The sequence below is a fragment of the Mobula birostris genome, chromosome 5, assembly GCF_030028105.1.
Source record: "Mobula birostris isolate sMobBir1 chromosome 5, sMobBir1.hap1, whole genome shotgun sequence".
NCBI classification, from domain to species: Eukaryota; Metazoa; Chordata; class Chondrichthyes; order Myliobatiformes; family Myliobatidae; genus Mobula; species Mobula birostris.
The window spans coordinates 95,931,101-96,075,279 of record NC_092374.1 but is presented as its reverse complement, the minus strand read 5'-3'; the positions used below and the strand labels follow the sequence as shown (position 1 = coordinate 96,075,279).

The following is a 144,179-nucleotide window of genomic DNA, read 5'->3' as shown; positions in this document are numbered from 1 at the left end:
CTGCCAGCGGAAGTGGCAGTTGTGGGTTTGATTGCAACGTTTAAGAGAAGTCTGGATAAGTACATGGCCAGGAGGGTTAGGGAGAGCTATGGTCTAGATGTGAATCAATAGGACCAGCCAGAATAACAATTTGGTGCCTAGGGCAGTTTCTGTGCTGTTGTGTTCTGCAACTCAAGAAACCTCCTCACTCCCACCTATGTGTGGGCCTTTCAACACTGAGTAGGTTTCAGTGAAATCTGACAGGTGACTCTCCTCCTCTCTCCCTTCATTCATCCGCTCTCTAAACTGGACCCAACCCCGCAATTATCTGCACACCACCGCCACTCAGTTTCATGGGATTGCACCTGGTTCCTACAAACAATCCAAACTTGTCCCCAAACTAAGTTAACTTGAAACTCACCGGTCAGAGTGAAGTTAGGGTGTCGGTGACCCCTCCCCTCCTCACCCGGGAGGTGAAGGGATGGGTTTGAGGAAGCCAGCTTCTTCGGGGTCGGGGGGGGGGGAGTGGAGTGTTTCCGGGACTCGACCCCGTTCCCTTCCAGAAAGCTGGGAGGCGCCGAGTCCCTGAGGTCCCTGGCTTCATTGAGCTCCTGTGGGTCTCGATAAAATTCGGTCGGAGGCGAGGGACGCCTTCCTGCGCTGAAGGAGAACCCTCTCCGCCAGACCCCTCCTCCAACCCCTGAATCATCGGCGAAACCAGGTGATTGGGATCATCGTCACGTGGCTGACGGGGTGGGATCTTGCCGTTCCTCCGGGCTCTAAAATTCAACAAATCCTTAATATTATGAAGGAAATGTCGGCAGCCTGTCTGTGTGTGTGTTTTTTTACGGTTGTTTTGTCTGTTACGTTGGCTGAAACCACGGGAACGCGCAGTGGATGCCTTCCGTGCCGAAACTCGGGCCGTTTCCCAACCGAAACCCGACGCGCGTCCCCGAGGAGGCGGGGCGCGCCGCGCCCCCTCCAGTTAAAAACAGGTGAAGGTGGGGCTGTTGCAGGTAGAAGAAAGCGGCGTTGGTACGGAACAGGTCAGAAAAGGGTCGGCTCCAGCACTCCACAACTTTTCGTCAGCCCGTTGATTTTAGGTTAATTTCGGCGCTGGTAGCGAGAGAGAGAGAACCGATGGCGAACGCGGGGCTTCAGATGTTGGGGTTTGTCCTCGCCTTGCTCGGCTGGATCGCCGTGGTGGCCAGCACCATCATGCCTCAGTGGAAAATGTCGAGTTACGCTGGTGATAACATAATCACGGCGCAGGCGGTGTACCAGGGACTGTGGATGAACTGCGTGTTTCAGAGCACCGGACAAATGCAGTGCAAGGTGTACGACTCCATCCTAGCGTTGGGAGGTGAGCGAGCGGCGCAGGCGCTCCGTGCCGGTGTTAGACCTCTTTGGGCTGAGTTACTAGGGTCAGCTATACGGTTAGAACCGGTTTGGACCCGTTTACGTGGGTCTGTGCTGGGGTTTGCAGTGGTCACGGGTGGGAGGGGTAAACAATGAAGCGAGTTTCTGTTTGTTTGAACAAGATCCCCCTGGCGGTTAAGCAGCCCTCTTCACCTCCCTCCCCCGGTGTTATTTTACCCAAACACTCCATAAATTGTTAATCCTCTCCATTGAAGGTAGTAAGTTATCAAACGTGTTTTAAGGCCCATTCCCTACCCCCGGTGTGATCTTGTACTTTACTGGAGTTCTCTTTCTTTCTCCCCCCCCCCCCCGAGTCTGGGAATAAAACAAAGGAATCTGGGGTCGGGGGCAGGCACCTATACTCTCCCGGACCCGTCCCGTCTGCGTCGCGCCGAGACTCCCCGGCGGAATCCGATTGTTTAGAAATTGGGAAAGCGCTCTGATTTTTGCAGACTCGTTCCGTTGAGGCATTTTTTTTCCTATTTATTTTGTCTTATCGCGTTGGTTGAATTTACACAACTGTTGATAAAAGCGCTTGGGGCCAGATTAGGAATGGAAATGATACCACAGGTCCTTAACGGGCGTTCGCGGGAGACCAGAGCTGGACGTGGAGAGGATCTTCTCGTGGCCGATGGGTGGTGGTGTTACCTGTCCCTTTAAGGATTTGGTTTTGGGGGGGGGGGAACTATGTACTGAGAGGGTCCTGGCTGTTGTGCGTTCGTTCCGGAGCCACTTAACCTCCACCCTCCGCTTTCCTGGGGCTCTGGGTGCGTCTCCGACAGGTAGATCGGAGCGAGATTCCGGTCTCCCGTCCGTTCCTCGGTTCCCTTCGCGTCCCCACCCGCGGAAAATGATCCCCACTTCTCTCCGACTGAGTTTCTTTCTCCTCTTCTCTTCTCTCTCTCTCCCCCCCCCCCCCGGAGGGTAGGTGTTTAGGGAGAGAGGAATATCTCCTCGTTTCCTGTTTGATTTGGGGGTCCTGTGAACTCCCCCCAAGCTAGTTTGCCCCGTAACTGCGAGCCTTCATGTAAGCTGCCCCTACCCCAGCCCTGGACCCTCTTGCTGTGTTTCCTGAACTGTTGGAGAGAGTTCCTGTTTTGAGAGAGAGCGGGAGCGGGTGGGGTGGGTGCAGAGTCCGATTTGAGAGGAAATACCCGAGCGGACATGGCCAACTATGCGGTGGGGAGGAGGGAGGGTTTAGACCCAGGACGTGGCGCCCCAGTTGCGGAGCGGAGCCGTTCCTACCCCGCCACCTTGAGGGCGGTTTCAGTGAAGATCCTTTACGGAGGTGGAGAAGGGTTAAGGCGGTGACCCGCGGGGAAACTGCAGCCAGCTGAGCGGTTCTCCGGCCCCCGCAAGGCGGGGAGCGCTCTCCCAGTGCGGAACAAGGAGAGAAGTCACTTCCCAGTATTGCAGGTTTCTGGAAAGAAATTTGAAGTATTTCTAGATTGAGATGTCTAAGGCGATAAGAGGTGTAGATCGATTGGATAGCCAGAGACACCCCCCCCCCCCAGGGCAGAAATGGCTAATCCGAGGGAGGCATTGTTTTAAAATGATTGGAGGAAAGTGGGGGGGGGGTGAAATTTAGAGGGTTTTTTTTACACCAAGTTTGGTGGGTTCCTGGAACGCACTGACAACGGGTTGTGGAGGATGTGGGGTACATCGGGGGCATTTCGATCGGAAGGTGGAGGAAAGGGTTAGATTGGTCTTGCAGTAGGTTAAAAGGTCAGCACATTGTGGGCCGAAGGGCCTGTACTGTGCTGTAATGTTCTGAGCACCCCCCACCTCTATTTTCTTCCCCCTCTGATAACACTTTGCAGCTGTACATGAACAAGACGCGAGGTTAATCTCTGAAATGATCACATTCAGATTATCTGCGGTGCATACATGGAAACAGGAAAGTGTGTCACAGAGCTCGGACCTTTGTCCTCCTGTCCCTGGCTCAGGCTCAGGTGCTGGAAGTCTTGAGCTGCCCATAAAAACACGGGAGGAACTCCACAGGTTGGGCAGCATTAATGGGGGGGGGGTGGGTCAACGGTCAACATTTTACGTTGAGATGTCATTCTCCATAGATGCTGCCTGACTTGCCGAGTTCCTCTGGCATTTTGTTTGATTGCAAAGTGCCCATTCCAGTTGTGTGAAGAGCTGGATGTTTGTACCAGCCAATTACTTCCCCCACTGTCACGCTTGCTTCGTGCTGACTGTGGAAGGTTAACTGGTTAACCAGGAGTGTTGAAATCCAGTAAAGTATAAACTGGTAGTTAGACTGTGACCACACTGTTCCCCTTGCCTTGGTTCCACTTCCGTTTGTGACCTTTCATAGCAAACCTCCTACTGCAGGTAATCAGCTCCAACATTCACCCACTTGCAGGATGTCTAACAGAGGCATCTGGAGTTGCTGCAGAGCTTGGAGTGAGATTGGGAAGAGAATGCAGTTACTTCCTGCCCTGAATTTTTGAGGGATAATCCAATGGCCTTATGGTTTGGTTTTTAGTTTCCTGTTTTTTTTGTTGTTGACTGGGTTTAATTTGCATGGAGTGTGATTTGAATTGTTCTCTAGATCAGTCTTGCCTTTGGTTACTTTTCCAAAGGCACTGTGTCACCTTCTATTTATAGAGTTGCCTGGTTAGACAAAGGCTGCTCTAACTCTTGTACTAGACAGATGTGGGGTACACTTTTCCTCATTGATGTGGTATGTAGTTCCCCTGTGGACCATCTCTTGGAAAACTAATTCTGTTCTTTCCCAGAAATGGGGCAGCAGATTGTATTTAATATAGTAGAATACCAGCACGGGTAGTGAGGTGCTTTACAGCATCAGCGATTGGAGTTCAATTCCTGCTGGTATGTACATTCTCCCCACGATCTCCTTGTGATGACGTAGGTTTCCTCTGGGTGCTCTGGTTTCCTCCCACATTTTGAAGATGTATTGCTCTATTGCCAGAAGAATGGCGTCACGGACAGGCTGCCCCCAGCACAATCTCAACTGTCATTGCTGGTCATTGACACAAGTCTCCTTTTACTGTAGGTTTTGATATGCCACCACTGATCTGCCTTCCTTCTGCAAAGGGGCTGGGGCCAGGGCTATGGGCTGATTCATGGAGTTGAACCATTAGTTGGAGGGCAATGACAGGCCCTTTGGCCCATCTAGTCCATGCTTGCACCACCCTCCCATCCACAGTTCTCTTAAATGTTGCAATCAAACCCACGTCCACCACTACTGCTGGCAGTTAATTCCATGTTTGCACCAGCTTCTGAGTGGAGAAGTTCCCTCACAGGCTCCCCTTAAATATTTCACCTATCATCCTTGACCTATAGCTCCGAGTCGTAATCCTGCCCAACCTCAATGGGGGGAGTTGGGTATAGGGACCATCTCCTGCAATCCTCTTTGGGGGGAGGGCTGTAAGTGGGCACCAAGATACCACAGGCATGTCCTTTCTGGATTTGGGGATGGAGGTCCAAACAGACATGGGGTAATGGGTGTGAGCAGATTTTGTGGGCTGTTTTGGTCCTCTTGTGCTGGCAGGAGGTTCCCGAGGATGATCCCAGGACTGGAAAGGTTAATGTATGAGGAGTGTTTGATATCGCTGGGCCCGTACTCACTGGAGTTTAGAAAAATGAAAGGTGGTTGGGGGGGGGGTGGGGGTGATGAAATCTCATTGAAAACTACTGCATGTTGAAAGGCCGAGAGGGAGAGGATGCTCCCTGTAGTAGAACCAGAGAGTACAGCCCCAGAATAGAGGGACGTCCTTTTAGAACAAAGCTGAGGAGGGATTTCTTTAGCCTGAATCTGGAATTCATTGCCACAGGTGGCTGTGGAGGACGTTATTGGGTATATTTAAAGTAGAGGTTCAGAGGTTCTTGAGTGAGGGTGGAGAATGGGGTTGAGAGGGAAAATAAATTAGCCATGATAAATCAGAATGACAGAAAGGACTTGAGAGGCCGAACAGCCTGTTTGTTGTTGTTTTTTTTTTCCTTTCCTTTATGGCCCACAAGGCTCCATTCCACCCCCCCCCCCCACCCTCTCGTGCACCCGGTGATCTCTGGTCTGGGTTCTAACAAGTTCTCCTTCTCTTCCAGCATCGCTGCAGGCAACCCGAGCATTAATGGTGGTGGGTATCGTGGTGGGTGTCCTGGCCCTTGGCATCAGCACCGTGGGCATGAAGTGCACCAAGTGTGGGAGTGACGACAAGACCCGGAAAGCCCGCATCGCCATGGGCGGGGGCATCGCCTTCATCCTGGCAGGTGAGCACTGCTCCTGTCCCCCACCCAGCGGGGGGAGCCTCCTGGACAGAGTTGGGGGGTGTGGGACAAACACCCCTTTCCCTGAGGGGAGAGGGTGCAGTTTACACCCCCCAAATAGTTCAGATTCATAGTTGTTTGTTTATTGAACGAGATGGGCTGAATGATTTTTTTGCTGTAGTGCCCTATAGTGATATGTACAGTCTGTGTTGGCTACCAAACGCCCCAGGGATGTCTTTCGACCTCAGGACCCAATGACTTTGCTTTGGTCTCCAGGCCTTGTGCCTCCTGCCCGCACGGACCTCCACCTCGGCTCCAAACCAAGTGGGGGGGTGAAGAAGGGTAATTGGGCCTCCACTTTGCAGTCTGCGTGCTTTGACCTATCATATCCGTAGACCTTAAGTCATAGCAGAATCAGGCCATTCGGCCCATTGAGTCTGCTCCACCATTCCATCATGGCCAATTTATTATCCCCCTCAACCCCCATTCTCCTACCTTCTCTCCATAACCCTTGGTGCTCTGACTAATCAAGAAGCCAACAACCTCCATTTTAAATGTACCCAACGACTTGGCCTCCACAGCCATCCGTGGTAATGAATTCCACAGATTCACCACCCTCTGGGTTGAGAAATTCCTCCTCATCTGTTCTAAAGGACATCCATCTATTGTGAGTCTGTGCCCTCTGGTCCTAGACTGTCCACTATAGGAGATATCCCCTCTATCCAAGACTTTCACTATTCAGTTGGTTTCAATGAGATCCCTCGTCAATCTTCTGAACTCCAGTTCAGCTGCATAACCTGGGAGAATAAATTTCCCTTTCACTGAAAGACTTCCCCTGCCCTTGGGTTCATTTTGTGGACATGGAAATATGGAGTGTGTTGAAACGAATGCAGCCTATGGATGTGCAGAGTTGGCCCACAAGAGTCACCACAGTCCTGTACTGAGAGAGCACATGCACAATAGAACACACAGGACAGGCCCTTCGGCCCACAGTGCTGTGTTGAACCAATTCAACTGGCCAACTAAACTAATCTCTTCTGCCACATCCTTCCATTTCCTGCACATTCACGTGCCTATCTAAATGTCTGTTAAAACCCTCTACCACCACTCTTTCAAAAAAAAAAAAAAACTTGCCCCTTACATCTCCTTTAAAATTGCCCCCTCTTGCCTTAAATACCCTCTGGTATTAGACATTTCCATGCTTGGGAGGGAAAAGATGCAAAGATGCTCCCTATCTACTCTATCAATGCCTCTCAATCTTATAAACCTCAACCAGATCTCCCTTCAGCCTCTTCTGCACCCTCTCTAAAGTCTCAACGTCCTCCCTATAAAGGGGGCAACAGGACTGTACACAATACTCCAGATATGGCCTAACTAGAGTTTTATAAAATTGCAACACAACCTCCTGACCCTTGAACTCGGTGCTTTGACTAATAAAAACAAGCATTCCACAAGTCTTAACCACCTTATCTACCTGTGTAGAATCAAGAATCTTGCCCCTAACAGTGTACTGTCTCCTTGCATCTGACCTTGCAAAGTGCAACACCTCACACTTATCTGGGCTAAACTCCATCTGCCATTTCTCAGCCTATGTATACAACTGATCTATAGTGTGCTGTATTCTTTGCCAGTCTTCTACACTATTTACAGCTCCAATCTTACTAAAATCTACAAACTAACCTGCCCATCTGCATTTTCACCTGGGTCATTTATGTGCATCGCAAACAGCAGAGGTCCCAGCACAGATCCCTGCGGAACTCCACTAATCAGAGACCCGCAGCTCAGATTAGTCCCTCACCCAAGACCCTCTGTCCTGTATGGGCTGAATGGCTGCCCATGATGGGATTGTGGTCTGTGTTCTGAATCTAAACCATCCATTTGCTGTGGAATCCATTCTTAATCTTCTGGATGAGCAAAGCCATACTGGCTTGCCATAATTAGACTATGGGTTTCCAAATGCTTGTATCCTTAAGATTCCTCTCCACCACTGTTGTAAAGATCCCCCTGTCAAGGTCCCTGGTTTCCAGGATTAACCCTGGTTCACTTGAATAAAGGAACAACACTGGCTACTCCAGTTCTCCCGGACCTTGCCTGTGTCCAGAGAGGTCACACAGATATTGCCTGTGTTTAGAGAGGTCACAAAGTCCTGAGGTTGACTCTGATCTGAGCTGTTTCCCTCTCTCTCCCTCCCTCCCTCCCTCTCTCCTCCAGTCTGCCCCCACCCCATGTTCCTGTTTATACTTTGAGTGTCTTGTGTGCCATTTGGCCCTTCTACTCCCTGTGGGAAGGAAATTGAGGGCTTTAACTCCATAATTAAGAGAAATTGTCACTTCTTAGGGTAAGGATGTTTCTGTCTTAAAGCCCCTGTAACCTCTTGCCTCTCCTCCACAGGTCTCTGTGTACTGATTGGTGCCTCCTGGTTTGGCAATCAGATTGTGAAAGACTTCTACAACCCATTCACTCCTGTCAACACAAAGTAAGTCCTTCCCGATGACTGCATGGTGGGGAGGGGAAGGGAGGCTTGAGGTGGCAGGGGTTGGGCACCTCCCTGTGGGACTGGCAGCCTCTTGCAAAACTCCTCAGTGCCAGGCTGGTTTGTGCTTGGTACCTGGTGCCTGTCCCACCGAGGGCTTGGGCTGTAGGTGCAGAAGATGGGGAAGAATGTTTCCCAGGGTGGGAGGGGGCTAGTCTGATAACAGTGGGAGCCTGAGCTGTGTGTTTCCAGGCTAGCACAAGCAGAGGGTGAATATTGGGGAAATGGGAAGGCTCTGGGGTCTGAGCGATCTGGGGCTCCCCACAATGGGATTGTGGTCTGTGTAACCTCGTCCTGTGCCTCTTGCTCTGACTGGTGCTGTAACATTTCCTTTCAGGTACGAGTTTGGGTCTGCGATCTTTGTCAACTGGGCTGGGGCGGCTCTGGTGCTGATCGGCGGCGGGATGTTGAGCTGCTCCTGTCCCGGTAAGGGTGGTGGCTACCCCGCGTCCTACCCGAAATCCAAGGCTCGCTCCAAGGCCTCCAGCAACAAGGAGTTTGTGTGAGGACCAGTCGGTGTCGCAGGTCGGGGGTCATTTGTGAAAAGGAGCATCTCCGGGAACTGTTGATCAAAGATTCTCTGTGACGTGCTGAATGAAGAAGGAATGTTTGTGAATTTAAACAGAACGTTGTACATTTTGTGCTTTGGTTTATTTTAAGCATTTACCTTGTGGATTTTTTTTGTTTAGAGTTTTTTTTAAACTTAGGAGAGGGACTGGGTTTTTGACAGTTTGTGAAGGATTTAATTTTTGTGCTTCGGATGGCTCCGGATGAGATTTGATTCTGCAATTTAAAAAATAATGATGTGTTTGGGAAGGGTACTTGAGGGACAAGTTGCAAACTGAGAGACTTGGCAAGCTAGCTTGGCCTGAGAAGGCTCAGGCCTTGGCACCATGCCGTGTCTGAATGCATCTTTGGAAGGAGGTGGGGCTGCTCTTCATGCTAGGAAAAAAGATGGACTAATCCTGATTCCATTATCTTGGAACTGGCAACCAGCTACTCTCTCCAAACTGTTTCGATCATCTCTGATACCCCTATCCTGCCCTCGGCACCTCCAAGATGGAATAATCCAGTCCATTATCCACTCTGCTGAGGGAGAGAATCGCTCCCGGGGATAATGGTGGGTCCACTTTGAGAGTGGAGACCGCATTCTTTCTCCCTGCCCACTCCCATTCCTCTGAAAGGTTACAGTTTGTGACCTGTGACATCCCGGGTGGGGTCAGATTCCTTCAGTGGAAGGCGGGGTGTATCTTGTCAATACTCCCACCTATGATTGAGGGGTTTTAAAGAGTTACCCGGTTTTATTTAATATATGTGCATGTACATTTCTTAAATAAAGTTCATAATCTGCTGGTGGTGTGATGTTTTGAGTTCTCTGCGTGCCCTGGGCAGGGGTGGGTCTGCTGTTGGCACTGACAGGCAGATGTTGGGGCTTGAGTTGCTGCTCATCTCTCAATAGATGGGGAGGGGGGTGGACAGAAAGACTTGTGTTCTCTGGAGATCCTCTCCATGTTGAGAGGGGGAGAGAGACTTTTGTGTCAGAGGGAGAGATGGTCAAGACAGTCTCAAGAGTTGTGCTGTCTCATGACCAGTGGAGGGGGAGGAGAGAAATAGACTGAAAACATGGGGGACCCTCCAGTCAGATTAGGGGGTGGGGGGGGAAGAGGGATACTCTTGGCAGAGACAGAGGGGAGGGGACTCTAGACAGTAGGAGAGACAAGGAGGGGGTCAGAGAGAGACTCTTGAAATGGATGGAGAGAGAGAGACCATTGAGGTGGGGGGGGGAAAAGAGAGTTAGAGACTCAAGACAGACACAGGGTACACACCTGAGACAGTGGGGGGGGGGTGGGGGAGGTTGTGTTAGACTTCAGAGAGAAAGAGGCTCTTGGCAGAGAGGAGGAGAGGCAGACTTTCAATGGGGGGGGAGAGACTCAAGACAGATGGAGAGATGGGGGAGAAAGACTCAAGACAGATGGAGGGAGAGAGGTGGAAGAGACAGGGAGACTCTAGAGACTGAGCCAGGCTCAAGAGAGATTGTCACTGGGGGATTATCGCACACAGACACACCATGGATGGGGGGTGGGGGGGTACTCTGGGCAGGGAGAGTGACTAGAGAGATGGATAGATGGCAAGAGAATGGGTGGGGGCAGTCTCTAGACACAGAGATATTTTCTGGACAGAGAGAGTGAGGGGAGACCAGAGGGATATAGAGAGGAGGAGATTCTTGAGATGGAGAGAGTGAGGGAGACTTTCCAGACAGGGATAGAGAGTGCTGAGATGGGGGATACTTGTGACACAGATGGGTAGACTCTAGATAGAGACGAGACAGAGGAATGGAATGTCTTGAGATAGAGGTTCTGTAGACAGTGAGACTCTGGACAGAGGGAGAGAAAGTGACTAGACAGATGGAGGGAGAGAGACTTGAGACAAAGGGATGGAGTCTCTTGAGACAGATGGCAAGACTCTAGACAGAAAGTGGAATACTCTTTAGAGGGGGGGAGAGAGAGACTCTAGATAGAGAGAGGAGGAGACTGGAAGGGAGAAGAGTGAGGGAGATTTTCCTGACAGAGGGTAGACTGTAGACAGAAAAAGGGAGACTAGAGAGAGACTTCTGAGACAAAGAGGGGGAGACTTTTGAAACAGTTGGGTAGGCTCAGGAGATAGAGATGGGCAGTCTCGGGACAGAGAGATGGTGAGACAAAGAAAGTGGGATACTCTTACAGAGAGACTAAATGCATAGAGAGGGGGAGACTCAAATCAGAGAGAGGACAAAAGGGAATAGAGGGGGCAGACTCAAGAGGGAGAGATATTAGGAGACTCTCTTGACTTGAGTGGTAGGCTCTTCAGGCAGAGAGTGAGGGGGTATCTGGATGGACAGAGAGATCCAGACAAAGAGAGGGAAAGGCTAGAGAGAGAGATTCTAAACAGTGAGAGATGGGAAATTCTAGATGGGGAGAGAAAGATGGTGGGATACTCTTTAGACAGAGACACACTCACATACTCTGACACCCTGGCCACAGAGGGGGAGGGGAGAGACCCTGATAAGGAGACACATTGGTCAGAGAGGGGGAGGGGGTTAGAGAAAGGGGGGACACTCTTGTAACAGAGCAAGAGTGAAGGGGAGCTCTTGGGGGGGGGGACACAGACCTGAGAAGGGAGTGAGGCTCTCTAGATAAAGAGACTGAAGACCGAGAGGGAGATGGATAGAGAAAAGGGGAGACTTGAGTTGGAAAGAGAGAGGTGTTACTCTCTAAGAGAGGGGGCAGACTCAAGGGAGAGGGGGAGTCTCTCGAGACAGACAGGAGGAAACCAGTGAAACTGAGATGGGTAGACCAGATAGAGAGCGGGAGACTGATGAGACAGAGTTGGCAAGAGCCTCGAGATAAAGTGGGAGACACTAGGCAGGGAGAGGGAGAAATGGGGAGACTCTTGAGATGGGGAGAAAGGGGGAAGTCTCTCTGGACAGAGGGGGTAGATTCTAGACAGGAGGACCCTCTGGACAGAGAGAGAGTGAAATTTTTGAGGCAGTCAGGGAGAGGGGGAGAGTCTGGTGATGGAGGGAGAGAGTGGGGGAGACTAGACAGAGAGCAAAACATCAAGATTCTCAATTGAGAGGGTGGAAAACACTAGGGGGAGAGATGGGTAGTCTTTAGATAGATGGGAGGGGAGACTAGACAGAGGGAAACACATTAAACAGACAGAGAGAAGCAGAAAATCTCAAGATGGAGAGAGAGTGGGGGAGGGTCTCTAGACAGAGAAAGGAGTAGACTCTAGATGAGAAACGTGGAGACTCAACAGAGAGAGAGGGTGGAGACTCTCAGACAGACAGAGGGAGAATGAGAGAGAGAGGGAGGCTCTTGAAACAGAGAGATGGGTAGATTCTCTGGATAGAGAGCGAGAGAGAAAGGGAGACCCTGCACAGAGAGGCAGACACATCAGACAGACAGGGTGACTCTCTAGACAGATAGAGAAAGAGGGACACTCTGGAGATGGAGAGGAGGCAAAGGGGAGACTCGAGGGGGAGAGGAAAGAGAGAGAGAGAGAGAGAGAGACTGGACGGGGGGGGAGACTGGTCAGAGAGGGAGAGACATTAGACAGAGAAGATTCTAGAGACAGACAGAGAGAGGTGGAGGGAGACAGAGAAGGAGTATCCAGAGAGAGAGAGAGGGTGGGTGACTAGACAGAGAAGAGAGACGAGAGAGAGGCTCACTTGACAGGGAGACAGAGAAAGGGAGACTGGAGAGAGAGGGGGAGACTTGAGACAGAGAGACCGAACATGGGAGACTCAGAGAGAGAGAGGATTCTAGACGGAAGAGTTGGAGACTCTAACGAGAAAGAGAGAGGGTGGGAGACTCTCTAGATGTGTACTTGTCTAAAGGGCTTTTAATATTGTTAACATGCCTGTCTGGACCCCTACCTCCATCAGCTCATTACAAACTCACACCAGACTCTGCATGAAGCATCTGCCCCAATGTCCCTTATAAATCCCTCACTGGTGATCTTCAACCTGTGCCCCCTTGCTTCTAGCAATCCCTTGCTGGGGGGATAAAAGACTTTGTGCTCTCTCCCTGTATACCTGTATCAGAGCACCCCACCGGTTTCAATCTCCTACATTCCAAGGAGCAAAGCCCTAGCCCTCATAACTCCTTGTAAGTCAGGCAGCATCCTGGTAAGTAATCTTCTGCACACTCTTTCTAGTTGAATAAATTCCTGAGTCCCGTTCGTTCTGTCACTGCTTTGCCGTAACTTATATGGTGTCGGACAAAGGAACAGCAGATGCTGGAATCGGGAGCAACAATCTATTGTAGGAACTCAGCGGGTCGAGTAACAATTCGAAGTACAGTACCTGTATTATCAGAGCATGTTTGCCGTATAAATAAATAATAAAGGCATCCGTTAGTCTTGCGAGACCGTGGATCTGCTCCTGGAAAGTCTCCCCTCTCCACGACACCCGTGTTGTCCAAGGGGAGGGCATTAGGACTCATACAGCTTGGCACCAGTGTCGTCGCAGAGCAATGTGTGATTAAGTGCCTTGCTCAAGGACACAACACGTTCCCTCAGCTGGGGCTCGAACTCACGACCTTTGGGTTGCTAGTCCAATGCCTTAACCACTTAGCCACATGCAGTATGTAACCCTGAAAATCATCTTCCCACAGACAGCCAGCAGACAAAGAAATATCATGGAACTAATTCAAAGAAAACATCAAACACCCAACACACAAAAAAATCCCACAATGGGCAAAAGAACAAACCTCTGCAGAGATATGTGTGCAAATGGCAAAAGGCGAGTGAATAACATACAGACTATAAAACATCAAACCGCAGAGTCCTTGAAACAGTCTAGTTCAGTTCAGTTCAGTTCAATTTAAACTGAACATTCCTAGACTGCTTCAAGGGCTCTACAGTTTGGTGTTTAATATTCTCTGTGATATTCACTTGTTTTTTTTTTCCGTTTGCGTGTTAATCCCTAGGGGGATAGGAATTGTCGATGTTTCAGGCTGCATCAGGAAATACTCCCACCCTGCCCCAAAAATTCTTGGGATTGTGGCAGCACAGTAGCGTAGTGGTTAGCACAATGCTTCACATTTCCAGTTCAATTCCTGCCGCTGTCTGTAACGAGCCCGTACGTTCTCCTCGTGACTGCGTGGGTTTCCTCCGGGTGCTCTAGTTTCCTCCCACAGCCCAAAGGCGTACTGGTTAATTAGTCATTGTAAATTGTCCTGTGATTAGGCTGGGATTAAACTGGGGTTGCCAGGCGATGCGGCTCAGGGTCAGAAGGGCCTGTTCCACACTGTATCTCAATTCAGAGATCAGTGGCCAGATAGACTTGGGAGTCCTAGTAGAGGATTCCCTTAAAGAGTATTGTGTTCAGTTCCAGTCACTTCATTACAGGAGGGATGTGGAAGCTTTAGAGAGCGTGCAGAGGAGATTTACCAGGATGCTGCCTGGATTAGAGAGCATGTCTGATGAGGAAAGGTTGAGTGAGTTAGGCCCTTTCTCTCTGGAGCGAAGGAGGATGAGAGGTGACTTGATAGAGGTGTACAAGATTAGAGGCTTGAGTGGACAGTCAGAGACTTTTATTCCCCAGGATGGAAATTGCCAATACAAGAGGGCATGCTTTTAAGATGTTTGGAGGAGTGTCAGAGGTAGGTTTTTTACGCAGAGGGTGATGGGTGTGTGGCAGTCACTGCCAGGGGTGGTGGCAGAGGCTGATGCATTTAAGAGACTCTTAGCTAGGCACATGGATGAGAGAAAAATGGAGGCAATGTGGGAGGGGTGGGTTAGGCTGATCTTGGAGTAGGTTAAAGGGTCAGTACAACATCTTGGGCTGAAGGGCCTCTCCTGTTCCATGATCTTTCAACCTGCAGCTTGAGTGGGTGGTGAGGAAGACAAATTGAATGTTAGCATTCATTTCCACAGGACTAGACTATAAAGGCAAGGATGTAATGTCAGAACACACTTGGGAATACTGCATTGTGAGCAGACTGGGACTCCTCATCCAAGAAGGGTTGTGCTGGCAATGGAGAGGATCCAGAGGAGAATGACTCTGGGAATGACAGGGTTAGCGTATGATGTTTCTAGGCCTGTACTTGCTGAAGTTCAGAAGAATGGAGGGTGGGGGGATCACGTTGAAATCTATGGAATACTGAAAGGCTTAGATAGAGTGGATGTTTCCTGTAGTGGGGGTGTCTCGGATCTGAGGACACAGATAGACTGGATGCGGAGAGGATGTTCCTTATAGTGGGAGCATGTAGGATCTGAGGTCATAACCTCAGAATACATTTAGAACAAAGATGAGGAATTTCTTTAGTCAGAGGGTGGTGAATCTGTGGAATTCATTGCCACAGACAGTACAAAACATTGGGTATATTTAAACCAGAGGTAAATAGGTTCCTGATTGGGAAGGTGAGACTAAATGGGCTAAATGGCCTAATTCTGCTCGGATATGGTCGTTATGTTTCTCCTGCACATATTGTTGACATCAAAAGCAAGTTTGGTGCTGAGACCCATCACGGGAGACCTCTCAAGTCCCAGTGACGGAGGGTGCATAAAGAGGGGCCGAGTGGTCTCTGTGCACTGGAACCGGGGAAGACAGAGCAAAGAGATTGGGGCTGGAAGCCTGGGCCGCCGACTGATGTGAAAGAGCCACCTTGCTCACTCGCCATTGACCTACCAGGTCAATTGTCCCTACTTGACCTGGTTTTCCCATCCTGAGTCTCACTGCGAGTGTTCCAAGCCACACAGTAACTCATGGCGGCTGCCGGAACAGGCCTGGCTTGTTCCCCTGCTCGGAAAAAACAACCCTTTCGCATCAGTGCTTTCACATTCAGAAACTTTGGGAGCGGCAGTTTAAACCCCCATTAGTCAGAGCTTGGCAAATAGACAGTAGAGAGAACAATCAGGTATGGCTGGCAGTGTGCGGGTGTGTGAGAGGGAGAAGGCTGTGGGGAATTGAGAGTGTGTATATCTGTGTGTGTGTGTGTGTGTGTGTGTGTGTGTGTGTGTGTGTGTGTGTGTGTAGCTATGTGTTTGTGTGTGTGTGTATCTGTGAGTGTGTGTGTGTGTATCTGTGTGTGTGTGTGGGCGTGTGGGCGTGTGCGTGAGACAGGGGTGAGGGACTGTGGGGAACTGAACGGTGTGGGTATGTGTGTGCATGCGAGGGAGGGAGGGAGAGAGTGAGTAGGTGTGAGAGCGGGAAAGAGCCAGATATAGAGTGAGAAAAATAGTGACAGAGTGAGACAGAGAGAGAAATAGAGAGAAAGTGAGAGAGAGGAGAGAGAAAACACAGGGCTAGATGGACAGAGACAGTACGAGAGAAAGAAAAGAGACACATAGAGGGAGAGAGTCAGAGAGAAAAAGACTGAGGAGGAAGGAAACACTGAGGAAGAGCGCGGGGTAGGTACAGGGAAGTGTGGAGGTCATTGGGTCAAAATCCTGCTCACCCGCCACCCATATTGCGGGATGTCCCACAGGACTACACAGTAGACTACTCAACCTGCCCGTGTCGGGGGGCGATTAATACCGGGCTCCAGCGAGACAGAAGTTGGGACATGGAAGGAGGGAGGGGGAGGGTGTGAGGGTGTGGAAATGGGACAGGGTGGGGGTAATGAGAGCTAGAGGAGAAGGAACAGGTCTGGAGTGAGTTTTGGGAAATCTGTCAGTTACCCCAGGGTGCTGGAACCTGGCTTTCCACATTCCACTGTCACCAGGCCAGTTCACACCCTGATCAGCAAGGGGTACAGTCACCCCACCAACAAAACCCATCCCCTGCTCCATCGTCCCCCACCAACAACCCCATCCTCCCCCCAACCTCTGCTCCATCTCCCCCCACCCCCTGCTCCAGTCCATGCTACCCACTCCCCCTCTCCCCCCACCGTCCCCCCACCATCTCTCCCACCCTAAGCCCATCACCCTCTCCCCAGGAGTCGTTTTGTCTTTCAAAAAGCTGCCCCCCGCTCCCCGAGTCACAGTCACTCTCCCAGGGACAGAGGTGGGTAGAAAAAGCTGCCCAGGACACAGAGCCATATTATCTCTCACTCTTCACCCACAGACAACGGGAATTGCTGAGTGACCCAAACCCTGTCCGGCAGTGTGTGATGGGGTGGTGAGGGAGCGCCTCTCTGTATCTGACCCCGAGGATGTGAGATGGGACTGTGTGGAGGGAGCTTCACTCTGTGTCTGACCCCGGGAGTGTGTGATGGGACAGTGTGGAGGGAGCTTCACTCTGTGTCTGACCCCGGGAGTGTGTGATGGGGTGGTGTGGAGGGAGTTTCACTCTGTATCTGACCCCGGGAGTGTGTGATGGGACGGTGTGGAGGGAGCTTCACTCTGTGTCTGACCCGGGAGTGTGTGATGGGATGGTGTGGAGGGAGTTTCACTCTGTATCTGACCCCGGGAGTGTGTGATGGGACGGTGTGGAGGGAGCTTCACTCTGTGTCTGACCCGGGAGTGTGTGATGGGACGGTGTGGAGGGAGTTTCACTCTGTATCTGACCCCGGGAGTGTGTGATGGGACGGTGTGGAGGGAGCTTCACTCTGTATCTGACCCCGGGAGTGTGTGATGGGACGGTGTGGAGGGAGCTTCAATAGACAATAGGTGCAGGAGTAGGCCATTCAGTCCTTTGAGCCAGCACCGCCATTCACTGTGATCATGGCTGATCATCCACAATCAGTATCCAGTTCCTGCCTTCTCCCCATATCCCTTCACTCTGCTATCTTCAGGAGCTCTATCTAACTCTTTTTTGAAAGAATCCAGAGAATTGGCCTCCACTGCCTTCTGAGGCAGAGCATTCCACAGAACCACAACCCTCCGTGTCAAAAAGTTTTTCCTCAACTCCGTTCTAAATAGGAATAGGGCTTAGGCGTAAACGGGCGAGGCGAGGAAGGTTTGGTATTCATTTTTTGTTGTTATTTGAAGAGAGGGAGTAGTATGAGAGTGAGGGCAGCTTGTTGTTCTCGGTGCCGGATGTAGGAGGTCCTGGAGTCTCCAGGCCTCCCGGACGTCTACATCTGCGCCAGGTGCGCCGAGATACAGCTCCGAAGGGACCGCGTTAGGGAACTGGAGCTGCAGCTCGATGACCTTCGTCTGGTCAGGGAGAGCGAGGAGTTGATAGAGAGGAGTTACAGGCAGGTGGTCACACCGGGGCCACGGGAGGCAGACAAGTGGGTCACGGTTAGGAGGGGGAAGGGGAAGAGTCAGGTAATAGGGAGTACCCCGGTGGCTCTGCCCCTTAACAACAGGTACTCCTGTTTGAGTACTGTTGGGGGGGACAGCTTACCCGGGGGAAGCGACAGTGGCCGTGCCTCCGGCACAGAGTCTGGCCCAGTGGCTCAGAAGGGTAGGGCAAGGAAGAGGAGGGCAGTAGTAATAGGGGACTCGATAGTAAGGGGGTCAGATAGGCGACTCTGTGGACGCAGTCCAGAGACCCGGATGGTAGTCTGCCTCCCTGGTGCCAGGGTCTGGGATATTTCTGATCGTGTCCAAGATATCCTGAAGTGGGAGGGTGAGGAGCCAGAGGTCGTGGAACATATAGGTACCAATGACATAGGTAGGAAAAGGGAAGAGGTCCTGAAAGGAGAATATAGGGAGCTAGGAAGGGAGTTGAGAAAAAGGACCGCAAAGGTAGTAATTTCCGGATTACTGCCTGTGCCATGCGACAGTGAGAGTAGGAATGCGATGAGGTGGAGGATAAATGCGTGGCTGAGGGATTGGAGCAGGGGGCAGGGATTCAAGTTTTTGGATCATTGGGACCTCTTTTGGCGCAGGCGTGACCTGTACAAAAAGGACGGGATACACTTGAATCCTAGGGGAACCAATATCCTGGCGGGGAGATTTGCGAGGGCTACTGAGGAGACTTTAAACTAGAATGGTTGCGGGGGGTGGGAATCAAATTAAAGAGACTAGGAGAGAGGAGATTAGTTCACAACAGGGGGATGGGAACAAGTGCAGAGAGACAGAGGGGTGTAAAGTGAGGGTAGAAGCAAAAAGTAGTAAGGTGAAAAGTAAAAGTGGCAGGCCGGCAAATCCAGGGAAAAAACAAAAAGGGCCACTTTTCAACATAATTGCATAAGGGCTAAGAGTGTTGTAAAAGCGCGCCTGAAGGCTTTGTGTGTCAATGCAAGGAGCATTCGTAACAAAGTGGATGAATTAAAAGTGCAGATTGTTATTAATGAATATGATATAGTTGGGATCACAGAGACATGGCTCCAGGGTGACCAAGGATGGGAGCTCAACGTTCAGGGATATTCAATATTCAGGAGGGATAGACATGAAGGAAGGGGAGGTGGGGTGGCGTTGCTGGTTAGAGAGGAGATTAACGCAATAGAAAGGAAGGACATTAGCCGGGAAGATGTGGAATCGATATGGGTAGAGCTACATAACACTAAGGGGCAGAAAACGCTGGTGGGAGTTGCGTACAGGCCACCTAACAGTAGTAGTGAGGTTCGGAATGGTATTAAGCAGGAAATTAGAAATGTGTGCAATAAAGGAACAGCAGTTATAATGGGTGACTTCAATCTACATGTAGATTGGGTGAACCAAATTGGTAAAGGTGCTGAGGAAGAGGATTTCTTGGAATGTATGCGGGATGGTTTTTTGAACCAACATGTCGAGGAACCAACTAGAGAGCAGGCTATTCTAGACTGGGTATTGAGCAATGAGGAAGGGTTCATTAGCAATCTTGTTGTGAGAGGCCCCTTGGGTAAGAGTGACCATAATATGGTGGAATTCTTCATTAAGATGGAGAGTGACATAGTTAATTCAGAAACAAAGGTTCTGAACTTAAAGAAGGGTAACTTTGAAGGTATGAAACGTGAATTAGCTAAGATAGACTGTCAAATGATACTTAAAGGGTTGACAGTGGATATGCAATGGCAAGCATTTAAAGATCGCATGGATGAACTACAACAATTGTTCATCCCAGTTTGGCAAAAGAATAAATCAAGGAAGGTAGTGCACCCGTGGCTGACAAGGGAAATTAGAGATAGTATCAATTCCAAAGAAGAAGCATACAAATTAGCCAGAAAAAGTGGCTCACCTGAGGACTGGGAGAAATTCAGAGTCCAGCAGAGGAGGACAAAGGGCTTAATTAGGAAGGGGAAAAAAGATTATGAGAGAAAACTGGAAGGGAACATAAAAACTGACTGTAAAAGCTTTTACAGATATGTGAAAAGAAAAAGATTGGTTAAGACAAATGTAGGTCCCCTACAGACAGAAACAGGTGAATTGATTATGGGGAGCAAGGACATGGCAGACCAATTGAATAATTACTTTGGTTCTGTCTTCACTAAGGAGGACATAAATAATCTTCCAGAAATAGTAGGGGACAGAGGGTCCAGTGAGATGGAGAAACTGAGGGAAATACATGTTAGTAGGGAAGTGGTGTTAGGTAAATTGAAGGGATTAAAGGCAGATAAATTCCCAGGGCCAGATGGTCTGCATCCCAGGGTGCTTAAGGAAGTAGCCCAAGAAATAGTGGATGCATTAGTGATAATTTTTCAAAACTCTTTAGATTCTGGACTAGTTCCTGAGGATTGGAGGGTGGCTAATGTAACCCCACTTTTTAAAAAAGGAGGGAGAGAGAAACCAGGGAATTATAGACTGCTTAGCCTGACATCGGTGGTGGGGAAAATGCTAGAGTCAGTTATCAAAGATGTGATAACAGCACATTTGGAAAGCAGTGAAATCATCGGACAAAGTCAGCATGGATTTGTGAAAGGAAAATCATGTCTGACAAATCTCATAGAATTTTTTGAGGATGTAACTAGTAGAATGGATAGGGGAGAACCAGTGGATGTGGTATATTTGGATTTTCAAAAGGCTTTTGACAAGGTCCCACACAGGAGATTAGTGTGCAAACTTACTGCACACTGTACTGGGGGTATGGTATTGATGTGGATAGAGAATTGGTTGGCAGACAGGAAGCAAAGAGTGGGAATAAACGGGACCTTTTCAGAATGGCAGGCGGTGACTAGTGGGGTACCGCAAGGCTCAGTGCTGGGACCCCAGTTGTTTACAATATATATTAATGACTTGGATGAGGGAATTAAATGCAGCATCTCCAAGTTTGCGGATGACACGAAGCTGGGTGGCAGTGTTAGCTGTGAGGAGGATGCTAAGAGGATGCAGGGTGACTTAGATAGGTTGGGTGAGTGGGCAAATTCATGGCAGATGCAATTTAATGTGGATAAATGTGGAGTTATCCACTTTGGTGGCAAGAACAGGAAAACAGATTATTATCTGACTGGTGGCCGATTAGGAAAAGGGGAGGTGCAACGAGACCTGGGTGTCATTATACACCAGTCATTGAAAGTGGGCATGCAGGTACAGCAGGCAGTGAAAAAGGCGAATGGTATGCTGGCATTCATAGCAAGAGGATTCCAGTACAGGAGCAGGGAGATACTACTGCAGTTGTACAAGGCCTTGGTGAGACCACACCTGGAGTATTGTGTGCAGTTTTGGTCCCCTAATCTGAGGAAAGACAGCTTTGCCATAGAGGGAGTACAAAGAAGGTTCACCAGATTGATTCCTGGGATGGCAGGACTTTCATATGATGAAAGACTGCATCAACTAGGCTTGTACTCGTTGGAATTTAGAAGATTGAGGGGGGATCTTATTGAAACATGTAAAATTCTAAAGGGATTGGACAGGCTAGATGCAGGAAGATTGTTCCCGATGTTGGGGAAGTCCAGAACGAGGGGTCACAGTTTGAGGATAGAGGGCAAGCCTTTTAGGACCGAGGTGAAAAACTTCTTCACACAGAGAGTGGTGAATCTGTGGAATTCTCTGCCACAGGAAACAGTTGAGGCCAGTTCGTTGGCTATATTTAAGAGGGAGTTAGATATGGCCCTTGTGGCTACGGGGATCAGGGGGTCTGGGGGGAAGGCTGGTACAGGGTTCTGAGTTGGATGATCAGCCATGATGATACTGAATGGCGGTGCAGGCTCAAAGGGCCGAATGGCCTACTCCTGCACCTATTTTCTATGTTTCTATATTGTCTACCCCTTATTCTTAAACTGTGGCCTCTGGTTCTGGACTTCCCCAACATCGGGAGCATGTTCCCTGCATCTAGCGTGTCCAATCCCTTAATAATCTTATATGTTTCAATCAGATCCCCCCTCATTCTTCTAAATTCCAGTGTATACAAGCCCAGTCGCTCCAATCTTTCAATATATGACAGTCCCGCCATCCTGGGAATTAACCTCGTGAACCTACGCTGCACTCCCTCAATAGCTAGAATGTCCTTCCTCAAATTTGGAGACCAAAACTGCACACAATATTCCAGGTGTGGTCTCACCAGGGCCCTGTACAGCTGCAGAAGGACCTCTTTGCTCCTATACTCAATTCCCCTTGTTATGAAGGCCAACATGCCATTAGCTTTCTTCACTGCCTGCTGTACCTGCATGCTTACTTTCAGTGACTGATGAACAAGGACACCTAGATCTTGTTGTACTTCCCCTTTTCCTAACTTGACACCATTCAGATAGTAATCTGCCTTCCTGTTCTTGCCACCGAAGTGGATAACCTCACATTTATCCACATTAAACTGCATCTGCCATGCGTCTGCCCACTCACCCAATCTGTCCAAGTCACCCTGCATTCTCATAACATCCTCCTCACATTTCACACTGCCACCCAGCTTTGTGTCATCTGCAAATTTGCTAATGTTACTTTTAATCCTTTCATCTAAATCATTAATGTATATTGTAAATAGCTGCGATCCCAGCACCGAGCCTTGCGGTACCCCACTAGTCACTGCCTGCCATTCTGAAAAGGACCCGTTAATCCCTGCTCTTTGTTTCCTGTCTGCCAACCAATTTTCTATCCATGTCAGTATCCTACCCCCAATACCATGTGCTCTAATTTTGCACACTAACCTCCTATGGGACCTTATCAAAGGCTTTCTGAAAGTCCAGGTACACTACATCCACTGGCTTTCCCATGTCCATTTTCATAGTCACATTCTCAGAAAATTCCAGAAGATTAGTCAAGCATGATTTCCCCTTCGTAAATCCATGCTGACTCGGACCTATCCTGCCACTGCTATCCAAATATGCCGCTATTACATCTTTTATAATTGATTCCAGCATCTTCCCCACCACTGATGTCAGACTAACTGGTCTATAATTGCCTGTTTTCTCTCTCCCTCCTTTCTTAAAAAGTGGGATAGCATTAGCTACCCTCACAGGATCTGATCCTGAAGCTATAGAACATTGGAAAATGATAACCAATGTGTCCACATATTTCTAGAGCCACCTCCTTCAGTACCCTGGGATGCAGACCATCAGGCCCTGGGGATTTATCAACTTTCAGTCCCATCAGTTTACCCAAAACCAATTTGTGCCCGATGCAAATTTCCTTCAGTTCCTCTGTTACCTTAGGTCCTCTGGCCACTATTACATCTGGGAGATTGTTTGTGTGAAGACAGATCCAAAGTACCTGTTCAGCTCGTCTGCCATTTCCTTGTTCCCCATAATAATTTCACCTGTTTCTGTCTTCAAGGGCCCAACTTTGGTCTTAACTAATTTTTTCCTCTTCACATACCTAAAGAAGTTTTTACTCTCCTCCTTTATATCCTTGGCTAGCTTACCTTCGTATCTTATCTTTTGTCCCCGTATTGCCTTTTTAGTTATCTTCTGTTGCTCCTTAAAAGTCTCCCAATCCTCTGGCTTCCCACTCATCCTTGCTATGTTATACTTCCTCTCTTTTATTTTTATACTGTCCTTGACTTCCCTTGTCATCCACGGTCGCCCCTTACTTCCCTTAGAACCTTTTTCCTCTTTGGAATGATCTGATCCTGCACCTTCTGTATTATTCCCAGAAATACCTGCCATTGTTGTTCCACTGTCATCCCTGCTAGGGTATCTTTCCAGTCAACTTTGGCCAGCTCCTCCTTCATGTGTCCATAGTACCCTTTGTTCAACTGTAATACTGACACTTCCGATCTTCACTCTGTGTCTGACCCCAGGAGTGTGTGATGGGACAGTGTGGAGGGAGATTCACTTTGTGTCTGATCATATTAACTCCAAGTTATTCATAAGAAGTTCGAAAATGTATAGACACAGAAATTTCAAACTAACGTTCTAATAAAAAGTAACGTTTACTCTGTATCTTATCATCAACCACGTTATCTTTATGATTAGATTAGTTTATTGTTCTGTACACAAGGTAATAAATTCCTCACTTGTCTGAATGCCACAGAGTAAACAGAAGTGTAGGTTATAAGGAAATAGTTCACAGTGTTTGAACATAAAACTCACCCAACTGGTTTGCAGTGGGAGAAGGGACGTCAGCCTTGACGGTGGCTTTAAGACTCTGGTTAGGCCTGATAGGACCGTAACATAGCAGCACAATTTGGCCACTTGAGTCATTGAGGCCGCCAACATCATGGCTAATCAATTTTCCCTCTCAACCCCATTCTCCTGCCTTCTCCTCGTAACATTTGATGCCCTCGTTAATCAAGAACCTATCGATCTCTCTGTTAAATAGATCCAATGACCTGGCCTGCAAGGCTGTCCATAGCAATGAATTCCACAGATTCACCACCCTCTGGCTAAAGGAATTTCTCCTCATCCCTGTTCTGAATGGACGTCCCTCCAATCGGAGGCTGTGTCCTCTGGTCTTAGACTCTCCCACAGTAGGGAACATCCTCTCTGCCTCTGCCTTTCACCATTCGATAGGTCACAGTTCGGTCACTCCTCATTCTTCTGAATTCCAGTGAGCACTGGCCAAGAGCCATCAAACACTCATCACACGACAAGCCTTTCGATCCCAGAAACATTCCTTCAAACCAGCAGGGCTGTTGCCACTGGGGTGGTACACTGCGACAAAGACACCACAGCTCGGGTGGCAAGGTAGTGTAGTGGTTAGCACAGTGATCCAGGTTCAATTTCTGTCGCTGTCTGCGAGGAGTTTGTACGTTCTCCCCGTGACCGCCTGGGTTTCCTCCCACAGTCCCGGCTGGTAGGTTGGTAGGTCACTGTAAAGGATTGGATTAAATTGGGTGATTTATGGGTGGTGCAGCTCGAAGGGTTTACTCTGCGGTCTATCTCAATAAAATAAATCGATAGGGAGGGGCTCCCTCACCAACCCAGCCCCTCCCGCTGCGGTAGTGGACAAGCCCCGTGCTGTGGTCAGCACCGAGCTGCAGCCTGTCCTCCTGTGCTGCTCAGCGGGGTTCCTCCATCGACATCGCAAATGCTGACTGACTGACAGGCCTTGGCGAGGCCTGAGAGGTGTGGACAGACAACCGGGGTCGAAATACTTAATAACAGGCGGTGTGCATTAAAGATGTGAGGGGTACGTTTATAGGACATTTACGGGGCAATTTCTCCCCCACACAGAGAGTGCAGGCTACCTGATTCGGGAGGTGGAGGAACCAGAAACCGAAGAGGCTCTCCATTCGGCTCTTGAGTACACTGGAGTAAAGGGATCTGGACATTAGTCGGAGTCTCACAGCTTGGAAATGGACATTCTGCCCTACAAATCCCTGCTGGCCCATTGCCCAAGCCCCTCCCCTCCATCTACCTATCCGAATGCCACTGTACCCAGTTCTGCCCTGCGTTTCATTCCAGGTGCTCACCACCCTCTGTGTGAAGAAGCTACCTCTCAGATCGCTGTTAAATCTCTCCCCTCGTACCCTGCAGTCAGATGCGACTGGTTTCCGTGGGTGTTGAATTGGCTTGGCACGATACTGTGGGCCAAAGAGTCCTTTCTGTTTGCACCGTGCTGTCCGGCAGCGTGCAACAGTGGCGTCACAGTTAACCAGGCACTTTGCAGCACCAGCGATGAGCCACCAGGGTTCAATTCCCGATACTGCCTCTGAGGAGTTTGCACACTCTCCCAGAGAGTGCACAGCTTTCCCCCGGGCACTCTGCTTTCCTCCCGGTGCTCTGCTATCCCCTGGGTGCTCTGCTTTCCCCCGGGTGCTCTGGTTTCCCCCAGGTGCTCTGGTTTCCCCCAGGTCCTCTGGTTTCCACCGGGCGCTCTGCTTTCCCCCGGGCTCTCTGGTTTCCCCCGGATGCTCTGGTTTCCCCAGGACTCTCTGGTTTCCCCGGACGCTCTGGTTTCCCCCGGATGCTCTGGTTTCCCCCGGGCTCTCTTGTTTCCCCCGGGCTCTCTGGCTTCCCCCGGGCTCTCTGGCTTCCTCCGGATGCTCTGGTTTTCCCCTGGTTAGTAAGTTGTGGGCAACGGAAGCCTGGTGACACTTGTGGGCTGCCCCCCGATACACCCTCAGACTGTGACACTTGTGGGCTGCCCCCCGACACGCTCTCAGACTGTGACACTTGTGGGTTGCCCCCGACACACCCTCAGACTGTGACACTTGTGGGCTGCCCCCCGACACACCCTCAGACTGTGACACTTGTGGGCTGCCCCCCGACACGCTCTCAGACTGTGACACTTGTGGGCTGCCCCCCGACACGCTCTCAGACTGTGACACTTGTGGGCTGCTCCCGACAAACCCTCAGACTGTGACACTTGTGGGCTGCCCCCGACACACCCTCAGACTGTGACACTTGTGGGCTGCCCCCCGACACACCCTCAGACTGTGACACTTGTGGGCTGCCCCCCGACACGCTCTCAGACTGTGACACTTGTGGGCTGCCCCCCGACACACCCTCAGACTGTGCTGGTCGTTGAAGCAAATGATGCTTTTCACTCTGTGGTTTGGTGTTTCTGTACAAATAGTACTGGGAACAAAGATTCTGATTCTTGATTACTTTTGGATTACTATTTTATGGAGTTTGGGCAGCTGATCATGAAAATTTCCGTGAAATTTCCCTACCACTACTATTGCTTTAAAAATCGCCTGTATTTGTTATTTCAATTCATAATTCAAGTCAGAATAACTGAGGCCAAGATTAAGGAAAGCATTTCTGTTGGTCCACAATTCAAACAGGTCATCAATAACAGGCAATTTGAAGAATTTCTAGTAGGACCAGAGAAAATCACATGGAAGAAATTCAAGGATGTTGTACAAAATTTTCTTGGCAACTACAGATCACCAAACTACGTGCAGCCAGCTGACAACATGCTTCAAGCATATAAAACCATAAAGTGCACATACCACTAAAGGTTCATTTTCTGCATTTCCATTTAGACTTCTTCCCTGCAAATCTTGGTGCTCTCTGTGAAAGGTTTCACCAGGACTTTGTGGTCATGGAGAAACTGTATCAGGGCAACTGGAATCCACTAATGCTGGCTGATTATTGTTGGACATTTAAGTGAGAAGCCTCAGACACTGAGTACAAATGAAAATCACCAACTAAACATTTTTAGCTTAGTTGAACTATTGCAAAGTGTCAACACCATTATGCAATGAAACCCATTATAGTCAAAGTTAATGTCTTGTTTTTTCAAATTCCTATGTGATACAAGTAGCGTGAAATTATATTTGTGTTTAGTTTCAGGTGGTCTATCGTAACAACAAAAAATAATTCTGAGTAAGCAACATTTCTGAAACAATTTGTTGTCCAGTGTTCTAATCTACAAACCCCCTGATGCTCTGGTTTCCCCCGGATGTTCTGCTTTCCTCCCGGACGCACTGCTTTCTCCCGGGTGCTCTGCTTTCCTCCCGGACGCACTGCCTTCCCCCGGGCGCTCTGCTTTCCCCTGGGTGCTCTGGTATCCCCCCACCAGTGCTCTGCTTTCCCCCAGGGGCTCTGGTATACACCCCCCAGCGTTCTGCTTTCCTCTGGGTGCTCTGGTTTCCCCCGGATGCTCTGCTTTCCCCCGGGCACTCTGCTTTCCTCCCGGTGCTCTGCTATCCCCCGGGCACTCTGTTTTCCCCCGGGCGCTCTGCTTTCCTCAGGGTGCTCTGGTTTCCCCCGGGCGCTCCTTTTTCCACGGGCGCTCTGCTTTCCGCCCCGGTGCGCTGCTTTCCCCCCTGTGCTCTGGTTTCCCCCGGATGCTCTGCTTTCCCCCGGGTGCTCTGCTTCCCCCCGGGTGCTCTGGTTTCCCCCGGGGGCTCTGGTTTCCTCTGGGTGCTCTGGTTTTCCACGGGCGTTCTGTTTTCCCCCGGGGGTTCTGTTTTCCCCCACGGGCTCTGCTTTCCTCTGAGTGCTCTGGATTCCCCTGGATGCTCTGCTTTCCTCCCGGATGCACTGCTTTCACCCAGGGGCTCTGCTTTCCTCTGGGTGCTCTGCTTTCCTCTGGGTGCTCTGCTTTCCCCCGGGTGCTCCGTATTCCCCTGTGGTTTCTGGTTTCCCCCGGGCGCTCTGCTTTCCTCCTGGTGCTCTGCTTCCCCCTGGGGGCTCTGGTCCCCCCCCCCGGGGTGCTCTGCTTTCCTCTGGGTTCTCTGCTTTCTCGCAGGCGCTCTGCTATCCCTCGGGCGCTCTGCTTTCCTCCCGAGGGCTCTGGTTTACCCCCCCCCCCGGTGCTCTGCTTTCCTCTGGATGCTCTGGTTTCCCCCGGATGCTCTGCTTTCCCCCGGGGGCTCTGCTTTCCCACGGGCGCTCTGCTTTCCCACGGGCACTCTGCTTTCCCCCGGACGCAGTGGTTTCCTCTGGGTGCTCTGGTTTCTCCCAGGGGCTCTGGTATCTCCCCGGGCGCTCTGGTTTGCCCCAGGCTCTCTGCCCCCCCCGCGGACGCTCTGCTTTCCCCCGGGTGCTCTGGTTTCCCCAGGCACTCTGCTTTCCTCCTGGTGCTCTGGTTTCCCCAGGCACTCTGCTTTCCTCCTGGTGCTCTGCTTTCGCCCGAGGGCTCTGGTATCCCACCCCCAGCGCACTGCTTTCCTCTGGGTGCTCTGCTTTCCCCCGGGGACTCTGGTATCGCCCCCCCGCGGCGCTCTGATTTCCCCCGGGGGACTCTGGTATCTCCCCCCCCCCCCACATCGATCTGCTTTCCCCCAGGGCTCTGGTTTCCCCCGGGCGCTCAGCTTTCCCCCGGGGACTCTGCTTTCCTCTGGGTGCTCTGCTTTCCCCCAGGCGCTCTGCTTACCCCCGGGTGCTCTGGTTTCCCCCGGGAGCTCTGCTTTCCTCCCGGGCGCTCTGCTTTCCCCCAGGTGCTCTGGTTTCCCCCGGGCGCTCTGCTTTCCTCCTGGTGCTCTGCTTTTCCCCGGGGGCTCTGGCATCACTCCCCGCAGCGCTCTGCTTTTCTCTGGGTGCTCTGGTTTCCCCCGGGGGCTCTTCTTTCCTCTGGGTGCTCTGCTTTCCTCTGGGTGCTCTGCTTTCCCCCAGACGCTCTGCTTTCCCCTGGACGCTCTGGTTTCCCCCAAGCACTCTGGTACCCCCCCCCCCCAGTGCTCTGCTTTCCCCCCTGGTGCTCTGGTTTCCCCCGGGCGCTCTGCTTTCCTCCTGGTGCTCTGCTTTCCCCCGGGCACTCTGCTTTCCTCCCGGTGCTCTGCTATCCCCTGGGTGCTCTGCTTTCCCCCGGGTGCTCTGGTTTCCCCCAGGTGCTCTGGTTTCCCCCAGGTCCTCTGGTTTCCACCGGGCGCTCTGCTTTCCCCCGGGCTCTCTGGTTTCCCCCGGATGCTCTGGTTTCCCCAGGACTTTCTGGTTTCCCCGGACGCTCTGGTTTCCCCCGGATGCTCTGGTTTCCCCCGGGCTCTCTTGTTTCCCCCGGGCTCTCTGGTTTCCCCCGGGCTCTCTGGCTTCCTCCGGATGCTCTGGTTTTCCCCTGGTTAGTAAGTTGTGGGCAACGGAAGCCTGGTGACACTTGTGGACTGCCCGCCGATACACCCTCAGACTGTGACACTTGTGGGTTGCCCCCTGACACGCTCTCAGACTGTGACACTTGTGGGCTGCCCCCCGACATGCCCTCAGACTGTGACACTTGTGGGCTGCCCCCCGACACGCTCTCAGACTGTGACACTTGTGGGCTGCCCCCCGACACACCCTCAGACTGTGACACTTGTGGGCTGCCCCCTGACACGCTCTCAGACTGTGACACTTGTGGGCTGCCCCCCGACACGCCCTCAGACTGTGACACTTGTGGGCTGCCCCCAGACACGCTCTCAGACTGTGACACTTGTGGGCTGCCCCCCGACACACCCTCAGACTGTGACACTTGTGCGTTGCCCCCGACACACCCTCAGACTGTGACACTTGTGGGCTGCCCCCCGACACACCCTCAGACTGTGACACTTGTGGGCTGCCCCCCGACACGCTCTCAGACTGTGACACTTGTGGGCTGCCCCCCGACATGCCCTCAGACTGTGACACTTGTGGGCTGCCCCCCGACACACCCTCAGACTGTGACACTTGTGGGCTGCCCCCCGACACGCTCTCAGACTGTGACACTTGTGGGCTGCTCCCGACAAACCCTCAGACTGTGACACTTGTGGGCTGCCCCCGACACACCCTCAGACTGTGACACTTGTGGGCTGCCCCCCGACACGCCCTCAGACTGTGACACTTGTGGGCTGCCCCCCGACACACCCTCAGACTGTGACACTTGTGGGCTGCCCCCCGACACACCCTCAGACTGTGACACTTGTGGGCTGTCCCCCGACACGCTCTCAGACTGTGACACTTGTGGGCTGCCCCCCGACACACCCTCAGACTGTGCTGGTCGTTGAAGCAAATGATGCTTTTCACTCTGTGGTTTGGTGTTTCTGTACAAATAATACTGGGAACAAAGATTCTGATTCTTGATTACTTTTGGATTACTATTTTATGGAGTTTGGGCAGCTGATCATGAAAATTCCCGTGAAATTTCCCTACCACTACTATTGCTTTAAAAATCGCCTGTATTTGTTATTTCAATTCATAATTCAAGTCAGAATAACTGAGGCCAAGATTAAGGAAAGCATTTCTGTTGGTCCACAATTCAAACAGGTCATCAATAACAGGCAATTTGAAGAATTTCTAGTAGGACCAGAGAAAATCACATGGAAGAAATTCAAGGATGTTGTACAAAATTTTCTTGGCAACTACAGATCACCAAACTACGTGCAGCCAGCTGACAACATGCTTCAAGCATATAAAACCATAAAGTGCACATACCACTAAAGGTTCATTTTCTGCATTTCCATTTGGACTTCTTCCCTGCAAATCTTGGTGCTCTCTGTGAAAGGTTTCACCAGGACTTTGTGGTCATGGAGAAACTGTATCAGGGCAACTGGAATCCACTAATGCTGGCTGATTATTGTTGGACATTTAAGTGAGAAGCCTCAGACACTGAGTACAAATGAAAATCACCAACTAAACATTTTTAGCTTAGTTGAACTATTGCAAAGTGTCAACACCATTATGCAATGAAACCCATTATAGTCAAAGTTAATGTCTTGATTTTTCAAATTCCTATGTGATACAAGTAGCGTGAAATTATATTTGTGTTTAGTTTCAGGTGGTCTATCGTAACAACAAAAAATAATTCTGAGTAAGCAACATTTCTGAAACAATTTGTTGTCCAGTGTTCTAATCTACAAACCCCCCGATGCTCTGGTTTCCCCTGGGCGCTCTGCTTTCCCCCGGGGACTCTGCTTTCCTCTGGGTGCTCTGCTTTCCCCGGGCGCCCTGCTTTCTTCCAGGTGCTCTGGTTTCCCCCGGGAGCTCTGGTATCCCCACCAGTGCTCTGCTTTCCCCCGGGGGCTCTGGTATACACCCCCCCGGTGCTCTGCTTTCCTCTGGGTGCTCCGTATTCCCCCGGGGGTTCTGGTTTCCCCCAGGCGCTCTGCTTTCCTCCTGGTGCTCTGCTTCCCCCTGGGGGCTCTGGTTCCCCCCCCCCACCGGGGTCCTCTGCTTTCCTCTGGGTTCTCTGCTTTCTCGCGGGCGCTCTGCTATCCCCCGGGGGCTCTGCTTTCCTCTGGGTGCTCTGGTTTCCCCCAGATGCTCTGCTTTCCCCCGGATGCTCTGCTTTCCCCCAGGGGCTCTGCTTTCCCCCGGACGCAGTGGTTTCCTCTGGGTGCTCTGGTTTCTCCCAGGGGCTCTGGTATCCCCCTGGGCGCTCTGGATTGCCCCGGGCTCTCTGCCGCCCCCGCAGACGCTCTGCTTTCCCCCGGTGCTCTGGTTTCCCCTCGGCACTCTGCTTTCCTCCTGGTGCTCTGCTTTCCCCTGGGGGCTCTGGTATCGCCCCCCCACGGCGCTCTGATTTTCCCCGGGGGGCTCTGGTATCTCCCCCCGCACATCGATCTGCTTTCCCCCAGGGCTCTGGTTTCCCCCAGGTGCTCAGCTTTCCCCCGGGGACTCTGCTTTCCTCTGGGTGCTCTGCTTTCCCCCAGGCGCTCTGCTTACCCCCGGGTGCTCTGGTTTTCCCCAGGAGCTCTGCTTTCCTCCCGGGCGCTCTGCTTTCCCCCAGGTGCTCTGGTTTCCCCCGGGCGTTCTGCTTTCCTCCTGGTGCTCTGCTTTTTCCCGGGGGCTCTGGTATCACTCTCCACAGCGCTCTGCTTTTCTCTGGGTGCTCTGGTTTCCCCCGGGGGCTCTGCTTTCCACCCAGGCGCTCTGCTTTCCCCCGGGCGCTCTGCTTTCCTCTGGGTGCTCTGGTTTCCCCCGGGGGCTCTGCTTTCCTGCGGGGGCTCTGCTTTCCCGCGGGGGCTCTGCTTTTCCCCGGACGCAGTGGTTTCCTCTGGGTGCTCTGGTTTCTCCCAGGGGCTCTGATATCCCCCCGGGCGCTGTGGTTTTCCCCGGGCTCTCTGCCGCCCCTGCGGACGCTCTGCTTTCCCCCGGTGCTCTGGTTTCCCCCAGGCACTCTGCTTTCCTCCTGGTGCTCTGCTTTCCCCCGGGGGCTCTGGTATCTCCCCCCGCACATCGATCTGCTTTCCCCCAGGGCTCTGGTTTCCCCCGGGCGCTCAGCTTTCCCCTGGGGTCTCTGCTTTCCTCTGAGTGCTCTGCTTTCCACCCTGGTGCTCTGCTTTCCCCCGGGGGCTCTGCTATCACCCCCCGCGGCGCTCTGCTTTTCTCTGGGTGCTCTAGTTTTCCCCAGGGGCTCTGCTTTCCCCCGGGCACTCTGCTTTCCTCCCGGTGCTCTGCTATTCCCCGGGTGCTCTGCTTTCCCCCAGGGGCTCTGCTTCCCCCGGGTGCTCTGGTTTCCCCCGGGGGCTCTGCTTTCCCCCGGGGGCTCTGCTTTCCTCCCGGGCGCTCTGGTTTCCCCCAGGTGCTCTGGTTTCCCCCGGGTGCTCTGCTTTCCTCCTGGTGCTCTGCTTTTCCCCGGGGGCTCTGGTATCACTCCCCACAGTGCTCTGCTTTTCTCTGGGTGCTCTGGTTTCCCCCGGGGGCTCTGCTTTCCTCTGGGTGCTCTGTTTTCCCCCGGGTGCTCTGGATTCCCCCGGGGGCTCTGCTTTCCTCCCAGGCGCTCTGCTTTCCCCCGGGTGCTCTGCTTTCCTCCTGGTGCTCTGCTTTCCCCCGGGGGCTCTGGTATCGCCCCCCCACGGCGCTCTGATTTTCCCCGGGGGGCTCTGGTATCTCCCCCCGCACATCAATCTGCTTTCCCCCAGGGCTCTGGTTTCCCCCAGGTACTCAGCTTTCCCCCGGGGACTCTGCTTTCCTCTGGGTGCTCTGGTTTCCCCCGGATGCTCTGGTTTCCCCCGGGGGCTCTGGTTTCCCCCGGACGCTCTGCTTTCCCCCGGACGCTCTGCTTTCCCCTGGACGCTCTGGTATCCCCCCCCCCCCCCAGTGCTCTGCTTTCCCCCCTGGTGCTCTGGTTTCCCCCGGGCGCTCTGCTTTCCTCCTGGTGCTCTGCTTTCCCCCGGGGGCTCTGGTATCACCCCCCCGTGGCGCTCTGCTTTTCTCTGGGTGCTCTAGTTTTCCCCAGGGGCTCTGCTTTCCCCCGGGCACTCTGCTTTCCTCCCGGTGCTCTGCTATTCCCCGGGTGCTCTGCTTTCCCCCAGGGGCTCTGCTTTCCCCCGGGGGCTCTGCTTTCCCCCGGGGGCTCTGCTTTCCTCCCGGGCGCTCTGGTTTCCCCCGGGTGCTCTGGTTTCCCCCGGGTGCTCTGGTTTCCTCCTGGTGCTCTGCTTTCCCCCGGGGGCTCTGGTATCACCCCCCGTGGCGCTCTGCTTTTCTCTGGGTGCTCTAGTTTCCCCCAGGGGCTCTGCTTTCCCCCGGGCACTCTGCTTTACTCCCGGTGCTCTGCTATCCCCCGGGTGCTCTGCTTTCCCCCGGGGGCTCTGCTTTCCCTGGGCGCTCTGCTTTCCCCCGGGTGCTCTGGTTTCCCCCGGGTGCTCTGCTTTCCCCCGAGGGCTCTGGCCCCCCCCCCCAGTGCTCTGCTTTCCTCTGGGTACTCTGCTTTCGAGTGGGCGCTCTGCTATCCCCCGGGGGCACTGCTATCCCCCAGGGGCTCTGCTTTCCCGTGGGTGCTCTGCTTTCTCCCAGATGCAGTGGTTTCTTCTGGGTGCTGTGGTTTCTCCCAGGGGCTCTGGTACCCCCCCCCGGCACTCTGCTTTCCCCCAGGGCTCTGCTTTCCCTTGGCGGCTCTGCTTTCCCCTGGGTACTTTGCTTCCCCCAGGGCTCTGGTTTCCCCCAGGCGCTCTGCTTTCCCCTGGGTGCTCTGCTTTCCCCCGGGTGCTCTGGTTTCCCCCAAGGGGCTCTGCTTTCCTCCCGGGTGCTCTGCTTTCCCCCGGATGCTCTGGTTTCCCCAGGGCACTCTGCTTTCCTCCTGGTGCTCTGCTTTCCCCCAGGGACTCTGGTCCCCCCCCCCCCCAGTGCTCTGCTTTTCTCTGGGTGCTCTGGTTCCCCCGGGGGCTCTGCTTTCCTCCCGGGCTCTCTGCTTTCCCCCGGATGCTCTGCTTTCCCCTGGGGGCTCTGGTATCCGCCCCCCCCCCGGTGTTCTGCTTTCCCCTGGGTGCTCTGGTTCCCACGGGGGCTCTGCTTTCCTCCCGGGCTCTCTGCTTTCCCCCGGGCGCTCTGTTTTCCTCCAGGCCTCTGCTTTCGCCCGGATGCTCTGCTTTCCCCCGGGGGCTCTGGTATCCGCCCCCCCTAGTGCTCTGCTTTCCCCTGCATGCTCTGGATTCCCCCGGGCGCTCTGCTTTCCTCCCGGTGCTCTGCTTTGCCCCGGGCGCTCTGCTTTCCCGCGGGCGCACTGCTTCCCCCTGGGAGCTCTACTTTCCCCCGGGTGACTCTGGTTTCCCCCGGGCACTCTGCTTTCCCCAGGATGCTGTGGTTTCCTCTGGGTGCTCTGGTTTCTCCCAGGGGCTCTGGTATCCCCCCCCCGGCGCTCTGGTTTCCCCTGGGCTCTCTGCCCCCCCCCCGGACACTCTGGTTTCCCCCGGGCGCTCTGCTTTCCTCCTGGTGCTCTGCTTTCCCCCAGGGGCTCTGGTATCTCCCCCCCCGGCGCTCTGCTTTCCCCCGGGTGCTCTGGTATCCCCTCGCCCCGGCACTTTGCTTTCCTCTGGGCGCTCTGGTTTACCCCGGATGCTCTGCTTTCCCCCGGGCGCTCTGGTTTCCTCTGGGTGCTCTGCTTTCCCCCGGGCACTCTGCTTTCCCCCGGGCGCTCTGCTTTCCCCCAGGTGCTCTGGTTTCCCCCGGGCTCTCTCATTTCCCCCGGGCTCTCTTTTTTCCCCGGACGCTCTGGTTTCCCTGGACGCTCTGGTTTCCCCCAGGTCCTCTCGTTTCCACCAGGCGCTCTGCTTTCCCCCGGGTGCTCTGCTTTCCCCTGGGCTCTCTCGTTTCCCCCGTGCACTCTGCTTTCCCCCGGACACTCTGGTTTCCCCTGGGCTCTCTGGTTTCCCCCAGATGCTCTGGTTTCCCACGGGTGCTCTGGTTTCCCCCAGGTCCTCTGCTTTCCCCCGGGCGCTCTGCTTTCCCCCGGGCTCTCTGGCTTCCCCCGGATGCTCTGGTTTTCCCCTGGTTAGTAAGTTGTGGGCAACGGAAGCCTGGTGACACTTGTGGGCTGCCCCTCAACACACCTCAGACTGTGACACCTGTGGGCTGCCCCCCGACACACTCCCAGACTGTGACACTTGTGGGCTGCCCCCCGACACACCCTCAGACTGTGACACTTTTGGGCTGCCCCCCGACACGCTCTCAAGACTGTGACACTTGTGGGTTGCCCCCTCGACACACTCTCAGACTGTGACACTTGTGGGCTGCCCCCCGACACGCCCTCAGACCGTGACACTTGTGGGCTGCCCCCCAACACGCTCTCAAGACTGTGACACTTGTGGGCTGCCCCCCGACACGCTCTCAAGACTGTGACACTTGTGGGTTGCCCCCTCGACACACCCTCAGACTGTGACACTTGTGGGCTGCCCCCCGACACACCCTCAGACTGTGACACTTGTCGGCTGCCCCCCGACACACCCTCAGACTGTGACACTTGTGGGCTGCCCCCCGACACACCCTCAGACTGTGACACTTGTGGGCTGCCCCCCGACATGCCCTCAGACTGTGACACTTGTGGGCTGCCCCCCGACAAACCCTCAGACTGTGACACTTGTGGGCTGCCCCCCGACACACCCTCAGACTGTGACACTTGTGGGCTGCCCCCCGACACACCCTCAGACTGTGACACTTGTGGGCTGCCCCCCGACACGCTCTCAGACTGTGACACTTGTGGGCTGCCCCCCGACACACCCTCAGACTGTGCTGGTCGTTGAAGCAAATGATGCTTTTCACTCTGTGGTTTGGTGTTTCTGTACAAATAGTACTGGGAACAAAGATTCTGATTCTTGATTACTTTTGGATTACTATTTTATGGAGTTTGGGCAGCTGATCATGAAAATTTCCGTGAAATTTCCCTACCACTACTATTGCTTTAAAAATCGCCTGTATTTGTTATTTCAATTCATAATTCAAGTCAGAATAACTGAGGCCAAGATTAAGGAAAGCATTTCTGTTGGTCCACAATTCAAACAGGTCATCAATAACAGGCAATTTGAAGAATTTCTAGTAGGACCAGAGAAAATCACATGGAAGAAATTCAAGGATGTTGTACAAAATTTTCTTGGCAACTACAGATCACCAAACTACGTGCAGCCAGCTGACAACATGCTTCAAGCATATAAAACCATAAAGTGCACATACCACTAAAGGTTCATTTTCTGCATTTCCATTTAGACTTCTTCCCTGCAAATCTTGGTGCTCTCTGTGAAAGGTTTCACCAGGACTTTGTGGTCATGGAGAAACTGTATCAGGGCAACTGGAATCCACTAATGCTGGCTGATTATTGTTGGACATTTAAGTGAGAAGCCTCAGACACTGAGTACAAATGAAAATCACCAACTAAACATTTTTAGCTTAGTTGAACTATTGCAAAGTGTCAACACCATTATGCAATGAAACCCATTATAGTCAAAGTTAATGTCTTGTTTTTTCAAATTCCTATGTGATACAAGTAGCGTGAAATTATATTTGTGTTTAGTTTCAGGTGGTCTATCGTAACAACAAAAAATAATTCTGAGTAAGCAACATTTCTGAAACAATTTGTTGTCCAGTGTTCTAATCTACAAATCTTTAGTGTTCTGCTTAAACCTTGCAGGTTTTGCTTTAGCATTTGTTCGATTCCTGTACTGAGAGCACCAGCGACAATATAGGATAGACCTAAAAAATCCTAGTAGTGTCCTGCCACACTCTTGGGAAAGAATATATTTTATACTGAAACACTGGCATCTGCTGGGGCAGTCAGAAGCCAATTTTGTAATGAGCTCTCTGGGCTTGGTGGGGCACCGCAGAGCATTGGGTCCGAGCTTTTTAGAGAACACAAATTTGTTAACTGTTGTTTAACAACAGCAATAAACCATTTTGAGTTCCCTGTGTTTTCATCGAGCGACTCACCCTTTTTAATCCGCTCTCCTGGTGCTTTCTGTTACAAGTTTATTTTGATAGGCTTGGGGACTCCGTGTTACTTGTATCATTTAAGTGGAGGCCTGATTAGCAGTAATCACGGGGTCCTTGTTTTAAGAGTGTTACATCTCGTGGTTTCACTTGGTCAAGCCACTGATGCTCTTTTGGAATTGTTATGAATAAACCCTCGTCACTATCTCTACATCGAAGCCTGCCTTTCCTCCACACTTGGGTCCTGATATTGCCAGTGTACATCATGACAAATTTAGCCTCTCAAGCTGGGCTGCTGGGTTCTGAAGGGAGACAGAGGATATAATGCTGAGACTTCATAATACATCCAACCCTTCCCTCCCACATAGCCCTCCATTTTTCTATCATCCATGTGTCTCCCACCTGAGACCCTAACGTATCTGCCTCTACCAGTACCCCTGGCAGGGTGTTCCACACACCCTCCACTCTTGGTATAAACAAAAACTACCCCTAAACTTCCCTCCAAACATCTTAAGATGCCGTAGTTTCCACCCAGGGAAAAAGGCTCTCGATCTGTACCTCGTATCATCCTGTAACTCTCCTCTGCAACCTCTCTAAACCTTCCTGTAACAAAGCAACCAGACTGAGCACAACATTCCGGTTGTGGTCTAACCAGAGATGTACTTTTATCTCTTGATGTAGTCCATGTAAATTATGCATAATTTATGTTAATAATGTTAATTAATTCATAGAGTGCTGCCTTTCATGGCATTTACGCCCAGGGTACCTGTGCACATGACAATAAACTGGCCCTTCAGCCCAGCAGGTCAATGCCAGCCACCTACCCCACTCCCCTGTATCCTGGTGATCAAGTGCTGCGGAGTTTCTGCCTGTTCCTTCTGCAGCCGAGGGGTCTGGTGATGGGTGGGGTGGGGGTGGAGAAGTGCTGGTACTGGCTGGAGTTTACAGGATGAAGGGGAGATTCTCACTGAAACCTACTGAGTATTGAAAGACCTAGAGAGAGTGGATGTTTGCAATGGTGGGAGAGTCCGGATGGCTCAGCCTCAGAATAGAAGGACTGTCCTTTAGAGCAGAGATGAGGAGGAATTTCTTTAGCCAGAGGATGGGAATCTGCAAAATTCATTGCCACAGACGGCTGTGGAGGTCAGGTCATTGGGTGTATTTAAAGCAGGGGTTAATCAGTTCTTGATTAGTCAGGGTGTCAAAGGTAACGGGGAGAAGGCAGGAGAATGGGGTTGAGAGGGAGAATAAATCAGCCATGATGGAATGCACAGACTCGATGGGCAGAATGGCCTATCACGCTGGTGCAATTACAAAGAAGGCACATCGGAAGCAATATTTCATTACGAGTTTGAGGAAACTTCAGGAACTCGAGCAAATTTCTACGGGGGCAAGGTGGATCAGCTGGTTGAGTGGGATCACAACACCAACTTTGCCCTCAATGTCAGCAAGAGTGAGGAATTGATGACAGTCTCTCCCCTTCCCGTCCTCACCGAGGGGTCAGTAGCAGAAAGGGTGAGCAGGGTCAAACTGCAGAGCAGCATCAACAGCTCTGAAGACCCGTCCTGGGCCCGACGTGTCGGTGCAAGTCACGTCGTCGGCTCTATGTCCTGAGGAGTTTGGAGTGTCCCCTGGTGCGAGTGGAGGTGTGTGCGTGTAGGGAGGGAGGGAGGGGACATGCGTGTGTGTCTGCGACCCCCAGTGAGGGTCAGCGTGCCCGTGACCCGTCCCCTAGCAAAAACAAACACAAACAGAACACCACCCACCTCAGCGTGCAGCCATTTATTTGAGGATGCGGCCCCGTGGGGAGAGGCAGCCAGGTTCATACAATCCGCCGGTTCAGGCTCCCCGGGACCGTCCGCCGAGCAGCGGGAGCCGCCGGGGTCTCACCGGGAGGGGTGGGGGGACGCAGCTGCAGTGGGAGGGAATGAGGGAACAGTGGGGGGGAACAACAAGCAGACTGCCCCCCTCCCATTTACCCTGAACGCGATCAACAACAACACAATGCAGCACAGAGTCGGGGTGGGTCAGGGGGTCTAAATCCCATCCGGAGCGGCAGAGAGTGTTCCCCAACAGTAAAAATGTCCACAGGTAACGGCGAGCAGAGGGCAGGGCCACGCGATCGCTGAACGGGAGCCAGGTGCACGGGTGCGGAGAGCCACCGGTCCTGTCCCAGTGGGCAGAGAGGGGAGCAGTCCAGCTAACGAGGATCTCGGAGGCCCTGTCAGGCACACGCCGCGTCTTCAGGCAGGACCGTCCCGTCCACGTCCCCGGGCTTCGACCAGGCACCTCCTCCTCCTCCCACCACCGGCCTGTCAGAGGTGAGAGGTCGGCTTGTCAGGCCCCCGGCCCAGGAACTGTTCCAGGACACTGTCGTCGATGTCCACTGCCAGGAGAGACACAGAGGAGGAGGGTGGGGTGTTTGCAATCACTGGTTCCTGTAGGTACAATCCACTCCCGACACCACTGCCCCTCCCACATCCCCATCCACCCCTCACCCAGGCAGGCCCATAGAGCTAGTGTATCTGTACAATTATAAAACATATATTTTATTATCAATATAATTGAGGCAAATCTCCCTTAATATTATTACAATATATATTCTTACTTTTTCATGTCTTGCACTGTACCACTGCAGCAAAGCATCACGTCACTACACAGAGACACACACACACACACAAGCAGGTCAGGCAGCATCTATGGAGGGGAATAGACAGTCGATGTTTTGAGCCAAGACCCTTCATCAGGACTGGGCGGGGGGGGGGGTAGGTGCCAGAATAAGAAGGTGGGGGATGGAATGAATACCAGCTAGACACAAGTCAGCGATTCTGATGCTGACCCTAGCCCAAGCTGGGAACTCCCGTCCTTTACCAGGGCACCTGGGCTGTGTCCTGCCGTCCGGCAGCCTCCTGTGCACAGATCTTTCTCGCCGTGTCCGAAGACAAGCAGTGACATCCGCTGGGAATGTCCCGCCCACTGGCAGAGGCAGACTGTACAAGTGCAAACTTGTCAAACCCCACTTTTCTCCTCTGACACACACAAAATGCTGGAAGAACTCAGCAGGTCGGGCAGCATCCATGGAGGGAAATAAACAGTCGACGTTTCAGGGCCGAGTTCCCCCACCAGAACTGAATACCAACCGTTTCTCCCCTCCATAGATGCTGCCTGACCTGTAGTAACGTTTCTGTGTGTTTTACTGCAGATGCTGGAAATCCAGAGTAACCCTCGTGGTTTTGTTTTTCCCTCCTCGGACCTCAACACCCCACCCCACCCTGCCCCCGAAATCCCTGACCCAACCGGGATCCTCCCGTGCCAATCCTTCACCCTCTGGAAATCCCAGCTGAAAACAAGCAGAGTGGCAACACAGGATTAGGCTCTTTGGTCAAGCACGAGGGGAAATTAAACTATACCCCTTCTGCCCTGCACGACTCACGTTGCCTGCCTAGTGGAATATCCAAAAGGCCCCTTCACGCTGAATGTATCGGCCTCCACCACCAATCCTGGCTGCTCATTCCAGGGTGCCCACCCTCCCTCACCCTGAACGTCACCCTTTCACCTTAAATGCTTGCCCTTGGGTCTACCCAATCTTGGCATCTCATGTTCATATAACCCTCTATCAGGTCTCCCCGTCAGGCTCCTCTACTCCAGAGAAAACAGTGCATGTTCTCCCCCCACCCTCTCGCTGTCCAGTCCAGACAGCACCCTGGTGAATCTCTGTAGCACCCCACATCATTCCTGTAACGCGGCAATCAGAGTGCATTCTACTGCACGGGGCTTCTCAGAGTTACAGAAACGTACAGCACAGAAAAAGGACCTTCAGCCCATCTAGTCTGTGCTGAACCATTTCAACTGCCTACTCCCATCGATCAGCACCTGGATCATAGCCCTCCATATCCCTAGCATCCGTGTACCTATCCAAACTTCTTTTAAACATTGACATTAAACTCACATGCTCCACTTGTGCTGTCAGCTCGTTCCACACTCTCAGGTTCCCCTTAAACTTCTCACCTTTCACCCTTAACCCATGCCCCCTGGTTATAGTCCCACTCAACCTCAGTGGAAAAAGCCTGCTTGCATTTACCCTGTCAATACCCCTCATAATTTTATATACCTCTATCAAATCTCCCCTCAATCATCTACATTCTAAGCAATACAGACCTAACCTATTTAATCTTACCACATAACTCGAGTTCTCCAGTCCTGGAAACATGCTTATAAATTTTCTCTGCACTCTTTCGATCTTATTGACATCTTTCCTGCGGCTGGGTGACCAGAACTGCACACAAAATTCCGAATTAGGCCTCAGCAACGCCTGACAATTTCAACATCTCCTGTACTCAGTACATTGATTGACGAAGGCCAATGTGCCGAAAGCTTTCTAGAAACCCTATCTACCCACCCAACTCATTTCAAATTTTCCCCACACTTCCCCCTCCCTCCTCCCTGTGCAATTGGGACGCGACACCATCCCCAGATAGCGCACACACGAAATGCTACAGGAACACAGCCGGTCAGGCAGCATCTATGGAGGGGACGTTTTGGGCCGAGATCCTTCTTCAGGACAAGCCGCCCCGCCCCGCCCCGCCCTCGCCACCTTTCCCGGTCCCAGTGAGGGAGGACCCGGGACGACAACACTCCTCTCCCACCCACGCCCCGCAGCCCCTGTCTCACCTTTCTTGGATCGGCCGATCTGTCCCAACTTGGGTGCTCGACGGGGCCGGGAACAGAGCCCGAGGGGGTCCCGCGGGTAGTGAACCGCCCCCGGACTGGGTCGCAGCAGTGGCGGCACCGAGTGCCCCTGGCCCGGGCTGGCTTGTATCACACCCGAGCTGGGTCGCCCTGCCTGGCCCGGGAGAGGACCCAGCTGTCCCGGGACAGGGTGCACTTGACCCGGGATATCCTGACGCAAGCACGGCTGCGTCCGGCCTGGCTCAGCTTCTGCTGCTCTGGGCCGATTCGGCCCCGTTCCAATCCGGGACATGTCCAGCTTCCCCGAACCCTCGGCAGCTCTAATCCTGGATCGGATCGGACCGTGCCGGCCCGGAAGGGAGATTTAAACCCGCCTTAAAGCGGGGCCAATCCATCCCTTAAAGCACGACCGGTCACGGGCCGCCGACGCCGCTCCACGGCAAGGAGCCGTCTGCATTTTAACGGATGCACAGCCCGAAGGAGCTCCCGGGGAGCCGGTCCCTGCAACGGGAAGCCCGCGGCAGGGACGGTCCGGACTCCGGGCGCTGACCGACGGTAGTAGCGACGTCCCGGGCGGCTTCCTGGTCAGCTGCGCCCTCAGGCGGCGACAGCTGGAAGTACCGGGTTATTGAGGGTGGAAGAATTAAAGGGACAGGTCACTTTCGGGGATCTTTCCCTAAATTGGATTATTATTGCCTCATGTACCAAGGCAATTGTGCGGGAACGTAAGAAGCTGCAGAGAGCAGTGGACTCTACCCAGTACGTTCGTCACGGGAACATTTCTCCCCGCCATCGGTAGTATCTACAGAAAGAGCTGCGTCAGAAAGGTAACACCGTGGATCCTAACCCCTCTGGGCCATGCCATCTTCCCACAATTGGGCAGGAGGTCCAGAAGCAACACACAAAAACTACTGGAGGAACTCAGCATTTATGGAAAAGAGTCGACATTTTGGGTCGAGGCTCGTTATCAGGACCAATTTCGACTCGGTTTTGATGTACATGCGGCAAATGAAACAAATTTTTAGACAAAACTAATCTTCAATGATATTTCAAAAGGGAGGATGGGAAAGTGGCCAGTTTTGCTGTTGTTGTTCTGCTGAACACTGTGGTTAGGCTGTGCTGACGTTGCGGGCTGCCCCCAGCGTACCCTTGACCGTGTTGGTTGCTCATGCGATCGGCGCACTTTGATTCGATGTACACGTGAGAAATAAATCTGAATTACCATCTTACCTGCCTCAACCACTTTCCCCTGGCAGCTCCTTCCAATACTCGCCGTTCTCTGCAGGAAGACATTGCCCCCTCAGGTCCCTTTTGAATCTTCCCCCTCTGACCTTAAACCTATGCCCCCTAGTTTTGAACTGGGAAGAAGATCGTTAGCACCCCCTGGTAACTTTAATTATCTCTACAAGGTCGTCCCTTATTCTCCCGTGTTCCAAGACATAAAGACTGAACCTCTCTCCATGACTTCAGCTTTAACATTGTTGTTACTAAATTAAGTTTCCAAAGTGGGCTAGGTTTGACCTCCACTTTGGGAACTGAACAATGATGCTCTAAGACTGTATCCATGAAGCAAATTGACAGCAAGGATTAAAACAGCTCTTCTTTGCTTTAATTCTGTGGAATGGATTTCTTCGGACAATCACTGGGGATGCTGAATACGCCCAGTGGCCACCCTATCAGATACACCTGCTGGTGAGTGCAGCCAATCACGTGGCAGGAACTCAATACGTAAAAGCATGCAGACATGGTCAAGAGGCTCAGTTGTTCACCTGCAAGATAATGAATCTCAGGGTTGTATATGTATATCTACTTGGACAATTAATTTTCTTTGAACTTTGAATGGGGAAGAAAAGTGATCTAAGTGAATTTGACCTTGGAATGATTGTTGGTGCCAGACGGGGTGGTTTGAGAATCTCAGAACCTGTTAATCTCCTGGGATTTTCATGCACAACAGTCTCTAGAGTTTACAGAGGATGGTGTGAGAAATCATCCAGTGAGTGGTAGCTGTGTGTGTGAAAACGCCTTCTTAATGAGAGAGAATGGCCAGACTGATTCAAGCTGATGGGAAGGCAACAGTAACTCAAGTTATAGCAGTAGTGTGCAGAAAAGAATCTTGGAATGCACAGAACGTCGAACCCTGAAATGGATGGTCTTTGGACCATCAGCAGAACAGGGAAGAAATGGAAACACCATTGCCCTTGAAGAGAAAATCCTGCAAAATGTCCAGTCCATCACAGGTAAATCCCTCCTGTGACGAGAGTACACATAGATTAAGATGAAGCTGGCCTGTGCTGGCACCAGTGGGATCAGCAGTTGGTCTGCCACCTGTCTTCAGGGGAGAGAGAGATAAGGAAAACAATGGAGCAGCATTTGGAGATGATAATGAAGGGACGGGAGAGAGTAACGGAAGGAGAGCTGTCAAGATTGGCTCCCCTTTGAACCCTGAACTGTTTGAAGTGATGGACAGGCGATACCCCAGCAGGGGGATAAAAAGGGACAGGTTCGCTAAGGCGACACACACGACACCCCGAGGTAACGAGACCCTGGAAGCGGTGCGCCTCCCACAAGTCGGTGGGAGTCTTTGGAGGGCTGGTCGCGGGAACTAGCCAGAGACGCACAGGGTGGAAGGATACAATCGGCGGGAACCTGGTGTGTGTCCGCCCTTGCCTGGGTGCCGGGTTCACCGCTGAGGAAAGATCGTATCTGGAAACGGAGGGGTCAAGGTCGGTGACCTCAGAAGACATCACAAAGGGCTCGCCCGAAAGCTGACTGCGAAGAATATCGAAGGTCTGTGTGGAAGCCGTTTGAATATTCATTCGCTTTTGCTCTCTCTCTCCTTCCACCCACTGTCCATCTGCCACGGCAGTGATTACTGTGAACTGAACTGAACTCAATTGAACTGAACTTTGCGTCACTTTGAAACTGGTCATTTACCCCTAGACGACGATAGAGCTTGATTGATCCTGTTATCCTAATTCTGTGTACATGTATGTTGATCATTGCTGAACTGCTGCATTCATTATCCTTTTGATTAGAGTACTGTGTTGCTTGTTTCTTTAATAAAACTTTCTTAGTTCTAGTAATCCAGACTCCAACTGAGTGATCCATTTCTGCTGGTTTGGCAACCCAGTTACGGGGTACGTAACACTCCCCACCATTGAGCACATCTACATGGAGCGTTGTTGCAGGAAAGCAGCAGCCATCATCAGCAACCTGCTCAATCCAAGGCGCGCTCTCTTCTCACCGCTGCCATCAGGAAGAAAGTACAAGAGCCTCAGGACTCACACTACCAGGCTCAGGAACAGTTGTTACCCCTCAACCATCAGGCTCTTGAACAAAATGTTTTCACTTCACTTGCCCATCACTGAACTGTTCCTACAACCAATAGACTCTCTTTCAACGACTCTTCATCTCAAGTTCTTGATATTTATTATTATTTGTTTCTTTTTGTACTTGCAGAGTTCGTTGTCCCTTGTACACTGTCCGAACAGCCAAGTTGGTGCGGTTTTCCATTGATCTTCTTATGGTTATTCTCCTATTAGTGTGTATGGCCACAAGGAAATGAATCTCAGGGCTGTACATGCTGCACTTTGATAATACATTTTCTTTGTACTTTGAATGGGAAAGAAATATGATCTAAGTGACTTTGACCGTGCATTGATGGTTTGTGCCAGACAGGGTGGTTTGAGTATCTCAGAAACTGCTGATCTCCTGGGATTTTCCCACACAGCAATCTCTAGAGTTTACAGGGAATGGAGTGAAAAACAAAGAAAGCATCATCTAGTGAGTGGCAGATCTGTGGGTGAAAATGCCTCTTGTGACAGGAAGGCAACAGTAACTCAAATATCTATGGGTTACCACAGTGGTGTGCAGAAGAGCATCTCTGAGACCCCCAGCTGGTTGCATTTTGATGTTCCAGATTCCAGCCTCTGTAGGTTTGTGCCCCTTTTGTGATTGAGATAGGCAGCATGAAATCAGGCCCTTCAGCCCATTGAGTCAGTACTGACCCGCAAACACCCTAATCCTACATGTCCCATTTTTATACCCCTCACATTCTCATCAGTCCCCCTCCCCCCACCCCCTGGATTCATTGGAACTAACAGAACTATTAAGACTTTACTGAAACCATTCCAAGTTTTATATGCAGCTGGCACTGTGTGGGTCGAGTGCGTTGTGTTAGTTTGCCAAGTGTATACCTGACCTTTTCCATGGTGTTCCTGGACCCCGGCTGCCGTGGATCACCGGGAGATCCTCAGGATTTGTTGTACACCCCAGGGAGTCTGTCAGTATTTCTGGGATGTCCTGGGGGGGGGGTGGTGTCAGTGTTTACAGGGGGTCCTGGGGAGTGTGTCAGTATTTACAGGGGGTCCTGGGGAGTGTGTCGGTATTTACAGGGGGTCCTGGGGAGTGTGTCAGTGTTTACAGGGGGTCCTGGGGAGTGTGTCAGTATTTACAGGGGGTCCTGGGGAGTGTGTCAGTGTTTACAGAGGGTCCTGGGGAGTGTGTCAGTGTTTACAGAGGGTCCTGGGGAGTGTGTCAGTATTTACAGGGGGTCCTGGGGAGTGTGTCAGTATTTACAGGGGGTCCTGGGGAGTGTGTCGGTATTTACAGGGGGTCCTGGGGAGTGTGTCAGTATTTACAGGGGGTCCTGGGGAGTGTGTCAGTGTTTACAGGGGGTCCTGGGGAGTGTGTCAGTATTTACAGGGGGTCCTGGGGAGTGTGTCAGTGTTTACAGAGGGTCCTGGGGAATGTGTCGGTATTTACTGGGGTTCTCAGGGAGTGTGTCGGTATTTACAGGGGGTCCTGGGGAGTGTGTCAGTATTTACAGGGGGTTCCGGGGAGTGTGTCAGTGTTTACAGGGGGTCCTGGGGAGTGTGTCCGTATTTACAGGGGGTCCTGGGGAGTGTGACAGTATTTACTGGGGGGTCCCGGGGAGTATGTCGGTATTTACAGGGGGTCCTGAGGAGTGTGTCGGTATTTACAGGGGGTCCCGGGGAGTGTGTCAGTATTTACAGGGGGTCCCGGGGAGTGTGTTGGTATTTACAGGGGGTCCCGGGGAGTATGTCAGTATTTACAGGGGGTCCCGGGGAGTGTGTTGGTATTTACAGGGGGTCCCGGGGAGTGTGTCAGTATTTACAGGGGGTCCCGGGGAGTGTGTTGGTATTTACAGGGGGTCCCGGGGAGTGTGTTGGTATTTACAGGGGGTCCCGGGGAGTGTCTGTGTAACACAGGCTCTCTTTAAACTCGCCAAGGCCACATCTCCTACGTTCCCTTTAATCTCACCGGTTTATCCTAATGTCGAACAACTTAAGTAAAAAAGCGAACTCAAACTACGTCAAATAGGAATGACATCGCAGAGACGGGATAATGCCCCGTACCGTACCTGCAAAGACACCTGTTTGGTCGGTTCACTCAGGAAGGACCACAGAAATAAGAAACGGGATCGCAATGCATTTTTATTTGTTGACTATATATAAAAACATTCTTGCAGACAATGACAGGGGGCAACGGGTGGGTTGGTCTGTGCTGGTCACCGGAGTCCTACATTTCATACACCATATGCTGTGTCCCGGCGAGTTCCAAACAAGGCAAAGCAGCTTTGGGAGAAGCTCGGGAAGGTCATTAATAAACCAGAAAGACTAAGGACTGCAGAGAGGAGGAGGAGGGAGGAGGCAGGGAGCTGAGCCTCTCCGTTCAGCCCCACCAAATGGCAGCTCTGAACCAGCAGAGTGTTGTCAGGAGGCAAAACTCTGAATAGGGCCAGTCAGAGGCGGACTGCGGGCAGCGGAAAGACAGAAGTGTTTAGCCCCTGTGGGATGGGGGGTGGGGGGGAGACACATGCACAGCACAGTCTCACGGCCCTGTCTCACCCACCTGCCATTGAAAGCTGATCGCTGAAATGTTCCCAGCGCCCCGATGTCAATGGGACTGACCGGCAGCTGCTGAGTCGGGATTGTTACTGGCCACGCAAAGAAACGGGCTGAGAGGCTCTGATTCACACCCCCACCCACTGTCAGACAGGGTGAAAACTCTCCTGAGTTTCACGGTGGGCTCCCAACCTTTCCTGGGAGGGCAGTGACAGCACGTTAATCGCATTTGAGGAAGACAGCATACCCACCACTCCTGGTAAGTCGGGGTGAGCCAGGGCAAAGAGGAAATACCTTACATCTGGGTTGGGTGCAGTAAGCAGTAAACAAAATGCCCTCTGTCTGAGGTGCAGATTGCCCCGAGACCCACTACAGTCAGTCACCCCCCCAAAGGGTGACAGGCCGCCTGTTTTACGGGGGCTCCCATGGATAATGGGTGCTGAACAGGCACTGGGATACTGAGCTGGGGTGAGTGAGGTGAGATGTCACTGAGGGGCAGGGGGGCAACAGGTGGTTCAGGGAATACGTTGCCTGGCGCAGGATAGAGCGGGAGAGTAGCCGCAGGTTTAGAAGGTCAGGAAAGGGTTTAGCAGAAGCTGGTAGAGGCCCAGAGGTGAGGGAGGAGCCACCGGCCCATTTCTTTGGATCATCGTTAGATTTCAGAAAAGTTGATGGGGAGGGTCAGCCAGAGGGCTCCTTTCCCCGAGCGCAGGGGTCGATCCTGGTGATGGGGGGGGGGAATGCAGTGTCAGAGATGGAGAGGGGAAATCAGAGGGAGGAATCCCCAAAATTTGGTCCAATTCAAACTCCTAACACACCCCCTCTAAAACTTTGCCCTCTGTCCGGTCTGTGGCAGGGGTGAGGGGGTGATCTCTCAGTGGGGTCAGGAAGGCAGTGGGACAGATTGCCCTGCTTGCCCAGAACAAGTGGCTCTTCTCTCTGCAGGGAAAGGGAAGGGCTAACCCACACAAGCACTGTCCCAGTCAGAGGCACCCGGGACCCCAGGAAACAACCGGGGAGGGGAAGGTCTGAGGCTACCTCCACACTAGACCGGATAACTTTGAAAATGCCAGTTTCACGTAAAAACGACAGGCGTCAACACCAGGCGTTTATGAAAATACCTCCGTCCACATTAAAACAGGTATTCGGACGAATCTCCTCCTACTGGGCATGCGCAGGACACACAGAAAACAAGCGAAGAGGAAACGGTATACTTGGTGCGTGTTTGTCCAGTTACAGACTAGAAAAACTAAAGGAAATTGCCAAACGAAAGACTTGGTGCACGTTTGTCCAGACACATTTCCTACAGCCATAGTCTCTTCACCGATGAAAGAAATGACAGCTACAACTATATGCAATAAGGCTTGTCACTGGGCAAAAGTGACAATTGCATCTATTGAATGTTTGTACAAGCAATACATTAATAAAGCACCTTGTTAAATGTATAAAACGTCTGCATCGGTGTTATCTTGTATTTCCATACACTGTTACATTAGGCTGTTACACATCTATTGTGGTGTTGGAGGCTGCGTTCGGGAAAACAATGAAATGTCGTGCTGCCGCCACCATCTGTTCCGGCTTGTCATGACAGCGGTTTTATAAATAGCCGGTTACCCCGTACACACTACGCCGGATAATAGGCGTTTTCAGATTTATTCACTCTGGACAGCGTTTCTGAAAATCTCCTTTTTCGGGGGAGGAAAACGCTGTTTCAGTGTGGACGGAGGGTCAAAACGAAGAGAAAAACCTTCGGTTACAGATTTATCTGGTCTATGTGGACGTAGCCTTAGAGGGAAGTGAAGCCTGGCAGTATCATGTTAACAAGGCAGAGGGCAGGACCCTCAATCTGGATTCAGGGAGTCACTCTCTCTCATCCTTCACCAGCAGCTTCTTCCCTTTCCTCACCTCTGCGCTCCCCTTCTCTTTCTTCTGGAGCCTGACGGAAGGAGAGACAGTTGCAGGCATTAAGTCTTCAACAGCATGGTGATCCGCAGCCCATGGCCATCAGCTGGTGCGGACTGGGTAACTGAGATGTCCTGCCCTGTACAGCCCGTCCCACAGTGCAGAGCTCCCTCAGCACTGCCCCTCCCATAGTGCAGAACTCCCTCAGCACTGCCCCTCCCATAGTGCAGAGCTCCCTCAGCACTGCCCCTCCCACATCGCAGAGCTCCCTCAGCACTGCCCCTCCCATAGTGCAGAACTCCTTCAGCACTGTCCCTCCCACATCGCAGAGCTCCCTCAGCACTGCCCGTCCCACAGTGCAGAGCTCCCTCAGCACTGCCCGTCCCACAGTGCAGAACTCCCTCAGCACTGCCCCTCCCATAGTGCAGAACTCCCTCAGCACTGTCCCTCCCACATCGCAGAGCTCCCTCAGCACTGCCCGTCCCACAGTGCAGAGCTCCCTCAGCACTGCCCCTCCCATAGTGCAGAACTCCCTCAGCACTGCCCCTCCCATAGTGCAGAACTCCCTCAGCACTGCCCGTCCCACAGTGCAGAGCTCCCTCAGCACTGCCCGTCCCACAGTGCAGAGCTCCCTCAGCACTGCCCGTCCCACAGTGCAGAACTCCCTCAGCACTGCCCTTCCCATAGTGCAGAACTCCCTCAGCACTGCCCCTCCCATAGTGCAGAACTCCCTCAGCACTGCCCCTCCCATAGTGCAGAACTCCCTCAGCACTGCCCGTCCCACATCGCAGAGCTCCCTCAGCACTGCCCCTCCCATAGTGCAGAACTCCCTCAGCACTGCCCCTCCCATAGTGCAGAGCTCCCTCAGCACTGCCCGTCCCACATCGCAGAGCTCCTTCAGCACTGTCCCTCCCATAGTGCAGAACTCCCTCAGCACTGCCCCTCCCATAGTGCAGAGCTCCCTCAGCACTGCCCGTCCCACATCGCAGAGCTCCCTCAGCACTGCCCCTCCCATAGTGCAGAGCTCCCTCAGCACTGCCCCTCCCATAGTGCAGAACTCCCTCAGCACTGCCCCTCCCATAGTGCAGAGCTCCTTCAGCACTGCCCCTCCCATAGTGCAGAGCTCCCTCAGCACTGCCCCTCCCACATCGCAGAGCTCCCTCAGCACTGCCCGTCCCACAGTGCAGAGCTCCCTCAGCACTGCCCGTCCCACAGTGCAGAGCTCCCTCAGCACTGCCCGTCCCACAGTGCAGAGCTCCCTCAGCACTGCCCGTCCCACAGTGCAGAGCTCCCTCAGCACTGCCCCTCCCATAGTGCAGAACTCCCTCAGCACTGCCCCTCCCATAGTGCAGAGCTCCCTCAGCACTGCCCCTCCCATAGTGCAGAGCTCCCTCAGCACTGTCCCTCCCACATCGCAGAGCTCCCTCAGCACTGCCCGTCCCACATCGCAGAGCTCCCTCAGCACTGCCCGTCCCACATCGCAGAGCTCCCTCAGCACTGCCCGTCCCACAGTGCAGAGCTCCCTCAGCACTGCCCATCCCACAGTGCAGAGCTCCCTCAGCACTGCCCCTCCCACATCACAGAACTCCCTCAGCACTGCCCCTCCCAGTGCAGAGCTCCCTCAGCACTGCCCCTCCCACAGTGCAGAGCTCCCTCAGCACTGCCCGTCCCACATCGCAGAGCTCCCTCAGCACTGACCCTCCCATAGTGCAGAGCTCCCTCAGCACTGTCCCTCCCACATCGCAGAGCTCCCTCAGCACTGCCCGTCCCACATCGCAGAGCTCCCTCAGCACTGCCCGTCCCACATCGCAGAGCTCCCTCAGCACTGCCCGTCCCACATCGCAGAGCTCCCTCAGCACTGCCCATCCCACAGTGCAGAGCTCCCTCAGCACTGCCCATCCCACAGTGCAGAGCTCCCTCAGCACTGCCCCTCCCACATCACAGAACTCCCTCAGCACTGCCCCTCCCAGTGCAGCTCCCTCAGCACTGCCCCCCCACAGTGCAGAGCTCCCTCAGCACTGCCCCTCCCACATCGCAGAGCTCCCTCAGCACTGCCCCTCCCACAGTACAGAACTCCCTCAATGCAGACCCTCACAGTACAGAACTCCCTCAATACAGCCCCTCCCACAGTGCAGAAATCCTTCAATACAGCCCCTCCCAGAGCAGAAATCCCTCAATACTGCCCCTCCCTCAGTACAGAACTCCCTCAATACTGCCCCTCCCACAGTACAGAGCTCCCTCAATACTGCCCCTCCCTCAGTACAGAACTCCCTCAATACTGCCCCTCCCTCAGTACAGAACTCCCTCAATACTGCCCCTCACAGTACAGAACTCCCTCAATACAGCCCCTCCCACAGTACAGAACTCCCTCAATACTGCCCCTCCCTCAGTACAGAACTCCCTCAATACTGCCCCTCCCACAGTACAGAACTCCCTCAATACAGCCCCTCCCACAGTACAGAGCCCCCTCAGTCTAACCCCCACTCCCACTTACTGTTTCTGCTGTTTCTGCTGTCTGTAGGCGTCCACCACACTGGGGGGGATCAGGTCTGACACTTCCAGCGCCTCCTTTATCTTCTTCAGCAGTTCATAGAGTTCCCGGCCCTGGATCTGGTGTGGTGGAAGGGAGACGGTCAGTGTACTGGCAGGAAGAGACAGACTCTGATACATCACAGGGGTGCGGAGCCAGTGGCCACCGCATTAGGTACAGGTGTACGCCTGCTTGTTGGTGTCAGTATCAGATCAGCCCATTGTGTGACAGTAACTCAATGCATGAAAGCATGCAGACGTGGTCAGGAGACCACACCTCAGAATGGGGAGAAATGTGATCTGACTGACTTTGACTGTGGCATAACTGTTGGTGCCAGACGGGGTGGTTTGATCAGTACTGCTGATCTCCTGGGATCTTTGTGTACAACAGTCTCTGGAATTTACAGAGAACAGTGTGTGAAAGTGAAAAAAAGACACCCAGTGAGCAGCAGTTCTGTGGGCGAAACGCCTTGTCAATGAGAGAGGTCAGAGGAGAATGGCCAGACTGATTCAAGCTGACAGGAAGGTGACAGTAACTCAAATAACCACACGTTATGACAGTGGTGTGCAGAAGAGCATCTCAGAACGCAGATCACGTTGATCCTTGAAGTGGACGGGCTACAGCAGCAGACCACGAACACACACTCAGTGACCACTTTATAACGGAGAGTAGCACATAATAAAGTGGCTACAGAGCAACACACATCCCAGATGCACCAGTCACCAATCCACAGCCTGGATAAATCGACCTAGCCATCCCTCCCACCCCCACCCTCACCGCAGGGATCGTCCTCCACCGGGGGCCCCCTCCCCACTCACGCTGGCCATTCAGCCCCTCGGGACCCTTCCCACCATTCAATAACGTAACCACTGCTTTCCACCACCACACCTCTATATGGAGAAGAACCCTCTCCCTCCAGCTCCACCCTCTCCATGGTCACAATCAACCCCCAAGAGGCTAGAACGAATTATCTCGCTGTTATCAGACTCTAGAGGGCCCTGCCATGAAGATATCTCTTGATTTCCCAATCCACCTTGTCGTGACCATTTTGAAGTCAACATGTCTGTCTGCACTGCACTCTCTCCATAATGCCACATTGGGTTGTAGGGTTAGTACAACACCATCACAGCACCAGCTCCCGGTGTTGCCTGTGAGGGGTTTGTACGTTCTCCCTGTGACTGCGTGGGTTTCCTCCAGGTGCTCCGATTTCCTCCCACATCACAGGCGTACGGCCAGAGCTAGGGTCAGTGAGAAGCAGACACACCACGTTGGTGTTGGGAGTCTGGTGTCACTCGCGGGCTGCCCCTAGAACATCCTTGGAGCGTGTTAGCCATTGAGGTAAAACCATGCAGTTTGCTGTACGTTTCGACTTGGATAGAGCAAAACTTTAAATCTTTCCATGTACTACCTCGATGAGTTTGTGTGTGTAATGACCGGTCCCTCGGCCACTGTACACATAACCTGTGTGTGTGTGTGTAATGACCAGTCACTGTACACATAATCTGTGTGTGTGTGTAATGACCGGTCCCTAGGACACTGTACACATCATCTTTCCACTGTAATTGGAGACACTAACTGGACATGGGTACTGAGATACGGTGAACAGCTTGTCCTGCAGATCAAACACTGCACAGTGTACTGAGCTGCAACAAGGTAAAACAATACCAATGCAGAATAGAGTGTAAAAACTACTTAAAAAGTACAGTGCAAACAAAAAAGTGTAAGTTCACGAGGTAGATTGTGAGGCCTAGAGTCCATCTTATCGTCCAAGAGTCTGATAACACTGGGTTAGCAGCTGTCCGTGCTTTGGAAAGGGAAGAACTTTGCAGTTTCCTGCAGTCACAAGCTGGATCAAGCCGCCACGCATCTGTCAACAACGAAGAGCCAGGAATTTTAAGACGTGGTCCCCACTTCCTCACTCAGCCTCTACCCCTCCCGGAGGGTTGTTGCCCCTCCCAATCTCTCCATCTTCGCAATCCAGGGGGCTACACTGGGCCAGTGCCCGCAAGCTGCAGCCCCTGCGGTTAGTGCTGTTGAGGCCTCTACCCACCTGCAGGGTGAAGGTTTCGGTGTCAGAAACCAGCTTCTTCTTGCTGGGGATGGGCCCGGCATTGGCCTGAGTGACATCCTGGGAGGCTGGAGGAAAGGAAAACGGAGGGGGTGAGCAAGCTCGGTCCCACACTTGGATATGCCCCCCTCCCTACCATCACCACACCCTCCCCTGACAGCTGAGAACAGAACACATTTCAGCACAGTACAGCCCACGATGTTGTGCCAGCTCTATAATTAATCTAACTCTTCCCTCCTACATCATCAAGTGATGTGTGGGTATGATGTGGGCCATCATCGTCTCATGAGCCTCACTGTTCTTGGCAAGTTTTTCTGTAGAACTGGTTTGCCATTGCCTTCATTACTACCCCTCCCTCCTTTGGTAGAGACCTATCTCCGCCTCCTACACTGCCCCCCAATTTTCTATCATCCACATGCCCATCTACGAGTCTCTTAAATGTCCGTAATGTATCTGGCTCTACCATCTGTCTGCACAGCCATGGCAGCACGTTTTACGCACCTACCGCCACTCTGTGTAAAACACCCACCCCTGACATCGCCTATATTCCCCCTCCGATCGCATTAGAAGTATGTCCTCCGGAATTACCCATTTCCACCCTGGAAAGCGGCAGAGGCTTCCCCTCTATCCATCAATGTTTTGGGAATTTCTTTAGCCAGAGGGTAGTGAATCTGTGGAATTCATGGGTGGCTGTGGAGGCCAAGTCATTGATACTTAAAGCACAGGTTGATCGGTTCTTGATTAGTAAGGCAGTCAAAGGTTACAGGGAGAAGGCAGGAGAGCAGGGTTCAGAACGATAATAAATCAGCCATGATGGAATGGCGGAGCAGACTCGATGGGCTGGATGGCCTAATTCTGCTCCTATGTCTTATCTATCAACGACCGGCCCATCGGCACTCTATGAATAACTGACCCATCTGCACTCTGTCGATGACCGACCATTCCGCACCCTGTCGATGACCGACCCATCCGCACTCGATGACCGACCCATCCGCACTCTATCGATGACCGACCCATCCGCACTCTATCGATGACCGACCCATCCGCACTCTATCGATGACCGACCCATCCATCTCTATCGATGACCGACCCATCCATCTCTATCGATGACCGACCCATCCATCTCTATCGATGACCGACCCATCCGCACTCTATCTATGACCGACCCATCCGCACTCTATCTATCAATGACCGACCCATCCGCACTCTATCTATCAATGACCGACCCATCCGCACTCTATCTATCAATGACCGACCCATCCGCACTCTATCTATCAATGACCGACCCATCCGCACTCTATCTATCAATGACCGACCCATCCGCACTCTATCTATCAATGACCGACCCATCCGCACTCTATCTATCAATGACCGACCCATCCGCACTCTATCTATCAATGACCGACCCATCCGCACTCTATCTATCAATGACCGACCCATCTGCACTCTATCTATCAATGACCGACCCATCCGCACTCTATCTATCAATGTTACAGAGAAGGCTTGTGGAAGATCATGGAGAAGTTTGGCTGCCCCAACAAGTTCATCACAATTGTCCGGCAGTTCCACGACGGTATGATGGTGAAAGTTCTGGATGACGGCAACGAGTCGGAGGCCTTCCCAGTGACAAATGGCGTCAAACAAGGCTGCGTTCTTGCCCCGACTCTGTTCAGTATGGTATTCTCTGCCATGCACCAGGAGCCACGCATCACGGTGAAGGGCCAGAACCTCCAGGCAGTTGACAACTTCACCTACCTGGGCAGCATACTCTCTCGCGCAGTGAACATAGACGCTGAAGTCAACAACAGGATTGCCAAAGCCAGCGCCGACTTTGGGAGACTCCGTGAGAACGTCTGGGAGCGGAGAGGACTCAGCCTTACCACCAAGCTGAAGGTCTACTGTGCAGTGGTCCTTACCACCCTCCTTTACGCCAGCGAGACCTGGACTGTCTACAGCAGACACGCCAAACAGCTCAACCACTTTCACCCGAGCTGTCTCCGCAGACTCCTCCACATCAGGTGGCAGGACAAAGTCCCCGACACGGAAATCCTGGAACGAGCTGGGCTCTGCAGCGTCTACACCCTCCTGCTGGAAGCCCAAGCCAGGTGGGCTGGACATGTGGTCAGAATGCCAGACAGCCGATTGCCTAAGCAGCTGCTGTACGGAGAACGGTGTCAGGGCAAGCGCTCAGTCGGGGGGCAGAAGAAACGTTACAAAGACTGCCTCAAAGCGTCCCTCAAAGGCCTGGGTGTCGACATCAACACGTGGGAGACGCTTGCCCTGGACCGTCCAGCTTGGCGCAGCAAGATCACCACAGGAGCCCGTGCAGCTGAAGTCAGGCGCATCATCGGGGCGCAACAAAAGCGTGCTGTGCGCAAGGCCCGAGCAGCATCCACTGCCACGACAGCACCCACCCACTTGTGTCCCACATGTGGGCCAGCCTTCAGGGCCCGGATTGGCCTCATCAGTCACCTCCGGACCCACAGCCACCAATCTCCCATTTGACTTTGAAGCCCTGGTCATCTTCGACTACGAAGGACGAACAACAACAACAATCAATGACCAACCCATCCGATCTCTATCTATCTATGACCGACCCATCCGCACTCTACCGATGACCGACCCATCCGCACTCTACCGATGACCGACCCATCCGCACTCTACCGATCTATGACCGACCCATCCGCACTCTACCGATCTATGACCGACCCATCCGCACTCTACCGATGACCGACCCATCCGCACTCTACCGATGACCGACCCATCCGCACTCTACCGATGACCGACCCATCCGCACTCTATCTATCTATGACCGACCCATCCGCACTCTACCGATGACCGACCCATCCGCACTCTATCTATCTATGACCGACCCATCCGCACTCTATCTATCTATGACCGACCCATCCGCACTCTATCTATCTATGACCGACCCATCCACACTCTACCGATGACCGACCCATCCACACTCTACCGATGACCGACCCATCCACACTCTACCGATGACCGACCCATCCACACTCTATCTATCTATGACTGACCCTTCCGCACTGTCAATGACTGACCCTTTCGCACTCTATCTACCAATGCCGTATGTATATGCGCTTCATATCATCTTGTACACCTGTATCGAGTTGCCTTTCAGCCGTCACTCTGAAATGTTAGGCCCTCGCTCACTCACTGCGCTTGGCCGCAGGATGGCCAGATTTCTCCGCTGACGCTCCCTGCTGCTTCTGCAGATTCTCCTCCTCGCTCTTGCGATCGCGACCGGGACAGGCGCATACTCGCACCTCGAAACACTGACGGCCGAGCAGCTGTCCACTGGGGAGGGAAACACACGGCAGGGTCAGGGCAGGCGAGCAGTTCCTGGGCAGCGCTCTGCACTCGCGACAACCGGGGTAAGACAGGGAGGAGGGTCTGCCTCTGGATGACAGAAGAAAGATCCGAGGCCAGACCACCGGAAGAACTTGAAGCTCCATGACTGGACCATAGGAGGAAAAGGGAACTCCATGATTGGACCACCGGAGGAGAGCTCCGTGTCTGGTCCACTGGAGAAAGAGGGAGCTCCATGTCTCGACCATGAAGGAGCTCCATGACTGGACCATTAGAGAAGAATTGGCGGGAGCTGCCCTGGATCCCTGTAAAACATTCAAGGTGGTGTCTCAGTGTAATCTCAGACCTCACAAGGGACAGCATTCCCTGCACAGGGTTCAGGTGGAAGGGGACAGACAGCCACAGCCTAGGATCCCAGGTGTGGATGGTGGTGAGGTGCAGATAAGGGGCTGTGGAGCAGGGGACAGGATGAGGGGGTTTGGGGAGAGGCTGACTGGACGAGGAGGGGGTTTGGGGAGAGGCTGACTGGACGAGGAGGGGGTTTGGGGAGAGGCTGACTGGACGAGGAGGGGGTTTGGGGGCTGACTGGACGAGGAGGGGGTTTGGGGGCTGACTGGACGAGGAGGGGGTTTGGGGACTGACTGGACGAGGAGGGGGTTTGGGGGCTGACTGGACGAGGAGGGGGTTTTGGGGCTGACTGGACGAGGAGGGGGTTTGGGGACTGACTGGACGAGGAGGGGGTTTGGGGACTGACTGGACGAGGAGGGGGTTTGGGGACTGACTGGACGAGGAGGTGGTATGGAGAGTGGCTGACTGGACGAGGAGGTGGTACGGGGAATGGCGGCCAGGACAAAGACGGGTGAAGGCGGATGGGGACTCACTCGGGACCCTCCAGGGTGATGATGGAAAGGATGGGCCGCCTGTTCATGCCTCCCATACAGCTGCTGTTACACATGAAGTTGTAGAGGATGGTGGTGCAGTCTGATCCCACCTGCAAGGAGAAGGCAGAATGAGTCAGTGAGAGAGGCAGCCCACGTTCTGCACCCCTAATCACTCACCCCAAACTCCAGTACAGGTGTCTATGGGGAGGTGCAGACACATCCCCCTTCTCAATCCCCTACCCCATCCCTCCGTTCTCTCCTTCCCCTCCCATCTTCCTTCCCCTAACCTCTATGCTCTCTGTTCCCCTCACACTACCTTATCTACCTTACATCTCCCTCCTCACCATTTTCCTCCCCTTTCTCTACCTCTGCTCTCCCCTCACTCTCCCGCCTTCCTCTTGCCCTCACCATTCCCCTCTACAACTCCCCTTACCATTACTGTCGTTCCCTCTCCCTCCCCCCTTGCCAACTCTCACCTCTCCACTTGCCTTCCCTTCTCCTCCTCTCCCACCCCTACCCTTGCCTCTCCTTGCCCCCCCTCGCCCTCTTACCTGTGTTTCCCGGCAAAGAGCTCCACTCCTTCAGGAATCAACACTTTCTAGCCTGGGAATTACACCCAGCTCAGCTGCTGCAGATTTTCTCGGGGGGGGGGGGGGAGGAGGGTGAGTTAATCCCAAGGAGGTGACCAGCAAACCCCCCCAAGAGGACAGACAGACACCAACGGGAAAAGGAGGCCAACACCGTCACTCTGATAGGAAGTGCCTGGACCCACTGACCACAGCCTCTCAGCCCCACAGCTCTTCGCAGCGTTCTTGCCACCGTCCCCCGCACTCACCTGCGGCGATTCATAAGGCACCAGCACACTCTGCCTCTTGCTGTGAGAGTCCTCCATGTACCTCGCTTGGCTATTCGCCTCCACTCGGATCAGGTGGCTTGGGGGCGCCGGTCCTGGGGGACGCAGGGAGGGGTCGGTCAGTAAACCTTGCTCCTCTCACCCTTCCCGAGTCAAACCGCCTCCCTTCAATCCCTCCAACCCTTAAACCCTGCCCCCCCCGCCCCCCGTGGGTTGAGTCCGGGCATTTCAAAGACATACGGGTTAGGGTTAGTGAGCTGTGGGCAGGCTACGTTGGCACCAGGTGCGTGGTGACACTTGCGGGCTGCCGCCCAGCTAATCCTTGGACTATGTTGGTCCTTGACGCAAGTGATGTATTTCACTGTATGTTTCCAGGTGCAAGCAAAGCTAATCTTAAACCTTCTCCGACCCCCCCTGCCCAGTGCTGGGGAACGTGTTGAACAAGGTGGAGTGGAAGGGCTGGTGTAGGGGAACCACCCCAGATTCTGGATTAGGATGGGGTCTGTGCAGAGCGTATACTTTCTGTACAGGGAGCAAACCCACTGCGCCACCCCGGCCGCTGTGTCTGAGCAAGTTCGGCTTGCGTCCACCTCCCCGACTCCACTCACCGTCGTTCTCCGAGCTACGCTCGTGGTGCGGGCACCGTTTCACCACCTCGGCTACGTGCTCTGACTTCTTGTAGACGGCCGTGGCGCGGAGGAGGGAGCCCGGAGGCGGTGGGGAGCTCACCCGGATCTGGACGGGGCAGGTCTTGGCCAGCTGGCAGAAAAGTTTATTCAACATGGGGGAAAACTGTGGAAAGGAGAGATGCTGGGTGAGAGGCAGAGTGGCAGCTCCACAGGTTTGTGACCATGATCCAGACAGGGGAAACGTACACATTGCAACTACTCTATCAAGCCCTGTAAGATTTTGGGGGCTCTGCTACCTAGATGATTCCTTCCTGTCACTTTGCCATTTGCTGTCAGAGTCACTGTCCATCACAGAGACTCCTATCACTTTGTGTACATACTTTGTGATTGACGTACGTAAATTAACCTTCTGTATACACGGCCAAATTCAAACAGTTAATTGTACATTTTGTTTTTACTGGATTGCTTCAATACTTACCCTTTATTAGGTACACCGGCTCACTGATACGAATATCAAATCAGCCAATCACCTGACAGCAACTCAATGCATAAAAGCATGCAGACATGGTCAAGAGGTTCAGTTGCGTGGAGGAAAATTCTGAATGGCGGGGGTGTTAGAATATCTGATTTGCTAACACCCTGTACCTTCCTTTAATTAACAAACCATCTATCTAGTGTTTGTTAGCCTCTAAGCTGTAGGGCATAACACACTGCGTAAACAAGATCAATAACTTGTCTCCGTGAATTATGGAAATACCAAAAGCTGTCTCTTGGCTGATGTCTCTCACAGTTTGTAGAATATGAAAAGTTACACAGGGATTAATGTATAAAAAAGGCTGTGACTATTGCTCTTTGGAAGACTGGTGATCATACTGTTAGCGAAACACATCTTCCCTTCTTCATGAATAAAGGTATCCTCTAGCCTCCTCAAAGTTGTGGCCAATTTACTTGTGACCAACTTTAACTGAAACTCTTCAGCAAATTATTTTCAACATGTTGTTTAGACCAAATATCAGAATGGGGAAGAAATGTGATCTAAGTGACTTTACCCATGGACTGACTGTTGGTTTGGGTATCACAGAACCTACTGACCTCCCAGGACTTTCACGCACAACAGTCTCTACCGTTTACAGAGGATGGTGCAAAAAACTAAACAAAATCCAGTGAGCAGCAGTTCTGTGGACAAGAACGCCTTGTTAGTGAGAGATCAGAGGGGAACGGCCAGATCGGTTCAAGCTGACAGTAACTCAGGTAACCACATGTTACAACAGTGGTGTGCAGAAGAGCGTCTCGGAACACAGAACACATCCAACTTTGAAGTGGATGAGCTATGGCCCAGAACACGTACACTCCGTGGCCACCTCATGAGAGGTACCTTATGCTTATTGTGTTTCTTTATGCTGCATCAGATCCATTTCATTCTCCTTCACGTCTGTGTACTGAACAACAATAACAAAACAATCTTGATGCTTCAAACCTCCCCTAATCTATGTTAGACTGAGGTTTATAGGCCTAAATCTACCTTGACAGAGAAATGAACACTCTCCCATCAAGCTTAGCATTTTGATTAACATATATTGAAGATAAAATAGGAGTAAACCTATCCTCAAAAAGTTTAAAGAACCTCACTTGACAAAGTACAGTTCCTGAGTCTTTAGCATCAAGACCCTTGTTCTAGCTAATTGCTTGTAAAATATGCACTAATATAAATCACAGCAGTTTGTCTTTTGAAACACAACTACATTCAACTGATCATTCAACGTTCCGACGACAAGAGAAGGGTTTGAGGGGGATAGTAAATGTTGGAGCAGACTCATAGGACTGAATGGCCTAATTCTGCTCTTAAGTCTTATGGCTCCCATTCCCCATCCTTCTGGGGTTCAATAAACACTCATTAGCAGCTCACCAAGCACTGCCAGCAGCACGGGCTGCTTCTCTCCTCGTCTGATCACAGCAAGCATCTCCTCCTAGTTAGGCAACCTCCCGGAGGCACTTAGTGGGTCATGCAGCATCTGCGGGGGGAAGAGTTCAATTCCATCCCCCTCCCCCCCCCCCCAGGATGCTGCTCAATCCACGGAGATTGCTCGTGTCTCCAGAGTCCAGCATCCACACTGCACTCTCTTAAGACTTTATTCTGTATTCTGTTATTGTTTTGCTTTGTTCTATCTCAACGTACTGTGTAACAACTTGATCTGAATGAACAGTATGCAAGACAAGCTTTTCACTGTATCTCCATACATGTAATTAACCAATTCCAAATTGTCCCTGAATGAAATCACCCTGCTTTTGGCACAACTGCCTGGGTCCCAAGTTTGTTCCCAAAACCGCTTGCTATCTTGATACCCTAAAATATTTCTCAGAACTTTTTGGCTCTTTGCTAGCTTTGAGATACCTGCCTTGGATCCTCTGGTTTGTTAAAGCTCGATGAAGGGTTCTGGGATAATTTACCTCTATTTCAATCCCACCCACAGTCATTTGCACCTGTGTTCTCAGTTGCTCTGTGACACCCAGTCCCCACAGGACTACAACCCGACACAACTCTTCCACAACCACGGATTACCCACACTCACTTTCCCTTTAGTCCGTTCCCTTGGCTTAACCTCTCCTGTTTGGCACAGACACAGAGGGTGAGCCTGCTCCTGGTGGTGTTCTGCTATCTGTTCTACGTTGCCCAGGGGAGTTCTTCATTCTCCCCTTCCCCGCCAGCTGCCTCTGTGATTCTAACACTCCATGCTCCCCCGACTCCACCAGCGTTCTGCAAGGACCCTCCCACGTTCTCTCCTCCTCTCCCCACTTCCTCGCTCCTTAAAACTTGTTTAACTGCGTAAGTGCTCTTGGTGCAGACAGGGGATTGAACTGGAGCGTTTACTGCCTCCCCCGACCCCCCCCCCCCCACCATAGATGCTGGATAGTAATACCTGGCCCCAACCTCCCAGGATAACTCCACTTCCCCTTCAATTCCCGGTTTTGTCAAAGGATCACGGACTGTGCCCAGTTTAAGCCTCCGGCCGTGTCGGACTGCACACACTAACCTGAAGCCTCCCGCACGGGGCTGCTGAGATGCGGATTCGCAAACGCTATTTGAGATCAGAGAGTCCCCGGCCCCCTGGCGAGGTGCTGGGACGCCCAGCCCTGGTCTCTCCCGGGTGGGCAACACCGGGAGGAGAGGGTGAATGTGGGAGGGGAGATGGGGTGCACTCACACAGGCCCCGGCTGGGCTGTGAACCAGCTGCTGCTGCATCACAAACCTGAGTAAAAGGGGAGGAGATTCTGAGAATCAACGTGCCCAGTCATGCCTGTCTGACTTTCAGAGAGGATAACACCTCTCTCTCATTCTCTCTCTGCATGTGTGTGTGTGTCTCTCTCACCCCTTTCTCCATCTCTCCCCCCATCTCACTCTCCACCCTCTTTCTCTACACCTCTGACTATCTCTTCCACCCCCGCCTTTCTCTCTTCTCTCACTCTCCCCGTCCCTCTGCATCCTTCTCATTCTCTCTCCTTTCCCCCACCTCCCTCTGTCCCCGTTGGCAGCTCTCACTAAGGGAAGAGGTGGACCCTGTGAGCACAACAATGGATGTGATGTTCTTGGAAAAGATGGTGGGAGAATCTGCACGCTCAAAGCCTCCTCACTGGGCCCACTCTGACAGAGGTAAGCCATGGTCTGTGTTCCTGCCTGGGGAATCTCGGAGAGTTGTTCCACATGCGCCAATCACCGTTTCAGCGCTGTCCTGAATGCATGGTTGAGACGGGTCTGGTTCACCAAGCCTACTATAAGGGACGTTGCAATAGAATGGGACTATTTCCACAGCCTGCCTCTCTTCTCGAGAGAGTCCCACAGTAATTCAGAGCCAACACAGGAGGGGTGTCTCCAATTGTATCTCTTTGTGGACCTAAGTGGAAAATTGATACTGGCCGTGGATATATATCAGAGACAACTGCCCCCACACTCTTCCCCAGAGCAGACAAGTGGGGTCTTTACTCTAACTGAGATTGTCCGGGAATAGAGTCGCATTCAAAAGCTGACCATTCTTCAGTACCACCCCTCCCACAGTGTGACCCCTCCCTCGGTCCCAGCCCTCCCAGTGTGACCCTCCCTCAGTACCGCCCCTCCCACAGTGTGACCCTCCCTCGGTACCACCCCTCCCACAGTGTGACTCTCCCTCGGTACCACCCCTCCCACAGTGTGACCCTCCCTCGGTACCACCCCTCCCACAGTCTGACCCTCCCTCAGTATCACCCCTCCCACAGTGTGACCCTCCCTCAGTACCACCCCTCCCACAGTCTGACCCTCCCTCAGTACCACCCCTCCCACAGTGTGACCCTCCCTCAGTATCATCCCTCCCACAGTGTGACCCTCCCACAGTGTGACCCTCCCACAGTATCACCCCTCCCAGTCTGACCCTCCCTCAGTACCACCCCTCCCACAGTGTGACCCTCCCTCAGTACCACCCCTCCCACAGTCTGACCCTCCCTCAGTATCACCCCTCCCACAGTCTGACCCTCCCTCAGTACCAGCCTTTCCCTCAGCACTGCCCCCCCTCCCCCTGAGGCAGCTGTGAACAGGAGAGTGGGTGGGTGGGTGGGCAGGGATGGCAACATTACAGGAGACCTGTGTGGTGATGCAGAGAGAGGGGTTCAGCAACACCCCCACCCAGGGCCACTAACCGTGCAGGTGACAGACTTGGCCGTGCTGGACTTCTGAAAGCGCAGCTGGAACTGGTACGGTCCCGGGTAGTTCGTGGTGGCCAGGACCGTGGAGGAGAGGGCAGCAGCAGGAACATCCATTGGCAGCCCCCCCTGGGGGGAGGAGGAAGAGGAGGCCACCAGGGACGGATCCAGCAGACCGTTTTCCACGTTCTCCACACTCAGTAGAGAGTCTTCAAGTTCCATGTTACCCAGGGTCGGCTGGAGAGAGGACACACGTGAAGATCAGCTCCAGTCCAATTCCTTACCCCAAGAAAAGACCTAATCCCCCCCAACATGGACCCCTTTCTGTCCCCTCAAAACAGAACCCATATCTCCTCACACAGTTTAACCGTTCCTTTAACCCAAAACCACCTAATATAGACCATGCCTCCCCCCCATTTGTTCCACCCCAAAATAGATGCCACATGTTGCCCTCCGCCGCCAAACGCAGTTCTACCGCCGTACCCCTCCCCTCCCTACACACACACTCACTCACCCACATTGGCATCCTCTCCTCCAGCTCCCCGGGTACATGAAGCCTGTGGGGCAGAGAGACGTGGACATGCTGACTGTTCGATTCGTGCCACAGTCGGTAAATCGCAGTGGGTGGGGGTCTGCGGCCGGTCCCCTGGGCTCAGTCAGTGATCCCTATCGGCCCCGGGGTGCTGGGCGTTGAATCCCCTACCTCCCCGCCACTCCTGGGTCTGGGGTGAGATCAGTGTCACGGGGAGAGCCACAGGGCCTCACCGTTTGGCTGTGTCCCGGCTTTAAGCTTCTACTCCCCACCCTCTCTCCACCTCCGTACTCTTTGCAGGCTGAGTCGGTGATGAAGAGGGCAAGCTCAATGATAGCATTCATTTCGAAAGGACTGGAATATAAATGTGAGCATGTTATGCTGAGGGTTTATAATGCCTTGGTCAGACCACGTTTGAAGTATTGTGAGCAGTTTTAGGCCTCAGAAATACACGAAAGGATTTGCTGGCATTGGAGAGGGCCCGGGGAGGTTTATAAGAATGGCCCAGGAATGTGGGGGGGGGGGGGGGGAGTTTCGAAGGCTCGGGATCTGTAATCACTGGAGCTTAGTAGAATAAGCGGCGGGTGGTCTCATTGAAATCTATCGAATAGTGAAAGACCTGGATAAAGTGAAGATGTTTCCTACAGTGGTTAAGCCCAGCTCAGAATAGAAAGACATCCCTTTAGGACAGAGATGAGGAGGAATTTCTTTAGCCAGAGGGAGGAGCAGCAGTGGAGGCAAGTCACTTGGTATATTTAAAGTGGAAGTTGCCAGGTTCTTGATTAGTCGGGGAATCAAATATTGTGGGGAAAGCAGGAGAATACGTTGAGGGCAATAATACATCAGCTGTGACTGAATGACGGAGCAGTCTCAGTGAGCTCAATGGCCTAATTCCATCCCTACGTCTTATGGTGTGATGCTTTACGCCTCAGTATGGAGGATTTGCAGTCAGTGCTCTGGGTTGTGCGATGGGTGTCTTTTATCGGGCCAGGACTGTGTGCGTGGTTGGAGGGCTGAACTGTCACCGCTGGGAAAACTATGCCCGTCAGTCAGAGACTCACGATTCCCATAGCTGGCGAAAAGTCTCCTGGCTCAGTGGCTCTTCCAGCTGACTTTCCGACATGGCGACGAGATGTCAGTGGAGTCTTCTCGCAGGATTGGCAGGATTGTCGCAGCTGGGAGGACAGAGAGAGAGAGAGAGAGAGAGATTAAAGTTAGAGGTGTCTTTCAGACCTAGAAAAAGTGTAGGAGGAGCCTGATTCTGCCCCAGACTGGGCCAGCTAGAGGTTAACCTGGGGTGGGTGTGATGGGACAAAGAAACCTGAACCTGTTTTGTACCCTGGGAAGACCAAAGGGAAACTGTGCCCCTAACATGTTGCTGTTCCCTTCTCTCTCGTGGAGTCTGTCACCGGTGGCACATTTCACCGTGTGCGAGGACTGTGCTGGCAAATAGCATCAACGTAATATTCCCACAACTTACCAACCGTAACCCATTTGTCTTTGGAGCACCCGGAGGAAACCCACACGGTTATGGGGGGAAGGTACAACATCCTTGTAAAGAGCGGTGGGAATTTGACCCGGGTCAATGTGCGGTGAACTCTGCTTTGCAGCTAACGCATATTCTCACTGCCCTGGGAGACAGAAACAACAAATGGGCTCCATCCTGTGGCTAACACACTGCTCTTTCCTTAAGCCCGTTTTCGTTACTTCCTTCAGCATCTGTCAGAACATGATTTACACCGTTTCTAGCTTCATTCTTTTGCTAACCCGTCTACTTAAACTCCCAGATAGGGATAATGAGTAAGAAAGTAAGAGAATGTTTGGATTCTGAGGCCCTAGATCAAACTCAAAGCTGGGGAACCCTTTGCCAAATCCTGCGTGGAACTCTCTGTAAACAGCTACAGCTGCAGGTTGGCACTACAGTACTGTGCAAAAGTCTTTGGCACATATACTATATCTGGCTAGGGTGCTTAAGATGTTTGCACAGCACTGCAGGAATTTGACATATTGCACTGTACTGCTGCTGCAAAAAACAAACAAATTTCATGACATATGTGAGTGATTATAGACCTGATTCTGAGATGGGTCTCTATTGTGGACTGAGAGTGGGAAGTGGGCAGCGAGAGGGGAATACAGTGGCATGCAAAAGTCTGGGCACCCCGGTCAAAATTTCTGTTACTGTGAATAGCTAAGCGAGTAAAAGATGACCTGATTTCCAAAAGGCATAAAGTTAAAGATGACACATTTCTTTAATATTTTAAGCAAGAAAACTTTTTTAATTTCTATCTTTTTCAGTTTCAAAATAACAAAAAAGGAAAAGGGCTCTAAGCAAAAGTTTGGACACCCTGCATGGTCAGTACTTAGTAACACTCCCTTTGGCAAGTATCACAGCTTGTAAACGCTTTCTGTAGCCAGCTGAGAGTCCTTCAATTCTTGTTTGGGAGACTTTCACCCATTCTTCCTTGCAAAAGGCTTCTAGTTCTGTGAGGTTCTTGGGCCGTCTTGCATGCACTGCTCTTTTGAGGTCTATCCACAGATTCTCGATGATGTTTAGGTTGGGGGACTGTGAGGGCCATGGGCAAAACCTTCAGCTTGCGTCTCTTGAGATAGTCCATTGTGGATTTTGAGGTGTGTTTAGGTTCATTATCCCGTTGTAGAAGCCATCCTCTTTTCAGCTTCAATTTTTTTTTCCACAGACGGTGTGATGTTTGCTTCCAGAATTTGCTGGTATTTAATTGAATTCATTCTTCCCTCTACCAGTGAAATGTTCCCAGTGCCACTGGCTGCAACACAAGCCCAAAGCATGATCGATCCACCCCGGTGCTTAACAGTTGGAGACGGGTCCTTTTCATGAAATTCTGCACGCTTTTTTCTCCAAACATACCTTTGCTCATTGTGGCCAAGAAGTTCTATTTTAACTTCATCAGTCCACAGGACTTGTTTCCAAAATGCATCAGGCTTGTTTAGATGTTCCTTTGAACCTTTTGAATAGAACTTTTTGGCCGCAATGAGCAAAACTGTGTTCAGAATTTTGTTAAGTCTAACCTATTTTAAAAAAATTATTTACTTTTTCAACAATTTTTACATTATTCTTAGAATACAATACAATCCTTGGGACAATGTAGCCATACTCTCACTCTGTGTCTAACCCCGGGTGTGTGATGGGATGGCGTGGAGGGAGCTTCACCCTGTGTCCGACCCCGGGAGTGTGTGATGGGAAAGTGTGGAGGGAGGGTCACTCTGTGTCTGACACCGGGAGTGTATGATGGGACAGTGTGGAGGTAGTTTCTGACTCTGCTTCTGACCCCGGGAGTGTGTGATGGGACAGTGTGGAGGGAGTTTCACTCTGTTTCTGACCCCGGGAGTGTGTGATGGGACAGTGTGGAGGGAGGGTCACTCTGTGTCTGACCCCGGGAGTGTGTGATGGGACAGTGTGGAGGGAGCTTCACTCTGTGTCTGACCCTGGGTGTGTGTGATGGGACAGTGTGGAGGGAGCTTCACTCTGTGTCTGACCCCGGGAGTGTGTGATGGGACAGTGTGGAGGGAGATTCACTCTGTGTCTGACCCCGGGAGTGTGTGATGGGACAGTGTGGAGGGAGCTTCACTCTGTGTCTGACCCCGGGAGTGTGTGATGGGACAGTGTGGAGGGAGCTTCACTCTGTGTCTGACCCCGGGAGTGTGTGATGGGACAGTGTGGAGGGAGCTTCACTCTGTGTCTGACCCCGGGAGTGTGTGATGGGACTGTGTGGAGGGAGATTCACTGTGTGTCTGACCCCGGGAGTGTGTAATGGGACTGTGTGGAGGTAGTTTCTGACTCTGTGTCTGACCCCGGGAGTGTGTGATGGGATGGTGTGGAGGGAGATTCACTCTGTGTCTGACCCTGGGAGTGTGTGATGGGATGGTGTAGAGGGAGCTTCACTCTGTGTCTGACCCCGGGAGTATGTGATGGGACAGTGTGGAGGGAGATTCACTCTGTGTCTGACCCCGGGAGTGTGTGATGGGACAGTGTGGAGGGAGATTCACTCTGTTTCTGACCCCGGGAGTGTGTGATGGGACGGTGTGGAGGAAGCTTCACTCTGTTTCTGACCCCTTTTTTTTTTTTTCTTTATATTTTTTTTTAACAAAATTCTTTATTACAAATGTCGGTGCTATACAATATTTACAAACCCAGTGAATAACACATTTACTACACTACAAACAGACAATACATGTTAAACCAATATATTGCCATCCTCGTCAATGATGGCATTTACACCCCGCGGAGCCCAACGGTCCCGGAACATCTCGACGGTCGCCGTGGACTGCGCGTATTCCTTTTCAATGTTCACCCGGGCTCGAACATACCCCCTAAACATAGCCAGGCAGTCCGCCCGGGGAGAACCTCCTGCCACCCTTTTCCAGGAGCCACGGATGGCAATTTTCGCCTGCCCCAGGAGCAAGTTGACAAGGACATCCTTATCCCTCTGTGCCCCCCTCCTTACTGGATGACCATATATGAATAGGGTGGGACTGAAATGCAACCAGAAGGCGAGAAGCAGCCCACGCAAATACGCGAAAAGGGGCTGCAGCCTCACACACTCCACGTACATATGGTACACGGTCTCCTCCAGCCCGCAGAAGTGACACGCGGCTGGGAGATCCGTGTACAAACTAAAGAACTTATTGCAGGGCACCGCTTTATGCAGCACCCTCCAGCCGAGATCCCCAAGGTGCATGGGAAGGACTCCCTTGTAGAGGGACTTCCACTGGGGACCCCCCTCACCTCCAGGTGGAAAGACCGACCGCCATGGCGTGTCGGGACGGTGGACAAATGCTAGGAAGTGGAGGGTGTGGAGCAGCAGCCCATAAAGGTACCTCCTGCCTGCATCCCTAAATGGGATTGTGGGTGTTGATGAAAGACGGCTCAAGTTGTGTGGATTCGTCTCTCGGGTAAGGCTGCGGGGCCTGGGCCCGATGAGCAGCTCAGCCCGAGTCGTTCCACACACCTGAGCCGCACTGACATCCGTTGAGACAGGGCAAGGGTCGGCCAGGACCCCGCCCTCTGCCAGAGGAGGGGATTCCCGGCCTGAGGCAACCATGTTCCAGACTCTCAGTAGGTCCTGATAGAAGCCGGGCAGCCTCTGCAAAGCAGCACGGCTGACGCCCGCCGGTGGTAGCTGCATATCTTCGGCAAGACAGCAGCCCCTCCGGAGGAAGAAAGTCGCCAACACGTGCCACCTGGGAGGGTGCTCGGCGTACAGGAATCTCTGCAGCGTCCTGAGGCGGAGAGCCGCCAGTCGTGTGCGTACACACACCAGCGACTGTCCGCCCTCTCCTTCTGGGAGACTCAGAACCGCTGCAGAGACCCAGTGCTTCCTGTTTCCCCAGAAGAAGTCCACTAGCTTCCTCTGCATTCTTGCGACAAAAGGGGCAGGGGGGGCCAAGGTGACCATCCGGTACCACAACATGGAGGCCACCAGCTGGTTTATGACCACCACCCTGCCTCGATAGGAAAGCACCCTGAGAAGGCCTGACCAGCGCCCTAGCCGGGCCATGACCTTTGTCTCCAGGTCCTGCCAGTTCGCCAGCCAGGTCTCCCCAGAAGGACTCAGGTAGACTCCCAGATAGAGAAGACGTCTGGTGCTCCACTCAAAAGCTCTCATCTCCTCCGGCAGGGAGTCCACCTGCCACTGGCCTACTAAGAGTCCGGAACATTTCGCCCAGTTGAGCCTGGCGGAGGATGCCGCCGAGAAAACATCTTGGCACTCGCGCATCCTCCGCAGGTCACAGGGGTCTGTCATCATGAGGAGTACGTCATCGGCGTAGGCCGAGAGGACGACCCCCATGTCCGGTTCGCGCAGAACCAGACCTGTCAGCCTTCGCCGAAGAAGGCCGAGGAATGGCTCGACACAGATCGCATAGAGTTGACCGGACATGGGGCACCCTTGACGCACTCCTCTTCGGAAGTGGATAGGTCCTGTCAATGATCCATTAATTTTAACTAGGCACTCTGCGGCAGAGTACAGGAGCCGAACTCGGGCCACAAAGTGTGGTCCGAGCCCAAAAGCCTGCAGGGTGCCCACCAGGAAACTGTGGTCCACCCGGTCAAAAGCCTTCTCCTGGTCAAGAGAAAGAAACGCTGCCGGGGTCCCAGTCTCCTGGAGTAGGTGGATCAGGTCCCGTACTAGGTGGACATTGTCCTGGATGGAGCGGCCCGGGACTGTATAAGATTGGTCAGGATGGACCACCTGTCCAATTACCGAACCCAGACGGTTGGCCATTGCCCGGGCGAAGATCTTGTAGTCCACGCACAAGAGGGAGACCGGCCGCCAGTTCTTTAGCAGGCGGAGGTCTCCCTTCTTGGGCAGTAGGACCACAACAGCTCTCCGCCATGAGAGGGGCATTTCTCCAGTGGCTAGGCTCTCCCCTAGGACAAGGCTATAATCATCCCCCAGGACATCCCAAAAAGCCTGATAAAACTCAACACTCAGTCCATCCAAACCAGGGGACTTGCCCCTCCGGAGTTGCCGAAGGGCAGTGGACAGCTCCTCCCGAGTCAGGGGGGCATCCAGACGCACAGCGTCCTCTGGGCTGACCTTCGGCAAATCCTCCCAGACCTCATTACACGCCTCCGCATTTGACGGATCAGGCGAGAATAAGGACCGATAGAATGAACGGACCTCGTTGTTAATTCCATCAGGGTCCGTGATGGAGGAGCCATCAGCAGCCAGCAGCTCCACTAGCTGCTTTTGAACTCCCCGCCACCTTTCCAACGAGTAGAAGAAGGGTGAGCCACGGTCCAAATCCTGCAGCATTTGGATCCGTGACCTCACGTACGCACCTCGGGACTGCTGGAGCTGCAGGTTCCTTAGTGCGTCCTTCTTCTCCTGGTATTCCTGCCACAGCTGTTGGTCTCCAGCGGTCGGACCGAGGCGGGACTCCAGGTCAAGCAACGCTCTCTCAAGCCGCTCAACCTCAGAGCTCCGCCTCTTTGTCGACCCCCTAGTGTACTCCCGACATAAAAACCGGATGTGGGCTTTGCCCACATCCCACCATAGCCGTAGGGAGCAGAAATCTCTCCGCCTCTCCTTCCAGGAGACCCAGAAAGCTCGGAACGAATCCCGGAATCGGCTGTCCTCCAGCAGCCGGTTGTTAAAATGCCAATACCCGGATCCCACCCGAGGGTGTAGTGGAATAAATTCCATCCACACAAGGTGATGATCCGAGCACGACACCGGCCGCATGGAGGACGCCGAAACGCGGGAGACGTAGGCCCGAGAGATGTAAATGCGGTCTATCCTGGAACCTCCTTCTCTAGACCTTCTCGCGAAGGCGCAAGAGTTGGGGTGAAGATTCCGCCAGCTGTCCACCAAGTCAAAGGAGCCGACTAGCTCCTTTAACTTTTTTGCCGATGCTGGGTCGCGTTGGAGGCCCGAACGGTCCTCCGCCTCGAGGGTACAATTGAAATCTCCCCCGAGGATGACGCAATCCCCAGGGTCGATGGAGCTCAGCAGGGTGGACAGCTGGCAGAATAGGCGCGTCTGCATCACACCGCGCCTGGGAGCATACACATTGATAAAATGCAATGGTACGCCATCCAGGCGCACAACCAGGTGGAGCAGACGGCCGGGCACAACGTCCTGGACTCTTTCAATTACTGGCTGGAAGGTCGGGGCCAACAGGATCGCCACCCCGCTAGAAATGGAGCTGAGGTGACTCATGTAGACCCCGCCCCGCCACTCCAGGAGCCAAGCAGACTCGTCCCCAGGGATGGTATGGGTTTCCTGCAGGAAACTCACCGTATACCGCCCATCCCTGAGGGCTGAGAGATTGTTATGCCTGCGAAGAGGACCCCTGCTGCCGTTTACGTTGAGACTAGCTATGGTAAGCTTCATGGCGGGAGCACACTAGGGCTCAGCAGCTGTGCCCATTTCGGTGAGAGCGGAGGCGCCCTCCACCACACTGTCCGGAAAGAAAGCAAGGTTACTTTTTGCCTTCCGGGCTCGAGCGGTACCAGCGACACCCTGTGACCCACCATCCCCCGTAGGAGCGAGGCTGCTTCTCCCTCTAATGTCCCTTACTAGGTCATCTAGGAAGGATTTTAGTTGCCGTCTGTCGTTCCCCGCCACCGCATTCCTCTTTCCCTTTCCCTTTCGTCCGAGGATGACTCGCAGGGACCTCACCAGCCTCGGCATGCTGGGCCAGCGTAGCGAGGCTAGTTGAGGCCGGTGCTTGGCACCCTCAGAGGTAAGAATAAAAAACTTAATTTCCTCTACAGGTATCAATGGGGACTTCTCAGGAGGGGTGAGGATGTCCATTATTTCACTATCGAAAGAGTCCCCCTCCAACCCGTCACTGCAGACAGAATCCCCATCGGCCTCCCCGCATGTTCCAAAAGATGGCTGCGCTTGTGACCCATACCGCGCAGCGGGCACCTCGCTCTTACCTGCCCGCTCCACCGTCGCATCAGCCTCATCCACATTTGCGACAGTGGAGGGACAATCCCCAGGGACTCCCTGCAAGTCATTAATTGCTGGGGTCGACGTGCACAGAAAAACGCCCTCCCCAGGGGGCAGGCATAGAGGGGAACCCGGCACCTTTGGTCCAAGGGATTCACAAGCAGCCTGGTGCTGAGAATGAGAGAGCTTTGTCTCGTCTCCTCTTACATTATTCGGTACACTGGCCTCCAGAGAGGCGCTGACTTGTAGGTCCTGGGTGGAGGCCTCCAGGGCTGCCTCATTTGTGCAAACAGGGCTATCACAAGCTATTTGCACAACCACACCATCTTCCCCAGGACTGGTGGCTACATCTGGGGACTCAGGTTTAGAACCAACCCCTACCCGGATTCCCAACCCTTCCTGGGACTCCTCCGCATCTACATCCCCTGCCCTCTTGCGGGAACGTTCCCTTCTCCTCTTCACACCGGAGGAGCACACAGGTGCAGGCTTCACCGATGGGGCGGCGCTCTCTGTTTCCATCGCCCCGTCTGCTTGCGCACCTCCCCGAGCCCCACGCTCCACTTCAGGCGAAATGGGCGTGAGCTCTGCAGCCTCAAAGGCCCGCTTCTTACTGTGTTTGGATTTCCCCTTTGCCTTCTTACTCCGCACAGACTCCACCCCGTCCCCCACCTGAACCACAGGGAGAGGAGCAGGGACCGACCCAACCGTAGGAGTGGAGGTAGGGGTAGGGGCAGGGGCAGGGTGAGGGGCTGGGGCAGGATTACGGGCGGGGGCAGGGTCAGATGCAGGCGCAGATGCACGTGCAGGAGTAGGATCAGGGGGAGAGGTAGCTGGGGCACTGGTGCCCGAAATGGGCTCCCTCGGGTTCCGGCCGGCAGGACAGTCCCTCCGAAAGTGCCCCACCCCCCTGCACGCATGGCACCGCGGGCGCTCGGAGCTCCAGTACACCTGATAATCCACTCCCTCATGCCGGACAGTAAACCGGCCCTCAACATCGTCCTCCCTTTCCAGCTGCATGAATACCTGACGCCGGAAAGAGATTACGGTGCGGAGGGTGCGTCTCTTAAATTTGTGTCGGATGGCAGTGATCTCCGACCTTACTTGCCCTAAACGGGCCAGTGGGGGTAGCAAGTCCTCATTTGGAATGAAAGGCTTAACATGCCCAAGCACGATACGTTGCGTGGGGGCTGTCACCAGCTCCATAGGTAAAAAGATGTTGTCTACCGTGACTCCCCTGCTTAGGGCCCGGTGCACTAGCTCTTCATTCACCAGATAAAACACCGCCTTTCCAAACTCCTTCTCGGTGGCCAGAATACCACCTTTCCCAACAAGGTCCTCCATTGCCTCCGTACACTTTTCTAGTGTCATTCCAGGGCGCAAAATACATTGCACCCCACGTTCCACCTTCACCGACCGAAAAAGGGCGTTGTCCGAGGCCGGGGAGGCAGCCGCCCTTGCGTAACTCCCCGAAGGCCCGCGACTCCCTGGAGACCAGTCCGGCATGCTGGCGCTCTTTCCAGTCCGAGAATCCTACAGCGGTGCCGGTTAGAAGTCCTGGAACGAGTCGGATAACTGGCCGGGAAAGTTTGCAGTCGACAGTTCTTCGCTGGCTCGACGCCAGGAAAGGCTCCGTCGGACTTGCAGAGACCCAGGCCGGGAGAGGCCGAAACGTCCTTCCGGATGCTCCGGCACCGACACCGGACGAAAATCAGGAAAACAATGGAGGAGGAACGTTGCCCCGATGTCAATGGGGGGGAACGACGGCGTTTGCCTCCGGTTTTGGAGCGAACCGGCTTCCTGGCGAGTTGCCAGCGGCCGCAGCTGGGAGCTACGCAGTTAGCAGCCGCCGACAAACCCAGCCCAAAACGGCAGTAAAACTGCACACCGAGTTTCCACACCAGCGCCGTCACTCACTCGGTTGTCCAAGAGACTTTTAGAGCCACCTCCAAAGTATTCCACGAACTTTATCCAGTAGTTTTGCCTCGATTTCTCCCAGCTCAGTCAGCACAGCTCCTCTCTGTGTCTGACCCTGGGAGTGTGTGATGGGACAGTGTGGAGGGAGATTCACTCTGTGTCTGACCCCTTTTTTTTTTTTTTTTTTTTTTTTTTTTCAAAATTCTTTATTACAAATGTCGGTGCCATACAATATTTACAAACCCAGTGAATAACACATTTACTACACTACAAACAGACAATACATGTTAAACCAATATATTGCCATCCTCGTCAATGATGGCATTTACACCCCGCGGAGCCCAACGGTCCCGGAACATCTCGACGGTCGCCGTGGACTGTGCGTATTCCTTTTCAATGTTCACCCGGGCTCGAACATACCCCCTAAACATAGCCAGGCAGTCCGCCCGGGGAGAACCTCCTGCCACCCTTTTCCAGGAGCCACGGATGGCAATTTTCGCCAGCCCCAGGAGCAAGTTGACAAGGACATCCTCATCCCTCTGTGCCCCCCTCCTTACTGGATGACCATATATGAATAGGGTGGGACTGAAATGCAACCAGAAGGCGAGAAGCAGCCCACGCAAATACGCGAAAAGGGGCTGCAGCCTCACACACTCCACGTACATATGGTACACGGTCTCCTCCAGCCCGCAGAAGTGACACGCGGCTGGGAGATCCGTGTACAAACTAAAGAACTTATTGCAGGGCACCGCTTTATGCAGCACCCTCCAGCCGAGATCCCCAAGGTGCATGGGAAGGACTCCCTTGTAGAGGGACTTCCACTGGGGACCCCCCTCACCTCCAGGTGGAAAGACCGACCGCCATGGCGTGTCGGGACGGTGGACAAATGCTAGGAAGTGGAGGGTGTGGAGCAGCAGCCCATAAAGGTACCTCCTGCCTGCATCCCTAAATGGGATTGTGGGTGTTGATGAAAGACGGCTCAAGTTGTGTGGATTCGTCTCTCGGGTAAGGCTGCGGGGCCTGGGCCCGATGAGCAGCTCAGCCCGAGTCGTTCCACACACCTGAGCCGCACTGACATCCGTTGAGACAGGGCAAGGGTCGGCCAGGACCCCGCCCTCTGCCAGAGGAGGGGATTCCCGGCCTGAGGCAACCATGTTCCAGACTCTCAGTAGGTCCTGATAGAAGCCGGGCAGCCTCTGCAAAGCAGCACGGCTGACGCCCGCCGGTGGTAGCTGCATATCTTCGGCAAGACAGCAGCCCCTCCGGAGGAAGAAAGTCGCCAACACGTGCCACCTGGGAGGGTGCTCGGCGTACAGGAATCTCTGCAGCGTCCTGAGGCGGAGAGCCGCCAGTCGTGTGCGTACACACACCAGCGACTGTCCGCCCTCTCCTTCTGGGAGACTCAGGACCGCTGCAGAGACCCAGTGCTTCCTGTTTCCCCAGAAGAAGTCCACTAGCTTCCTCTGCATTCTTGCGACAAAAGGGGCAGGGGGGGCCAAGGTGACCATCCGGTACCACAACATGGAGGCCACCAGCTGGTTTATGACCACCACCCTGCCTCGATAGGAAAGCACCCTGAGAAGGCCTGACCAGCGCCCTAGCCGGGCCATGACCTTTGTCTCCAGGTCCTGCCAGTTCGCCAGCCAGGTCTCCCCAGAAGGACTCAGGTAGACTCCCAGATAGAGAAGACGTCTGGTGCTCCACTCAAAAGCTCTCATCTCCTCCGGCAGGGAGTCCACCTGCCACTGGCCTACTAAGAGTCCGGAACATTTCGCCCAGTTGATCCTGGCGGAGGATGCCACCGAGAAAACATCTTGGCACTCGCGCATCCTCCGCAGGTCACAGGGGTCTGTCATCATGAGGAGTACGTCATCGGCGTAGGCCGAGAGGACGACCCCCATGTCCGGTTCGCGCAGAACCAGACCTGTCAGCCTTCGCCGAAGAAGGCCGAGGAATGGCTCGACACAGATCGCATACAGTTGACCGGACATGGGGCACCCTTGACGCACTCCTCTTCGGAAGTGGATAGGTCCTGTCAATGATCCATTAATTTTAACTAGGCACTCTGCGGCAGAGTACAGGAGCCGAACTCGGGCCACAAAGTGTGGTCCGAGCCCAAAAGCCTGCAGGGTGCCCACCAGGAAACTGTGGTCCACCCGGTCAAAAGCCTTCTCCTGGTCAAGAGAAAGAAACGCTGCCGGGGTCCCAGTCTCCTGGAGTAGGTGGATCAGGTCCCGTACTAGGTGGACATTGTCCTGGATGGAGCGGCCCGGGACTGTATAAGATTGGTCAGGATGGACCACCTGTCCAATTACCGAACCCAGACGGTTGGCCATTGCCCGGGCGAAGATCTTGTAGTCCACGCACAAGAGGGAGACCGGCCACCAGTTCTTTAGCAGGCGGAGGTCTCCCTTCTTGGGCAGTAGGACCACAACAGCTCTCCGCCATGAGAGGGGCATTTCTCCAGTGGCTAGGCTCTCCCCTAGGACAAGGCTGTAATCATCCCCCAGGACATCCCAAAAAGCCTGATAAAACTCAACACTCAGTCCATCCAAACCAGGGGACTTGCCCCTCCGGAGTTGCCGAAGGGCAGTGGACAGCTCCTCCCGAGTCAGGGGGGCATCCAGACGCACTGCGTCCTCTGGGCTGACCTTCGGCAAATCCTCCCAGACCTCATTACACGCCTCCGCATTTGACGGATCAGGCGAGAATAAGGACCGATAGAATGAACGGACCTCGTTGTTAATTCCATCAGGGTCCGTGATGGAGGAGCCATCGGCAGCCAGCAGCTCCACTAGCTGCTTTTGAACTCCCCGCCACCTTTCCAACGAGTAGAAGAAGGGTGAGCCACGGTCCAAATCCTGCAGCATTTGGATCCGTGACCTCACGTACGCACCTCGGGACTGCTGAAGCTGCAGGTTCCTTAGTGCGTCCTTCTTCTCCTGGTATTCCTGCCACAGCTGTTGGTCTCCAGCGGTCGGACCGAGGCGGGACTCCAGGTCAAGCAACGCTCTCTCAAGCCGCTCAACCTCAGAGCTCCGCCTCTTTGTCGACCCCCTAGTGTACTCCCGACATAAAAACCGGATGTGGGCTTTGCCCACATCCCACCATAGCCGTAGGGAGCAGAAATCTCTTCGCCTCTCCTTCCAGGAGACCCAGAAAGCTCGGAACGAATCCCGGAATCGGCTGTCCTCCAGCAGCCGGTTGTTAAAATGCCAGTACCCGGATCCCACCCGAGGGTGTAGCGGAATAAATTCCATCCACACAAGGTGATGATCCGAGCACGACACCGGCTGCATGGAGGACGCCGACACGCGGGAGACGTAGGCCCGAGAGATGTAAATGCGGTCTATCCTGGAACCTCCTTCTCTAGACCTTCTCGAGAAGGCGCTAGAGTTGGGGTGAAGATTCCGCCAGCTGTCCACCAAGTCAAAGGAGCCGACTAGCTCCTTTAACTTTTTTGCCGATGCTGGGTCGCGTTGGAGGCCCGAACGGTCCTCCCCCTCGAGGGTACAATTGAAATCTCCCCCGAGGATGACGCAATCCCCAGGATCGATGGAGCTCAGCAGGGTGGACAGCTGGCAGAATAGGCGCGTCTGCATCACACCGCGCCTGGGAGCATACACATTGATAAAATGCAATGGTACGCCATCCAGGCGCACAACCAGGTGGAGCAGACGGCCGGGCACAACGTCCTGGACTCTTTCAATTACTGGCTGGAAGGTCGGGGCCAACAGGATCGCCACCCCGCTAGAAATGGAGCTGAGGTGACTCATGTAGACCCCGCCCCGCCACTCCAGGAGCCAAGCAGACTCGTCCCCAGGGATGGTATGGGTTTCCTGCAGGAAACTCACCGTATACCGCCCATCCCTGAGGGCTGAGAGATTGTTATGCCTGCGAAGAGGCCCCCTGCTGCCGTTTACGTTGAGACTAGCTATGGTAAGTTTCATGGCGGGAGCACACTAGGGCTCAGCAGCTGTGCCCATTTCGGTGAGAGCGGAGGCGCCCTCCACCACACTGTCCGGAAAGAAAGCAAGGTTACTTTTTGCCTTCCGGGCTCGAGCGGTACCAGCGACACCCTGTGACCCACCATCCCCCGTAGGAGCGAGGCTGCTTCTCCCTCTAATGTCCCTTACTAGGTCATCTAGGAAGGATTTTAGTTGCCGTCTGTCGTTCCCCGCCACCGCATTCCTCTTTCCCTTTCCCTTTCGTCCGAGGATGACTCGCAGGGACCTCACCAGCCTCGGCATGCTGGGCCAGCGTAGCGAGGCTAGTTGAGGCCGGTGCTTGGCACCCTCAGAGGTAAGAATAAAATGCTTAATTTCCTCTACAGGTATCAATGGGGACTTCTCAGGAGGGGTGAGGATGTCCATTATTTCACTATCGAAAGAGTCCCCCTCCAACCCGTCACTGCAGACAGAATCCCCATCGGCCTCCCCGCATGTTCCAAAAGATGGCTGCGCTTGTGACCCATACCGCGCAGCGGGCACCTCGCTCTTACCTGCCCGCTCCACCGTCGCATCAGCCTCATCCACATTTGCGACAGTGGAGGGACAATCCCCAGGGACTCCCTGCAAGTCATTAATTGCTGGGGTCGACGTGCACAGAAAAACGCCCTCCCCAGGGGGCAGGCATAGAGGGGAACCCGGCACCTTTGGTCCAAGGGATTCACAAGCAGCCTGGTGCTGAGAATGAGAGCGCTTTGTCTCGTCTCCTCTTACATTATTCGGTACACTGGCCTCCAGAGAGGCGCTGACTTGTAGGTCCTGGGTGGAGGCCTCCAGGGCTGCCTCATTGGTGCAAACAGGGCTATCACAAGCTATTTGCACAACCACACCATCTTCCCCAGGACTGGTGGCTACATCTGGGGACTCAGGTTTAGAACCAACCCCTACCCGGATTCCCAACCCTTCCTGGGACTCCTCCGCATCTACATCCCCTGCCCTCTTGCGGGAACGTTCCCTTCTCCTCTTCACACCGGAGGAGCACACAGGTGCAGGCTTCACCGATGGGGCGGCGCTCTCTTTTTCCATCGCCCCGTCTGCTAGCGCACCTCCCCGAGCCCCACGCTCCACTTCAGGCGAAATGGGCGTGAGCTCTGCAGCCTCAAAGGCCCGCTTCTTACTGTGTTTGGATTTCCCCTTTGCCTTCTTACTCCGCACAGACTCCACCCCGTCCCCCACCCGAACCACAGGGAGAGGAGCAGGGACCGACCCAACCGTAGGAGTAGAGGTAGGGGTAGGGGCAGGGGCAGGGTGAGGGGCTGGGGCAGGATTACGGGCGGGGGCAGGGTCAGATGCAGGCGCAGATGCACGTGCAGGAGTAGGATCAGGGGCAGAGGTAGCTGGGGCACTGGTGCCCGAAATGGGCTCCCTCGGGTTCCGGCCGGCAGGACAGTCCCTCCGAAAGTGCCCCACCCCCCTGCACGCATGGCACCGCGGGCGCTCGGAGCTCCAGTACACCTGATAATCCACTCCCTCATGCCGGACAGTAAACCGGCCCTCAACATCGTCCTCCCTTTCCAGCTGCATGAATACCTGACGCCGGAAAGAGATTACGGTGCGGAGGGTGCGTCTCTTAAATTTGTGTCGGATGGCAGTGATCTCCGACCTTACTTGCCCTAAACGGGCCAGTGGGGGTAGCAAGTCCTCATTTGGAATGAAAGGCTTAACATGCCCAAGCACGATACGTTGCGTGGGGGCCGTCACCAGCTCCATAGGTAAAAAGATGTTGTCTACCGTGACTCCCCTGCTTAGGGCCCGGTGCACTAGCTCTTCATTCACCAGATAAAACACCGCCTTTCCAAACTCCTTCTCGGTGGCCAGAATACCACCTTTCCCAACAAGGTCCTCCATTGCCTCCGTACACTTTTCTAGTGTCATTCCAGGGCGCAAAATACATTGCACCCCACGTTCCACCTTCACCGACCGAAAAAGGGCGTTGTCCGAGGCCGGGGAGGCAGCCGCCCTTGCGTAACTCCCCGAAGGCCCGCGACTCCCTGGAGACCGGTCCGGCATGCTGGCGCTCTTTCCAGTCCGAGAATCCTACAGCGGTGCCGGTTAGAAGTCCTGGAACGAGTCGAATAACTGGCCGGGAAAGTTTGCAGTCGACAGTTCCTCGCTGGCTCGACGCCAGGAAAGGCTCCGTCGGACTTGCAGAGACCCAGGCCGGGAGAGGCCGAAACGTCCTTCCAGATGCTTCGGCACCAACACCGGACGAAAATCAGGAAAACAATGGAGGAGGAACGTTACCCCGCTGTCAATGGGGGGGAACGACGGCGTTTGCCTCCGGTTTTGGAGCGAACCGGCTTCCTGGCGAGTTGCCAGCAGCCGCAGCTGGGAGCTATGCAGTTAGCAGCCGCCAACAAACCCAGCCCAAACCGGCAGTAAAACTGCACACCGAGTTTCCACACCAGCGCCGTCACTCACTCGATTGTTCAAGAGACTTTTAGAGCCACCTCCAAAGTATTCCACGAACTTTATCCAGTAGTTTTGCCTCGATTTCTCCCAGCTCAGTCAGCACAGCTCCTCTCTGTGTCTGACCACGGGAGTGTGTGATGGGACAGTGTGGAGGGAGCTTCACTCTGTGTCTGACCCCGGGAGTGTGTGATGGGACAGTGTGGAGGGAGTTTCACTCTGTGTCTGACCCCGAGAGTGTGTGATGGGACAGTGTGGAGGGAGGGTCACTCTGTGTCTGACCCCGGGAGTGTGTGATGGGACAGTGTGGAGGGAGATTCACTCTGTGTCTGACCCCGGGAGTGTGTGATGGGACGGTGTGGAGGTAGTTTCTGACTCTGTGTCTGACCCCGGGAGTGTGTGATGGGATAGTGTGGAGGGAGTTTCACTCTGTGTCTGACCCTGGGAGTGTGTGATGGGACTGTGTGGAGGGAGCTTCACTCTGCGTCTGACCCCGGGAGTGTGTGATGGGACAGTGTGGAGGGAGATTCACTCTGTGTCTGACCCCGGGAGTGTGTGATGGGACTGTGTGGAGGGAGTTTCACTCTGTGTCTGACCACGGGAGTGTGTGATGGGACAGTGTGGAGGGAGCTTCACTCTGTGTCTGACCCCGGGAGTGTGTGATGGGACAGTGTGGAGGGAGTTTCACTCTGTGTCTGACCCCGAGAGTGTGTGATGGGACAGTGTGGAGGGAGGGTCACTCTGTGTCTGACCCCGGGAGTGTGTGATGGGACAGTGTGGAGGGAGATTCACTCTGTGTCTGACCCCGGGAGTGTGTGATGGGACGGTGTGGAGGGAGTTTCACTCTGTGTCTGACCCAGAGAGTGTGTGATGGGACAGTGTGGAGGGAGTTTCACTCTGTGTCTGACCCCGGGAGTGTGTGATGGGACGGTGTGGAGGTAGTTTCTGACTCTGTGTCTGACCCCGGGAGTGTGTGATGGGATAGTGTGGAGGGAGTTTCACTCTGTGTCTGACCCTGGGAGTGTGTGATGGGACTGTGTGGAGGGAGCTTCACTCTGTGTCTGACCCCGGGAGTGTGTGATGGGACAGTGTGGAGAGAGATTCACTCTGTGTCTGACCCTGGGTGTGTGTGATGGGACAGTGTGGAGGGAGCTTCACTCTGTGTCTGACCCTGGGTGTGTGTGATGGGACAGTGTGGAGGGAGCTTCACTCTGTGTCTGACCCCGGGAGTGTGTGATGGGACAGTGTGGAGGGAGATTCACTCTGTTTCTGACCCCGGGAGTGTGTGATGGGACGGTGTGGAGGAAGCTTCACTCTGTTTCTGACCCCGGGAGTGTGTGATGGGACAGTGTGGAGAGAGATTCACTCTGTGTCTGACCCCGGGAGTGTGTGCTGGGACGGTGTGGAGGGAGCTTCACTGTGTGTCTGACCCCGGGAGTGTGTGATGGGACAGTGTGGAGGGAGCTTCACTCTGTGTCTGACCCCGGGAGTGTGTGATGGGACAGTGTGGAGGTAGTTTCTGACTCTGTGTCTGACCCCGGGAGTGTATGATGGGACAGTGTGGAGGTAGTTTCTGACTCTGTGTCTGAGCCCGGGAGTGTGTGATGGGACAGTGTGGAGGGAGTTTCACTCTCTGTCTGCCCTGACAGTGTGTGATGGGATGGTGTGGAGGGAGCTTCACTCTGTGTCTGACCCCGGGAGTGTGTGATGGGACAGTGTGGAGGGAGCTTCACTCTGTGTCTGACCCCGCGAGTGTGTGATGGGACGGTGTGGAGGGAGCTTCACTCTGTGTCTGACCCCGGGAGTGTGTGATGGGACAGTGTGGAGGTAGTTTCTGACTCTGTGTCTGACCCCGGGAGTGTATGATGGGACAGTGTGGAGGTAGTTTCTGACTCTGTGTCTGAGCCCGGGAGTGTGTGATGGGACAGTGTGGAGGGAGTTTCACTCTCTGTCTGCCCTGACAGTGTGTGATGGGATGGTGTGGAGGGAGCTTCACTCTGTGTCTGACCCCGGGAGTGTGTGATGGGACAGTGTGGAGGGAGCTTCACTCTGTGTCTGACCCCGCGAGTGTGTGATGGGACGGTGTGGAGGGAGATTCACTCTGTGTCTGACCCCGGGAGTGTGTGATGGGACGGTGTGGAGGGAGTTTCTGACTCTGTGTCTGACCCCGGGAGTGTATGATGGGATGGTGTGGAGGGAGTTTCTGACTCTGTGTCTGACCCCGCGAGTGTGTGATGGGACGGTGTGGAGGGAGATTCACTCTGTGTCTGACCCCGGGAGTGTGTGATGGGACGGTGTGGAGGGAGATTCACTCTGTGTCTGACCCCGGGAGTGTGTGATGGGACAGTGTGGAGGGAGCTTCACTCTGTGTCTGACCCCGGGAGTGTGTGATGGGACTGTGTGGAGGTATTTTCACTCTGAGTCTGATCCTGACAGTGTGTGATGGGACAGTGTGGAGGGAGCTACAATCTGTGTCTGAACCCGGGAGTGTATGATGGGATGGTGTGGAGGGAGTTTCTGACTCTGTGTCTGACCCCGCGAGTGTGTGATGGGACGGTGTGGAGGGAGATTCACTCTGTGTCTGACCCCGGGAGTGTGTGATGGGACGGTGTGGAGGGAGATTCACTCTGTGTCTGACCCCGGGAGTGTGTGATGGGACAGTGTGGAGGGAGCTTCACTCTGTGTCTGACCCCGGGAGTGTGTGATGGGACAGTGTGGAGGGAGCTTCACTCTGTGTCTGACCCCGCGAGTGTGTGATGGGACGGTGTGGAGGGAGATTCACTCTGTGTCTGACCCCGGGAGTGTGTGATGGGACGGTGTGGAGGGAGTTTCTGACTCTGTGTCTGACCCCGGGAGTGTATGATGGGATGGTGTGGAGGGAGTTTCTGACTCTGTGTCTGACCCCGCGAGTGTGTGATGGGACGGTGTGGAGGGAGATTCACTCTGTGTCTGACCCCGGGAGTGTGTGATGGGACGGTGTGGAGGGAGATTCACTCTGTGTCTGACCCCGGGAGTGTGTGATGGGACAGTGTGGAGGGAGATTCACTCTGTGTCTGACCCCGGGAGTGTGTGATGGGACTGTGTGGAGGTATTTTCACTCTGAGTCTGATCCTGACAGTGTGTGATGGGACAGTGTGGAGGGAGCTACAATCTGTGTCTGAACCCGGGAGTGTATGATGGGATGGTGTGGAGGGAGTTTCTGACTCTGTGTCTGACCCCGCGAGTGTGTGATGGGACGGTGTGGAGGGAGATTCACTCTGTGTCTGACCCCGGGAGTGTGTGATGGGACGGTGTGGAGGGAGATTCACTCTGTGTCTGACCCCGGGAGTGTGTGATGGGACAGTGTGGAGGGAGCTTCACTCTGTGTCTTACCCCGGGAGTGTGTGATGGGACAGTGTGGAGGTAGTTTCACTCTGTGTCTGACCCCGGGAGTGTGTGATGGGACTGTGTGGAGGTATTTTCACTCTGAGTCTGACCCTGACAGTGTGTGATGGGACAGTGTGGAGGGAGCTACAATCTGTGTCTGAACCCGGGAGTGTGTGATGGGACTGTGTGGAGGGAGCTTCACTCTGTGTCTGACCCCGGGAGTGTGTGATGGGACGGTGTGGAGGGAGTTTCACTCTGTGTCTGAACCCGGGAGTGTGTGATGGGACTGTGTGGAGGGAGCTTCACTCTGTGTCTGACCCCGGGAGTGTGTGATGGGACGGTGTGGAGGGAGTTTCACTCTGTGTCTGAACCCGGGAGTGTGTGATGGGACTGTGTGGAGGGAGCTTCACTCTGTGTCTGACCCCGGGAGTGTGTGATGGGACAGTGTGGAGGGAGCTTCACTCTGTGTCTGACCCTGGGAGTGTGTGGTGGGACAGTGTGGAGAGAGATTCACTCTGTGTCTGACCCCGGGAGTGTGTGATGGGACGGTGTGGAGGGAGTTTCACTCTGTGTCTGAACCCGGGAGTGTGTGATGGGACGGTGTGGAGGTAGTTTCACTCTGTGTCTGAACCCGGGAGTGTGTGATGGGACGGTGTGGAGGTAGTTTCACTCTGTGTCTGACCCCGGGAGTGTGTGATGGGACGGTGTGGAGGGAGATTCACTCTGTGTCTGACCCCGGGAGTGTGTGATGGGACGGTGTGGAGGGAGTTTCACTCTGTGTCTGACCCCGGGAGTGTGTGATGGAAGTTTCACTCTGTTCTTTGCTTGTACCCAGCTGAAGGGTTTCGGCCCAAAACGTCATCGATGCTGAGTTCCCCAGCATTTTGTGTATGCATTACCAGCTTACACTTGATTGGTTGAGGGCTAAGCCCCGCCCCCCGTTGACATCATGAGCAACGATGTCATCCGATACAAACAAAAACAATGCAGGGAGCAGGTAATTGACTTCTGGAGAAAGTTGCCAAACTCTGGAGAAAGGCGCGGGACAACTTGGGAAATGTAAACAGTAAAAGTCCCGCCGACATAGAATACTGCATAAAGTGAATGGAAAAGTGAGCTGATACATTTGATAATTACGGGCTACAATGACCCCCCCCCCATACCTGCAGAGTGGTGTGGTTCGGGCAATGCCACCACCCCCCCGGGAAGGGGGGGATTTCGTCGAGAGAAAAATAACGAACGTACAAAAACCGAATGGCGCTCGTCACCCGTCAAAACTTATATTTCAAACACGGGAGCTGGGGGAAGGGGAGAGTTGACAAACCGCCTAGTGACGGCGGACCTGCATCGACTCCCGATTCCCTTCGCTCCCCCCCCACTTCCTCCCGGAGTGCCGGTGCCCGGCCGCGTGTTTTTCACTCTATGAATGGGGTGAATTCCCGCCGGAACAACCCCTCCCCCCCACTATTCACGCTCCGGCCTGACACCGGATGGCCGTCCCCATCTCCCCGATTCGGCTGCTCCCCATTCACCGACCCCCGCCCCCGCCCCCAACTTTCCCGGGCACCCGGAGGCTCTGAGTTCGCGCGGGCCGCCGCTCTCGCCGGGTCCCGCGCTTGCTCACTCGCGCGCCCCGGGGTAAGGATCCGGTTACCGGCCGCGCCTCTCGGCCCGGGGCTCGGCAGCTGCCCCGCTCTCACCGTGCCTGCCGCCGCCTCGTTCTCTCCTCTGCCGGGGGAAACCCCCTGATCCCAGGCTCCCCCGCGCGCTCCCGCCGCCCCCGACTGCGGCACCGGTCGGCCGCTCCGGGTACTACAGAAGGAAAAGGCCTACAGAATAAGCTCTCATCAATAAATAAATAGCGCAAAAAACAAATAATGAGGTGCCCCATATCCCTCTAACTTACCCTGTCCAAGTGCCTTTTAAAATCATTATTCTACCCTCTCCTCTGGAGGCTTGCCCCACACACCAACCACCCTCCAGACAAACTTGTCCCTGGCCACACATTTTAATTCCACATCCCATTCCCATTCTGACATGTCTATCCACGGCCTCCTCTACTGTAAAGATGAAGCCACACTCAGGTTGGAGGAACAACACCTTATATTCCGTCTGGGTAGCCTCCAACCTGATGGCATGAACATCGACTTCTCTAACTTCCGCTAATGCCCCACCTCCCCCCGTACCCCATCTGTTACTTATTTTTATACCCACATTCTTTCTCTCACTCTCCTTTTTCTCCCCCTGTCCCTCTGAATATACCCCTTGCCCATCCTCTGGGTCCCCCCCCCATTGCCTTTCTTCCCTGGGCCTCCTGTCCCATGATCCTCTCGTATCCCCTTTTGCCAATCACCTGTCCAGCTCATGTCTCCATCCCTCCCCCTCCTGTCTTCTCCTATCATTTTGGATCTCCCCCTCCCCCTCCAACTTTCAAATCCCTTACTAACTCTTCCTTCAGTTAGTCCTGACGAAGGGTCTCGGCCTGAAACGTCGACTGCACCTCTTCCTACAGATGCTGCCTGGCCTGCTGTGTTCACCAGCAACTTTTATGTGTGTTGCTTGAATTTCCAGCATCTGCAGAATTCCTGTTGTTTGTCCCTAAGTTTAGAGGAATGGAGGGTGGAATCTCATTGAAACATATTGAACTTTGGAAGGCCTAGTTGGAGTGGACGTGGGGGGGATATTTCCTGCAGTGGGGGATTCTAGGACCAGAGGGCACAGCCTCAGAATAAAAGAATATCCATTTAGAACAGAGTTGAGGAGGGATATCTTTAGCCAGAGGGTAGTAAATCTGTGGAACTTATTGTCATGGTCAGCTTTGGAGGCCAAGTCATTTATTTTTAAATTGGAGTTTGATAGGTTTTTGATTAGTAGGGTGCCAAAGATTGCGGGAGTTCAGCAGGAAAATGAGTTTGGGAGGGAAAATAAATCAGCCATGATGGGACGGTGGGGCAGACTCGATGGGCTGAATGGCCTAATTCTTCTCGAAGATCTCATAGAAAGATTACAGTTCTACAGTTTGATGTTGTGTTGAACTTGATGTCCATTTATACAAAATCTCCACCTCCTATGCATCATCCAGATCCCTCCAATCCCTTTACGTGCCTGTGTTGTTCGAAAAGCCTCTTGGTAACCCATTCCAGTCACCTACCAATGCCCTTGAAAGGAAAATCCTACTAAAGTAGTGGATACAGCCCAGTCTGTAACAGATAAAGCCCTCCCCACCATTGAGCACATCTACACGAAGCGTCTCAGGGCAGCAGCATCCATCATCAGGGACCCCCGCCATCCAGGCCAGGCTCTCTTCTTGCTGCTGCCATCAGGAAGAAGGTACAGGAGCCTCAGGACCCATACCACCAGATTCAGGAACAGTTATTACCCCTCAATCATCAGACTCCTGAACCAAAGGGGATAACTTCACTCAGCTTCACCACAACCAATAGACTCACTTTCTAGGACTCTTCATCTCATGTTCTCAATATGTATTTATTATTATTACTTCTTTCTTGTATTTGCAGTTTGTTATCCTTTGCAGAGAAGTTGAACGCCCAAGTTAGTGTGGTCTTTCATAGATTCTATTATGGTTCTTACTCTATTTTGGATTTGTTGGGTCTGGACACTAGAAAATTAATCTCAGGGTTGTATATGGTGACATGTATGTACTTTGTTAATAAATTTACTTTGAACTTTAAACTTCCTCCCACTAACTTTAAAAGTATGTCCTCGTATTGGACGAATCTACCCTGGGGAATGCTTCTGATTTTAAAAACCACCATCATGTTTCCCTTGGTCTCTGTCACTCCAGGGAGAACCTCCCACTCTCACTAGCATTGTGTCATGCTTTTAAGTGACAGCAATCAAAATAAATCGGGGTTCAATTCCTGCTGCTGTCTGTGACCACGTGGGCTTCCTCTGACGTGGCAGCCTTGGACAATCAAACACTGAGTCAAGTGATTCACCTTCCCTGATGCACCAGTGTTGAAATCAAGGGGTGCTGAAGTGTTGACTGCCCACCCTGGGGTGCCTCTGAGGAGGTAGTGGTGTGAACTGCTGCAGTCCACACTGTGTCACAGACAGTGTCCACAGCCCCACCTGCCACAGCAGAGCAGAGATGGGAAGTAGTTACTGCCCCCTCTTTACTGAATGCACATACCCCACCCTAGCAAGGATCAGTGGGTATGGGGAGTACCCTCCCCAGTGAGAATCTGTGAGTAAGGACGGACCCCTCCCCAGTGAGGGTCTGTGGGTATGGGGAGACCTCATCCCAGCAAGGATCATGTGTAAGGGTGGACCCACTCCAGTGAGGGTCCATGATACGGGTAGACCCCTCCCCAGTGAGGGTCTGTGGGTATGGGGAGACCCCTCCCAGCAAGGATCATGTGTAAGGGTGGACCCACTCCAGTGAGGGTCCATGGTATGGGTAGATCCCTCCCCAGCGAGGGTAGGAGGGAATTCAACTCAGTCTACAGGAGACCCCACCCCAGTGTGGGTTTGGGGGAAACTGCACCTCAGTGATGGCGTGGGGAGGAGGGGGGGGTCCCACCCTGGCGAGGGCCCGTGGGCTGCAGTGACGGTTGGTGCTCAGAAGGTCTGTATTTAAAACAAAACTGTACAACACAGTACAGGCCATTCAGCCCACAATGTTGTGCCAACCCGTTAACCGAACTCAGAATCAATCTAACCCTCCCCTCCCTCCCACATGGCACTCGATTTTTCTTTCATCCATCTGCCTAAAACTCTGGCTGTGGAGGGAAGAGGCTGGCCACGGGGAGTAGCTTCCCCACTCGGTAAAAAGCCCAGAGTTACTGAAACGCCAAAGACCTCGTCCCCGGGAGAGGAATGATCTTTGCCTGGATAGCATATGAAATCGTGTGGCGAGAACTGCAAGTCTGTGGAAGCAACAGGACCTATCAGCTGAACATCGTCAGGACCACTACCACTGGAAAATCCGGCCCAGGATAGACGACTGTGTGAGCTGCTGTCGCTGGCATTTGCCCCAGTCCGGGTGACGGGAGTTCGAGAAAGAATGTGTCTCTTAAATGTCTCTAAAGTATCTGCCTCTCGCAGAGTGTTCCATCACCCATCGAAGGTCTTTGTCCGATGATGACAGGAAATCCGTGCAGGAGTGTTTTTATGAATGACAGGTTTGGACAGAGTGTTTGGGAGGGGTGTAAGAAGTTGGGATAATGCTTGTCCGCCGTGTCCGATGATAACAGGAAATCTGCGCGGGAGAGTTTTTAAAGTAGAAAAGCTGTTGCACTGGGTTCCGCTCTCTGGACCTCAGAAGGCTGGGTCCAGTGGTTCGAACAAGTGTCACAAGCTGGGGTCTCCCGTACCTGCTGTAGATGACCATGAAGTTTTCTGTGCCTTGTCATGCCCTATGCTCTCCATGGTATGTTGAAGAACTGCCTTCCTGGCTGCTGGAACTCAATGTGGACCTCATCTGCTCAGTCTGCAGGAGATGAGTTCACATGCTACGACAGGCATGTCCCTACCTCACTGAGGTATGAGGCCTGTGGGCTGCCCTCACCTGGTTTAGCTTTCCTGTTGAAGTGGTGGATCAGGGTGTGACCGCTGTCGTACGCAGACAGTTTCTTGGAGCCGCAGGTTAGAGCTGAGAGTCCAGTGGGGACCAAATTTGAGTGAGCTGTCCCAGAATGGATGAACAAGCCCCTTCACCAGAGGTGCTACCCCTCCCTGGATGCCCCATACACTCAGTATTTTCTGTGTAAAAACCTTTCTCTGACATTCTCCCATACTTTCCTCCAATCAGCTTAAAATGTGTGTGTCTGTGTCTGTGTGTGTGGCCTCCGACGGTCGTGGTCGACCACGCCTCTGGTAGTCACTGGTTTGTCGAGCAGGGTCAACGGTGGCTGTTGAGACCGATCCTGGAACAGCAGGCTCTGCCGCAGTTGCTGCATGTGTGGGGTGTCGTGGAATTGTTGTCCGCTGTGCTCTCCGTTTACTCTTCACTCCTCAAACCGACTCAGGATCACTCTTTCACCTTGCTCTAGGAGTTGCTGAAGAGTACCTCGCCATTTGTTGTGGTCATCTGCTGTATCCTCCCAGCATCCTGTGTTGAATTTTAAGGCTTTCATGTCGCACTTAGAGGTCCTTGAAGCGAAGCTGTGGTCTACCAACGTTCCTCTTGCCTGTTGCTAGTTCTCCGTACAGGATGCCCTTTGGCAGTCTACCATCCTTCATACGACAGACATGGCCCAGCCAGTGCAGTCTGCATTGTCTTAAAAGCATGAATGTTGTGGGAAGTCCAGCGTGGGAGAGGACCTCAGAGTTTGGGACTTTGTCTCTCCAGGTGATGCTGAGGATGCGGCAAATGCTGTGCAGGTGAAAACTATTGAGTTTCCTCTCCTGCTTGGAGTAGATGGTCCAAGTCTCGCTACCACATAGGAGGGTGCTGATAACGCATGCATTGTACACGGCACTCTTGGTCTTTGTAGTGAGTTTCAGATTCTTCCAGACCCGCGAGGAGAGTAGAGCAAGGGTCGATGCTGCTTTGCCGATACGCCTATTGATTTCAGCATCGAGGGAGAGAGTGTCGCTAGTGGTCGACCCCAAGTATGTGAACTCGTGGACCACTTCTAGATCGTAATTGATTCGTGGGTGGTGTCGCGAAGGTATGGCCATTGTTCTGTTGTAGTATCTCCTTGTAAGGAGGCAGTCACAGCACCCTGTACTGACTTGGCAAACTGGTCAACCTTTTCTGACTGTTTCATCTCCATTGTGTTGATACGAGGTTTTCCAGTTTGTTTGGAGTGGTGGATTTTCTTCGGATGTAGTTTGATCTTGCAGCATACTAAAGCATGATCCATATCGCAGTCTGCACTGTGGTATGAGTGTCATAACAGTGGGGCATGCTGGGAACAGACCCAAATGCAAGACACAGACACTGAAGTACTAGGAACAAGACTTGGAATGTCAAGGAAGCAAAGGAAGTGGGGAAGAAAGGACACTGGACATTGACACAGGCCCTGGACGAGACTAGGATGCAGGGCCTGGGCTAGGACAGGGACAAGAAACACAGAACCAGGACAAGGAACTAGGAACAAGGAACCTGGACTAGGGACACTGGACTCCAGAACTAGAGCCTGGACAAGGACCCAGAACCTGGGTCTTGGTTGGGACTCGGAACCAGAACCTAGGTCTAGGCTAGGACTCGGGACTAGGATCTTGGAAAGGACAAGATGTGGCTAAAGAACAGGACGTGGAACTCCTGCACAGGACAAGGCACATAGACAGGACGAGAACACAAAGCCTTGACTTGGACAGGACAAGGTTCTTGGACGTGGCTTGGACAGAACAAGAGACTCCTGGACAGGACAAGGGAACTCCAGCACAGGACAAGGGACCTCCAGCCTTGATTGGGCTGGGCGAGGCACATGGACAGGATGAGAACACAAAGCCTTGACTTGGTCGAGGGGGAGGCAGGAACGCAGAGCCAGGATCCATACACAGAATGCTGAATACGACAAGACAGTTCTCAACACTAGGTAGCAGCAAATAGCCAGACCTACCTAGCAAAGGCATGAACACAGAGACAGTTCCTCATCTAGGCACAGCAAGGCTCCAGTCTTGCTCCAGCAGTAGAACTTAACAGGGACACAGGCAAGGTTGCAACCAAGGCTTCAAGCAGAAGGTGAAGGGAACAGTCCAGCAAATGAAGCTGAACCCAGGAGCTATTTATGTAGCCAGCCCAAAATCAGAATCACGTGCCTCAATTAAGGATAAGGGCAAACTGGAAAACCTGGAATACGGATCAATGGACCGGACCATGAACTGGAATGCGGACTTCTCGGACCGGACCATGACAATGAGCGGGCGATTAGTTGATGAAAGCGTGTCAGGTGATGATCTTGTCTAGTTGGTGCAGTGTTTAGACCGTGGATGTCACCATGAGACCTGTACTGTGACTTCGTCTGAAAGTAGGAGTTAGTTACACACAGGCCATGGTAGGAGCAGAACTCCAGGAGATGTTGTTCATTCTCATTTATTTTGCCAATTCCAAAGTGGCCAAGACAACACGGCCAGGAATCGTTATCGGCTCCCACTCTGGCGTTGAAGTCACCAAGCAGAACGAGGTGCTCATCACTGGGAATATTCCTGACAACAGCTTCCAATTTGTCATAGAGCACGTCTTTTGCCTCAGAGGTGGAGTTCAAGGTAGGGGCATACACACTGACGGGAGATACTGGGCCATGACTGGTGTGTAGGCGGAGAGTCATAACTCATTCTGATCCATTTTCTGGTGGCTCCACCATTTGCAACAAGGAGTTCTGAACGGCAAAACCCACTCCATGCTTGCCGGGCTCATCTTGGTTCTTTCCCTGCCAGAAAAATGTGTAGTCCGTTTCCTTCCATGTACCTGAATCTGCCAAACGTGTTTCTTGTAGGGTAGCTATTATCTAGCTTGAACCTTTGTAGCTCATTGGTAAATGGCTACTGTTTTTCGTGCATCTTTGATATCCTTGAGGCTTTGGTCAAGTCCAGTCATCATTGTGTGGACATTCCAACATCCCAACTTGAGGGGTGTTGTCTTATTTGATTTGTTTTCTTTCTTGTCTCCTGCAGTAGTTACAGTCAGCTCTTTGTGGAATAATGCATTATCCCCATGCGCCCAATGAGGAAGTCTGACTGTGGTGGGACAGCACCTTATTGGCTGGGGGCTGCCCGGCTTGAAACGGGCGGAAGCTGTCCAGTGAAACGCGATGGTCCCTTCCGCCATCGGAAGCAACCCCTGGCGCCGTGCCCTACGCCAATCAAGCATTATGACTTATAACCGGTATCTGCTGCTTCCCGTGTTTGTCCGACACTATAAAGCGAAGCTGGAGTGGCCTCTCCAGGGCCCAAGCCAGGGCAGAGTTGATATGGAGATCCGTCTGTTGCCCATGCAGTGGTACCCCCCTCTCCATGCTGATGACGGGTCCAAAGGAAGGACGAAAGTCGGTACGGTTTGGTGCCAGCAGCATCACAGGAGTTGCCGTGCCAGTGCTGGGTACAGTGGTACAGCCCACGGGACTCTGACTCCGGATTCTTCCTCAGGGTTTACTCCCAAAGCCTTTCCTGTGAGCGGGTACAGCCGCAAGGCAGCGGAGGTTTGAAATCGGAGTTTTCCCTCTCCTAGCTGAGCTACATCCCTGGTTAATGAGCCCCATCTGCCCGGAGCGACTGGTTTTAAGGTGCCAGTGGCCCGCCTTTGCCCCTTCTCCTGTCAGTGAGAGCAGCTCCGCCGGGCATAAGAATGATGCCAAACGTGAAGGCCAGGAGATGGACTTGGTTGTCAGAGGCTGTTTGAGATGCACCTCATGAGGAGCATTCATTTAGCAGTGGGAGCTCGTCCCCACTACCACCCATCGACTATGACCACCTTTGGAGCCATGCTGCTTTGAGCGCGGCAATACTTGCGGGCTGCCCCCCTCCTTGGACTGTGTTGGTTGTTGACGCAAACAATGCATTTCACTGTAAGTTTCGATGTATATTGTGACAGGTAAAGCTGATCTAATCTTTAAATATGTTTAATTTAATGCAGGACATGGATTTGTTGACAATCCGCATACCTGCAAGCACATTGCTTCTGCAAACAATCCTGTATCGATATTATGTGGACACAGCATGGCCAGTGCTTCATTCAAATCAGTGAGAAGTAAAGGGCACTCGTGTCAGTGAGGGGAGGCCCTGTACTCCACAATTAAGGTCATCTATTTATCACAGTACATCAAAGCATAAACACAGGAGATTCTGCACATGCCGGAAATCCAGGGTAACACACCCAAAATGCTGGAGGAACTCAGCAGATCAAAGTTCAAAGTAAATTTATCATCAAAGTACATATAAGCCACCATGTAGAACCCTGAGATTCATTTTCTTGTGGGCACTCAGAAAGAAACACATTAGAATTAATCAAAAACTACACACAAAGACTGACAAATTCTTGGAGATTGAAAACTTGGCTGAGTGGTGTAATAACAACAACCTCTCACTCAATGTCAATATGAGTAGGGAACTGATTGTAGACTTACAATCTATAATCTGTGTTGGTTGTAGCAGAGCCTGGAATGGAAACACCAATGCCCTTAAGTGTAAAGATGGATGGAAAGTAAGTGGCTTCAGCTCCGTCCAACGTGGGAGAACTCCTCCCTGCCGTGGAGCACAGCCCCAACCACTCAGGATAGTCTCCACTGTGCGTCTATAGAAGTCTGTCAGAGTTTTAAATCTGCTCAAACTTCCAAGAGAATAGAGGGACTGTCATGCCTTCTGTGTAATGGCATGTACACACTGGACCCAGGGGAGGTCCTTTGAAATGATAATGCCAAGGACCCTCTCCACCGCCAATCCCTAATGAGGATCTCTCGTTTTCTCCTCCTGTAGTCAACAATCAGCTCCTTCGTTTTGCTGACATTGAGTGTGAGTTTGGAGGAGTCAGATAGCATCTATGGAAAGGAATAAACAGTCGGTGTTTTGAGCCAAGATGGATCCCATTCGGATGAAGGATTTTGGCCCAAGATGTCAGCTGTTTATTCCTCCCCATTATCACTGCCCGACATGCTGAGTTCCTCCATCATTTTGTGTGTGCTAAATGGAACCATACTGTGAAATGTATCATTTCCATTAACAACCAACATGGCCTCAGGATGTGCTGGGGGCAGCCCACGAGAGTCACCTCACGTTCCAGCAGCAACAGAGCAGGCCTACAATACTCAGCAGAACAAACAGTACCCTTTCCTCCCAACCACCCGCCTACGTACACACACGGATGTGACTCCCACCACACAGCAGGTTACCTCCTGGACTTACAGACGTCAGGCCTCCATTCTCCAGAAACGCCAACCGAGGGGCTTTCATCATTAGGTCCCGATGTCCAGACATACCGGCTTTAGCCTTTGATCTTCAGTATTGACCCCGGTCTCGACGGCCACAGGACCTCAAACCCCAGGACTTGATCTTCAGACTTGCAAGGACTCCAGTTCCAGGACATGTCAACCTGGGGGTAGGATGCAGGGCGTGGATTTGCTGGTCCTCGTGCCTCTTGCCCATGTGGACTTCCATCCCTGGGACCAGCCGACCTGGGTGGTTACTACCAATCTCGTGGTCTGGTGAAGCCTTTGATGGTCAAACCCTAGAACCATCTCCTTCTTGACCAGGGCCTTGGTCATTCTGTGCAGGCCACAGATGCAGCAGTCAATGGTGTTTCTCTGCACAAACGTTACTCCTGGTGCAGGCCCTGCTGCCCCGTCCAGCTCAATAGAATGTCCTCGGGTAAAGGTGTGGACCCACCCTTCACCGTACAGGAGACAGGTGGAATCTTGGTGCGTAGTGTTTGTGTACAAGGTCAGACTCGATGCAGATTCACTTCTCACTCATTATCTGTTCTCTCTCTGCTCCATCCTGTCTGCTTTCCCCCTCTGATACAGACTCATTTCTGACACCGATCGCAGGCACAGTCTTCCACAAGGAGCGCTGCCACGAGAAAGCCGCGTCCAAAATCAAGGACCCCCACCGCCCCGCCCCTGCCCTCTTCTCACTTCTACCGTCAGGAAGGAGGTACAGGAGCCTTAGGTCCCACACCAGCAGCTTCAGGAACAGCAATCACCCTGCAGCCATCCGGCTCCTGAACCGATTCCACAACCTATGAACTCATTGTCATAAACTCCCTACAACTCAAGTTCTCAGTATTTTTATATTTGCACAATTTGTCACTCTGCACATTGGTTGTTTGTCAGTCTACGTTTATGTACAGTTTTGTAAATTCTATTGTATTTCTTTATTTCTCCTGTGAGTAAACAAATCTCAGGGTAGAGTATATGATAGTTTGATAATAGATTTACTTTGAACTTTTCAGGTGCATCTGAATGCAGGAATATTAATTCAGATCAGGTTTAGACGCTGAGGTGAGTGCACTTAGAAATCTTCAAGCCCCATTCCTGATAAAAGATGCCAAAAATATAAACCTTTCGCATCCCACGAATACTGTACCAATCAAGGACCCTTGCTGGGGTGGGTTCTCCTTTTCCCACAGCCCCTCTCTGGGGTGGGACCCAATGTATCCCACACAAAGTGCCTTTGTTGGTTTAACTATTGCCCCCTCTCTGGAGATTTCACAGCACCTCTGTGGATAAGACAGGGGACACACACCAGACCTTATAGAGGGATCAGCAGTAGAAGGAATGAGCAACTTCAGGTTCCTGGTTTTCAACATCTCTGAGGATCTAACCTGGACCTGACATATCGATACAGCTATAAATAAGGCATGACAGCAGCTATATTTCATTAGGGGTTTGAAGAGATTTGATTTGTCACCTAAAACACTGGCAAATTTCTACAGATGTATTGTGGAGAGCATTCTGACTGGCTGCATCACTGTCTGGTATCGGGTGGGGACGGGCTACTGCACAGGATCAGAATAAGCTGAAGGGAGTTGTAAACTCAATCAGCTCCATCATGGGCACCAGGACATCTTCAAGGAGCAGTGCCTCAAAAAGGCAGCGTCCATCATTAAGGACCCATCACGCAGGACATGCCCCCTTCTCATTGTTCAGGGAGGAGGTACAGGGGCCTGAAGACAGACACTCAGCGATTTAGCAACGGCTTCTTCCCCATTACCATCAGATTTCTGAATGGACATTGAACCCATGAACACTGCCTCACTAAGTTTTCATTTCTATTTTTGCACTACTTAATTTAACTTAATTATTTTATGTGGGTAGATATGTGTGTGTGTGTAACACCCTGGGAAAGATCTCACTGCTAACGTAATGGTCTTTCTGTAGAAGCAGAGTTTGGGTTATAGTTAGCGATGACGGGTGCTTTGGAATGTGAGTCGTCCAATGAAGGGAGTGTGTTTTCGTCTTGTGTGCTGGATACCGAGGTGATCCGAGTCTTTTGTTCGGCAGAAGATGGAGAGAGAAAACGCCAGAAAGGGGAGGCCGTAGGCACCAGGATGGAGTGGACTTGGAGTGAGGCCACGAGTCGACGAAGCCCGGGGAAATTGATGGAGGACCAATGGAACGGAAACCGTGAGCTCCAACTTGTGCACATTAGACTCTTTCATTAAAATGGGCCCTTTTCTTTTGGTTTTACTTTACTAACCCTTTAGTCAAATTAAGAATTATAAAGCTAAATCGTTTAATTGCATGTGGTATACTGTCTGTTATTTCGGGGCACTGATGCGTAACAGGGTAACAGGTCACACAGCATCCATATAAACTGGAGGTTTTGCACCTCAATCTCATGTTTGGAGGGGCCAGAGATTGTCTTCCCCAGACTTACACAGCCGACAGAACCCAAGGGCTACATTTATACATATATACATACACATACATACACACACATATATATAAAATTTACAATCACTATAATTCAGTTTTTTTCTCAACTATTATGTATTGTGTTTGACTGCTGCCACAAAGGCAGCAAATTTTGTGACATTTGCCAGCAATATTAAACCAATTCTGGTTCTGATTCTGACATAAACACAAGGAATTCTGCAGATGCCGGAAATTCAAGCAACACACATCAAAGTTGCTGGTGAACGCAGGAAGAGGTACAGTCGACGTTTTGGGCCGAGGCCTGAAATGTTGACTGTACCTCTTCCTAGAGATGCTGCCTGGCCTGCTGCGTTCACCAGCAACTTTGATGTGTGTTGTCTGATTCTGACGTGATGTGTTTCAGATTTCTAGGTTCACAAGACATAGAACAGTAGAGCACAGTACCAATCCTACAGCCCAACAATGTTGTGCCAATCTTTTAACCCCCTCTAAGTTTAACCCAACCATTCCTTCATAGCCTTCCATTTTTCTTTTATCCATATGCCTATCGAAGAGTCCCTGATATATCGGCCTTTGTGGCACAGAAGACCTTTCTGCCCGAGAAATCGATGCTAGCCATCAAGTACCTACTTACTCTAATCCCACCCTAGTCCCACTTTCATTTCCCTCCACGTTCCCATCAACTCCCTCCGGATTCTGTCACTCATTCGTATACTCGGGACACTTTACAACGTCCCCAGCCCGCACGTCTTTGGGATGTCGGAGGAAACTCACGTGGTCACAGGGCGACTGTGCAAACTCCACACGGACAGTGCTGAACCAGCATGGGGAACTCTCAGAGGAGATAGCAGGCAGGATAGACAAAGAAGGGTCAGTGCAGGTTGCTTACTTGGATTTTCAGAAGAAATTTGACAAGGTGTTGCACATGAGGCTGCTAAACAAGATGAGAGCCCATGGTATTACGGGGAAGATATTAACACGGACAGAAGTTTGGCTGACTGGCAGGAGGCAGGGAGTGGGAATACAGGGGCCCTTTTCTGGCTGCCGGTGACTAGTGGTGTTTTGCAGGGGTCAGTGTTGGGTCAACTTCTTTACACGTTATATGTTAATAATCCAGATGATGGAATCGATGGATTGGTGGCAAATTTACAGATGATACAAATATACGTGTAGGGGCAGGTAGTGTTGAGGAAGCAGGGAGTTTGCCGAAGGAACTGGATAGGTTGAGAGAATGGCCAAAGAGGTGGCAGATGGAATATAGTGTCAGGAAGCGAACGGTCATGCATTTTGTTAGGAGGAGTAAAGGTGTAGGCTATTTTCTAAATGGAGCAAATTCAGAAAAATCAGAGGTACAAGGGGACTTGGGAGTCTCGTGCAGAATTCCCTAAAGTTTAACTTGCAGATTGAAATGGTTGTTAGGAAGGCAAATGCAATGTTAGCTTTTATTTTGAGAGGATTAGAATATAAAAGGAAGGGTGTAATGCCGAGGCTTTATAAGGCCGTGGTGAGTATTGTGAGCAGTTTTGAGCCCTTACCTAAGGAAGGATGTGCTGGCATAGGAGAGAGTCCAGAGCTGATTCACAAGAATAATCTGGGAATTGATATGAAATTTGATTTCTTTAAATGTGTTAATTTCTTCCCCTCCTTCTACCTCTCTTTTTCCACTCCCCATTTACCCCTTCTCATATCCTTACCTGCCCATCAGCTCCCTCTGGTGCCCCTCTTCCTTCCCTTTCTCCCATGGTCCACTCTTCTCTCCTATCAGATTCCTTCTTCTTCAGCACATTACCTCTTCCACCTATCACCTCCCAGCTTCTCACTTCATTCCCCCTCCACCACCCAACCAGCTTCCACCCCACCTGCTTGTCCTCTTTCCCCACCCCCACCTTCTTATTCTGACTTCTTCCCCCCTAATTTTCAGTCCTGATGAAGGGTCTCGGCCTGAAACTTGTGGTCTGCCTTAATGACTATCGCCCGGTAGCACTCACATCGACAGTGATGAAATGCTTTGAGAGGTTGGTTATGACCAGACTGAACTCCTGCTTCAGCAAGGACCTGGAGCCATTGCAATTTGCCTATCGCCACAATAGGTCAACGGCAGATGCAATCTCAATGGCTCTCCACATGGCTTTAGACCACCTGGACAACACAAACACCTATGTCAGGATGCTGTTCATCGACTATAGCCATCATTCCCACAATCCTGATTGAAAAGTTACAGAACCTGGGCCTCTGTATCTCCATCTGCAATTGGATCCTCGACTTCCTAACCGGAAGACCACAATCTGTGCAGACTGGTTATAACATCTCCTCCTCGCTGACAATCAACACTGACGCACTTCAGGGGTGTGTGCTTAGCCCACTGCTCTACTCTCTCTGGCTAGGTAGAGCTCAGAGATACCATCTATAAATTTGCTGATGATACAACCATTGTTGGTAGAATCTCAGGTAGTGACGAGAGGGCGTACAGGAGTGAGATAAGCCAACTAGTGGAGTGGTGCCGCAGCAACAATCTGGCACAACGTCAGGAAGATGAAAGAGCTGATTGTGGACTTCAGGAAGGGTAAGACAAAGGAACACATACCAATCCTCATAGAGGGATCGGAAGTGGAGAGAGTGAGCAGCTTCAAGTTCCTGGGTGTCAAGACCTCTGAGGATCTAACCTGGTCCCAACATATCAATGTAGTTATAAAGAAGGCAAGACAGCGGCTATACTTTATTAGGAGTTTGAAGAGATTTTGACATGTCAACAAATACACTCAAAAACTTCTTTAGTTATACCGTGGAGAGCATTCTGACAGGCTGCATCACTGTCTGGTATGGAGGGGTTACTGCACAGGACTGAAAGAAGCTGCAGAAGGCTGTAACCTAGTCAGCTCCATCTTGGGCACTAGCCTACAAAATACCCAGGACATCTTCAGGGAGCGGTGTCTCAGAAAGGCAGTGTCCATTATTAAAGACTTCCAGCACCCAGGGCATGACCTTTTCTCATTGTTACTATCAGGAAGGAGATACAGAAGCCTGAAGGCACACACTCAGCGATTCAGGAACAGCTTCTTCCCCTCTGCCATCCGATTCCTAAATGGACATTGAGGCTTTGGACACTACCTCACTTTTTTTAATATACAGTATTTCTGCTTTTGCACATTAAAAAAAATCTATTCAATATACGTAATTGATTTACTTGTTTATTTATTATTTTTAATTTCATTTATTTTTTCCTCTCTGCTAGATTATGTATTGCATTGAACTGCTGCTGCTAAGTTAACAAATTTCACGTCACATGTCGATGATAATAAACCTGATTCTGATTATGAACTTTGTCTGTCTATAGAAGCTGCCTGCCCTGCTGAGCCGCTCCACCATTTTGTGTGTGTTGCTATGGAGGGAAGATGGTGTCAGTGGGCTGGGCCACAGGACGTGAGTCAGAGAGGAACTAGACATGCCGGCCCTGAGATGGGAAGGCAGAGAGTGAGGTCAGTGGAGGAGATCGAGCTGTGTCTGAAACCTAATGTGATTTTCTGTAATATAATAATGCTATTTTAGACATTTTTGAAGGAAAGAATCTGATTTAGCGATGAAATTGCTGCTCTAAAGCAAACATAAATCCCTGCAAGAGGAATTTAATGCCTTCCAGTTGCTTCTAGCAAATGTTGGTGTACCCAGACCTGGAGCAGAGCGATCAGCAAATGCCCTTCAGCTTGCTGCCCTGTCCCTGTCCACATTAATCATCCTACCTGCTCCTCACAGTCTTTGTTTCAGTCACACTATCCCTCTGCCCTCCCTCATTACCCCTCCTGCAACACTTCACCAATATCTCATGATCTCTGGGATTCTGCTAAGTGGGATTAGGCTTTAATGCTCCCAGGTAGCAAAGCGGATATCATAACACTTTACGCCACAGTGACTGGGTTCAGATTCCCCCGCTGTCTGTAAAGGAGTTTGTACACTCCCACTGTGACCACCGAGCTTTCAAAGACGTACGGGTTAGCCATCATCGTCATAATGTGCCATGTTGTATAACGTAGGCAATCATGGTCTTTCCATAACCCTGACCACTCTTGGCAAATTCTTCTTCTGGCCAGTGTCTTTACAAGACGGGTGACCCCAGCCATTACCAATACTCTTCAGAGGTTGTCTGCCTGATGCCAGTGGTTGCATAATTAGGACTTGTGATATGCACCACTGACTCATGGCTTCACGTGACCCCGATCGGGGACGGGGCGGGGAGGTGCTACACCGAGGCCCACCTGCAGGCTAGTGGAGGGAAGGAGAACCTTACACCTCCTTTCACAGAGATGCATCTCCACCCTGCCACCCATCGGGTTAGTAGGGGTTAATACATTGCTGGTATGCTCTGTTGGCACCGGAATCATGTCTGCCCTCCATGTCTCTGGATGCTCACACAAAGTGGGAAAAGAACTCAGCTGGTCAGGCAGCTTCCATGGAGGGGAACAAACAGTTGATGCTTCGAGCCGAGATCTTTCTGCAGAACTGGAAAGGAAGGGGGAAGAGGACAGAATAAGAAGGGGCAGGAGTACAAGCTGGCAGGTGATAGGTGAGACCAGGTGAGGGGGCAGGTAGGTGGGTGGGGGAGGGCTATGCAGAGAGAGGCTGGGAGGTAATATGGTGCTGAGCTAAAGTCTTAGACACATACTTAAAGCAAAGATGCCCAAGACTTTTGCACAGCACTGTAATTGTCAACGTGGATCTGTAAATCAAAAGAAGAGCAAAGAGTGTTGGGAATGGCGAGGGTGGAGTGCCAGGGGAGGGGGTGTGGGACAGGTGGTAGAGAAGGAGTGCCAGGCCAGTGGGGGGTTTGGCATAGAGTACTACACAGATGCAACAGGAGCATTCCCATGCAGATCTGACAAGAAGCTTTTAAAAACCCAGTCTCTATAAAAGAGAGGTACCACCTAGTGGAGTGGTCATTGTGGGAGCGGTCGGCGTCGGGGTAGTCTTGAAGCAGAATAGTAAGGCTTTGGTGAGAACAGGCAGAGGCAAGGTAAATTTATTCCTTTTTCCTTATTTAACTCCAGAGAGAATAGTGGGTATGTCTACAGAGCCAGTGGTCTATTCTGGGTGCTAGATGTGGGATTTCTGGGAGACTCCCAGCTTCTCTGATGGCCTCATCTGCACCAGGTGCATCGAGATGCAGCTCCTTAGAGACCGTGTTAGGGAACTGGAGCTGCAGCTCGATGACCTTTGGCTCGTTAGGGAAAGTGAAGCAGTGATAGACAGGAGCTACAGGGAGACATTCACCCCAAGGCTAGAGGAGACAGATAAATGGGTGACTGTCAGGAGAGGGAAGAGAGAACGTCAGATAGTGGAGAGCACCCCGTGGCTGTCTCCCTCAACAACTCCATTTTGGGTACAGTTGGGGAAGCAACGTCAGCTTTGCCTCTGGCACAGAGTCTGGCCCTGTGGCTCAGAAGGGTAGGGAACAGAAGAGGATGGCAGCAGTAATAGGGGTCTCTATAGTTAGGGGGACAGATAGGCGATTCTGTGGACATGAAAAAGAAAACACGGATGGTAGTTTGTCTCCCTGGTGCCAGGGTCCGCGATGCTTCAGAACACCTCCGAAATATCTGGAAATGGGAGGCTGAGCAGCCAGAGGTCGTGATACATATTGATACCAATGACATAGGAAGAAACTGGGAGTAGCCCCTGAAAAAAGAATACAGGGAGTTGGGAAGGAAGCTGAGAAGCAGGACCTCAAGGATAGTAATCTTGGGATTGCTGCCTGTGCCACACAACAGTGAGGATAGGAATAGAATGAGGTGGCAGATAAATGTGTGGCTGAAGAATTGGAGCAGGAGGCAGGGATTCAGATTTCTGGATAATTGGGACCTCTTCTGGGGCAGGTGGGACCTACACAAAAGGGATGGGTTCGACTTAATTCTGAGGGGGACAATTATTCTTGCAGGCAGATTTACTAGAGCTGTTGGAAGTATTTTAAACTAATATTGCAGGGGGATGGGAACCAGCATGATAGAGCTGAGGATGAGCCAGCAGATTTACAAGTCAATGATGGATGTAACATGAGTGAAAGGAAGGACAAGCCAATGATTGGGTACAAATACAGACAGAGCAAAAAAAGTTAAATTGTACTGCAGAGGCAAAATTCAAGTGGCGAAGATTGCAGGACTGAAGGTGCTGTATTGAAATGCACGTAGCATTTGGAACAAGGTGGATGAATTCATGGCACAATTAGAGATCGGTTGGTATGACGTTGTGGGCATCACTGAGTTGTGGCTGAAAAGCCATAGTTGGGAGCTTACCATCAAAGGATATACTTTGTATTGAAAGGACAGGCAGGAAGGTATAGGCGGTGGTGTGGCTCTGTTGGTACGAGATGGAATTACATCTTTAGAAAGAGGTGACAAAGGTCAGAGCACTTGAATCTTTCTGGGTGGAGCTAAGAAATTGCAAGGGTGAAAAAAATCATTATGGGAATCATATATAGGCCTCCAAATATTAGCCAAGATGTGGGGTTGAGATTGCAAAGGGAGCTGCAATGGGCATGTAATAAGGGTAATGACACAATTGTAATGGGGGAGTTGAATATGCAAAGGGATTGGAAAAATTAGGTTGCTGTTGGATCGCGAGAGAGGGAATTTGTTGAATGCCTATAAGGTGGCTTTTTAGAGCAGCTTGTGCTTGAGCCTAGTTGGGGAAAAGGCCATCTTAGATTGAGTGTTGTGTAATAATCCAGATCTTATTACAGAGCTTAACGTAAAGGAACACTTAGGAGACAGTGGTCATAATTTGATTGAATTCATACTGCAATTTGAGGGGGAGAAGCATAAGTCACAAGTATCAGTATCACAATGGAATAAAGGGAATTACAGGAGCATGAGAGGAGTTTACCCAGGTGGATTGGAGGAGGATACTGGTGGGGATGACAGCAGAGAAGAGGTGGCTGAAGTTTCTGGGAATCGTTCACAAGGCGCAGGATAGATATGTCCCACAGTGGAAGAAGTTCTCAAATGGCAGGGGTCAGCAACCATGGCTGACAAGGGAAGTTAAGGGCTGCATAAAAGCCAAGGAAAGGGCATACAAGGCCGCAAAAATGAGTGGGAAGGTGGATGATTGGGAAACTTTTAAAATCCAACAAAAGGCAACTAAGAAGCTATAAGACGGGAAAAGATGAAATATGAGAGCAAACTAGCCAATAATATAAAGCAGGATACCAAAAGTCTTTTTTTAGTCATAGTCATAGTCATACTTTATTGATCCCGGGGGAAATTGGTTTTTGTTACAGTTGCACCATAAATAATAAATAGCAATAAAACCATAAATAGTTAAATAGTAATACGTAAATTATGCCAGTAAATTATGAAATAAGTCCAGGACCAGCCTATCGGCTCAGGGTGTCTGACCCTCCAAGGGAGGAGTTGTAAAGTTTGATGGCCACAGGCAGGAATGACTTCCTATGATGCTCAGTGCTGCATCTCGGTGGAATGAGTCTCTGGCTGAATGTACTCCTGTGCCCACCCAGTACATTATGTAGTGGATGGGAGACATTGTCAAAGATGGCATGCAACTTAGACAACATTCTCTTTTCAGACACCACCGTGAGAGAGTCCAGTTCCATCCCCACAACATCACTGGCCTTACAAATGAGTTTGTTGATTCTGTTGGTGTCTGCTACCCTCAGCCTGCTGCCCCAGCACACAACAGCAAACATGATAGCACTGGCCACCACAGACTCGTAGAACATCCTCAGCATCGTCCGGCAGATGTTAAAGGACCTTAGTCTCCTCAGGAAATAGAGACGGCTCTGACCCTTCTTGTAGACAGCCTCAGTGTTACTTGACCTGTCCAGTTTATTGTCAATTTGTATCCCCAGGTATTTGTAATCCTCCACCATGTCCACGCTGACCCCCTGTATGGGAACAGGGGTCACCGGTGCCTTAGCTCTCCTCAGGTCTACCACCAGCTCCTTAGTCTTTTTCACATTAAGCTGCAGGTAATTCTGCTCACACCATGTGACAAAGTTTCCTACCGTAGCCCTGTACTCAGCCTCATCTCCCTTGCTGATGCATCCAACTATATAACTTTTCAGTTATATAAAAGGGAGGTGAGAGTTGATATTGGACCACTGGAAAATGATGCGGGTGAGATAGTAATGGGGGACAAAGAAATGGCAGATGAACTTAATGGGTACTTTGCATCAATCTTCACTGTGGAGGACACTAGCAGTGTGCCAGGAGTGATGCCATTGCTATTACAAAGGAAAAAGTGCGAAGCAAACTGAAAGATCTTAAGGTGGACAAGTCACCTGGACCAGATGGACTACATCTCAGAGTCATGAGAGAAGTTGCTGAAGAGATAACAGATGCATTGGTCACAATCTTTCAAGAATCACTTGATCCTGGCATGGTCCCGGAGGACTGGAAAATTGCAAATGTCACTCCACTCTTAGAAGGAAGAAAGGCAAAGAAAGGAAATTATATGCCAGTTAGCCTAACCTCAGTGGTTGGGAAAGTGTTGGAGTCTATTATTGAGGATGAGGTTTTGGGTAGTTGGAGACTAATGATAAAAGAAGTCAAAGTCAGCATGGTTTCTGTGAAGGGAAATCTTGCCTGACAGATCTGTTAGAGTTCTTCAAGGAAGTAACAAGCACAGTTGACAAAGGAGAGGTAGTGGATGTCATTTACTTGGATTTTCAGAAGGCATTTGATAAGGTGCCTCACATGAGGCTGCTTAACGAGATAAAATCCTATGACATTCCAGAAAAGACACTGGCATGGATAGCGGAATGGCTGACAGGTAGGAAGCACTGAGTGGGAATAAAAGGGGCCTTTTCTGGTTGGCTGCCAGTGACTAGTGATTTTCTTCAGGGGTCAGTATTGCGACTGCTACTTTTCACATTGTTTGTCAATGATTTGGACAATGGAATTAATGGTTTTGTGGCAAAGTTTGCAGATGATATGAAGATAGGTGGAGATGTAGGTAGTGCTGAGGAAGCAATGTGATTACAGCAGGACTTAAATTGGAAGAATGGACAAATAAATGGCAGATGGAATACAGTGTTGGGAAATGTACGATAATGCATTTTGGTAATAGTGCAGACTATTATCTAACTGGGGAGAAGGTTCAAACATCAAAGGTGCAGAGGGACTTAGGAGTCCTCATGCAAGACTCCCAGAAGGTTAAATCTGTGGTTAAAAAAAAGGCAAACACAATGTTGGCATTTATTTCAAGGGGAATAGAATATAAAAGCAAGGAGATAATGCTGAGCCTTTATAAGACACTAGTCAGGCCGCACTTGGAGTATTGTCAACAGTTTTGGGCCCCTTATCTCAGAAAGGATGTGTTTTCATTGGAGAGAGTCCAGAGGAGCTTTACGAGGATGATTCCAGGAATGAAAAGGTTAACATATGAGGAACGTTTGGCAGCTTTGGGCCTGTGCTCACTGGAATTTAGAAGAATGCAGCGGAGGGATCTCACTGAAACCTACTGAATGTTGAAGGGACTAGATAAGGTGGATGTGGAGAGGATGTTTCCTATGGTCGGAGTATCCAGAACTAGAGGGCACAGCCTCAAAATTGAGGAGTGACCCTTTAGAACAGAGGTAAGAAGGTATTTTTTTTAGCCAAAGAGTAGTGAATCTGTGGAAGTCTCTGCCACAGACTGCGGTGGAGGCCAAGTCTATGGGTATATTTAAGGCAGATGTTGATCGTTTCCGATCAGTCAGGGCATCAAAGGATATGGCAAGAAGGCAGGTGTATGGGGTTGAGTGGGATGTGGGATCAGCCATGATGGAGCAGACTCAATGGGCTGAATGGCCTAATTCTGCTCCTACGTCATATGGTCTTATGGACACACCCAGCCTTAAGACACCAGGCAAGGTAATTTGATTTAAAACAATTGGTCTAGTGATCGTTACAGAATGTCTCTCTGGTCCTTTCCACTTCTTGTAAATGTTCTCAATGGTGGGGAGGGCTTTTTCTGTGATGGACTGGGCTCTGTCCACAACTTTCTGTGGACTTTTCCATTCCTGGGCTGTGATGCAAACAGTTAGGAAACTCTCCACTGTGCGTCTAAAGTTTTTAGTGACATGCCAAATCTGCGCAAACTTGTAGGAAGGTAGAGGTGCTGGCATGCCCTCTTTGTGATGGCACTTACGTGCTAGACCCAGGACAAGCGCCGTGATAGGATAATTCCAAAGAATGTAAAATTACTGACCCTGGGTCAGCTCTGACTCACTGGGGTAACTTTCATTTCCATCTCCAAACCAGAAAGCTGTGGTTTTGAGTTGTACAGCAGAGAAAGAGCATGAATCACAGTCACAGGCAAAGTTGGTGGAAGGAGAAACTATCAAAGTTTCAGGTCCAGGAACTGACAAAGAGAGGGTAAGCACGTGGCAGGGGTCTGATGAAGACACCCAGACCGGAAACTTACTGTTTCTCCTTCCACGCGTTCCTGGCCGACCTGCTCAGTTTATCCAGTCCAAGTGAAGTTTCTTGGCCTGAACCGTCAGCTGTTCTTTACCCTCCTCAAATTTCACGGCATGTGTCAACAAACCTGATTCTGATTCTGAGCAGAGTCTTGACCCGAAATGTCGACCGGTTGTTCCCCCCCATAGATGCTGCCTGGCCTGACGAGTTTCTCTTGCAGCTTATGTGTTGCTCCCGATTTCCAGCATCTGTAGAATCTCTTGTGTTTATCCAATAGTTTCTGCTGTGGTTTTAGATTTCCAGTGACCTACAGAACCTTTAATATAACACCACACAGCACAGGCCCTTTGTCCCACATTGTCTGTGCTGAGCAGGATGCCAAACCAAACCAGATCTTTTCTGTCCACGCATCAGAATGTATGAGTGCAATTCTACACTGTCACCATTAGGAGCATCGTCACGTCGGCCATTACTGTCTGATCTGCTGCAGCACCCTCTCACAATACACAGACACCACAGTGAACTGTCAGCACAGCAGAAAAGGCTACAGTCTACCATCACTCCAGGACTGGCATGTGGCCAGGACAAAGAAGCAGGTGGAAAAAAATCATTTTAAAACATTAACTCTGATAATAAATCTATCATTTACTTGATTTATTTATTTCTTGTAGCATGCTGTAGGGTTTCACTGCTGTGTAACATGCTGTAAGGTTTCACTGATAATGTAATGGTTTCTCTGTAGCAGCAATATTTGGGTTATGACTAGAGATAACGGGGTTTGGAATGCTGTTGTTCTTTTTTCTGGGGAGAGATGAGGAGAGAAGATGCCAATGGAGAGAGTTGGTAGACTGCCGGATGGGGTGGACTTGGTGCGAGGGTCCAAAGGTCAGTGACGATCGGAGGAGGTCGATGGTGGACGAATGGCTTATCAGTGAGCTCCAACTTTGCACAACAGCCTGTTTAATAAGATTGGGCCTTTCTTTACATTTCTTTACTAACCATATAGTCAAAGTAAGAATTATAAAGCTTAACCGTTTAATCGCATATTGTGTACTGTTTGTTATTTTGGGGTACTGATTTGTAACGGGGGACACATCGCGCAGCATCCACCCAAACGAAATTTCTTAAGTTTGGCTGGGCCAGGGGGCTATCACCCTCTATATTACGCCGCTAGCCGAAGCGAGAGTTACACTGGATCAGGTGGAGATGACTCGATGGGCCAAATGGCCTAATATCTTATGTTCTTATACAGTACAGCATTTCGAGCCACACTACCCAACAATCCCCCGATTTAATCCGAGCCTAATCAGGGGACAGTTTACCTACCAAGTGGTAGGTCTTCGGACTGTGGGAGGACACCCACGCGGTCACAGGGAGAACGTACAAACTCCTTACAGGCAGCATGGGAATTGAACCTGGGTCACCTGTACTGTAAAGCGTGGTGCTAACCACTACACTACCGTGCTGTTCAAACTTACATTCAACTCTGAGCTTTTAAGCATGGAATGAGAGAGGAGCCGCAGAAATGCACAAACCTGACCCCTGCACTTTACCCCTGGACGTAGGCAGGGGGAATATGATGGCATCCTTTGGCATTGCCAATACTGACACTGGGTGCTACCAGAGAGGCCGGCGGTAGGTCGGAAGTTGCCTGTGGGCAAGGAAGTAGAAGGCACAAGGCACACCCGGACACCCACACAAATGCGAAGATCAATGAAATTCGTATGCAAAGGGGCAGCACAGCGGGAAAACGCCGCGTTATGGGCTCTTAGGGGAAAAGGGTCAGATTGATCATGTAGTGGGTTTATAAAGGCTGGCACAACACTATGTTCTTGACACTATTACATCACCAGTCACCCCTGGTCAATTACACCACTGCCGCGTCCTTAACACTATTACATCACCAGTCACCCCTGGTCAATTACACCACTGCCGCGTCCTTAACACTATTACAGCACCAGTGACCCCTGGTCAATTACACCACTGCCGCGTCCTTAACACTATTACAGCACCAGTGACCCCTGGTCAATTACACCACTGCCGTGTTCTTAACACTGTTACAACACCAGTGACCCCAGGACAATTACACCACTGCCGTGTTCTTAACACTGTTAAAGCACCAGTGACCCCCGGTCAATTAAACCACTGCCGTGTCCCTAACACTATTACAGCACCAGTGAACCTCCCCCTGCCCCGGTCAATTACACTACTGCTGAGTTCCTAACACTGTTACAGCACCAGTGACCCCGGGTCAATTACACCACTGCTGTGTTCTTAACACTGTTACAGCACCAGTGACCCCCGGTCAATTACACCACTGCCGTGTTCTTAACACTGTTACAACACCAGTGACCATCCGTCAACTACACCACTGCCATGTTCTTAACACTGTTACAACACCAGTGACCTCTAGTCAATTACATCACTGCAGTGTTCTTAACACTATTACAACAACAGTGAGCAATGGTCAATTACACCACTGCCATGTCCTTAACACTATTACAGCACAAGTGGGCCCCAACCCCCGCCCTGGTCAATTACACCACTGCTGTGTTCTTAACACTGTTACAGCACCAGTGACCCCTGGTCAATTACATCACTGCCATGTTTTTAACACTGTTACAACACCAGTGAGCCATGGTGAATTACACTACTGCAGTGTTCTCAACACTATTACAGCACCAGTGACCCCCGGTCAATTACACCACTGCCGTGCTCTTTGCACTGTTACAACACCAGTGAGCCCTGGTCAATTACACCACTGCCGTGTTCTTAACACTGTTACAACACTAGTGACTTCCCAGTCAATTACACCACTGCCGTGCCCTTAACACTATTACAGCACCAGTGACCCCAGGTCAATTATACCACTGCCATGTCTTTAGCACTATTACAGCACCAGTGCCCCCCGCTCCGCCCCGGTCAATTACACCATTGCCGTGTTCTTAACACTGTCACAGCACCAGTGACCCCCGGTCAATTACACCACTGCCATGTCCTTAACACTATTACAAGACCAGTGACCATCCGTCAATTGCACCACTGCTGTGTTCTTAACACTATTACAACACCAGTGACCCCGGGTCAATTACACCACTGCCGTTTTCTTAACACTGTTACAACACCAGTGACCCCCGGTCAATTACACCACTGCCGTGTTCTTAACACTGTTACAACACCAGTGAGCCATGGTAAATCACACCACAGCCATGTTCATAACACTATTACAGCACCAGTGACTCCCCCGCCCGGTCAATTACACCACTGCCGTGTTCTTAAAACTGTTACAGCACCAGTGACCCCCGGTCAATTACACCACTGCAGTGTCCTTAACACTATTATAGCACCAGTGACCCCTGGTCAACTACACCACTGCCGTGTTCTTAACACTATTACAACACCAGTGACCCCTGGTCAATTACACCACTGCCGTGTTTTTAACACTGGTACAGCACCAGTGACCCCCGGTCAATTACACCACTGCAGTGCTCTTAACACTGTTACAGCACCAGTGACCCCAGGGCAATTATACCACTGCCATGTCCTTAGCACTATTACAGCACCAGCGACCTCCCCCCGCCCCGCCCCGGTCAATTACACCACTGCCATGTCCTTAACACTATTACAACACCAGTGACCATCCGTCAATTACACCACTGCTGTGTTCTTAACACTATTACAACACCAGTGACCCCGGGTCAATTACACCACTGCCGTTTTCTTAACACTGTTACAACACCAGTGACCCCCGGTCAATTACACCACTGCCGTGTTCTTAACACTGTTACAACACCAGTGAGCCATGGTCAATCACACCACTGCCATGTTCTTAACACTATTACAGCACCAGTGACCCCCCGCCCGGTCAATTACACCACTGCCATGTTCTTAAAACTGTTACAGCACCAGTGACCCCAGGTTAATTACACCACTGCAGTGTCCTTAACACTGTTACAACAGCAGTGACCCCCGGTCAATTACACCACTGCCGTGTTATTAACACTATTACAACACCAGTGACCCCCCGGTCAACTACACCACTGCCGTGTTCTTAACACTATTACAACACCAGTGACCCCTGGTCAATTACACCACTGCCGTGTTCTTAACACTGTTACAACAGCAGTGACCCCCGGTCAATTACACCACTGCCGTGTTCTTAACACTGTTACAACAGCAGTGACCCCCGGTCAATTACACCACTGCCGTGTTCTTAACACTATTATAACAACAGTGACCCCCCGTCAACTACACCACTGCCGTGTCCCTAATACTATTACAACAACAGTGACCCCCCCCGTCAACTACACCACTACCGTGTTCTTAACACTGTTAAAACAACAATGAGCCATGGTCAATTACACCACTGCCGTGTTCTTAACACTGTTACAACACCAGTGACCCCCGGTCAATTACTCCACTGCCGTGTTCTTAGCACTGTTACAACACCAGTGAGTCCTGGTCAATTACACCACTGCCGTGTTCTTAACACTGTTACAACACCAGTGACTTTCCAGTCAATTACACCACTGCCGTGCCCTTAACACTGTTACAGCACCAGTGACCCCAGGTCAATTATACCACTGCAGTGTCCTTAACACTATTACAGCACCAGTGACCCCCGGTCAATTACACCACTGCAGTGCTCTTATCACTGTTACAGCACCAGTGAGCCCAGGTCAATTATACCACTGCCATGTCCTTAGCACTATTACAGCACCAGTTAACCCCCCCCTCCGCCCTGGTCAATTACACCACTGCCGTGTTCTCAACACTGTTACAGCACCAGTGAGCCCCGGTCAATTACACCACTGCCATGTCCTTAACACTATTACAAGACCAGTGACCATCCGTCAATTACACCACTGCTGTGTTCTTAACAGTATTACAACAGCAGTGACCCCGGGTCAATTACACCACTGCCGTTTTCTTAACACTGTTACAACACCAGTGACCCCCGGTCAATTACACCACTGCCGTGTTCTTAACACTGTTACAACACCAGTGACACCCGGTCAATTACACCACTGCCGTGTTCTTAGCACTGTTATAACACCAGTGAGCCCTGGTCAATTACACCACTGCTGTGTTCTTAACACTATTACAACAACAGTGACCACCCGTCAACTACACCACTGCCGTGTTCTTAACACTGTTACAACAACAATGAGCCATGGTCAATTACACCACTGCCGTGTTCTTAACACTATTACAGCACCAGTGACGGCAAGCCCAGTCAATTACACCACTGCCGTGTTCTTAGCACTGATACAACACCAGTGACCCCGGAAAATTACACCGCTGCCGTGTTCTTAAAAATGTTACAACACCAGTGACCCCCCAGTCAATTACACCACTGCAGTGCTCTTAACACTGTTACAGCACCAGTGACCCCAGTCAATTACACCACTGCCGTGTTCTTAATACTGTTACAGCACCAGTGACCCCCAGTCAATTACAACACTGCCGTGTTCTTAACACTGTTACAACACCAGTGAACTATGGTCAATTACACCACTGCCATGTTCTTAACAGTATTACATCACCAGTGACTGACCACCCCCCGGTCAATTACACCACTGCCGTGTTTTAAACACTGGTACAGCACCAGTGACTGCAGGTGAATTATACCACTGCCATGTCCTTAGCACTATTACAGCACCAGTGACCCCCCCATTCCGCCCCGGTCAATTACACCACTGCCGTGTTCTTAACACTGTTACAGCCCTGGTGACCCCCGGTCAATTACACCACTGCCATGTCCTTAACACTATTACAACACCAGTGACCATCCGTCAACTACACCACTGCCGTGTTCTTAACACTGTTACAACCCCAGTGACCCCCGGTCAATTACACCACTGCCGTGTTCTTAACACTGTTACAACACCAGTGACCCCCCGGTCAATTACACCACTGCCGTGTTCTTAACACTGTTACAGCACCAGTGACCCCCGGTCAATTACACCACTGCCGTGTTCTTAACACTGTTACAACACCCGTGACCCGCGGTCAATTACACCACTGCCGTGTTCTTAACACTGTTACAGCACCAGTGAACCCCGGTTAATCACACCACTGACGTGTTCTTAGCACTTTTACAACACCAGTGACCCCCGGTCAAATACACCAAAGCCCTGTTCTTAACACTATTACAACACCAGTGACCCCCGGTCAATTACACCACTGCCGTGTCCTTAACACTATTACAGCACCAGTGAACCCCGGTTAATCACACCACTGACGTGTTCTTAGCACTTTTACAACACCACTGACCCCCGGTCAAATACACCAAAGCCCTGTTCTTAACACTATTACAACACCAGTGACCCCCGGTCAATTACACCACTGCCGTGTCCTTAACACTATTACAGCACCAGTGACCGCCCACCAGTCAATTACACCACTGCCGTGTTCTTAACACTGTTACACCACTGCCGTGTTCTTAAAACTGTTACAACACCAGTGACACCCCAGTCAATTACACCACTGCCGTGCTCTTAAAACTGTTACAACACCAGTGAGCCATGGTGAATTACATTACTGCAGTGTTCTCAACACTATTACAGCACCAGTGACCCCCGGTCAATTACACCACTGCCGTGCTCTTTGCACTGTTACAACACCAATGACCCCTTGACAATTACACCACTGCCATGTTCTTAACACTGTTACAACACCAGTGAGCCATGGTGAATTACACTACTGTCGTGTTCTTAACACTGTTACAACACCAGTGACCCCCAGTCAATTACACCACTGCTGTGTTATTAACACTATTACAACACTAGTGACCCCCGGTCAACTACACCACTGCCGTGTTCTTAACACTATTACAACACCAGTGACCCCTGGTTAATTACACCACTGCCGTGTTTTTAACACTGTTACAGCACCAGTGACCCCAGGGCAATTATACCACTGCCATGTCCTTAGCACTATTACAGCACCAGTGACCCCCCCCGCCCCAGTCAATTACACCACTGCTGTGTTCTTAACACTGTTACAGCACCAGTGACCCCCAGTCAATTACACCACTGCCATGTCCTTAACACTATTACAACACCAGTGACCATCCGTCAATTACACCACTGCTGTGTTCTTAACACTATTACAACACCAGTGACCCCGGGTCAATTACACCACTGCCGTTTTCTTAACACTGTTACAACACCAGTGAGCCATGGTCAATCACACCACTGCCATGTTCTTAACACTATTACAGCACCAGTGACCCCCCGCCCGGTCAATTACACCACTGCCATGTTCTTAAAACTGTTACAGCACCAGTGACCCCAGGTTAATTACACCACTGCAGTGTCCTTAACACTGTTACAACAGCAGTGACCCACGGTCAATTACACCACTGCCGTGTTCTTAACACTATTACAGCACCAGTGACCCCCCGCCCGGTCAATTACACCACTGCCGTGTTCTTAAAACTGTTACAGCACCAGTGACCCCCGGTCAATTACACCACTGCAGTGTCCTTAACACTATTATAGCACCAGTGACCCCTGGTCAACTACACCACTGCCGTGTTCTTAACACTATTACAACACCAGTGACCCCTGGTCAATTACACCACTGCCGTGTTTTTAACACTGGTACAGCACCAGTGACCCCCGGTCAATTACACCACTGCAGTGCTCTTAACACTGTTACAGCACCAGTGACCCCAGGGCAATTATACCACTGCCATGTCCTTAGCACTATTACAGCACCAGCGACCTCCCCCCGCCCCGCCCCGGTCAATTACACCACTGCCATGTCCTTAACACTATTACAACACCAGTGACCATCCGTCAATTACACCACTGCTGTGTTCTTAACACTATTACAACACCAGTGACCCCGGGTCAATTACACCACTGCCGTTTTCTTAACACTGTTACAACACCAGTGACCCCCGGTCAATTACACCACTGCCGTGTTCTTAACACTGTTACAACACCAGTGAGCCATGGTCAATCACACCACTGCCATGTTCTTAACACTATTACAGCACCAGTGACCCCCCGCCCGGTCAATTACACCACTGCCATGTTCTTAAAACTGTTACAGCACCAGTGACCCCAGGTTAATTACACCACTGCAGTGTCCTTAACACTGTTACAACAGCAGTGACCCACGGTCAATTACACCACTGCCGTGTTATTAACACTATTACAACACCAGTGACCCCCCGGTCAACTACACCAATGCCATGTTCCTAACACTATTACAACAACAGTGACCCCCCCCCCCGTCAACTACACCACTACCGTGTTCTTAATACTGTTAAAACAACAATGAGCCATGGTCAATTACACCACTGCCGTGTTCTTAACACTGTTACAACACCAGTGACCCCCGGTCAATTACACCACTGCCGTGTTCTTAGCACTGTTACAACACCAGTGAGCCCTGGTCAATTACACCACTGCCGTGTTCTTAACACTGTTACAACACTAGTGACTTCCCAGTCAATTACACCACTGCCGTGCCCTTAACACTGTTACAGCACCAGTGACCCCAGGTCAATTATACCACTGCAGTGTCCTTAACACTATTACAGCACCAGTGACCCCCGGTCAATTACACCACTGCAGTGCTCTTAACACTGTTACAGCACCAGTGAGCCCAGGTCAATTATACCACTGCCATGTCTTTAGCACTATTACAGCACCAGTGCCCCCCCCTCCGCCCCGGTCAATTACACCATTGCCGTGTTCTTAACACTGTCACAGCACCAGTGACCCCCGGTCAATTACACCACTGCCATGTCCTTAACACTATTACAAGACCAGTGACCATCCGTCAATTACACCACTGCTGCGTTCTTAACACTATTACAACACCAGTGACCCCGGGTCAATTACACCACTGCCGTTTTCTTAACACTGTTACAACACCAGTGACCCCCGGTCAATTACACCACTGCCGTGTTCTTAACACTGTTACAACACCAGTGAGCCATGGTAAATCACACCACAGCCATGTTCATAACACTATTACAGCACCAGTGACCCCCCCGCCCGGTCAATTACACCACTGCCGTGTTCTTAAAACTGTTACAGCACCAGTGACCCCCGGTCAATTACACCACTGCAGTGTCCTTAACACTATTATAGCACCAGTGACCCCTGGTCAACTACACCACTGCCGTGTTCTTAACACTATTACAACACCAGTGACCCCTGGTCAATTACACCACTGCCGTGTTTTTAACACTGGTACAGCACCAGTGACCCCCGGTCAATTACACCACTGCAGTGCTCTTAACACTGTTACAGCACCAGTGACCCCAGGGCAATTATACCACTGCCATGTCCTTAGCACTATTACAGCACCAGTGACCCCCGCCTCAGCCCCGGTCAATTACACCACTGCCATGTTCTTAACACTATTACAACACCAGTGACCATCCGTCAATTACACCACTGCTGTGTTCTTAACACTATTACAACACCAGTGACCCCGGGTCAATTACACCACTGCCGTTTTCTTAACACTGTTACAACACCAGTGACCCCCGGTCAATTACACCACTGCCGTGTTCTTAACACTGTTACAACACCAGTGAGCCATGGTCAATCACACTACTGCCATGTTCTTAACACTATTACAGCACCAGTGACCCCCCGCCCGGTCAATTACACCACTGCCATGTTCTTAAAACTGTTACAGCACCAGTGACCCCAGGTTAATTACACCACTGCAGTGTCCCTAATACTATTACAACAACAGTGACCCCCCCCGTCAACTACACCACTACCGTGTTCTTAACACTGTTAAAACAACAATGAGCCATGGTCAATTACACCACTGCCGTGTTCTTAACACTGTTACAACACCAGTGACCCCCGGTCAATTACTCCACTGCCGTGTTCTTAGCACTGTTACAACACCAGTGAGCCCTGGTCAATTACACCACTGCCGTGTTCTTAACACTGTTACAACACCAGTGACTTTCCAGTCAATTACACCACTGCCGTGCCCTTAACACTGTTACAGCACCAGTGACCCCAGGTCAATTATACCACTGCCGTGTCCTTAACACTATTACAGCACCAGTGACCCCCGCCTCAGCCCCGGTCAATTACACCACTGCCATGTTCTTAACACTGTAACAACACCAGTGACCCCTGGTCAACCACACCACTACCATGTTCTTAACACTATTACAGCACCAGTGACCCCCGGTCAATTACACCACTGCCGTCTTCTTAACACTATTACAACAACAATGACCACCCGTCAACTACACCACTGCCGTGTTCTTAACACTGTTACAACAACAATGAGCCATGGTCAATTACACCACTGCCGTGTTCTTAACACTATTACAGCACCAGTGACGGCCCGCCCAGTCAATTACACCACTGCGGTGTTCTTAGCACTGATACAACACCAGTGACCCCGGTTAATTACACCGCTGCTGTGTTCTTAAAAATGTTACAACACCAGTGACCCCCCCAGTCAATTACACCACTGCAGTGCTCTTAACACTGTTACAGCACCAGTGACCCCAGTCAATTACACCACTGCCGTGTTCTTAACACTGTAACAACACCAGTGACCCCTGGTCAACCACACCACTACCATGTTCTTAACACTATTACAGCACCAGTGACCCCCGGTCAATTACACCACTGCCGTCTTCTTACCACTATTACAACAACAGTGACCACCCGTCAACTACACCACTGCCGTGTTCTTAACACTGTTACAACAACAATGAGCCATGGTTAATTACACCGCTGCCGTGTTCTTAAAAATGTTACAACACCAGTGACCCCCCAGTCAATTACACCACTGCAGTTCTCTTAACACTGTTACAGCACCAGTGACCCCCAGTCAATTACAACACTGCCGTGTTCTTAACACTGTTACAACACCAGTGAACTATGGTCAATTACACCACTGCCATGTTCTTAACAGTATTACAGCACCAGTGACTGACCACTCCCCCCGGTCAATGACACCACTGCCGTGTTTTAAACACTGGTACAGCACCAGTGTCCCCCGGTCAATTACACCACTGCAGTGCTCTTAACACTGTTACAGCACCAGTGACTGCAGGCGAATTATACCACTGCCATGTCCTTAGCACTATTACAGCACCAGTGACCCCCCCAGTCCGCCCCGGTCTATTACACCACTGCCGTGTTCTTAACACTGTTACAGCCCTGGTGACCCCCGGTCAATTACACCACTGCCATGTCCTTAACACTATTACAACACCAGTGACCCCCGGTCAATTACACCACTGCCGTGTTCTTAACACTGTTACAGCACCAGTGACCCCCGGTCAATTACACCACTGCCGCGTTCTTAACACTGTTACAACACCCGTGACCCCCGGTCAATTACACCACTGCCGTGTTCTTAACACTGTTACAGCACCAGTGAACCCCGGTTAATCACACCACTTACGTGTTCTTAGCACTTTTACAACACCAGTGACCCCCGGTAAAATACACCAAAGCCCTGTTCTTAACACTATTACAACACCAGTGACGGCCCCCCCGCCCCCGGTCAATTACAACACTGCTGTGTTCTCAACACTATTACAGCACCAGTAACGCCCGGTGAAATACACTACTGCCGTGCTCTTAACACTGTTACAACACCAGTGACACCCGGTCAATTACACCACTGCCATGCTCTTAACACTTTTACAACACCAGTGACCCCCGGTCAATTACACCACTGCCGTGTCCTTAACACTATTACAACACCAGTGACCCCCCGGTCAACTACACCACTGCCGTGTTCTTAACACTGTTACAACAAGAATGAGCCATGGTCAATTACACCATTGCCGTGTTCTTAACACTATTACAACACCAGTGACCCCCGATCAATTACACCACTGTCGTGTTCTTAACACTGTTACAACACCAGTGACCCCCGGTCAACTACAGCACTGCCGTGTTCTTAACACTGTTACAGCACCAGTGACCCCCGGTCAATTACACCACTGCCGTGTTCTTAGCACTGTTACAACACCAGTGATGCCCGGTTAATTACACCACTGCCGTGTTCTTAACACTATTACAGCACCAGTGACCCCCAGTCAATTACACCACTGCCGTGTTCTTAACACTATTACAACACCAGTGACCCCCGGTCAACTGCAGCACTGCCGTGCTCTTAATACTGTTACAATAACAGTGAGCCATGGTCAATTACACCACTGGCATGTTCTTAACACTATTACAGCACCAGTGAGCCCCGCTGAATTACACCCCTGCCGTGCTCTTAACACTGTTACAACACCAGTGACCCCTGGTCAATTACACCACTGCCGTGTCCTTAACACTATTACACCAGTGAGCCCCGGTCAACTACACCACTGCTGTGTTCTTAACACTATTACAGCGCCAGTGACCCCCGGTCAATTACACCACTGTCGTGATCTTAGCACGTTTACAACACCAGTGACACACCCCCTGGTCAATTACACCACTGCCGTGTTCTTAACACTATTACAACACCAGTGACCCCCGGTCAACTACACCACTGCCGTGTTCTTAACACTGTTACAGCACCAGTGACCCCACCCCAGTCAATTACACCACTGTCGTGTTCCTAACACTGTTACAGCAAGAGTGACCACCGGTCAATTACACCACTGCCGTGCTCTTAATACTGTTAGAACACCAGTGACCCCCAGTCAATTACACCACTGCCGTGTTCTTAACACTATTACAGCACCAGTGACCCCCGGTCAATTACACCACTGCCGTGTTCTTAACACTGTTACAACACCAGTGAGCCATGGTCAATTACACCACTGCCGTGTTCTTAACACTGTTACAGCACCAGTGACCCCTGGTCAATTACACCACTGCCGTGCTCTTAACACTGTTACAGCACCAGTGACCCCCGGTCAATTACCTCACTGCTGTGTTCTTAACACTATTACAGCACCAGTGACCTCCCGGTCAATTACACCACTGCCGTGTTCTTAACACTGTTACAACACCAGTGACCCCCGGTCAACTACAGCACTTCCGTGTTCTTAACACTATTACAGCACCAGTGACCCTCGGTCAATTACACCACTGCTGTGTCCTTAACACTATTACAGCACCAGTGACCCCCAGTCAATTACGCCACTGCCGTGTTCTTAACACTGTTACAACACCAGTGACCCCCAGTCAATTACACCACTGCCGTGTTCTTAACACTGTTACAGCACCAGTGACCCCCGGTCAATTACACTACTGCTGTGTTCTTAACACTATTGCAACACCAGTGACCCCCAGTCAATTACACCACTGCCGTGTTCTCAACATTATTACAGCACCAGTGACCCCCGGTCAATTACATCACTGCCGTGTTCTTAACGCTATTACAGCACCAGTGACCCCCAGTCAACTACAACACTTCCGTGTCCTTAACACTATTACAGCACCAGTGACCCCCGGTCAATTACACCACTTCCATGTTCTTAACACTGTTACAACACCAGTGACCCCCCAGTCAATTACACCACTGCCGTGTCCTTAACACTATTACAGCACCAGTGACCCCTGGTCAATTACACCACTGCCATGTTCTTAACACTATTACAGCACCAGTGACCTCCGGTCAATTACACCACTGCCGTGTTCTTAACACTGTTACAGCACCAGTGACCCCCGGTCAATTACACCACTGCCATGCTCTTAACACTGTAACAGCACCAGTGACCCCTGGTCAATTACCTCACTACCGTATTCTTAACACTATTACAGCACCAGTGACCTCCCGGTCAATTACACCACTGCCGTGTTCTTAACACTGTTACAGCACCAGTGACCCTCGGTCAATTACACCACTGCCGTGTTCTTAGCACTGTTACAACACCAGTGACCCCTGGTCAATTACACCACTGCCGTGTTCTTAACACTATTACAGCACCAGTGACCCACGGTCAATTACACCACTGCCCTGTTCTTAACACTATTACAATACCAGTGACCCCCGGTCAACTACAGCACTGCCATGTTCTTAATACTGTTACAATAACAGTGAGCCATGGTCAATTACACCACTGCCATGTTCTTAACACTATTACAGCACCAGTGACCCCCGGTGAATTACACCCCTGCCGTGCTCTTAACACTGTTACAACACCAGTGACCCCCGGTCAATTACACCACTGTCGTGTCCTTAACACTATTACAGCACCAGTGAGCCCCCGTCAACTACACCACTGCCGTGTTCTTAACACTATTACAGCGCCAGTGACCCCCGGTCAATTACACCACCGTCGTGATCTTAGCACGTTTACAACACCAGTGACACGCCCCCTGGTCAATTACACCACTGCCGTGTTCTTAACATTATTACAGCACCTGTGACCCCCCCGGTGAATTACACCACTGCCGTGTTCTTAACACTGTTACAGCACCATTGACCCCCGGTCAACTATACCACTGCCGTGTTCTTAAAATTATTCCAGCACCAGTGTCCCCCGGTCAATTACACCACTGCCGTGTTCTTAACACTGTTACAACACCAGTGACCCCATGGTGAATTACACCACTGCCGTGTTCTTAACACTGTTACAGCACCAGTGACCCCCGGTCAATTACACCACTGCCGTGTTCTTAGCACTGTTTTCAACACCAGTGACCCCCGGTCAATTACACCACTGCCATGTCCTTAACACTATTACATCACCAGTGACCTAGGGTCAACTACACCACTGCCGTGTTCTTAACACTGTTACAGCACCAGTGACCCCCCCACCCCCCAGTCAGTTACAGCACTGTCGTGTTCCTAACACTGTTACAGCAAGAGTGACCACCGGTCAATTACACCACTGCCGTGCTCTTAACACTGTTAGAACACCAGTGACCCCCAGTCAATTACACCACTGCCGTGTTCTTAACACTATTACAACACCAGTGACGCCCGGTCAACTTAACCACTGCCTTGTTTTTAACACTGTTACAACAACAGTGAGCCATGGTCAATTACATCACTGCCGTGTTCTTAACACTATTACAGCACCAGTGACCCCTGGTCAATTACACCACTGCCGTGTTCTTAACACTGTTACAACACCAGTGAGCCATGGTCAATTACACCACTGCCGTGTTCTTAACACTGTTACAGCACCAGTGACCCCCGGTCAATGACCTCACTGCCGTGTTCTTAACACTATTACAGCACCAGTGACCTCCCGGTCAATTACACCACTGCCGTGTTCTTAACACTGTTACAACACCAGTGACCCCCGATCGATTACACCACTGCCGTGTTCTTAACACTGTTACAACACCAGTGACCCCCGGTCAACTACACCACTGCCGTGTTCTTAACACTGTTACAGCACCAGTGACCCCCCCCCCCCAGTCAATTACACCACTGTCGTGTTCCTAACACTGTTACAGCAAGAGTGACCACCGGTCAATTACACCACTGCCGTGCTCTTAACACTGTTAGAACACCAGTGACCCCCAGTCAATTACACCACTGCCGTGTTCTTAACACTATTACAGCACCAGTGACCCCCGGTCAATTACACCACTGCCGTGCTCTTAACACTGTTACAGCACCAGTGAACCCCGGTCAATTACCTCACTGCCGTGTTCTTAACACTATTACAACACCAGTGACCCCCGATCAATTACACCACTGTCGTGTTCTTAACACTGTTACAGCACCAGTGACCCCTGGTCAACTACAGCACTGCCGTGTTCTTAACACTGTTACAGCACCAGTGACCCCCGGTCAATTACACCACTGCCGTGTTCTTAGCACTGTTACAACACCAGTGATGCCCGGTCAATTACACCACTGCCGTGTTCTTAACACTATTACAGCACCAGTGACCCCCAGTCAATTACACCACTGCCGTGTTCTTAACACTATTACAACACCAGTGACCCCCGGTCAACTGCAGCACTGCCGTGCTCTTAATACTGTTACAATAACAGTGAGCCATGGTCAATTACACCACTGGCATGTTCTTAACACTATTACAGCACCAGTGAGCCCCGGTGAATTACACCCCTGCCGTGCTCTTAACACTGTTACAACACCAGTGACCCCTGGTCAATTACACCACTGCCGTGTCCTTAACACTATTACACCAGTGAGCCCCGGTCAACTACACCACATCCGTGTTCTTAACACTATTACAGCGCCAGTGACCCCCGGTCAATTACACCACTGTCGTGATCTTAGCACGTTTACAACACCAGTGACACACCCCCTGGTCAATTACACCACTGCCGTGTTCTTAACACTATTACAACAACAGTGACCCCCGGTCAACTACACCACTGCCGTGTTCTTAACACTGTTACAGCACCAGTGACCCCCCCCCAGTCAATTACACCACTGTCGTGTTCCTAACACTGTTACAGCAAGAGTGACCACCGGTCAATTACACCACTGCCGTGCTCTTAACACTGTTAGAACACCAGTGACCCCCCAGTCAATTACACCACTGCCGTGTCCTTAACACTATTACAGCACCAGTGACCCCTGGTCAATTACACCACTGCCATGTTCTTAATACTATTACAGCACCAGTGACCTCCGGTCAATTACACCACTGCTGTGGTCTTAACACTGTTACAGCACCAGTGACCCCCGGTCAATTACACCACTGCCATGCTCTTAACACTGTAACAGCACCAGTGACCCCTGGTCAATTACCTCACTACCGTATTCTTAACACTATTACAGCACCAGTGACCTCCCGGTCAATTACACCACTGCCGTGTTCTTAACACTGTTACAGCACCAGTGACCCTCGGTCAATTACACCACTTCCGTGTTCTTAGCACTGTTACAACACCAGTGACCCCTGGTCAATTACACCACTGCCGTGTTCTTAACACTATTACAGCACCAGTGACCCCCGGTCAATTACACCACTGCCGTGTTCTTAACACTATTACAATACCAGTGACCCCCGGTCAACTACAGCACTGCCGTGTTCTTAATACTGTTACAATAACAGTGAGCCATGGTCAATTACACCACTGCCGTGTCCTTAACACTATTACAGCACCAGTGAGCCCCGGTCAACTACACCACTGCCGTGTTCTTAACACTATTACAGCGCCAGTGACCCCCGGTCAATTACACCACCGTCGTGATCTTAGCACGTTTACAACACCAGTGACACGCCCCCTGGTCAATTACACCACTGCCGTGTTCTTAACATTATTACAGCACCTGTGACCCCCCCGGTGAATTACACCACTGCCGTGTTCTTAACACTGTTACAGCACCATTGACCCCCGGTCAACTATACCACTGCCATGTTCTTAAAATTATTCCAGCACCAGTGTCCCCCGGTCAATTACACCACTGCCGTGTTCTTAACACTGTTACAACACCAGTGAGCCATGGTCAGTTACACCGCTGCCGTGTTCTTAACACTATTACAGCACCAGTGACCCCATGGTGAATTACACCACTGCCGTGTTCTTAACACTGTTACAGCACCAGTGACCCCCGGTCAATTACACCACTGCCGTGTTCTTAGCACTGTTTTCAACACCAGTGACCCCCGGTCAATTACACCACTGCCATGTCCTTAACACTATTACATCACCATTGACCTAGGGTCAACTACACCACTGCCGTGTTCTTAACACTGTTACAGCATCAGTGACCCCCCACCCCCCAGTCAGTTACAGCACTGTCGTGTTCCTAACACTGTTACAGCAAGAGTGACCACCGGTCAATTACACCACTGCCGTGCTCTTAACACTGTTAGAACACCAGTGACCCCCAGTCAATTACACCACTGCCGTGTTCTTAACACAATTACAACACCAGTGACGCCCGGTCAACTTAACCACTGCCTTGTTTTTAACACTGTTACAACAACAGTGAGCCATGGTCAATTACATCACTGCCGTGTTCTTAACACTATTACAGCACCAGTGACCCCTGGTCAATTACACCACTGCCGTGTTCTTAACACTGTTACAACACCAGTGAGCCATGGTCAATTACACCACTGCCGTGTTCTTAACACTGTTACAGCACCAGTGACCCCCGGTCAATGACCTCACTGCCGTGTTCTTAACACTATTACAGCACCAGTGACCCCCGGTCAATTACACCACTGCTGTGTCCTTAACACTATTACAGCACCAGTGACCCCCAGTCAATTACACCACTGCCGTGTTCTTAACACTGTAACAACACCAGTGACCCCCAGTCAATTACACCACTGCCGTGTTCTTAACACTGTTACAACACCAGTGACCCCCGGTCAATTACACTACTGCTGTGTTCTTAACACTATTGCAACACCAGTGACCCCCAGTCAATTACACCACTGCCGTGTTCTCAACACTATTACAGCACCAGTGACCCCCCGGGTCAATTACCTCACTGCCATGTTCTTAACACTGTTACAGCACCAGTGACCCCCGGTCAATTACACCACTGACGTGCTCTTAACACTATTCCAGCACCAGTCACCTCCCGGTCAATCACACCACTGCCGTGTTCTTAACACTGTTACAGCACCAGTGTTCCCCTGTCAATTACCTCACTGCCATGTTCTTAACACTATTACAGCACCAGTGACCTCCGGTCAATTACACCACTGCCGTGTTCTTAACATTGTTACAGCACCAGTGACCCCTGGTCAATTACACCACTGCCGTGTTCTTAACACTGTTACAGCACCAGTGACCCCTGGTCAATTACCTCACTACCGTGTTCTTAACACTATTACAGCACCAGTGACCCCCGGTCAATTACACCACTGCCGTGTTCTCAACATTATTACAGCACCAGTGACCCCCGGTCAATTACATCACTGCCGTGTTCTCAACACTATTACAGCACCAGTGACCCCCCAGTCAACTACAACACTTCCGTGTCCTTAACACTATTACAGCACCAGTGACCCCCGGTCAATTACACCACTTCCATGTTCTTAACACTGTTACAACACCAGTGACCCCCCAGTCAATTACACCACTGCCGTGTCCTTAACACTATTACAGCACCAGTGACCCCCGGTCAATTACAGCACTGCCGTGCTCTTAACACTGTTACAGCACCAGTGGTCCCCTGTCAATTACCTCACTGCCATGTTCTTAACACTGTTACAGCACCAGTGACCCCCGGTCAATTACACCACTGCCGTGCTCTTAACACTGTTACAGCACCAGTGACCCCTGGTCAATTACCTCACTACCGTGTTCTTAACACTATTACAGCACCAGTCACCTCCCGGTCAATTACACCACTGCCGTGTTCTTAACACTGTTACAGCACCAGTGTTCCCCTGTCAATTACCTCACTGCCATGTTCTTAACACTATTACAGCACCAGTGACCTCCGGTCAATTACACCACTGCCGTGTTCTTAACACCGTTACAGCACCAGTGACCCCTGGTCAATTACACCACTGCCGTGTTCTTAACACTGTTACAGCACCAGTGACCCCTGGTCAATTACCTCACTACCGTGTTCTTAACACTATTACAGCACCAGTGACCCCCGGTCAATTACACCACTGCCGTGTTCTCAACATTATTACAGCACCAGTGACCCCCGGTCAATTACATCACTGCCGTGTTCTCAACACTATTACAGCACCAGTGACCCCCAGTCAACTACAACACTTCCGTGTCCTTAACACTATTACAGCACCAGTGACCCCCGGTCAATTACACCACTTCCATGTTCTTAACACTGTTACAACACCAGTGACCCCCCCAGTCAATTACACCACTGCCGTGTCCTTAACACTATTACAGCACCAGTGACCCCCGGTCAATTACAGCACTGCCGTGCTCTTAACACTGTTACAGCACCAGTGGTCCCCTGTCAATTACCTCACTGCCATGTTCTTAACACTGTTACAGCACCAGTGACCCCCGGTCAATTACACCACTGCCGTGCTCTTAACACTGTTACAGCACCAGTGACCCCTGGTCAATTACCTCACTACCGTGTTCTTAACACTATTACAGCACCAGTCACCTCCCGGTCAATTACACCACTGCCGTGTTCTTAACACTGTTACAGCACCAGTGTTCCCCTGTCAATTACCTCACTGCCATGTTCTTAACACTATTACAGCACCAGTGACCTCCGGTCAATTACACCACTGCCGTGTTCTTAACACCGTTACAGCACCAGTGACCCCTGGTCAATTACACCACTGCCGTGTTCTTAACACTGTTACGGCACCAGTGACCCCTGGTCAATTACCTCACTACCGTGTTCTTAACACTATTACAGCACCAGTGACCTCCCGGTCAATTACACCACTTCCGTGTTCTTAGCACTGTTACAACACCAGTGATCCCCGGTCAATTACACCACTGCTGTGTTCTTAAAACTATTACAGCATCAGTGACCCCCGGTCAATTACACCACTGTCGTGCTCTTAACACAGTTACAACACCAGTGACCCCCGGTCAATTACACCACTGTCGTGCTCTTAACACAGTTACAACACCAGTGACCCCCGGTCAACTACACCACTGCCGTGTTCTTAACACTGTTACTGCACCAGTGACCCCCTGTCAATTACACCACTGCCTGTACGTTGTTCCTGTGACCACCTGGGTTCCCCCCAGATGCTCCTGTTTCTTGCTGCAGTCCAAAGTTGTACTAGTTAGTAGGTTAATTGGCCATATTGTGTATTTGGGCCAGAATAGCCTGTTACAGTGTTGTATCTCTAAATAAACATTTAACACAGAACATTACAACACCGTACCAGCCTTTGACCCATGATGGTGTGCCAACCATTTAATCCACTCTAAAATCAATCTAACCCTTCTGTCACACATAGCCCTCTGTTTTTCAATCATCCATATGCCAATCTAAAGAGTTTTTTAAAAAGTCCCTAAAGTCACCCCTGGCAGCACGTTCCACACAGCCACCGCTCTCTGTGAAAAAACTTACTATAAGACAAAAGACACAAGGGCAGAACTAGGCCATTCGTCTCATCACCTCCAGTTCCACAATTCTTTCATGGCTAACTTATTACCCCTCTCATCCCCCCTCTCCTGCCCTCTCCCCATACCCTCACGAATCGAGAACCTATCAACCTCAGCTTTAAATATACCTGATGACTTGGCCTCCCCATTCATCACCCTCTGGCTAAAGAAATTCCTCCTCATCTCTGTTCTGAAGGGCTGTGCCCCGTGGTTCTAGACTCCCCCACTATAAGAAATATCCACTCTATTGAGGCCTTTCAATGTTCGATAGGTTTCAATGAGATCCCCCCTTCATTCATCTAAACTCCAGCAAGTACAGGCCTAGGGCCATCTGTGGTGTATTTAATATTTCAATAATATCTGAGCAATCTTGTATATACCCGGTGTCACGCCTCAGTCTTGTTTATTTCAGTAATACATTGCTGGTTACATGCACAAATACACGAATTGCACACATCTTTACTCTTTCAAGTGACACGTGCACACCTCGCTTAAAGCAAACTCAAAGTTCAGACTCCCATGTCTTCCCTTGAATTAGTTTAACGTTTTGAAGGTATAAAACATAAGCTTGGAGATGAGCCACTGACCTGTTGAAGCACAGCTAGATGTTCAAGTTTTTAAAGAAACGTAGCAAGTAAGTGTTCTTCAGAAGGGAAAACACCATCAAGTTTAAATCAAAAGCAGTAAATGAAGAAATTGATGGGTTTCTAAACAGCAAGTTCTGGGAGACAATTCTTATTAAATAAGGCAGAATTAGCTGGCTACGTTGGAAAGATTGACGCATTCGATTACACAATGGGTAACTGGAATTATGTATACTGAGCTAATTAAGCAATATTTTGAGGCAATTGAAATAGCAAATGAGAAATGAGTTCCAATTTTGATGAGTTTATTGGATTTAAAGGCATATAGTTTGCTTTGAAGTTTAACTGCTCCAACCAAACCAGCAGAAATGAGACTTGCTGATGTTGTCAAAATCATGCAGGAACATTGAGAACCAAAGTTGATGGCAGAGTACTTTGAATTTCAGGAAATTTATGTGCCACTGCTGCTGGACCCCCACTCTCCCCTTCGTCCACTGTCACTTTGCAACCTCATGTCTCTCAGGCCCCACTGCCAGCCCTTGGGTCTCCATCTTCCTCCCACGCCACCTTCCCAACCCTCCTCTCCCCTCTGATCCAAGCTCTAATCTTCACCATCCGCCTCTCTGAGGCAGGACATTCTATTCTCAGCAAGGGCCTTGCCTTTGCTCCCCTTTGCCTGCACGTCAGGGAGTTCCGCGTCTGCCATGACCCCAGGCTCTTCTCTCGCTTCTGTCTCTGAGCCTACTTTTTTGGCAAGAGTTCCACATTCCACACTGATGAACACTTCTCCTATCTTCAACCCTCCTCCCCATGGACACCCCGTTCTGGTTCTCTGCCTGTTCTGGATCTTCACATCTCCAATTGTTTTCGAGACATCAACCATCTCAACTTCAGTACTCCTCTCCTCCTCAAACCTTACCCCCTCTGAATCCACTGCCCCCCACTCTCTCTGCACTAAGGTCAACCTTACCATCGAACCTGCAGACAAAGTTGTCGTCTGGCACACTGACCTCTACTAGCTGAGGCCAGGCGACAACTCTCAGACACCTCCTCATTCCTACCCCTCAAGAAGGACCCCACTCCACACCATCAGAAAGTTGTCTCTGACACTATCACTGAGCTCATCCACTCTGAAGAACTCCCAACCACTGCCACCAAACGCATCATTTCATTACCCTGTGCTGCTCGCTTCTAACCAAGATCCACAAACTTGACTGTCCAGCTAGGCCTACTGTCTCTGCCTGCTCCTGCCCCACTGAACTCGTGTCCTCATGTCTTGATTTGATTCTATCCCCCAGTTCAGTCCCTTCACACCTACACCCGAACACTTCTCATGCCCTCGATGTCCTCAGTAACTTTCAATTCCCTGGCCCTGATCGCCTCATCTTCACCATGGATGTTCAGTCCCTAAACACTTCTATCCCTCATCAAGAAAGCCTCAAAGCCCTCCGCTTCTTTTTTGACAAAAGGACCAACCAATTTTCCACCTCCACCCTCCTCCATCTGGCAGATCTGGTCCTCACCCTGAACAATTTTTCCTTTGGCCCCTCCCACTTTTTCCAAAATGCAGAACAGTACATGTTCAGAGCCTTCCCTGGTAATACTCCCAACTCTTCCTCATTGACAACTGCATTGGCACTGCCTCTCACACCTGTGCTCAGCTCGTCCACCTTATCAACTTCCACCCTGCCCTGAAATTCACTTGGTCCATCTTTGACACCTCTCCTCCCTTTTTCCATCTCTGGAGACAAACTGACATAGAAGAGTACAGCACAGAAACAGGCCATTCGGCCCACAATGTTGTGCCAAACCAGTGAAAAAGCAAATCAAAGACGTTGAAACACGACTCCTTTCTACCTCCACTAGGCCATGCACATGTCCCTCCATCTTCCTCACATCCATGTGCCTATCCAAATGTCTCTTAAAAGCCTCTAATGTATTTACCTCTACCTCCACACCAGAGAGAACATTCCAGGCATCCACCACACTCTGAGTAAAACACTTACCCCTCACATCCCCCTTGAACTTACCCCCTCTCACCTTCAATGCATGCCCCCTGACATTAGACATTTCAACCCTGGGAAAAGGATATTGTCCGTCTTCCGTATCTTTGCCTCTCATAATTTTGTAAACCTCTGTCAGATCTCCCCTCAGCCTCCAGTGCTTCACGTTTATTCAGCCAAGTTTGTCCAGCCTGTCATCATAGCACATACCCTCTAAACCAAGCAGCGTCCTGCTAGACATCCTCTGCACCCTCTCCAAATACTCAACATCCTTCCTACAGTGGGGTGACCGGAACTGTGTGCAATACTCCAGATGCAACCTAACTACAATTTTATAAATTTGCAACAAAATCTCCCGACTTTTGAACTCAGTGCCTCAACTAATAAAAACAAGCATTCCATAAGCCTCCTTAACCATCTTATCAAACTGTGTAGCCACTTTCATACAGCTATGAACTTGGACCCCAAGATCTCTCTACTCAGCAGCAGTTAAGCATCTTGCCCTTAACAGTCTATCTCATTGCATTTGCCCTACCAGGGTGCAACACTTCACACTTATCTGGGTTGAACTCCATCTGCTGTTTCTCACTCCCTATCTGCATCTGGTCTATATCATGCTGTATTCTTAGCCAGTCTTCTATACTATCCACAACTCCACCAAACTTGATATCATCTGCAAACTTGCCCGTCCACATTTTCATCCAAGTCATTTATATAAATCACAGATAGCAGATATCCTAGCACAGATCCCTGCGGAAATCCACTAATGACAGACCCCCAGCTTGAATGTCCCTTCAACCATTACCCTCTGTCTTTGATGTGCCAGCCAATGCTGAATCCAAACAGCCAATTCACCATGAACCCCATGCATCTTAATCTTCTGGATTAGCCTCCCATGAGGGACTTTGTCAAAAGTCTTATTAATATTCATGTAGACAACTGCACTGCCCTACCCTCATCAGTCTCTCTCATCGCCTTGTCAAAAAACCCAGTCAAGTTGGTAAGGCACGAACTGCCATGCGCGCTCTCCCTAATTAGGTCACAGTTTCCAAATACTCATATATCCTATCCCTAAGAACTTTCTCCAGCAAATTCCCTCCAGCTGACGTGAGTCTCAGTGGTCTATAGCTCCCAGGATTTTCCCTTGTTCCCTTCATAACTAGAGGTACAACATTAGTCACTCGCCAGTCCTCTGGGACCTTGCCTGAGGTTTGAGAGGACACAAAGGTACTGGTCAGGGCCCCAGCAATCTCGTCTCTTGCCTCCTTTAATAACCTGGGGTAAATCCCATCAGGCCCTGGGAACTTATCCAGCTTAATACTCCATAGGAGGCCCAACACTTCCTCCCCCTTAATCTCTAAACTCCCTCACATATTTATACACTCAGCACTCCATATCCTTTTCCTTGGTAAATACTGAAGCAAAGTACTCATTAAGTACCTCTCTCACATTCTCCAAATCCAAGCAAATGTTCCCCTCTTTATCCTTGGCTGGTCCCAGTCTCTCCCTAGTTATCCTCTTGCTCTTGATGTATGTACAGAATGCCTTGTGATTCACCTTAATCCTGCTTGCCAAGGACTTTTCATGGCCCCTCCTGGTTTTCCTAATTTCCTTCTTTAGTTCTTTTCTGGCTTCTTTATAATCCCCGTGTGCTTCGTTTGATCCCGACTACCAAAGCTTCAGATCCTTTTCCTTTTTCTTCTGGACTAAGTTCATCGCCTCTCTGGACATCCGAGGTTCTCTTTTCTTTCCATCCCTGTCCTTCCTTCTAACAGGAACACACCTTTCCTGTATCCTGTACAATTGATCTCTAAACACCCTCCACGTATCTGATGTGGACTTACCAGAAAAAAAAGGTGTTCCCAATTAACTCTCCTTTGTACATGCTTAATGCCCTCGTAATTTGCCCTCCTCCAATTTAAAACTCTCCCACAAGGACCATACCTATCCTTATCTATAGCTATCCTGACAGTTAAGGAGTTGTGGTCGCTGATACCTAACACTTAACTAATTCTGCTCCATCTAAAACCTCACACTAAGAAGGTTCCATTTTATATTAGGGAATTTGTAATTCCCAGTGACAAGAACCCTGTTGTTTTTAGACATTTCCTCAATCTGTTTACATATCTGTTTACAAAGGGCAGGAGAAGATGGCGGTGTGAAGCAGCGCGCGCAGCTCTCCGGTGAAATGATATCGTATTTGTAAGTAGGATGCCGTGCACAATTCTGATTTGATGGAGACAGATGTGAGAGTACTGAGGAACATCTGGAGAAATTTCTGAAACGCCCGGTTCGCTGCCGCTGTTACTGTGCAATCGAGAATCTCCGGAGGGAAGGCCCCAAAATCCCCGGCTTTGCCTGCTGCTGGCGACCGAGGCTGAGGTCGAAGCATTCGGCAGAGATGGTGCTCGGTACTCGGTGTCGGAGGACTGATCAGAGCTCGAAGTTTTCGGATGACTCAGAGTCGAACTGTGGTCGGGCATGGCAGGGCGAGCTTTCTTCCTTCTCCCATCTGCGTGAGATGTGGGACTGTCGAGAGACTTTGAACTTTTGTTACCGTGCCCATGGCCTGTTCTTCATCAAGTTATGGTATTGTTTGCACTGTTGTAACTATATGTTATAATTATGTAGCTTTTGTTAGTTTTTCAGTCTTGGTCTGTCCTGTGTTTCTGTGATATCACACCGGAGGAATATTGTATCATTCCTTAATGCATGCATCACCAAATGACAATAAAAGGGGACTGCGTGTCCTCATAATCTAATCTAATATCTGTTCCTCAATGTCCCGGTGGCTATTGGGGGGTCTGTAGTCCAATCTCAGCAGCATGATTGCACCCTTCCTGTTCCTGAGCTCCACCCAAATGGACTCAGTGTCTGACCCCTCCATTATGTCTCCTCTGAAATGATACTGTCCCTGATTAGGAGTGCAACGTCCCCCCCAACACCCTCTCTTTTATCTCCTCCTCTATCTTTCTTAAACTTTGAAAACCTGGTACTTTATTTACCCATTCCTGTCCCGCTCTCAGTCAAGTGTCAGTAATGGCCACAACATCCTAGTTCCATGTACTGACCCATGCTCCAAGTTCATCACCCTTACCCATAATACTGCAAGCTCTAAATATACAGTACACACTTCAAACTATTCCAGCTATCATACCTTTTATTTTGATCTTGCCTTTCAATACTTTCTCTGACATTTACCTTCTGGTCTGATCCTGCCTTTACTGACCTGAGGCTCCAGTTCCCATCCCCCTGCAAAACTAATTTAAACCCTCCCAAGTAGCATCAATAAAACTCCTGGCTAGGATATTGGTTCCCCCCCAGTTCAGGTGTAACTTGTCCCACTTGTACAGGTCACCCCTTCCTCAGAAGAGGTTCCAGTGATCCAAGTACTTGAACCCTGTCCCCTGCACCGTCTCCACAGCCACTCATTTATCCGTGCTGTCACCCCATTGCTACCTGCTCAAGCCTGTGGCACAGGGAATAATCTGGAAATTACAACCTTGGAGGTCCTTCTCTTCAGCTTCTTTCCAAACTGCGTAAGACCTCTTCCCCTTTTCTGTCTATGTCATTGGGGCCAATATGCACCATGATCTCTGGCTGCTCCCTCTCCCCCTTGAGAATATCCTGCAGCCCCTCCGATACATCCTGGACCCTAGCACACAGGAGGCAACACACCACCCTGGTGTCTTTTTTGCGGACACAGAATCTCCTTTCTGTCCCCCTAACTATCGAGTCCCCTATAAGTACCGCACTGCCTGACCGTACCCTTCCCTGCTGAGGCTTAGAGCCGGCCAGTTTCACCAGCCTGGCTGCTGCTGTTGTGACATGAAGGGTAATTCCCCCACCCCCCAGCCGTAGGGATATACTTGTTGCTGTGGGGGTGGCCACAGGAAAACCCCACACTGACTTCTTAATCCCCTTCCCACTCCCGGTGGTCACCCGTCTACTGTCCGAAACCTGTACTCTGGGTGTGACCACCTCTTCAAAAATTTTGTTTATAATCTCTTCAGCCTCACAAATGATCCTGAGTACATCCAACTCCAGAGCTGAAGTTGGGTGCACTTCCTGCAGAGGAAGTCAACAGGGAGACTGTCAGGGATCCTGGATTCCTACATCCAACAGGAGGAGCATTCCATCCTGACTACTCTTCGCCAAAAAAAGAAAAAGGCTTGCCTTTTTCTGAACCGTGCCTTCCCCTGTTCATGCCAAAGCCTTCCCACTCTATCACTGGCACACTCTGACAATGGCCGCTCCACTTGAGCCAACCCTCCTTTTATTTGCAGCTGAGTTTAGGCCTCTCATGCCGACACTTTCTACGACTGCACAACCCAAAAAGACTGGCCTTCCCTAAATCTGCTTCTCTTATCCCCTCCCTCCCAGCTCCCACGGGGCTCTGACGCCAGCACTCATGCTCTCTGCACCTGAGCTGCCAAGAAAAGACTGGCTTGACCCGTGTCTGCTCCTTTTTAATAACTGCACTCCAAACTTCAGCAGACCTCTGACGCCGACACTTTCCGCACCTGTGCAGCCCAAAAAGATTGTCAACCGACAACTTTTATAAGCCTACTGATTCTCACAGTTATCTCAGCTGTAACTCTTCCCTCTCTATCCCCTGTATCCCCTTTCTCAGTTTATTTCCCTCCACCACGTCTCTTTCCAGGTCGTGGTTTTCCATTTCAGGATACCCGAGGTGCTCTCCTTCTTCAAGGAATACGGTTACCCTCCCTCCACTATTGAAGCTGCCCTCACCCGCATCTCCTCCATTTCACAAACATCTGCGCTCACCCCTCTTCCCGTTGCCTTTACAGTGATGGAGTCCCTCTTGTCCTTACCTACCACCCCATCAGCCTCCACGTAATCCTCCACAACTTCCACCATCTCCAAAGGGACCCGACCATTAAACATATGTTTAATGTTTACCTGTTCCCACTCCCCCCGGCATTCCACAGGGATCGCTCCCTCCATCATTCCCCCTGTCCGCTTGTCCCTCCCCACTAATCTCCCTCCTGGCACTTAACCCTGCAAGCGGCCAAGGCTCTACACCTGTCCATCCACCTCCTCCCTCAGGGCCACTAACAATCCTTCCAGGTAGACAATACTTCACCTGCGGATCTCTCTATTGTGTCCGGTGCTTCGGGTGTGGCCTCCTCTACATTGGTGAGAAACTTCGTAAAATTCGGGGGGCTTCTTCGTTGAGCACTTCTGTTCCATTTGCCACAAGCGGCACTTCCTGGTGGCCGAACATTTTAATTCCAATTCCCATTGCTGTTCCGCGATGAAGTCACCCTCAAAGTGAAGGAGCAACATCTTATATTCCATCTGGGTTGCTTCCAACCTGATGACATGAATATCGATTTCTCCTTCCGGAAAAGAAATTCTCTCCCCCCCCCCCCACTTCCTCTATTCCCATGGTCTACTCTCCTTTCCTATCAGATTCCTTCTTCTTCAGCCCTTGACCTTTCCCACCCACCTAGCTTCACCGACCACCTTCTAGCTAGCCTCCTCCCTCTCCCCTAACCTTTTGATTCTGGCGTCTTAACCCACCATTCTTAGTCCTGAGGAAGGGTCTCCGGCCAAAATGTTGACTGTTTATTCATTTCCATTGATGCTGCCTGATCTTCTGAGTTCCTCCAGCATTTTGTGCATTGAAAAAGAAAGGGAGTCCATTTCAGTGTATGTGGCTGGAATGAAGAGATTGTCTGAGCATTGGCAGTTCAATGATGGGCTGAGAGATTGTTTAACTTGTGGAATTTTGTGAATGCTTTCAAAAGCAGGTCTTAACTCATTGTTTCTCAATTTTTTTTTAGCCCATACTTGCCTTCATACTTGCCTCGCACAGTTGACTCATCCAGTTGTATTCCAAATTCTGTTTTTTGTAACTCTGTGCATAGTTGATCCTCAATGTCTTGACTTATTTCATCAATAGGATGAGCTACAGAGTTATTACTCCGAGGAGTTGATTTTAAAATACTGGTATCCATTTTGAGACCAATAGTGAGCACTTTTGATGCAACAGGCATGATTAACCTTTCTACAATTGTATGAGATTTTCCAAACTTTGCTGTCATTTTGGAAATGTTATAAGAAGCAATGAGATCAACTATCAAGGTCATTTTTAGCTTTCTTGGCAAATTACTCGAGTGTGCAATGCTTTTCAAATGCTTCTTTCATCCTATAGAACTGAGTAATACCATAAGTAGCCTTTTCAAGGTGTCTTTTACGGAAGTGTTCCTGCAATCCTGATGGTCTTGTGGCTTCATTAGACAGCACAGTATTACAGATAAAACACAATGGATATTGCTGATCTGATGGAAACAGACGAAAACCACACTCCAGGTGTGTAACGTTGTATTGATGCACTTTCTGTAGTTTCTGTTCCTTAGCAGGATTAGAATTCATGGCTTCACCACCTTCAGACTCCTGGAGATCACGCCTTACGTATTTATGCATGTTAGTGGGGATAGAGCTGGTGTTCAGCAAGCTGCCTTTATACTATTCCAGATGGTGCAATTGACCAATGGCGTAATGTTTCAAAGATGGTTCTTGACTGCACATATGAAGCCTCAGAGTGAGCAGGTTCACTGATTGGCTCTATTTCCCTGTTTGGTTTCGGCCAGCACTGTATCATTGCGTGACCTGTTTTCCATAGATCTGTAGAGATAGTTGAGAGGGTGCACTTGACTTACCAGCTGTTAAGGTGCATGAACTCGTTCAAGCCATGAGTCAAGGGGAACTGTTGGGCACCCTGGTTGCTAATTTATGCATCCCTATTAATGTCTGTTTGGTTGGTAAGGTTGGATGAGATTGCCGAGTTTCAAACACATTGTGACGATGAGTGCTCACCACCTGCAGAGCTATGGTTCTTCCTGTGTTCCAGTGCCTCAGCCCTTTTTTTTTTGGAACTGCCTGCTCTACTAACAGTCAGTCAGATCTCATGCCTCAAGTTAGGGTGCCACTTACCGCTCCCCCACTCAAGAATCTTGAACATCCCCTGACAACTTCTATTTCCCATAACAGCTGCTTAGGATACATAACCATCCCGTTGGGAATCACCGTCTTAACTAAAGCACAGCTTACATTTAAAAGAGCAGTTGAAATCACTCTTTCAGTGGAAACTGCAGATGAGGAAGTAACAGAGTTGCAGACAGAAATGAAAGTAGTGTGAATCAAATTACAACATCTAAACAGAAACCAGCCTGGCCAAACAAATTGTGTTACTGCTGTGTCAGGAGTTCACATACACCATACAAAACTTGCAGAAAATGCAACAAAGTAGGACACATACAAAGAGCTTGTCAGGCAGACAAAAATAAATGGACTTCACAGGGGAGGAGAAAAAGCTGAAAAGTCAAGTTGCAGTTTCAAAAAGAGCACAAATCTGCATGCTGTTGGTGAAAAATCTGGTAATGATGAAAATGACATAGGACTGTGCAGCTTTGAGATTTACAACATAAAAATTAACAATAGACAAGCAATAATGTTTAAGTTGGAAGTGAAGGCAAATTAATTAAAATGGAATTGAACATTGTGTCATAGGGTGGTGGCTGGGAACGGACCCAAACGCAAGACACAGACACTGAAGTACTAGGGACAGGACTAGGATACCGGGTGAGGGCTAGGACATGGACACAAAAACCGGGAACCTGGAACAGGACTGGACAAGAGAGCTAGGACTCCGGCTTGGACTCCGAGCCAGAGACTGGACAAAGACCCAGAACCTGGGTCCTGCCTCTTGCTTGGACCCCAGAACTAGGCAAGTACGTGACTTGGTTGGCAGGCAGGACGAGGCTGGAGTCTTCAGCCTTAAGGCAAGGCTGGAGACCAGAGACTCGAGGCGAGGCTGGAGACCAGAGACTTGAGGTGAGGCTGGAGACCAGAGACTCGAGGCAAGGCTGGAGACCAGAGACTTGAGGCGAGGCTGGAGACCAGAGACTCGAGGCAAGGCTGGAGACCAGAGACTTGAGGTGAGGCTGGAGACCAGAGACTTGAGGCGAGGCTGGAGACCAGAGACTCAAGGCAAGGCTGGAGACCAGAGACTCGAGACAAGGCTGGAGACCAGAGACTTGAGGCGAGGCTGGAGACCAGAGACTTGAGGCGAGGTTGGAGACTAGAGGCTTGAGGCTTGGGGTCTTGAAGCTTGGCTTGGGGCGAGACTTGAGGCTTGGGGTCTTGAAGCTTGGCTTGGGGTGAGGCTTGAGGCTTGGGGTCTTGAAGCTTGGCTTGGGGCAAGCCTCGAGGCTTGGGGTCTTGAAGCTCCTCCTGGGCAGGGCATGGTACACCACCCGACGGAGGCGAGGGACAGGAAGGGACAAGACCCACCGCAGGGTAATGGCAATCTGGCCTGACTTACCCGACGGCGGCAAGGGACAGGAAGGGACAAGACCCACCGCAGGGTAACGGCAATCTGGCCTGGCTTACCCGACCGAGGCAAGGGACAGGAAGGGAGCTAGGTTCAGGGTGGCTCCAAGACAAGGCTTTAGGCGAGACGAGGCGAGAGTTACCAGCAAGACAAGGCAAGGATTCAGGCAATGCAAGGCGAGACAAGAACTTCAGGTGAAGCGAGAGTTACCAGCAAGACAACACAAGGCTTCAGGCGAAGAAACAGAAGGCAGGGGAAGGGATACAAGGAATAAGGACAAGAACAATCCAGCACACGCCCTGGTCTCTGGAGGTATTTATGCAGCCAGCCCCAAGGAGAAATAGCTGCCTCAATTGGTGCTCAACAAGAACAAAAACAGGGTAGACAGGAAAACCTGGAGCAAGGGCCGATGGACCAGACCGTGAACCGGAATGCAGACTTCACGGACTGGACCATGACACATTGACTCAGCTGTTTCAGTCATTCCACCAGAATGAGTTGGAACGGCACTTCAAAGATGCCAAATAAAGCCTGCAGATATCCAACTGAAAACCTACACTGGAGGAAAGATAACTCCTGTGGGACTGACATTCATACCAACAACCAACAAGCCACACTGAGCCTGTATGTGGTGAATACAGGGGACGTGATTAGCTGAGACAACTATAATTTGATTGGAGATCTATACACCATTTGCATGCCACTTTCCCTGCAATGAATTCATATGGACACAACTTTAGAAAGGCACAGAATGGTGCCACAACTGTCTCCATTCTGTACACCATGAACCTTTGCCCAACAGGGGACAAACAGGCGTTGGTGCCAACCTCTTTGCCTCAGGTTGGAAAGCATATTGGACCAAGGAAGGGCCATGCTGCTCAGAAAAATCATGAAAATGACAAAAGCAGTGATCCGACGCCAACAGTTTTTGTAGGCAATATATCTGAGAAAGATTCTTATATGTTATGCAGGCAGTTACTTGCAAAGTATGGCTTGGTGTTAAGCCGGAAGAGGGTTCGCAGAGTTTCAGGAAAGTTGCAAGCATTCTCTATAAAGAACCAGAATCTACTCTGTTGCATTAAGGTTGTTGCATGAACTTCAAGTGGGAGGCAGAAAGCTGCTGGTAACAGCAGATGCAAAGACCAAAGCCCAGCTGGGTGAATGGAAGGCCAAAAAGAAAGGAGTCAATGGAGACACAAAAACAGAGGATTCATCGGATAATGTAGATGAGGAAACCACGAGGAGGGATCAGATTGTAAATGGAGCAATAGAGGGATTAATAAGGGAATACTCCAGTGAACTAAATACACCTTCCCAAGATCAAGATGCACAAACACAAATTTATTACAAGTTGGCACATTGCACATTCAGACGGCGACGTAATGTAAGATTTTTATTCCTCATGCATGTGAAGGATATAAGAAATGAAGTCAATTCAATTTTGAATCCTCTCCAATGTCTGCACATCCTTTCTTACATTAGCATGAGAGGGCACAGGTTTAAGGTGCTTGCAAGTAGGTACAGAGGAGATGTCAGGGGTAAGTTTTTTACACAGAGAGTGGTGAGTGCGTGGAATGGGCTGCCAGCGGTGGTGGTGGAGGTGGATATGATAGGGTCTTTTCAGAGACTCCTGGACAGGTACATGGAGCTCAGAAAAATAGAGGGCTATGAGTAACCCTAGGTAATTTCTAAGGTAAGGACATGTTTGGCACAGCATTGTGGGCTGAAGGGCCTGTATTGTACTATAGGTTTTCTATATTTCTATAAGGTGCCCAAAACTGCTCATGCACTCATGCACAAGTATGGTCTGACTAATGCCTCAGTATTACATCCTTGCTTTTATATTCTAGTCCTCTCGAAAGGAATGCCTTCCTCACCACCGACTCCACCTGCAAGTTAACCTTCAGGGAATCCTGCATGAGAACTTCCAAGTCCCCTTGCACCTTTATCAGGAGCGCTGAGTACACAGAGCCCTTAGTATTATCACAGATGCAATCCTGCATCCTCCTGACTTTCTACTATCAGGCAGGAGACTTGGATACATAAAGACAAGAACGGCCAGGATGGAAACCACTCCCTACTTCAGGCCATTAGGCTTCTGAACTCCCTGCCGCATCACAGTCAAAGATAAATGGTACCGTACTCGATAATATAAAATTTATGCACATTACTTTGTCTATCATTGTGTAATTCATTTGTAGATTTAATTCTTACTTTCCTAAGTTATTGTGTTGTATGTGTACTGCTGTGATTTATCCCCTGGTCCGGAGAAACTTTGTCTCGTTTAGCAGCATACACTAAATGTCAATAACCTTGACTTGTCCTGACCTAACCTCTGAATTTTTTGAATTTTCTCTCCATTTAAAAGAATCATCTCTGCTGCATTCCTTCTACCAAAGGGCATGACCGTACACTTCCTGAAGCTGTGTTCGACCTGCTTGTTCTCTCAATCTGTCTAAGTCCTTCTGCAGACTGCCTGCCTCCTCAGCACCTCCTGCCCCTCCACTGATTTTGTATCATCTGTAAACTCGGCCACAAAACCATCTTACCTCTTACCTCTGACATCACCCGCCCACCCCCCACTGTACTTTCCCCCAAACACCTTAAAGTTATGCCCTCTCATATTAGACATTTCTGCCCTGGGAGAGAGTCCCTGGCTTTCCACTCAATCATCCTGTGCACTGCTGAATAAATTCTCAATTTTCAAGCTGTCCCTCTACCTTTCAGCTGGTCTCTCCCTACCCCCTCCCCATCGCTGGAAGTTCAAATATAGGAGTGGGTCATCTGGTTGGTGGCAGGGTCCCCCGGAGATAACTTGAGGGGCTGTCTGGCCAGAGAGGGTTGAGGTAGTCACCTGGCAGTCTCTCCCACAGCGCAAAGGGTCTCAGCTTGAATCATACACAGGGAGTCGCCACTGTGACATTTCTCAAATGTTAATTGAGGCCTGAGGCTGATATTAGCTTCATCATTAGTGTAACTGTTTCAGCTCAGTCGCTAATTAACCAGGAGCAGAACGCAGCCCAGTCAGATCAGCGTCACTGAGGCGTTCTCTGTTCTTGCGTCTGGCCGGGCTACTGTGCGGGTCTGGGCGAGGAGCCCCCCCTCCCCCCTTCCCCGCAAGCTCAGGGGATCTGGGGTTCAATCCCAGACACAGAAATGCACTGTGAACATAGAACAGTACATCACAGTCCAGCCCTTCGGATGTTGTGCTGACCACTTAACCTAC

The 144,179-nt window shown here is 51.3% G+C and overlaps 2 protein-coding genes across 4 annotated transcripts; one reads left to right on the top strand and one right to left on the bottom strand.

Annotated features, from left to right (window-relative positions):
* The first annotated feature begins 974 nt into the window (after nt 1-974).
* Nucleotides 975-9,521, top strand: LOC140197898 (claudin-7-like). The gene is made up of 4 exons (XM_072258482.1): nt 975-1,342; nt 5,476-5,640; nt 8,029-8,113; nt 8,508-9,521. The coding sequence occupies exons 1-4, from the start codon at nt 1,120-1,122 to the stop codon at nt 8,674-8,676; spliced, it is 642 nt and encodes a 213-aa protein (XP_072114583.1). The 5' UTR covers nt 975-1,119; the 3' UTR covers nt 8,677-9,521.
* Nucleotides 9,522-47,434: 37,913 nt separating this feature from the next.
* On the bottom strand, nt 47,435-130,704 carry LOC140197896 (cellular tumor antigen p53-like). Of its 3 annotated transcripts, none has more exons than XM_072258479.1 (11): nt 130,592-130,704; nt 66,328-66,441; nt 65,249-65,291; nt 64,732-64,971; nt 60,046-60,229; nt 59,420-59,532; nt 58,585-58,694; nt 57,552-57,691; nt 54,353-54,438; nt 52,267-52,382; nt 47,435-49,806 (listed from the first exon to the last, which is right to left on the bottom strand). In XM_072258479.1, exons 2-11 carry the CDS (start codon nt 66,387-66,389, stop codon nt 49,731-49,733), a joined length of 1,170 nt encoding a protein of 389 aa, XP_072114580.1. In that variant the 5' UTR covers nt 66,390-66,441; nt 130,592-130,704; the 3' UTR covers nt 47,435-49,730. The 3 variants fall into 3 exon arrangements, with proteins under 3 accessions (XP_072114580.1, XP_072114578.1, XP_072114579.1); XM_072258477.1 differs by lacking the exon at nt 130,592-130,704 and adding an exon at nt 87,101-87,193; XM_072258478.1 differs by lacking the exon at nt 130,592-130,704 and adding an exon at nt 87,055-87,154.
* Nucleotides 130,705-144,179: the final 13,475 nt, after the last annotated feature.

Coding starts and splice junctions, on each gene's coding strand:
- LOC140197898 (XM_072258482.1), top strand. CDS start 1,120: ATGGCGAACGCGGGGCTTCAGATGTTGGGGTTTGTCCTCGCCTTGCTC. Junction 1,343..5,475: donor CTCCATCCTAGCGTTGGGAG/GTGAGCGAGCGG, acceptor CTTCTCTTCCAG/CATCGCTGCAGGCAACCCGA. Junction 8,114..8,507: donor TTCACTCCTGTCAACACAAA/GTAAGTCCTTCC, acceptor ATTTCCTTTCAG/GTACGAGTTTGGGTCTGCGA.
- LOC140197896 (XM_072258479.1), bottom strand. CDS start 66,389: ATGTCGGAAAGTCAGCTGGAAGAGCCACTGAGCCAGGAGACTTTTCGC. Junction 57,692..58,584: donor ATCACCCTGGAGGGTCCCGA/GTGAGTCCCCAT, acceptor TTCCCTCCCCAG/TGGACAGCTGCTCGGCCGTC. Junction 52,383..54,352: donor CCGAAACCTTCACCCTGCAG/GTGGGTAGAGGC, acceptor CCACCACACCAG/ATCCAGGGCCGGGAACTCTA.